This window comes from Orcinus orca, chromosome 17 (assembly GCF_937001465.1).
Source record: "Orcinus orca chromosome 17, mOrcOrc1.1, whole genome shotgun sequence".
NCBI classification, from domain to species: Eukaryota; Metazoa; Chordata; class Mammalia; order Artiodactyla; family Delphinidae; genus Orcinus; species Orcinus orca.
The window spans coordinates 86,695,056-86,813,936 of record NC_064575.1 but is presented as its reverse complement, the minus strand read 5'-3'; the positions used below and the strand labels follow the sequence as shown (position 1 = coordinate 86,813,936).

The 118,881-nt window shown below is 60.4% G+C and overlaps 5 protein-coding genes and 1 long non-coding RNA gene across 15 annotated transcripts in view; 3 read left to right on the top strand and 3 right to left on the bottom strand.

Moving 5' to 3' along the window:
- Positions 1-16,723, bottom strand: part of SPATC1 (spermatogenesis and centriole associated 1) — an 18,000-nt gene extending 1,277 nt beyond the window's left edge. Inside the window, exons 1-4 of the mRNA XM_004265255.3 lie at positions 16,183-16,723; positions 7,720-8,295; positions 7,078-7,593; positions 6,828-6,967 (exon numbers count right to left, since the gene is read on the bottom strand). Coding sequence (XP_004265303.1) covers positions 6,828-6,967; positions 7,078-7,593; positions 7,720-8,295; positions 16,183-16,393 — 1,443 coding nt within the window. The 5' untranslated portion in view covers positions 16,394-16,723. The remainder of the gene's footprint in view (positions 1-6,827; positions 6,968-7,077; positions 7,594-7,719; positions 8,296-16,182) is intronic.
- Positions 12,951-25,147, top strand: LOC117199690 (uncharacterized). Its single transcript, XR_004481013.2, has 3 exons — positions 12,951-13,044; positions 16,174-16,379; positions 23,778-25,147. It is a non-coding gene; the product is annotated as an uncharacterized LOC117199690 (long non-coding RNA).
- Positions 25,148-30,714: 5,567 nt separating this feature from the next.
- Positions 30,715-31,332, bottom strand: LOC101270757 (HIG1 domain family member 1A, mitochondrial-like). The gene has a single exon (XM_033420171.2). The coding sequence runs from the start codon at positions 31,284-31,286 to the stop codon at positions 31,032-31,034; it is 255 nt and encodes an 84-aa protein (XP_033276062.1). The 5' UTR covers positions 31,287-31,332; the 3' UTR covers positions 30,715-31,031.
- Positions 31,333-44,643: 13,311 nt separating this feature from the next.
- Positions 44,644-47,940, bottom strand: GRINA (glutamate ionotropic receptor NMDA type subunit associated protein 1). The gene is made up of 7 exons (XM_004265259.4): positions 47,783-47,940; positions 46,397-46,784; positions 46,201-46,313; positions 45,929-46,129; positions 45,688-45,816; positions 45,449-45,592; positions 44,644-45,367 (listed from the first exon to the last, which is right to left on the bottom strand). Exons 2-7 carry the CDS (start codon positions 46,758-46,760, stop codon positions 45,218-45,220), a joined length of 1,101 nt encoding a protein of 366 aa, XP_004265307.1. The 5' UTR covers positions 46,761-46,784; positions 47,783-47,940; the 3' UTR covers positions 44,644-45,217.
- A 447-nt stretch (positions 47,941-48,387) lies between these two features.
- Positions 48,388-57,748, top strand: PARP10 (poly(ADP-ribose) polymerase family member 10). Its single transcript, XM_004265388.4, has 10 exons — positions 48,388-50,599; positions 50,677-50,931; positions 51,005-51,241; positions 51,322-51,905; positions 52,016-52,237; positions 52,369-52,465; positions 52,654-53,289; positions 53,374-53,507; positions 56,855-57,029; positions 57,107-57,748. Exons 1-10 carry the CDS (start codon positions 50,305-50,307, stop codon positions 57,451-57,453), a joined length of 2,982 nt encoding a protein of 993 aa, XP_004265436.3. The 5' UTR covers positions 48,388-50,304; the 3' UTR covers positions 57,454-57,748.
- A 310-nt stretch (positions 57,749-58,058) lies between these two features.
- Positions 58,059-115,732, top strand: LOC101271232 (plectin). Of its 10 annotated transcripts, none has more exons than XM_049700556.1 (33): positions 58,059-58,198; positions 59,450-59,648; positions 92,678-92,739; positions 93,165-93,254; positions 94,042-94,119; positions 94,202-94,294; positions 95,382-95,548; positions 96,181-96,296; positions 96,374-96,480; positions 96,556-96,675; positions 96,754-96,849; positions 97,063-97,190; positions 97,446-97,539; positions 98,017-98,171; positions 98,257-98,527; positions 98,603-98,680; positions 98,783-98,944; positions 99,099-99,203; positions 99,324-99,419; positions 99,671-99,796; positions 100,891-101,043; positions 101,129-101,283; positions 101,367-101,493; positions 101,580-101,763; positions 101,849-102,006; positions 102,144-102,322; positions 102,660-102,798; positions 102,900-103,256; positions 103,339-103,422; positions 103,586-103,690; positions 103,783-103,881; positions 104,862-108,242; positions 108,346-115,732. In XM_049700556.1, exons 2-33 carry the CDS (start codon positions 59,456-59,458, stop codon positions 114,562-114,564), a joined length of 13,677 nt encoding a protein of 4,558 aa, XP_049556513.1. In that variant the 5' UTR covers positions 58,059-58,198; positions 59,450-59,455; the 3' UTR covers positions 114,565-115,732. The 10 variants fall into 10 exon arrangements, with proteins under 10 accessions (XP_049556513.1, XP_049556514.1, XP_049556515.1 ...); XM_049700557.1 differs by having other exon boundaries at positions 58,177-58,194; XM_049700558.1 differs by lacking the exon at positions 58,059-58,198 and adding an exon at positions 58,564-58,795.
- Positions 115,733-118,881: the final 3,149 nt, after the last annotated feature.

The window sequence follows — 118,881 nt, the reverse complement described above, 5'->3', positions numbered from 1 at the left end:
TGCAAATTAGGTATCTGTCACTGGTACCACTGCCCCCAGGCCTGCAGAACGAAGGTCTGAAGTGTACGTAGTGGGACAGGGTCTTTCCCCGCTAGAGCCCCCCTGCACTTTCCACTGCTCCAACTTCCAGGGCCAGGGTGGACTGGCAAGGCCCGGATCTGGCCCTGCTCACCCTCTTCCCGCAGGTCCCCAGACGTCCACCAGGCTGGCTCCCAACCTGCTAGGGATGCCGGGACAGTCTGCTCAGGCACCGCCTTCTCCAGGAAGGCCTCCCTGTCCGCTCCCTGGATGGTCACGTGAGCAGAGCACCAGGCTGATGCCTGGGCTCAGCCCAGGGGCCCCCAGAGCCCTAGGCTCGCACCTCTGCTGCCTGGTGACACTAGGATGGGCCTGGCTTCCTGACCTGGGCGCCTGAATCTTCTTCCATTTGCCTGTTTCCAGGCCCCGGGGGGACAGACGGCAGGAGCTCAGCCGGCATCTGTGGGTGAGCAAGCGGACCTGCGGCTGCTCACACCGGGGCGACCGGGGAGCAAGCCGGTGGATAGCGTTCAGCCTCGGCCCCTGCGGGGGCATCGAGAGCCGTCACCTGCTCACCCCCGGCCGTGGCTGGGCTCCTGCTGTGTGCCAGGCTGGGCACACGGAGCTTAAGACACGAGCAGGAGTCCGACGGGGGCACATTTACGCTGAGAGACGAGGCCAGGGCTGCCCCTAGGAGGTGACCCCTTGAGAGTGGAGGGCGACAAGGGGGAGTGGGTGGGGAAGAGTAGGACAAGCACCCCAACAGCACGGGGGCAGCGGGTGTGGGTCCCCGCCCGCAGTCCCCTCAGGCTTCCCCTGAGAAGCTGCGGGCCTGAGCAGAGCACGGGGCTGGAGGTGGCGGGCGAGCGGAGTGCCTGTCCTAAAGGCTCGGAGAGGCCTGGTGGGCTTTATGGTTTTAAGAGATCGTGCTGACCACTGGCAGGGGCTGGACGGAAGCTGGCGAGAGAGGGTGAAGGGTTCTGTCCATCCATCCTCACTCTGCAGATCTCCGAGCCCTCCCAGTTCAGGTGTGAGCAAAAGGCCCTCAGAGTTTACAGTGAGGACACGGCCCGGTAGAGGCGCTGCCACTGGGATGGGGTCCTGGAGGGAGAGGTCGCTGAAGCGAGGCCTGGAGGACAAGGACAGTGGAGGGAAGAAGTTTCCAGGCTGGGGAGCAGCATGCATGGCATGGAAGGTGCCAGGACGCCGGGTGCAGAGCAGGGCCCCCGGGGAGAGTCGGGTTCGACGGCCGCCACCACGCTGAGTGTGAGCCTCGCGTTCCCTGCTGGGACTGCAGGAAACACTGCACTGCCTGACAGCGCTGCTGTGAGGACAAAGGAAACGTCTCTGGGGGCGTCAAGCACAGCACCCGGGCCAGTCAGCTCTGCTGCACGGGGGTCACGTCTACAGGCGTAGGAGTAGAGAAGGAGGGGCGCCCAGGGCGGTGAAGTTGGCCCCGGTGAGCCCGGGTCTGGGTGGGGAGAAGAACGAGAGGCAGAGCTCCTGACGGCTCTTCTTGTTGACTGAAGGCCTCGGAGGGAGATAGTGAGCTCCCCGAAGGCAGAGACTGTGTCTGGCGCCCGCTTGGCATACTCTGAACGCTTGCCGCTAGCCAGGCCTGAACAGGTGGAGCGGCAAGCTAGCTGTGGACCAGTTAAGGTGACAGCAGTTTGGACCACGGGGTAGGAGTGGAGGAGAGAATGTAGCTGTGGAGGTGGACGTGGAGACAATCAGAGTGGAGGGGAAGAATCTCTACAGGGCGAAGCTGCAGGGCCTGGCGCTGGAGGGGATATGTGGGGGGCGGGGCTGCGGGGAGGCACATAGACTCACACCTGCGAGACCCAGCACACGTGCTCATCACGCAATCTTTCCGTCCTGGACCACACACAGCACCGACCATGCGCTCAGTGAGGGGAAATGGCAGCAAATACCAGAGAATCCGCGTGGTGCGGCCCTCATTCTCCAAACGCAGGGCAGGCGTGTTAGAAGCCAACACTCACGGGCAGCCAGACGCCCCTCAGATGGTGGTCCCGACGGACTCAGGGGTTAGAGAGGAAATGCAAGGCAGTTCGTGAGATAGTCAGACCTGAACAGCCACACACCACCCCTCTAGCCTGCAGGGCTGCAGCCAGAGTGCCACCAGAGTCAGGCTGGAGCCTTGGCGGACATAGCCGGGGCTGCCAGGAGACCGTCGCTTCTCCCCACCAGCCTTGAACAGCGGAAGCCTCCCGCTCTGCCTGGATCCTAGAACAGGGTCCACTCTGGCTGGGGTTCCCTGGTACCGGTTGTTGAGTATTTTGAATATCTCCCTGACCAGAAGGAACTTCCTTGTCCTAAATGTAGTTATTTAAAAACAAAAGAGATGTAAAATAACATGATTTAAGAGCTCAACCCAAGAAAGGAAAATAAAGCAAAGCTAACGGAAGGAGAAGGGAGGAAATAATAATGAGAAGTGAGGAAACACAATCTGAAGAAGGCTCAATAGAGAGGATGAGCAAAGTCCACACCCTCCACTGAACAGGGCAGCGCCTCCCCCTTCTTCTAGGTAATGAAATGCCCAGCTGAGACCACCACGTGTCCCACCATCCTGCAGGGGGACCTGATGTCACTAAGTCCGAGCCAAGGGGAGGAGCCTGGGACTTCGAGCACCACCCCCAGGCCGAGTCCCGGGACGCGGGGACCCTGGGGACCCTGACGTGTGCGAGGGGCTGGTCAGCAGGGTCCCACAACCCTGTGGAGAGATAAACCTCTGGCTATTAAGCCATGTATTCCTGTCACAGAAACTTGGCACGATCTCTAAAAATGTAGCGAAGCTGCAGAACTCATAAACAGCAAACAGAGCCTCCCAGGGCATCTATAAACACCAGGGACGCAGTGTGGTTTATGAGCAGAGTATCTTCTCATGTGTATCAATATGTTAACAGAAAAGGGCGGGGGAAGAAAACTGTGTGGTCATCTCAGTGAGAGAGAGAAACAACATTCTAAATGTTCAGTATTTGTTCATGAGTAAGAACAAAACCAAGCATTCTGAACAAAGGAGGAAGAGGGAACTTCTTCACCTGGTGAGGCAGATGCTGAATGTGGCTCACTGGCTTCTGTCCTGGTGCATCCTAGCACCTTCCTGAACTCTAAGAGGCTGGACGCTAAACATCACCTATTCCAGACTCCCCTGTGGCTCAGGTACCCCTCTGACCTGGGTTTCCGCCCAGCAAGTACAGGTGCGTGGACCTCGTCTCCTGGAGGAGACAGTGCAGGCAGGGGCTGGGCTCTCTGGAGAGCGCACTGGCTGTGGCACTGGTTCTTCGGGGCAGCCGTACCAAACTGCAGGCATCCGACTAGGCGTGTGCGTGCTGTTCCCGGGGCAGCAACGACGATGGCGTGTTCACTCCCTTGCCGTCTGGCATTTTTACTGGCTGTGTAGCAGGCAAGCCCAATTTGGTGTCCTTCCTGGAGCCTGTCTGAACACCTAAACATTTATAATAAACCCCTTTCTGCCTATATCAGCTAGTGTGGATTCTGTTGTGTGCAACCGAGGACTCTGACTGATTTGTCGAAAGAAGATCTGGCAAAAAGCCTGGAACACACATCGCACTTAACCGGAAGACTAGAAGTGTGTGTTTGTAATCACGTCAGAGACAAGATGAGGTAGCCTTATGATCTGCTTTTAAAACGTGCTGTATGGGACTTCCCTGGTGGTCCAGTGGGTAAGATTCTGAGCTCCCAATGCAGGGGGCCCGGGTTCAATCCCTGGCCGGGGAACTAGATCCCACATGCATGCCGCAACTGAGTTCGAATGCCACAACTAAGAAGTCCACATGCTGCAACTAAGAAGTCCACATGCCGCAACTAAGACCCAGCGCGGCCAAAACAAAAAAAAAATTTTTTAAGTGCTATATGATATGATTGTCTACAGAGGAAAGCCAAAATGATATACAGACTATCAAAACTAGCGAGGGGGTTTGGCAAGGTAGCTAAATAACAAATCAGTACACAGAAATCAAAAATGTTCTGAGCAGGCCAATGCGTTGGCCTAGAGAGCATCCCGGGGGGACCATGGGCAGGACCGAGGTACCACCCTCAGTCACCCTCACACTGATGCAGCTGGACTCAGGGTCTCCTAGGACAAGGGCGCAGAAAGGAAGAGAGCCAGAGCATCTCCCATGGAGCAGATCTTTGTGTTTGGGTAGAAGAACTGACAGTAATGAGCACTGGGATAACTTTCAGTTGAGCTTAAAAGACAGCATAACTGTCTGCGAACTTACACAAAAGTAGATAGCCACGTTCTATGGAAAAAGTCAACGAGTCCTCATTGAATATCGGGTTCCACTACAGTGTTCAGCGTTAAAGCTCTACGGCATTCGGGAAGCAAAGGACCCCAGTGGGCCGACACCAGGTTTCGCCTGGTTTGGTGAATCTAGGTAGAATTTAGGGCTTCTAGCAACCGCCAACATTGGAGGTCAATGTGCAGAGAAATAAACAAGATGTCTTGATGAAGGGAAGTGAAAGCCTGGGCAAAGTGGAATTAAATGCAGATGGGAATCAACGAATAATCCAGCCAAGTAGGCAGGATGGCTTGAGACCAGGAAGCATCTTTATGATCCTCAGGTGGGACCAGAGCTCAGTCAACCTACAGAAGGCCAGCCAGGGGCTATCCTGAAGACAGCTTCCGTGCGGGTGGGCTGCAGTGGAGCGCTTCCTGGGAACAAGGGCAGCAAGTGTATGATCCTGCAGCTCTGGTCATGGCTGGATGGAAGGTGCATGGGCCGGAGGCCGTGGAATTGGTGACGGTGGCCGATGGGCAGAATGACCAGGGGAGTGTTGTGGTGAGAACCACCACCCAGAGGCCACCGAGGTGGAGCCTGAAGCACAGGCTCAGGGGCACCAAGCTCCTCGACGTCCTTAAATACCAAACAAATTGCCTTACGTGCGTTCTGCTTCCTTTTCTTGCCTCTTCTCTAAAGAGTTGCCGTTTAGTGCCGTGACTTAAGTTCTCCGGCATAAGCGGCACCTCGCAGGCAAGGTGGAGAGCGACGTGGAAGCGGAGGACCTGCACGCACACACCCTCCTGGAGGGTCCACCTTATCCTCCGCATAAACAGCAGTTTCAAACAACCAGAAACCTCTCTCCATAGCTTGATGTCTAACTTCTATGTGGGCAACTAGACTTTCACTTATGATTAAGTGTAGTCTTTGCCAACTAGATATCAGATGCAGCATTTTAGAGACATAAATATTGTGCTTCTCCTGCGTCATCTGCCAAGTTTTAAACAGCCGCTGCCGGGCTGCACTCATGGCACAGCCGTGGTGGCGGTGGTCCAGGGTAGGAGTCAAGGCTCGTCAAATCCAGCATGGCCAAAGCTGGCCCCGCCGACACAAGCAACACAGGGATAGCCAACATGGCAAAGATGGGAAACTTCCCCAGTTCAACCTATAAACCAATGAAAAACTAAAAATTTGGACTAGGTTTTTCTTGGAAATTGCCAGACTGATCCTAAAATTCATCTTGAAGAGCGAAGGGCCAAGAGGAGCTACGACGATCTGGAAGGAGAGATGCCCTGGCTCCCTTGGCCTCCCAGGATTAGGACACTGTCACCTGGGCAGGGCCAGACCTGCAAACCTGGAGCCCACACTCGTGGGACTGGGAGAGGGGACTGAGGCGGGGCCGGCAGCTCCAGCCTTAAATGGGACTCGAAGAGTACAAACAATGAAGGAGAATGTGGGACTTCCCTGGCGGTCCAGCGGTTAAGACTCTGCGCTTCCACTGCAGGGGACGCGGGTTCCATCCCTGGTCGGGAAACTAAGATTCTGCATGCCACGTGGCACGGCCAAAAAAAAAAGAGGAAAAGGTGGATAAAAAACGTGGATTATTTTGGTCTCATTAAAATTACAAACCTAACCAAAGGACACCTTAACAAAAGAAGGCAAGCTCAAACCGGGACACAGATGAGCCCACTGTCACTGAACGTGATTCCTGCCCACTCACAGACCCAGAGCCACAGTCCATCCACGGATAAGGACGGCCAGAGAGGTAGAGGCCGGGAGCACCGAGGGCTACTTCGCGAGGGAAGAGTAAACGGCTGAAGGGCCGCGGCGCCGACGCCCGCCCCCTGCCCCACCCCTGCCCCACCCCCGCTCCACCCGAGTGGGCGTGTCGGTGGGGAAGGGCGCGCACCGGCTCATCCTGTCGCAGCGCAGCCCAAGCCCCCGACGGCTGCCACTCCAACGTGCCTCCTACACGTGGTGGCGAGGAGACGCGCCCAAGCGTGTTTGGGAAACATCGTCCTCTGTGTCCCTCAGTGGGAGCGGGCTCAGTGGAGGGCATGCTGGGAATACGGAACGAGCCCGGGCTGAAGACCCTGGCCACCAGGCCGCCAGCTGCTCAGAGGCTCTGAGAACTGCCTCCCCTGCACCCCCCAGTGACACTTGAGGACTTGGACAGGGCGAGGGAGAGACATAAGGCGGCAGCTCTGCCAGTCTGGGGAGGGCCCGTGGGAGCGGGGCCTGGCAGACCCGAGGCCATGGCAGTGGCAAAGTGGGAGCTCACAGGCCTGACAGTGCTGGGGCCCCTCTGCTGCTCTGCCCTCTGGGAAGGCCGCCCGGGTGGCTGGGACCACACACTCCTGCTGCCAGATGCCGCGGACACCTGCTGGCCACTTGGACTGAGTGCGGTGTATCCTCCATCCCAGGGTGCCCGCAGATTCTGATGCGCTCTGCCTAGCCGGAGTGCAGGGGCCCCCGGAAGGCCGTCCCCAGCCCTGCAGGTGGCGGGGTAGGCCCTCAGGCGGTGAGCGGCAGGTAGGCACAACACACCTGAATGATCTTCTCCGGAATGTTGGAGACCGTGAAGCCGTAGAGCCGGACACGCTCGGGGAAGATGCTGGACAGGATCCTGCGGTCCAGCTGGAAGGCGATCTCCCCCACCAGCCTCTCCCAGGCCAGCTGCTTCGACTCTGGGGACAACAAGGGGTGGAGGGAGTGGTCAGTGACCGTGGTCAGCAGCCCAGGGGGGTGCCTGGGAGGTCTCCTAGGGCAGCTGAGGAGACCCCAGACCCGTGCTGACGTCGGGAGCTGTCAGGGAACTTGCCGGTCTTCCGGTGGGCTAGCTTCCGCTCCAACTGCAGGGTGCTCTTCCGAGACGGCTCTGCCACGCGTGGACCTCGGGTGTCGTTGACTGAAGCCGGTGAGGACGAGGCTCGAGGCGGGGAGTGGGGGTTGTGTGCAGGGGAGTGGAGGGTGGGCGAGAGCCGGGTCGGGGAGCGGTGCGTGCGGGCAAAGGTGTGCGGGGTGCTTGAGGGCCTATAGCTGGTGGCAGCTTGGGGAGCGGGAGTGAGGGCAGAGGCGAGGATGGTGATGTTGTAGGAGGTGGCCGAGGCAGGGACAGAGGCAGAGACCGCTTGTCCCTGGGGGCCACCAGGCTGTGTCCGGGCGTCTGGGGTGCCGTAGGAGAAGGCTGTCGCGGGGCTGGGTGTGCCCATGGGACCGACGGGCGTGGAGGTCTGCATGGGCGCACCCACAGATGTCATGCTGAGGGGCTCAGGCTCCTGGGCAGGCTGGGGGTGCTCAGCGGAGGGCGGGGCTAGCGACGTGGGGGTGGGGCAGAAAGGAGAGGAGGAGGGTTAGAGCGAGGCAGGGCCAGGGCCTACCAGCCTGGCAGGGGCCCCACCCCCTGGGGCCCCGCTGCCCCTCCCCCTGCACCGGTTACCTTCTGCGGTGGCAGCAGGCCCCCCACCCGCTGAGGGATGGGGTCCAGAGGGGCATCCTCGCAGCGGCTCTGCCAGCCACACCCTTGGGGCCTCCAACAGCACCAGACTGCTCACGGGATTGGCCGGAAGGTTCTGAGAGACACCTAGGGGGGCAGCCGTGGAGGTGAGCAGGGGGCTGCTCAGAGAGAGGGCCACCGAACCTGTTACAGCGTCCATAAGGGGGCTGCTCTGAGGCACAGCTTGGGGGCCTGTCAGGGGGCTGCTGGGAGTCAGGGGGCCAGTCGAGGGCAGGCCCAGGGAGCTGGCCGGTGTGTCCGCCAGGGGCACTGCCACGGGGCTGGCCAGGTGGTCGCTCAGGGGGCCAGTCAGGAGGCTGGAGAGTGGGCTGCTCTGTGAGACGGGCCCCAGGCCGGGCAGCAGCGTGTTGAGAGGGCCCATCCGGGCGCTCACGACGGGGCCTGCCGCGGGGCTGGGCTGCGGGCTGTCTAGCGTGTCGGCCAGGGGCACCAGAGCCGCCATCCCTTCTTCCAGGACGGGTTCGTTTGCTGCTGCCGGGGCCGGGGGCGGGAAGACACCTGGGGGACACGGAGAAAGCACTGAGACCCCAGGCTCTCTCCCCACTGGGGCAGGGCCTGCACCAAGATGCCCATGTGCCTCTGATGAGCTGACCAACTCTCTCTGAGCCTCACCTGTAAGCGGGCATCTGTGGGGCTGCTCAGTGGATCCCATGCGAGGGTCTGGCCCCTCATCCCTGTGCTCCGAGGGAGCCTGGTCCCTCCCAGGATCACCTCTGTAAACGCCGGCCCCCAGCCACCAGGACCTTCCACGCTGCCTGTCCCTCAGACAGGCCCACTGCCTTGAGCCGCTGACCCCTCACGGAGGAGAGGAGGGTCTGAACACGTAGGTCGCCAAGTGGACCCCTCTGTTCCCAGGTGGTGGGGGAGTGGGCCCGGGCCTCCTGACTGCTGTCCTCTTGGGGACGGCCAAGCCTCACCACGTGGGGGACCCTCAGGGAGGCCAGAGCTCAAAGCTGCTGGGAGCCTCCTGTGGAGCCCAGGGTGTGCCTGGCCCGTACAGGGCCCCCGCCTGCCTGTCGCCGGGGATGCAGGCAGAGGAGGGGGTGTTGCTTCTCCCCTGCGTGGGGCCTGGGAGCCCGTTTGCCCTTGGGTTCCTGAGGAGACTGCCCTCGGATGACTGAGTGACCGCTGTTTGGGGGAGAAGGCCCCTAGGGAGGGTGCAGGAAAGGTTTCTGTGAGTGTGCAGTTTGATTGAAAACTTCCACATTAAAAAAAAAAAGCAGTACATGCTTATTATAGGAAAAGAATGGAAATACAGAAAAGTCAGAAAAGATGAAAACCACTGGTGGTCCTGTTATCCCACCGTCCATCATATAGCAAAGCTCCGCGAAGGCTTGAAGACTTTCTCCACGTGTTTATGTCGCTCAGGGGCTGGCGAACCCCTCTGTAAAGAGCTGGTGAAAAGAGCTCCAGCTCTCCTGGCCATCCGGCCTCTATTGCAGCCGCTCAGCTCTGCTGTCACGGCTCCGAAACAGCCACAGACAACACGGAAACAAATACACGTGGAAGCTTGGTGACAAAACGTTACTTGTGGGTGCCGATATTAGAATTTCATGGACTCAGTGCATGTCGTGAACCAGCAGACTCCTTTGGGTTTTCCCTCAACTCTTTAAAAAGGTAAAGTCCATTCCTAGCTCCCAGGCCACGCACACGTGTGTGGTGACTGCGTACGTGGCCCGTGTCCTTATGTGCCCTGCCTCTTCCTACTGGGCCTGCACCACGGCTACCTTCAGCATCATCGTTCCTGGAAAACAGCGCTTATCGTGGCTGCGGTGGTGCCCGGCTTGTGCACGTGCCATTGTTTATTGAGCCTGTTTCGGCTGTTGGGAGAATCAATTGTCTCCAGTTTTCCCAGTGACAAAAATTCTACTATATAAATCTTTATTATCTTTCCCCCCGAAAACAGACATTTGAGAGGTTCTTAACGCACACTGCTAAGTCTATCCACTTTCAGACCCCTCAGAAACATCTGACATTCCCTGAGAAGTCCGGGACTTGTTACACTGATGCCGCCCTGCACAATGTGTGCCAGGATGTCCTGCCGTTTATTTTTGTTTTAAGTTTTGTTATTTTTTCCCAAACAAATAACTTAAATTTTCAGAATCAAATCAACCAGTCTTTTATGATTTCTTGCTTTGGCTTTTTTGGATTTTTGCTTTAGGATTGAAGAGACAGTGAAGCTTGTGGCCCAAAGGGAAGTATCCCACGGAGAGGAACGGCGTGAGGGAAGGAGCAGGCGGTGCGGCAGAGACGGGTGACGGGGCACGGAGACCCGAGTCAGGGCGTTTGTCCTTCCCAGCCTGTCTCCTCTTGGGGGAGCCTAGGGTCCGGATGACATGGGAAAGGACCACTCGGGCAGCGTCTTCAGGACTTGGGAGAGAAGACGGTGCCTGCGCGGCCAGGTCCTCATGGTCTCTGAGACCCAGGGGATCTGGTTTCCATCTCACTGATGTCCCCACCTCCACTGGTGTCCTCTGTGTCCCTCGCAGATGTCCCTGGGCGTTGTACCAACTCAGCATCTCAGTCCATTTTCTCCTTCTCCATCCCTGCACCCAAACACTGATCGAGGGGCTGGTGACCCCGCGTCGCAGAACCCAGCGCACGCTTCACGGGGCTCTTCTCGCAGGTGGCGAGCGGTGTCCACGCGGCGGGACGTTCCTCCCTGTTGAAATCCTGTCTTGGTTTGGCATCCAGGTTCCCGGTCACCCGGCTTCCTCCAGGTGCTTCTGGGCCCACATCCTCTGCCCCCGGGGGCAGCCCCAAGGCCCACCTAGAGTCTGCTTCCCCGCAGGAGCTGATGCAGCTCGGACGCTCTGGACCAGCGCAGGCTGCTTACTCTTGGGCTGGACTCTGACTCACATCCCAGTGGCCTGACCCCCTTCTTCCCAGGGTTCTGCTAGGGACTCTGCCGCCCTGGCGTGCCGGCCGCCGATGTCTTCGCTCTTTCAGTGGCTCAGGCCTCAAATGGTGCAGCCTCAACACTTCTCTTTCAGGAGCCCCGAGCATCCCATCTGTCTGCAACACCTTCAAGTACGTATATCCAGAATCCAGCACGTGTGCTCCTCCCAACTCCGGTCCATACCAACACTACCCTGCCTGGATTATTGCAGGAGCCCCCTGGCTTGCTACCTGTTTCTGGCCTCTCCCTTCACACATCAGCCAGACTGTTCCAGTTAAAATGCCCACCAGCTAGCTCACCGTCTCATTCTGAGTGCTAGGCAGTTCAGTGTCCCCCGTGACCTGGCTCGTCCTCTCTCTGACTTTCTTCTCCTCCTGGTCTCTCCCTGGCACCTTCTTCTTCAGCCCCTCGGGCCTCCTTGCTGTTCCTCAAATGCTCCGGCACGCTCTTGCCTCTGTCTTTGTGTTGCTGTTCCCTCTGCCTGGAACGCTTTTCCCGTGTGCACAGCTGGCCACGTACTTCCACCCGTCCTTTCAGTTGTTACCTCTTCAATGAGCTCTTCCATCCCAAATCACCAGTTTCCTTCACCCAACCCATTCCTTCCCCTTCCTCTGGACTATGTCCTCCTTAGCACTTATCTCTCTCCAAGATATTCTCCATTGACTTATTGGTTTTTCCTGTTTCCCTCGATTAGAATGGAAGCTCCGTGAGGGCAGGGCTTTGTCTGTTTGCTCCTGTTTCCCAGTGCCTAGAACAGTACTTGGGCCACAGAAAGTGTTCAATAAATATGAAGAACATGATGTATATATGAGCACAGATAAAACTTGATGATTAAAAAAGGTCAGTGTAGGATTATCCACGGGCCTAGCCGCTCCGCGGCATGTGGGATCTTCCCGGACCGGGGCACGAACCCGTGTCTCCTGCATCAGCAGGACTCAACCACTGCACCACCAGGGAAGCCATGTCCATGGATTTTTGACCCATTAGGGTCACCGATGAGAATCTCAGGAGCAGCCTGTTGAAATCTCTGGCTGGGAGATGGGGACATTTGAAAGCACAGAGTCCCAACCACTGGACCTCCAGGGAATTCTCATGAACAGGAGTGCTCTGAGCCAACAGGAGCCCCAGGTCGAGCCTCGGTTTAAGAGATTTCAGTCCTATAGCTTTGTATTGTAATGCAAAATGTGCAAGTTTGTTTTAACCTTATAATTTATATTTTGCTGATTTAGATTTACGAGTTGAAATGTTCCTAGGTACTTTACTACATACAGTATTAGAAACTTAAAGAGAACTTAGATTCACTGCATCTATATAGGGTTTTTTTTAGCTTTTTAAAATAATTAATTAATTAATTTTTTGGCTGCTTTGAGTCTTCGTTGCCGCGCCCGGGCTTTAGCTAGTTGCAGTGAGTGGGGGCCACTCTTCCGTGCGGTGGCTTCTCTTGTGGAGCATGGGCTCTAGGCGCACGGGCTTAGTCGCTCCGCGGCATGTGCAATCTTTCCGGACCAGGGCTCGAACCTGTGTCCCCTGCATTGGCAGGTGGATTCTTAACCACTGCACCACCAGGGAAGCCCTATGTTTATTTTATACATAAGAATTATTTGGGTCCAGGAAGGTTTGTTTGTTACATCGGACTATTGAAGCTAAAAAGAAAAGCAAATGTCTTAGATCTACAAATGCAGTTTACAATGTTTTAACCGTTTAAGCGAACTTGTGATTTCCTCCCCCAGCCTGCTCCTCACAGGGGCAGCTCTATCCTTCCCGCCGAGGCCGAGGGCGGGACTCTGGAGGGGCCCCACTCTGGTCTCCCGCCCCTCGTCGCGTCGGTCAGGACGTGCGCCACACTGTCCTGCACTCGGCCGCGCCCCTCGCGCCTTTTCCCTGGCCGGCCCTCGGGCTCCGGGCTGCAGAGCCTCCCCATCGGTCCCTCCCGGGCCTGCCCACCACCCGTGGCCTCTCCGGCCTCGGAACCCTCCCTCCGCGAGGACGTCGGCCCCGCGAGGACCAGGCCGGGCCCACACCCGGGCAAGGGCGGCCCGGCCACCGAGACCCCCCGGTCCACGCGGGGACGAAGCCGGGGGTCAGTCAATGTGGCGGGCGTCAAAGCCGGCGGTCGGAGGGGGCGGGGCGCCAGGGAGGGCCCTGACGGGACGGAGCCCGAGCGTAGGGGCGGGGCCAGAGTTGCGGCGCCGCTCAAGGGGCGGAGCTAGCGTAACGGAGCTGCCCTGAGGGGCGGGGCCTGAGGGTCTGGGCGGGAAGGTGTTGCTCGAGGCCGGACTCGAGGAGGCGAGACGGGTGAGCAAAGGCCGCTAGAGCCCAGGGTTCCAAGAGGTCTGGGGCGGCGGCAGGTGAGAAAGAGAGGGGGGATGGCGACAGGTCCTGAGGAGGGGACTGGCCCTGAGAAGGGGGCGGGTTCTGAGGGGGGACAAGGGTCTTAAAAGAAGGGCAGGGCGGGATGGGGTCCTGAGGGGAGAGGGCTGTGAGGGCGTGGGTTCTGAGGGTGCACAGGGGTCCCAAAAGGAAGGTGGGTCTTGAGGGGGGATGGGGTCCCCAGGGGGCTGGGTTCTGAGGGGGGACAAGGCTCCTAAGAGGAAGGCAATCCTGAGGGAGGGCTGGGGCCCCACGAGTGATGGATCCGGGGGCTTAGGGTCAACCCCTGGGGTGGGGGTGGGGCGGGGGTAGGGTTGGGTCCGGGGTGGGAGGTTGGGACTTGGGGGAGGACGGTTCCTGAGGGGAGGAGGGAGGCCCTGCCGGGGTAACAGGCCCCGGGAGGATTGGGGGAGGGGAGGGAGGCTGTGAGGAGCAGGGCTGCTCAAAGCCCTTCGGGAAAGAGGAAGAAGGCTGCTCCCCGCCTAAGGAAGCAAGAGAAGACAGAGGGGCAGCAGGGTGGGGGCCTGGGAGGAGGGGGGAGGGGGCGCCCAGCGGAAGGGCAGCAGAAGCCCTCCTGCCCCCCTGCTGACAGCCTCCCCGCCCGACCCCTCGGGGGGAGGAGCCGGCGCGCGGGCCGCCCCCGCGGTGGGGGCTTGAGCCCTCGGCGCAGCCCTCACTTCCGCTCTGCGCCCACTGCCCCGACGCCCCGCGCACCTTCCGTCTGCGAGACGTCGGGCCGAGAGAGCCCCTGAGCCCTCAGTCCCCATGCGTCTTCCGTCTGCGAGACGTCGGGCCGAGAGAGCCCCTGAGCCCTGCCCCGACGCCCCGCGCACCTTCCGTCTGCGAGACGTCGGGCCGAGAGAGCCCCTGAGCCCTCAGTCCCCATGCGTCTTCCGTCTGCGAGACGTCGGGCCGAGAGAGCCCCTGAGCCCTGCCCCGACGCCCCGCGCACCTTCCGTCTGCGAGACGTCGGGCCGAGAGAGCCCCTGAGCCCTGCCCCGACGCCCCGCGCACCTTCCGTCTGCGAGACGTCGGGCCGAGAGAGCCCCTGAGCCCTCAGTCCCCATGCATCCTGGCTCCGCCTTCCCCTGCCATGTTCGCAAGGCCAGCGCCTGAACCGCATGGCCTTTCTTCCCCGTGAAATTAATGCAGCCAACAGCGATGGTTACTGATTTCCCGCCGCGCAGGCGACCCGCTCTGCCCACGGAGGTGTGCCTTCTGCCCTGGCTGCCGGCCTCTCTAGGTCTCTGGGACGCTGGCCTCTTCCGTGTCATGTGCCAGCCCAGCTGGCGTCCACTCCTTTCCGTGGTGGGCCCAGGCTGTCGCTGACCGGCCCTTATGGCCACCTGCCTGCCTTCCGCATGTCTGTCCGCACCCCCGCCAGCCCAGTGCTGCTGGAGGCGGCTGGTGGCTGCTGCCTGCGAAGCCCACACATGCCGGCACCGTTTGCGCCCGTTACACACCTCCCGGTTCCCCTCTCACTTCCTCCTGCCATTTTCACTTTATTTCAGACTTTCCCCATCTTTTTCTCTCCACCCTGACTGTCAGAGAATGACATTTTTTCCAGAGAAAATTGAAGCCACGGTTCCGGAGTTCTGCAGCTTCCCACCTGGTGTTCTCACCCACCCTTCCTCCTTCCTTTCCCCGGCAGTGGACGGATGCTCTTCCTTCAGTCAAGGCAGCCTCTGCTCTGTAAAGCATTCCTTTTCTCTTTCGTATCTCCCCTTTCCATAGAAATAAACTCAGGTCTCTGCCATCAGGAAAAGCAGCTCTAGACGCCATGCCCTTCTCCAGCTGGCGCCCCTCCAAGCCCTACTTCATGAACGAAGTGTCAACCGTCTATTCTCTCCGTTTTCTCCCGCACTCTCCACCTCACTCCTGGGCCTTTCCTGCTCACAGTGCGGTTGAAGCTGCTCTAGCCGAGGTTCCCAACGCAGGTCATTAGCACCTTTCTTGCTCCACCTCTCAGGCAGCCTTTATTCCGCTGACACTCTGTCCCCTTCGAAGCTGTCTCGGCTTCTGTGACATTACACTTTTGAGGTGTCCCTTGTCTCTCTGAGTGCCCCTTTGCCAGCTTCTCTACCTATCTTGACTCAGGACTTGTCCCCAGTCTCTCCTCACTGTTCCTCTCTCTTTCCAGATCGTCTCACCCCTCCTGCGGCTTCAGTTATCAGTGACTCTTCCATCTTTTCTCTCTAGCCCTGACCTCTCCTTTGAGCCTCAGGCTCACACCTCCGCTGCCTCCTGGGTGCTCCAGGTGGATGTCGTGAGAACGTCTTAGAGTCAGTTTGTCCAAAGTGCAACTTATTCTCTTCCTCCAAGACTGAATTTCCTTCTCCCAGGTTCCCCCTGGCCGAGAGCACAAATGGAGGCTTACATATGATATGTCAGTTAAAAGTTATCAGTCAAGCTAACGACTGTTAAATTATGTTCTATCTGCTTACCTGACAAATAAACCTTTGTAACAACCTGGGAGGTCAGGTTTGATTTTAGGACTCCTGTACTCCCTGGAGTTCTGTGCCAGAATGCGGTGGCTTGGGGAGAGCTGGCCCCTGGGCAGCTTCTGTGTGAACGCCCCTAACTTCTCTGCCCATTCTTCTGTCTCACCCTGCCCCATACCTCCTCTCCAGCCCCAGGGCTGTCACACACTAACGATTTCAAACCTCAAGCTTCAGTCCTGGCTTCTCTCCTTGGTCTCTAGACTCTGGTGGTCAATTCTGAGTGGAGAGGGATGGGGCAGGGGGCTGAGGGTGCTGGGGGCGGGGGGATGGAGGGGAGGGGGGGAAGCTGAGGGTGGGTGCCGTGTTGGGTCCAGTGGGGCAGCACCTTTGGATTCCAGGGCTGGGAAATTCTCAGTGTGTGGAGCTGCTTGGAAGTTCACCTGAGGGGAGGAGTGTGTGGGTGGGCAGGGACTCCTGCCATCAGGTGAATGGGGCTGGTGCCTAGTTTTGTTCTTTTATCGTGGTTGCCCTATGTCCTCGCCCTCCCCTCACCCGGTGTTTGTTGCTATCTCCGCCCTTCTCTCCACGATTTCCCGAGACCCCAGCACAGAGTCTCTCCTCTCGGGTGCAGTCTCACCCTTCCCTCCCCGCTTTTCTTGAACCCAGGCCCCTTGCAGTTACCCTGGTGTTGAGGAGGGTCGGTCGCTGCCTCGCCCAGCCTGCTGCTGAACCCGCTGATGCCCAGGCCACCCGCCTGCATCTTGATCACCGACTTGAGCTCGTGATTCTCCCGAAGGAGCCGCACCAGCTTCTTCAGTTCCTCATTTTCCCGCACCAGCCTCTCGATCTGATGGCGAAGCCCCTCGTAATTGGTGAGTAGAGACATGCCCCAGGGCAGCGGGAAGGGTGCGGCTGTCAGCAGGGCGCTGCACCTGGAGGCTGCCCAGGGCCCGGGGCCTCACCCGGGCTGGAAGAGGGCACTAGAGTTTGCAAGTTGCAAGGCTGGCCCATGGGCCTGGGTATTGTGAGGTCAGAGGCTGCACCTCCTCCAGGCCTCTCTGCTCTACCAGGCTCAGCTCTCCGTGCCTCCAGGCCTGAGCGCAGGCCCTGCTTCAGCCTGGAACATTCCCACCCCTTCTCTGTCCAGCCGGCTTTCCTCTGTGGAGCTTCCCAACAGCCGCCCTCTAGGCTTCCCCGCAGGCGTGTCCTCCATCACAGCACTTACCTGGCTCTGTGCAGTTAGCTCTTTAGCGCTGTTTCACTCACTTCACATCCAGGGCAAGGACTGCGACTCGCCAGCATCCAGCAAAGGGCCGAGTGCCGTGCAGGTAGGTAACCAGTGAACATCTGCTGAATGAAGACTCATCACCTGCCTTCCTGGAGAGGGTGCCCTTCCCTTGGGATCTTGGGCGCACCTGGATTTAGCTGTCAGCCTTCTCCTGGGGACTAACATGTTGGACAGCGGGACACTGGGCTATGCTTTCTTCTGACGCCAGGTGCTGAGAGCCTTTCCCTGACTGCTGGCCCAGGGGCTCCCTCGTCTAAGCAGTCGGCTCCCTATAGCTTGGAGTTTCCATTTCTGATGACTCAGGTTCCCCTATTCCAAATTCCCCAGCGGTGCCCCCTCTGTGCCCACTATTCTCTGGCTTCTTGAATTTTCCTGACTATAGTCCTTCAAGAACCCAAGACTGCATTCCCCATCAGGTTCTAAGAACTCACATCTCTGAGTCCTTATCGCACTCCCCCTTTTTAGAGCCGTCTACACAGAGAAATTTGCAGGCCTGACCTTGGGAGTTGTGTGAGGCCACGTCCTTGTGACCTCCACTGGCTCTGCGGGCATCTGCTCTTGAACAGGAGAGGGTGGTGACTTCCTGGTATAAGACAGAGGGCACACTCCTGGCAGGAGGGTGAGGGTGAGGATGGAGTCGAAGATCAGCCAGGGCTGGGGCCAGTCTGAGTGGAGCGTTCTACCTGGACCTCACAATGGGGGGCCTGCCCTCACCTTCCTCTGACGCCCCAGACTGTAATCCTGGCTGAATCACTCTGGCCCTGGGGACCAGGGCTGAGATTTCTTCAGTGGAAGAGATCCCCTCTGCACACCCTCAGCTCTTCACAGAACATCTCTGCTGGGTTTTCCTCCAGCATGTGAAAATAAGCCTGTCACGGCTCTCTCAATCGTCTTACCGCGCTGTTGGCCTCTCCTTGGGTTGCTGCCCTCCTTGCCATCTGTGATGGTTACATTTTCTGTGTCAGCTTGGCTGGGCTATGGTGCTGCCCAGGTATTTGGTCAAACACTAGCCTAGTCATTGCTCTGAAGGTTGACTTTAAGTAAAGCAGATTATTCTCAGTCACGTGGGTGGTCTTTATACAATCATTTGAAAGCCTTAAGAATAGAAAACTGACGTTTTCCGGGGAAGAAGGAATTGTGCCTCAACGCTGTCCTAGAAATTCTGCCTGAGTTTCTGGTCTCCTGGTCTGCTCCACAGACTTCGGACGTGCTATTTCCCACGATTGTGTGAGCCAGTTCCTTAAAATAAACCTCTCAATATACAAGAACGCTGACTGATACACCATCTGTATTTCCCATGTACCAGTGCTGCGTTCCTCCAAAAATATATATACTGAGCACCAACTGTATGGCAGGCGTTGTGCTAGGAACTGGGGGTTCTGTGCTAGGAACTGGGGGTTCGATCCTAGTCATAATCAGGCATTGTCCCTGCCGTATCGGCCGTATGAAGTACAGTGGGGAGCAGCGGAGAATCGAACAATCACACGTAAATGTCGAATTACCAGCGTGATGAATGCTGAGCGTGGTGCCGGGAGAGGGTGCGGCGGGTAGGGTAGACCCAGTCGGCTCGGGGCAGCCTCCCCTGAGGAAGTGATGATTGAGGTGACACGAAGGAGGAGTCTCTGGTGGGAGAAGAGCTTCCAACCGGAAGTACAGCCCGTGCAGAGGCCCCAGGGCAGTGTGCCGCCGAAGGAACGAGGGGGCCGGGCGCGGAGGACAGAAGGCCCAGGCTGTGATGGGGCCCCGGGGGCGGGGGCAGGGGCGGGGCGCGGAGGACAGAGGGCCCAGGCTGTGATGGGGCCCCGGGGGCGGGGCGGGGGCGGGGCGCGGAGGACAGAGGGCCCAGGCTGTGATGGGGCCCCGGGGGCGGGGCGCGGAGGACAGAGGGCCCAGGCTGTGATGGGGACTGGCGGCCGCAGGGCTTACATTCATCTTCATCCTAAAGGCCTTGGGAAGCCCTTGAAGGCTTTGAGAAGGGCACGTGGGAATGGATTGGAGAGAAAGAGCCGCTGAATGGAGCGCAGTAAGGAGGCCGCCACAGTCACTCAAGCAAGCGGCGCGGGTGCCTTGGACGCAGTGGTGCGGGGGAGGGAAGTTCAGCGGGTACCCGGCGGCCTGGTCTTGGGCACGGACGTGAGCAGGGACAGCCTCACAGCTGCTGGGGGCCCCGCCCAGCAGGGAGCAAGACCGAGTTTAGAGCAAAGACCCTGAGTCAGGTTTGGATGCGCTGCTGAGAGCGGGTGCCGTGAAGCCTCTGAGGAGTGAATTCAGGGAAGCAGTGGTTACCGCTCGGGTCCCAGGGCAGAGCCCGCTGCGTGGACTGGCAAGATACCACTTGGGGTCATCAGCTTCTAGACGGCACATGCAGCCACAGCGGTGGGTGAGGTCACCCAGCAATCAGTAAGTCATGAAAGACAATAGGCTTTAGGCCTCCTGGGCCTTGAAGAGCAAGACAAGCCTGCAGAGAACACAGGACGGAAATGCCACAGGGACACGAGGAGGAGCCCGGGGGGCTGGGCTGGCACAGCCACGGGCTGAGAGGCCAGATGACAGGAGGACAGAGTGTGCATCGGCCTTAGGGACTTAGGGAGGGCTGTTTGGCAGAGCCATTGGGCTAATGCCGGGTTCCTGAGTGTGAGAAGTGAGCGGGAAGGTCACGAGGAGATGGGGGCACGACAGCTCCCAGGAGGAGGGGTGCAGCTGCGGGCTCCCCAGCCCCTTCCAGCTCTGGAAGCCCGGGGACGGGCCAGATGCTATCCCCACTGCCTGGTTGCAGCTCACTGTACCTCTGCTGCCACCAGCCTCTCCTCAGAAGACCTGGCTCCCCCAGGTGCTGAGCTGCAGCCTCCTGCCGCTTTCCTTGTACTCACCCTCTTCAGGCTTCATTTGCTCTCTTTAATTTTCTCATCTTTGTTTTGTTTTTTTTTTTGCTGTTATATCACATAGACAGTGTCCTTTGGTATCCAAATCTATTAGGTTTGAGTTTGGGATTGAGAGTAGCAAAAATCTGGCGAGCAAGGGATTCATCCAAAAATTGACCCACGTTAATTTGGATCATGCATTTGGGGCCAGGAGTTTGGGGCGTGCACGCATGGGGCCACCCCTCAATGTCTTCTGTCCTGCTCTTCCGTCTGAGTTTCTGGCCAGTGTCACTGTGGAATGGTTCTCAGGTCCTGCTACAGGGAGGTCAGGGCTGTAAGAGTGACGGGGACCTCCACGCCTCTGCTCTGGCTTTGCATTCCCCACGGGCTCGTCAGGAATCCACTGCAGTCAAACCTTCGGTGTTTTCCCACTTGCTTATGCTGAGTCAGACCCCCCGTCTGGTCTTGGGTCACGGGCTTTTGCGCCGTTTGTCCCCATTCAGATTTGCCGCATTAGATTCAGCTCGGCGTGCCAACTTGGCAAGGCCCTCAGGGGTCTTTGCTCCTGTCGTGGCTTGGGATTCTTTGTAGGTTTAGTAAACTTGGCTTTAAAGCCACCTTCTCAAGGCACTAAGTTGCTGAAGAACAGGCACCTTCACCCTGGAGCCCTCTGTCCACACCCCGTTTTACCTCCTGTCCCCTCCCGAGGAGGGGCCAGTCTGCACGTGGCTAACGCAGTTCTAGCAACACCGGCCGTGTGATCATTTCCGTCCTGTTTAACCTCAGGGTCTGTGGGCTCACAGTCACATCCTGGTGCTGGCAAGGAGCTCCTGGGGGCATTGCCCAGTCTGCGCTCCCACGGAGTCGGCCGACACCCTCCAGGCACTGCTGTAACAGTCCCAACACCCGCCGCCCCAGGCAGATGTACAGTCCCCTCCTCCTACAGGTGAGGCACCGAGACACAGCCATGCCAAGTGCCGGGGCTTTCCAGGGCCCCACGACGGGCCCATGCTTCCTGCAACTTCCCAGCTGTCGAGGTTGGGGCTTGGGGCGGGCTGCCTAGTCTCTGGCCTGCTCTCCCTGCATCCAGCCTCAGCCTTTCTGCTGCATCCTCTCTGCACAGCTGCCAAAGGGTCTTTCTGGATCAAGGCTCCACTCAGAGGGAGGACTCGGGGTGGTGTCCCGGAGAGGACAAGGACCGCAGCACACTCTGCATCCCAGAGCCCAGTACAGGCCCTGGAACACAGTGGGTGCTCAAGAAATGTATCAGTGCATCTTTATTCAACCCTCTCTCCTCTCTTCTGAAAGAATTCCCACCATGAAGCTGGAGAGGATGCGTTGGCTAGCGGTAGAAACAGGCCAGGTGCTAGTTGGCCTTCTGAGTGTCTGAGGAGGACGTGCCTCTGGGTTTCTGAGGGGCCGGCTGTGCCCTCCCTGGGTCTGGAGGGCCGTGGGAAGGCAGCCGGCCCTGTGGGGAGCAGGGGCACCTGCTCATCTACCTGGGGCCCTGCCAGCCAGAGTCAGGAAGAGCAGCCTCAGAGGAAAGACTGTCCAGGTCTCGGCTAGAGGCGGAATGTTCTAGGAGTGAGACCTTGGTCACCAACCCCGGGGCTCGTCCATCACCCCTCGTGAAGGGCTCAGGGACTAGAGGCCAGGGCAGGGGCCAGGAGGGCTCTGCCAGGCTCTGGAGCCTTGGCCACGTCTCCCTGTTGGTAGCAGGGCCCTCTCGGCTTTTTGAGAAGTGTTATCTGGAGGGCAGCAAGGAGGAGGAGGGCTGGTCAGCCCGAGAGAGGGGCGGGGGCTAGGAGCCAGGGCTGCTGGGCGTGAGTGGTTGGGGTCCAGGCCCCCAGGCTCCACAGGCCCCACGTCAGACCCGTGTGCCCCCTACCCTGACCCTCAGTTGATTCCTGCTCCCACTTCACACCCCAGCTTGGGAGACCCCCTCAGGGCTCCCCTTCAGCAGCATCAGAGGGGTCAGGCGGCTCATCTCCAGCTTTGCTGTGTGGGCCGGGGCAGCCCGCATCCTCTGTTCCTTTGTCTGTCAAGTGGGGTAATAACGCTCCCTCCTCCTACTGTTGTTGTGAGGCTTAGATGAGGTAATGTGTGTAAAATAGCGAGGCAACGTCTGGCACAGAGGGAGAGCTAAATGCGTTTTCTCATCAGCCCAGAGATCTTGAAAGCCTGCCAGGTGCCGTTGCGGGGGGACAGCAGGGAACAAACAAGGAACCTCTGCCCTCTCTGGCTCCATTTCTATGGCAGGAGCTGCCCAGGGCAGGGCAGGCTGGAAGCTGTTGGCGGGAACCCCAGGCTCCCCAGCCCCGTTCCTTGACTGGAGGGCATTCTCAAAGTCTGGGTGGGGGGCACAGAGGGCGTGGAGGTGGGGGGGGCCTGAGATCTGACGGGCCGGAGCCAAGGACCGCCCTGCCAGCGAGGGCTAGGGTTAGGCCAGAGGACACGTGGCCCTCTGATGCTTCAGTCTCCCCCTCTTCCACGTGGGCTTGCAGTGTGCTCTGGTGGCTTCTGTAAGGACCGTACGTTTGGTCGTTTGCTCCACGGCAGCCATCGACGCCATCTCTCACTGGTGCAGGGAACACAGCAAAGGCCTGCTGCCTCAGAGCTGATGCCCGGCGGGACCATGGGCAGTCGCCAGAGAGAAGGATGATGAGGGTGGTGGTGATGCAGGCCGTGGGGAGGCGTAATGCGGGGAAAGGGTGAGCAAGCGGAGGCCATGGCCTTCAGTACAGACTGGTCGGAGGGCCTCCCCAACAAGGTGACACTTGGGAGGGGACTCGAGGTGGGGGCAGGACAAGAAATTAGGATGTTGAGGGGCAGGCCTTCTAGATAGAGGGCCAGCCAGTGCAAAGGCCCTGGGCACACGAGCAGGCCTGCCGCACTTTTGAAGACCATCCAGGAGGCCTGTGAGATGGAGGGGAATGAGCCACGGAGAGAGAGGTGGCAACCGAGTCAGAGAGGCAGAGGGCGGCGTGTGGGGCTCACACAGGGGTTTGGATTTTACACCCGGTGGGACGTTAAGGCTCGGAGGCTTTGGAGTGAAGGGAGGAGCTTTAACCACCAGTTCACGTGATTGCATGACCTGTGACCCCAGGGCTGCAGGACACTCGTCTCTGTTGGGTCCTCGAGTCCACTCCCAGCGCTCCACGGGCTCTGGGTGAACCCTGCAGGGCAAGTGCATGGGCCCTGCCTGGCCCTGCCACTGCCCTTGCCCCTCGGCTCCAGGTAGAGTCCAGACGTCCCTGCCTGCCCCCTCCCCTCTGCACCTGCAGCTCCTCAAAGCGCACGCCAGCTTCATGCCTGACGATGCCCGCCCCTCCACTGCACGCTTCCCTGGTCCTCACATCTCCCGTGAGCCGGGCACTCTGCCACCCTGCCTCCACACCAGCCTGCACGCCCCCAGCCCATGCCCGCCCCTGGCTCCGGCTCCAGGTGCCTCTGTGTCAGACCCTTGCCGGCCCTGCGGCTGAGGGCAGACCTGCCTTCCCAGCTCTCAGCTCAGCCCTATCGAACAGAACCTTCACGAGGGATTTTCATTAGGAATCTCTGTGAACACAGAGGGAAGCGGCCGGGGACAGAGGGGCCTGGTTTTAGGCCTGAATCTGGAGAGCGGTGGGAGAGGGGCTGTGAGGTCACAGCAGGCTGGACTGTCTCATCAGGGGAGTGAGTTTGTCTTGAAGGTCAGATGACCCTGAGGCTGAGAGCTGAGGTCAGGTAGGGGCCTGCACGTGGTGCTCAACACCTGGTTGTGGTGACAGACTTCCGACACTTGGGGTCCCATCTGCCCATGCTCAGGGCTGGCAGAGGGAGAGCTGCTAGAAGGGGAGCAGCTCAAGGCCAACATGCACATGCTGGGTTGGCCTGATAAGGTCACCAAGCTGCATGTCAGATATTGGGATTGGCACAGGGCATTGGCCACCCCCATCAGCAGCCACTCAGACCTTCCTGCCCTTGGCCCTGAGGCTGCCCCGGTCCCCATGCCTGCAAGTGAGCCCTGGGCGGGGCTCCGGTTGGATCAGGGGGGCAGAGTTGCCCGCACTTCTTCCTGTGACTTTTTTTTTTTTTTGCGGTACGCGGGCGTCTCACTGCTGTGGCCTCTCCCGTTGCAGAGCACAGGCTCCGGACGCGCAGGCTCAGCGACCGTGGCTCACGGGCCCAGCTGCTCCGTGGCATGTGGGATCTTTCCGGACCGGGGCACGAACCCGCGTCCCCTGCATCGGCAGGCGGACTCTCAACCACTGCGCCACCAGGGAAGCCCCCCTGTGACGTATTTGGCCAGCCTTTTCTGCCTGGTCCTAGGAAAGTGTCTCTTCTCTCCTCCCTTCTTCAGCAGATCAGAAATAAAGACTTTCCCAAACCCAGTGTCCTTAGAATCTGCTGTTTGTGCCCTGGGTTTGTGACCCGAGGACTCGCTAGAGCTAAGCTCATTTGCTTGGTGGTGATGATGGACACCTGCTTGGGCTGACCAACGCTTAGACTCCCCGTGACAGTCCTCTCCTCCTAGCGTCTTGCACCACAGTGTTTAGGCTGATGTCCCGCAGCTGGGATACTCTGACCCCAGAACCCCTCTTTGGCCAGTCTGGGTCCTTGAGCCCCAGCTTGAGGAATTTCATGCTACAGTTTATGATGTAGATGAGTACCTTCTCTGGTGCACTCTCTTAATTTGTCGTGTTACTGAAAAATCTGGTTATAGGAGGGAATCCTAAAAAAATACGGTTTGCTAAAATGCTTGTTTTGAAAATGTGAATTTGTTTCAACATGGTTGATATATTTAGGAGCAGTTTGAACATAAGGCAAATTCCGTTTGTTTACGTGCAATTTTGTTTATGAGAAATGGGTGAAAACAGAAAGCAAAAACTGCACCCAGATGAATGGACCACAGCAACATAGGAACGTGCAAAACACACACACCTCAGACATCTGCCAGTGCCTCAGTTCACTGCCTCCTCTCTGTGCTGAGCCACACCTCGCCACATCCGGGTCACAACTTCCCATCCGATTTCAGACAACTCACTTCATAGTAACCCACAAGCCACGACCCTGCCCCCGCCCACTTCTATAAACTGGCTTCAGGTCTTCTTCAAGGCAAATGCCATATTTATTGTAGTATTTTTGGTATTTCTTAACCATGTAACATATGTAAAACTGTGCTGTCGTTTTTATTAGGTTGTTGAGACTTCTTAAATATTTCATTGATGACGTTTTGAGTACTGTGCCTCTAGCCTCATTTTCCTCAAAAGTCTTGTGGCTTTTCTTGTGCTGGTTGGACACACCTGAGCTGCCGCTGGACTCTGGTAGTTACTGAACCTCCGAGAGCGACAGGCTCCTCATCTGTGAAGCCTCCCGAATGTTCATTTGTCCATTCGGCACCCGAGGACTCGGGCACGTCTGTCTGTGTGCAGATGCATGCCAAGCTCTGGGCACACGGTGTGGACGAGACCACTGCTCCAGCAGAGACGCATCGAACGAGGGCCACAAAGGCATCAGAGCAGGTGGTGGGATGGGGGATGGCAGGCAGGGTGGACTACAGGGCCTCTGAGGGGACATCGTGTCTGAGAGCTGGGATGAGGGGTGGAGCAAAGGTCCTGAGGCAGGAACCGGCAGGCCACGTAGAAGCAGAGCCAGAAGGCTGTGGGGCAGGACAGCGTGAACCAGGGGAGGCGCCGGTGGCACGCGTGGGGCCTGTACATGGGATGTAGGCAGAGCAGGTGGTTGGGGAGCCATGTGACAGGGGGTGTGTAAGCTCATACCCAGTGCTCTCTAGGCGTCAGCCGCCGTTTGACCCTGTGCTGAGAGCAGGGTGAGGCGGAGAGCCAGGACTGGGGAGAGTGGAGCAGGGTGCTGAGTGTGCAGGCTGGTAGCAGGGCTGCTTGGTCATGCCGAGGTCCATGAAATGTCCCTGGGAGGACACCAGGCCACCTTGCCCTGTGAGTGCCCTCCCAGCCTCGGACTGCCTCAGGATGGGCTGGGAAAGGCCCGTCAGAGGGGGCTGAGCCAGGGCGCGAAGTGGTGGGACAAGGGGCATGGAGCAGGCCCTGTGCACCTGGGGGAGGGAGGGCAGATGGGTGCGGGAGGGAAACAGGGTGGGCTGGGAGGGGAGAAGGCTTGAGGGCTTGCCGGTTTGCACCTGGCCGGACACGAGGAGCAGGGTGAGAGGTGTGTGGCCGGGATGCAGTGGTGGGATGGGCAGTGCCCCAAACGGTGAGGTCCCTAAGTGGGAGGCTGGTCTGGTCCATTCCCAGAGCACCCGGGCTGCGGGGAGCCTCAGTGGGCCTTGGTTTGGGAGCCTGCAGGTCAGGAGGTGAGCTCGCTGTGGGGGAAGGAGGGTGGAATCCTGCGGGGAAGTGAGCATGCAGAGCCGGAGCCGGAGCCTGCGGCACTCAGCAGCTGAGAATCAGGGGAGGGCTGGGGAGGGCTGGGTGACTGCCGAGGGCAGCACGGAAGTGGGGAGAATGAAGGAAAAGAAGGCCAGCAGAGACTCGGTGAGTGGGACCTTCCAAGAAGCACGTGGAAGGGCCTGCGCCGGCAGAAGTGGCAACGGATGACGGACAGACACTTGGAGATGATGTTAGAAATGGCAAATTCAGAGGGAAGTGAGAGCAGGGCACAGTCAGCGGGGAAGTGTCTCGCCCACCGACACAGTGCGGGGGATGGAGTGCACTTCTGGGTGGCCTGGACGCTCCCTGAGGCCCCTTGAGGGAATCACCCACGGGAGGCTAATCCTTTTTCTTCGTGTGTCACCTGTGCCTTGAGGGAGCCGTCCCATTCCCACACTCCCTCCACTCTGGACTCGGGCAGTGCTGTGTGCTCTTTGACACACAAGGCAATTCAACAGGGACTAGATTTACTGAGCAGCAGTTGTGTGCCATACACCGTGCTGGGTATCCAGGTGGCCATGGTGGCATCACAAGCATTACAGAGAATTACAGTAAGTGGAGCACACAGATCGACAAACAGACAGCGACCACACAGTGGGCGAGGGCTTTGCTGGGGAAGCCGAGGCAAAGGGCATCTAGCCCTGGCTGGGGGTCAGGGGTGCGCCCCAGGGGAATGACTTCTGAAGACCTAAACCCTGGAAGGAGCCAGCCAGGTTAGAGGAATATCGGGTGGGGAAAGGGAGGGGAAGGTACAAAGACCCAGAGTCAAGGGAGTTTGGGGCAGCTGAAGTGTACAGAGCAGGGACAAGAGAGGGGGAGGCCAGGCAATCGTCAAAGCCCTGAGGCCCCGTCAGACAGCCTGGACTTTATCCTGGGTGCTGGGTGCAGGGTGGAGGGGCGGGCAGTGCTTGTCACCCAAGGGGGCTGTCCATTTGCAAGTGCGTGTGGGCTTTCTCGTGTCACACGGACGGTGGGGTGTCAGTACCAAAAATGCTAAGCCCTCTTGCGCTGTGCTGGGCGGTCCAGCACCACATTTTTTCTGCCCAAACACAGGAGTGTCTCTGTTAGAAACACTGCGTCTTCAATGGGCAGCCAACAAAGAGTATTTTAGTTTCCAAACGTTCGTTTTTAATCTTGTTGTTAATTTAAAATTTTGTTACCTTGTGGTCAGAGAGCAAAATTGTTACAATATTGTTCCATGTAGCTGCCATTTCTTTCATTTCGACTGTTGGATACTCTGCCCTTCTGTGCATGTACCACAGTTTATACATCCATAATCTTGTCTGTGGACGTCTGAGTTGCTTACAGGTTTTCGCTAATACGAACAAAGACACTGTGAACGTTCTTATACGTGTCCCCAGGCATACAAGTGCAAAAATTTATGTTGGGCATACCTAGGAGTAGAATTCTGGGTTGTAGAAATGTAAGTTTCCAACTTCACAAGATAATGTCAAATTGATTTGCTAACTGGCTTGCTCACCAGCAAAGCTCAAGTGATCCTGTTGCTATGTATCTTCTCCAACGCTTGGTATTGTCAGAATTCTTGATTTTTTTTTTCCCATTGGATGGATGGTACTGGTATCTCATTGTAGTCTTGGTTTCATTCAGCCAGTGCCAGCCACTGCTTTAGGACTAGACTTGCATCCTCTTGATAATTTATAAATTTATTTATTTTATTTTTGGCTGCGTTGGGTCTTCGTCGCTGTGCGTGGGCTTTCTCTAGTTGCAGCGAGCGGGGGCTACTCTTCGTTGCGGTGCGCCGGCTTCTCATCACGGTGGCTTCTCTTGTTGTGGAGCACGGCTTCTAGGCGCGCGGGCTTCAGTAGTTGTGGCTCGCGGGTTCTAGAGCGCAGGCTCAGTAGTTGTGGCGCACAGGCCCAGTTGTTCCGCGGCATGTGGGATCTTCCCAGACCAGGGCTCGAATCCGTGTCCCCTGCATTGGCAGGCGGACTCCCAACCACTGCACCACTGGGGAATCCCCCCTTGATAATTTCTGAGGTTAATAAGTCATCCATCATATGTTTCATGGCCATTTCTCTTACTCTTCTGTGAGATACACACTGCAGTGTCCATCAGGGGATCTTCTTAGTCCACTAAATCCCCAGCCCCATCTGTAAGATGACCAAGGGCCACCCTTGGCAACCATCTGCTCAGATGTGCAGGAAATACAGTTGGCCAGCAGGGGAGCTACATCTTCTTTTTCTGAAGGAATCATGGAGCGATTTATACAGCCATCAAGGCTACATCTTTGGACCCACAGGTGACAGCTCACACGCAAGGGGATGAGATTCATGCTGGGCAGGGCTTCCAAACCTTACGCCTCACAGGAGCCATATATCTTGCGACAGTTGCATAGGTGTAGCTTCCAGCGTCTCCACAAGAGACGTGCTCTGCTTCAAGAATCACTGTCCTCCAGGAAGCCAGAGTTATGGCTTCTCTCAGGCGTTCATAGTTCATTTCTAGTTCCTGCCTGTCCACATCGTGCATCTTCTAATAGGGGCGATTGTTACCGTAAGCAGTGTTGCCTAGTTAAATTGTTGACATTCTACCTTTATCTGGTTACCAGGGGAACATAGCTAGACAATTAACCAAAGGGCAAATTCTCAAGCAGAAGAGGAAGCGGTTTTGTTATACTTTTGCCTACATTCATTTAAAAAAATCAACTCTATCAAGGTGTAATTCTCATGCAATAAAATGTACCCATTTTAAGCATACAATCTGATGAGTTTTGACAAACCTGTATACCATGTGAGCACCACTGCAACAAGGTATAGAATTTTTCTATTACCCCAAAGTTTCCCCGTGCCTTTTCCTAGCAATTCTCACCTCCCATCCTTGGTCCTAATAGATTAGTCTTCTCTGGAGTAGTAATCATACAGTATATGTTCTTTTGTGTTTGCATGGTGTTTTTGAGATCCGCCCTTGTGGTTGTGTGTGTTACTAGTTTGTTCCTTTTTTATGGCTAAGTAGTATTCTGTTACGTGACTATCACGATTAGTTTATTCCTTCACCCGTCGATGGGCATTTCAGTCATTCCTATTTTTGGTAATTATGAATAAAGCTGCTATGAACACGTGTATAAATCTTTGGTTAAAAATCTAGGAGTAGAACTGCTAGATCATATGGTAAATATGTATTATAAACTACCAAATTGTTTTCCAAAGTGGTTATACCGTTTTACTTTTCCACCAGCAGTAAATGAGAGTTCCAGTTGCTCTACATCCTTGCCAGTATGTTAATGTAAATCTTTAAATTTCAGCTATTCTAGTGAATGTAGAGTGGTATCTCATTGTGGTTTTAATTTGCATGTCCTTGATGGCTAATGATTTTGAAAATAATTCATGTGCTTACTGGCCATTTCTATATCTTCTTTTATGAGGTTCCTGAAATCTTTTGCCCATTTAAAAAAATTAGGTTGCATGTCTTCTAATTATGAAGTTGTAAAAGCACTTGTATGTCTGGATACAAATTATTTGCCAAATATATGTATTGAAAATATTTTCTCCAAGTTGTGCCTTGTCTTTTCATTTCCTTTTTATTTATTTATTTACTTATTTATTTGGTTGCATTGGATCTTAGTTGCAGCAAGCAGGCTCCTTATTTGGGGTTCGAGGGCTCCTTAGTTGTGGCAGACGGACTCCTTAGTTGCAGCATGCATGTGGGATCTAGTTCCCGGACCAGCGATCAAACCTGGGCCCCCTGCATTGGGAGTGTGGGGTCTTAACCACTGCGCCACCAGGGCATTTCCTTTTGAAGAGCAAAAGGTTTTAAGTTTATCCAAAAAAATGTGTTAAATGGTCTGTGCTTTTTGTGTCCTATCTAAGAAATCTGCCTACTCTAGGGCCATGAAGATATTCACCTACATTTTCATGTCGAAGTTTTTGTAATTTTAGTTTTTACATTTAGGTCTATGATCCATTTTAAGTTAATTTTTGTGTATGACGTGAGGTAAGGGTTGAGGTTGTTCTTCTTTAATATTGATATCTAATTTTTCCATTATCATTTTTAAAAGAAATATGTGTAGGTCTATTTCTCTATTCTCTAGGTCTGTAGGTCTCTAGGTCTGTAGGTCTCTATTCTCTATTCTGTTCCACTGATCTATATGTCCCTCCTTAGGACAGTATCACACTGTCTTGATTATTATAGCCTTAGAGTGAATTTTGAAATCAGGTCTTCCAACTTTTTTCTTCTTTTTCAAAATTCTTTTGGCTTTTCTAATTCTTTTGCATTTCCATATAAATTTTTAAAAGTATTTTTCATTTACCTTTGCATTAGCACTTAAAATACACACTTCTATTTCAAAATGCCATTTAAAAATTATTCTAATATAACAGCAGCAAACTATAATTCTGCAATTACAAAAGAGCTAAACGGGGATCTATAGTTAAGTTATTCTCATGTTTACAACTACGATTCTGAAACAGATACTACTTCAAAGCAGCTGTTACCAGCTCTTTAGGTTTGGTTTAAAAACACACACATAGTTGCTGGGGGGTTTATAATGTTGTATTCCGTGCACTGTTCTGAAAGGGTTCTTCAAGAGCCAGCCAGACCTTAAAAACAGTACTCAGTCCACAAGGCAGTCAGAAAGAGTTAAATTAAATGGGGTAAATAGGACTCCTCCATTACATCAAAAGCATATGATATTCTGCAGCGACTGGGAGCATGTTGTCCTCTTCACAACTAATTTTATCAGAAGAGTTTAAGAAGGTGGACATTGTACCACTATCAAGTGCATTTAAAAGTGACATGTTTTTGTGCTAATCTGACTCCCCTGAATGACCTATAGCTAGTGAACTAGTCACTAGGCAAATCAAGCCTGCAAGAAAGGAAGCCAGTATTCAAATTACCATGTTATTGTCTGACCCGCAGAATTTATTTTCAACATAAACATATAACCTCAATATGAGATGTCTAACTAAAGCAAGCGCCACCGAGACCAAGACAGCATCTCCTCTTCCAAGGTTTAGGTTTTGCCCAGAATTCTCAATACATGGAATAGCCCATACCAAGAGCCACTGCTCCCACAACAAAGCCTTGGGCTGCCACACGCATGTGGATCAGGTGAACAGACATTTTAGTATTGCCCCTGCTCTTCAATTTATATAATCCATATGCAGCGATTGCTGCAAAACCTGCCATTGCAATGGGGACAAATGGTGCCGCTCTAGCTTTTCGGATAAGTTTAAATCCCTGATCTTCATCATATGAAGAAAGAGAAACATCTGTGTCACTTGACATAGTGATTGAAGAATAGACACCTGCACGACACCGCAGGCTCCAACCAGCTACTCTCCATATAAATTTAAGGTGTTTGTCAATGTCTACGATAAAGCCTGCTAGGATTTTTTTTTTTTTTTTTTTTCGGTACGCGGGCCCCTCACTGCTGTGGCCTCTCCTGTTGCGGAGCACAGGCTCCAGACGCGCAGGCTCAGCGGCCATGGCTCACGGGCCTAGCCGCTCCGCGGCATGTGGGATCTTCCCAGACCGGGGCACGAACCCGTGTCCTCTGCATCGGCAGGCGGACTCTCTGCCACTGCGCCACCAGGGAAGCCCACCTGCTAGGATTTTGACTGGGATTGTGTTGAACTTCTAGATCAATTTGTGAAGACTTGCCATCAGTATTGAGTCTGAGGCGCGAATTTGGTACATTCCTCTATTTATTTAGGTCTTCTAAAATTTCTCTCAGAAGTGTTTTGTAGTTTTCAGTAGACAGGCATTGCACATATTTGTTTAGTTTATCACTGTGAAGAAAAGAGTTAACGCAGCAGGCCTGAGACTGCTGTCCTTAGAAAGGTCTGCTTGGAACACAGGCAGGAGTGGCAGCTGCCCCCTCTCCCCGGGGTATGCAACCCTTAGAGATTGCCTCAGAGCCCCCTCCCAGCCAGCGGGGAGATGGACCCCTCCCTTGCTCAGTGCCTCCTGGGCGGGGCCCCTCACCCCAGGGGGTCTATATATACATTTTGTAAGCCCACCCCTCCCGTGCTGCATGCATGCTATACTCTAGAGCCAAAGTATAGCCTTCCCCCTGTAGCCTCTGCCCTGCCTCCTCCTGCTGGGGTTGGGGCGGGGGGTGACTGAAGTGTCATCCTAGGTGGATTTTGTGGAGGTGGGAAGCGGGGCATTGAGACTCTAAAGCAGTAGTCAATTCTCAGATACCATCAGTAGATTTGGAACTGCATTTATGTTTTATTTTATATGCATATATTTTAGGGCTGTAGATTTACTTTCCTAATTTGTTTTCCATCGCTTATTCCTGAGCACACAATGATAATAATCAATTTATACATCACCTTTTTGACTTTTCAAAGCCCTTTTACAACTATCGGCATTTTCCTCACCCTGGCCTTTGCCAGTAGCGTTATCTTTTCTGAGAGACCAGAGGTTGAGAGAGTTCGAGTGTGAGCTAGGACTAGAGAAACTTGGACCTCCCACGCAAGGCTGGGAGGCAGAAGTTTGGCTGAATGAGTGTTAGTTCCACACGGGGCGGGTGGGCGGGCGGGACACTTAAAACCCGCAGTTACTGAATCCCTTCCCCAGGCGGGTCCAGCCGCAGCTACAGGGGTGCAAGCCCTGCTCTGTCCTTAGGCCTTATGGATAAGGGAGCGTGGACTATCGAAATCCTCACCTCCCTTTTTTTCTTTTCTTTTTGTTTGGATGTTTTCACAGGTCTCACTTATACCAAAGGGAAAGAATCTTCATTAAAGTCCATATTTCTTCAAAAAAAAAAAAAAAGAAAAAAGAAAAGTCTGCTTGGCCTTGGTTGTCATCTGGAAATTTGATTTCGGGAGAGTTCCCATAATCCTCAGAACTGATAAACTGCTAAGAATGGCTCACTGTGCCTAAGCTGTTGGTTCAAACAACATGGCTCATGCTCAGCTTCTGAGTTCCTTCTGGGAGTCTGGAATTTTGGTACCTGCTAGGCAGAGGGTGCCTGTATGATCAGCCCCCTATGAGAACCTTGGGTGCTGAGTCTCTAATAATCTTCCTTGACAGACAGCATTGCACGTGTGTGGTCCCAACTCATTGCTCAAAGAATTAATTTCGTCCTGTGTGACTCCACAGGGAGAAGACTGTTGAAAGCTTGTGCCGGGTTTCCTTCACATTTGGCCCCCTGAGTCTATTTTCTGTGCTGATTTTGCTTTATATCCTTTCTCTGTAATAAATCGTAGCTGTAAGCAAGAGTATATGCTGAATCCCCTGAATTGTCAAACCTGGGAGTGGTCTTAGGGAGCCTCTGCCATAATCCCTAAGCGTTTTTAAAAAATAATTGATTAATTAATTTTAATTTTGGGCTGTGTTGGGTCTTCATTGCTGCACACGGGCTTTCTCTAGTTGCGGCGAGCGGGGGCTACTCTTCATTGCAGTGCGCAGGCTTCTCATTGTGATGGCTTCTCTTGTTTTGGCTTCTAGGCGCGCAGACTTCAGTAGTTGTGGCACATGAGCTGAGTAGTAGTTGTGACTTGCGGCCTTTAGAGCACAGGCTCAGTAGTTGTGGCGCACGGGCTTAGCTGCTCCGTAGCATGTGGGATCTTCCTGGACCAGGGCTCGAACCCGTGTGCCCTGCATTGGCGGGCGGATTCTTAACCACTGCGCCACCAGGGAAGACCTATTTATCCATTATAAATGTAATAGTTTGCATCTACCAACCCCAAACTCCCAGTCTATCCCTCTCCCCCACCCCCACTTGGCAACCACAAGTCTATTCTCTATGTCTGTGAGTCTGTTTCTGTTTTGTAGATAAGTTCATTTGTGTCATATTTTAGATTCCTCATATAAGTGATATCATATGGTATTTGTCGTTCTCTGTCTGACTTCACTTAGAATTATAATCTCTAGGTCCACCGATGTTGCTACAAATGACATTATTGCATTCTTTTTTATGGCTGAGTGATATTCCACTGTATAAGTGTATCACATCTTTATCCATTCATCTGTCAGTGGACACAGGTTGCTTCCATGTCTTGGCTATTGTGAATAGTGCTGCTATGAATGTTGGGGTGCATGTATCTTTTCTTTTCTTTTTTTTTTTTGCAGTATGCGGGCCTCTCACTGTTGTGGCCTCTCCCGTTGCGGAGCACAGGCTCCGGACGCACAGGCTCAGCGGCCATGGCTCACGGGCCTAGCTGCTCTGCGGCATGTGGGATCTTCCCGGACCGGGGCACGAACCTGCGTCCCCTGCATCGGCAGGCGGACTCTCAACCACTGTGCCACCAGGGAAGCCCCTATCTTTTCGAATTAGAGTTTTCTCTGGATATATGCCCAAGAGTGGGATTGCAGGATCGTATGATAACTCTGTTTTTAATTTTTTAAGGAACTTCTGTACTGTTTTCTATAGTCACTGCACCAATTTACAGTCCCATCAACAGTGTAGGAAGGTTCCCTATTCTCCACACCATTTCCAGCATTTATTATTTGTAGACTTTTTAATGATGCCTATTCTGACTGCTGTGAGATGATACCTCACTGTAGTTTTGATTTGCATTTCTCTAATAATTAGCAATGTTGAGCATCTTTTCCTGTGCCTGCTGGCCATCTATATGTCGTCTTCTTTTTTTTTTTTGCGGTACGCAGGCCTCTCACTGTTGTGGCCTCTCGCTTTGCGTAGCACAGGCTCCGGACGTGCAGGCTCAGCAGCCATGGCTCACGGGCCCAGCCACTCCGCGGCATGTGGGATCATCCCGGACCGGGGCACGAACCCGTGTCCCCTGCATCGGCAGGCGGACCCTCAACCACTGCGCCACCAGGGAAGCCCTTTTCTCTTTTTTTTTTAGAAATTTATTTTTTATTTATTTATTTATTTTTGGCTGCGTTGGGTCTTCGTTGCTATGCGTAGGCTGTCTCTAGTTGCGGCCAGCAGGAGCTACTCTTCTCTGGGGTGTGCGGGCTTCTCACTGTGGTGGCTTCTCTTGTTGCGGAGCATGGGCTTTAGGCGCACGGGCTTCAGTAGTTGTGGCACGCCAGCTCAGTAGTTGTGGCTCAAGGGCTCTAGAGCACAGGCTTAGTAGTTGCGGTGCACAGGCTTAGCTGCTCCTCGGCATGTGGGATCTTCCCGGACCAGGTCTCAAACCCATGTCCCCTGCACTGGCAGGTGGATTCTTAATCACTGCATCACCAGGGAAGTCCCCTATATGTTCTCTTTGGATAAATGTCTATTTATATCTTCTGCCCATTTTTTGACTGGATTGTTTGAGTTGTATGAGTTGTTTCTATATTTTGGAAGTAAAGCCCTTGTCGGTCGCATCATTTGCAAATGTTTTCTCCCATGCCGTAGGTTGTCTTTTTGTTTTGTTTATGGTTTCCTATGCTGTGCAGAAGCTTATAAGTTTGACTAGGTCCCATTTGTTTATTTTTGCTTTTATTTATTTGGCCTTGGGAGACCTAAGAAAACATTACTATGAGTTATGTCAGAGAACGTTTTGCCTATGTTCTCTTCTAGGAGTTTTATGGCGTCATGTCTTATATTTAAGTCTTTAAGCCATTTTGAGTTTATTTTTGTGTATGGTGTGAGGGACTGTTCTAACTTCATTGATTTATATACAGCTGTCCAGCATTCCAAGCACCACTTGCTGAAGAGACTGTCTTTTTCCCATTGTATATTCTTGCCTCCTTTCTCTAAGATTAATTGACTGTAGGTGTGTGTGTTTCTTTCTGGGCTATCTATTCTGTTCCATTGATCCATACATCTGTTTTTGTCCCAGTACCACTCTGTTTTGATCACTGTTGCTTTGTAGTATGGTCTGAAGTCTGGGAGGCTTATGCCTCCTGCTTTGTTCTTTTTCTTCAGGATTGCTTTGGCAATTCTGGGTCTTTTATGATTCCATATAAATTTTAGGATTGTTTTTTCTAGTTCTGTGAAAAACGTCATGGGTAATTTGATAGGGATCACATTAAATCTGTAGATTGCTTTGAGTAGTATGGCCATTTTAACAATATTAATTCTTCCAGTCCAAGAACATGGGATATCTTCCCATTTCTTTGAATCATCTTCAGTTTCCTTTATCAGTGATTTATAGTTCTCAGCATATAAGTCTGTCACCTCCTTGGTCAGGTTTATTCCTAAGTTTTTTTTTTAATGGGGTTTTTAAAGGGATTGCTTTTTTACTTTCTCTTTCTGATATTTCATTGTTAGTATAAGGAATACAATAGATTTCTGTATGTTAATCTTGTATCCTGCTACCTTGCTGAATTTGTTTATCAGTTCTAGTAGTTTTCGTGTGGAGTCTTTAGGGTTTTCTATATATAGTGTCATGTCATCTGCATATAATGACAATTTTTCCTCTTCCCTTCCAATTTGGATACGTTTTATTTCTTTTTCTTGTCTGATTGCTGTTGCTAGGACTTCTAATACTATGTTGAATAGAAGAGGTGAGAGTGGGCATCCTTGTCTTGTTCCAGATTTTTGCAGGGAGGCTTTCAGCTTTTCACCATTGAGTATTATGTTGGCTATGGGTTTGTCATAAATAGCTTTTATTATGTTGAGATATGTTCCCTGTACAGTAAGTCCCCTACATACAAACCTTCAAGTTGTGAACTTTCAAAGATGCAAACGTGCATTCACATGTCCAATCACGTAAGTTAGTTCACACGTTTGGCATATTTTGTCACGCGTATGCATCCTCTACAAATGGTTGTGCTTTTGTGCACTTTATTGTACAGGACTGTATAGAGTATAGTAGTACAGTAGCTTTATTTCAAACCCAGGCTGTCTGGAAGCAACCGTAAAAACGGCGGTGTGTAGCTGGTACTGCTAAGAAGCGCCAAGCGATAACGATGGAAACAAAAGTGAAAATAATTGAGAGGGTGGAGTGACAAGAGGAAGAAGAAGTAACTGAAGAACCGAAGAGATTCACGATGCAGGAAATGGCAAGGGCATTTTCTTTATTTGAGGAGACACTGTTAGTTTTTGAGGCACAAGACCCGAATGTAGAATGGTACACGAAGGTTGTAGCAGCCGTTCAGAATGCAATCCAGTGCTACCGTGTCATCTACAATGAGAAAAAAAGAGCTACTACCCAGAAATCACTGGATCGTTTTTTCAAGAGGGTAGATAGAATTGAATCCAGCAAGGAACCAGAGCCTGTGCCATCAACGTCAGGTGTGAGTGAGATTGCAGCTTGCCTTCCATTTCCTGTTGCTGACGATCCTTCGGCTCTACCATCTCCCACCTCCTCTCCCTCCTCCAGTCAGTAACTCTTCTTGCCTGTTCACTTGATGCCAGCCCCTGTATGCCAGCTGTTGTACTGTACTACTGTACTTTTCAAGGTACTGTACTGTAAGATTTAAAATGTTTTCTTTCTTTCTCCTTTCTTTATTATTATTATTATTTTGCGGTACATGGGCCTCTCACTGTTGTGGCCTCTCCCGTTGCGGAGCACAGGCTCCAGACGTGCAGGCTCAGCGGCCATGGCTCATGGACCCAGCCACTCTGCGGCATGTGGGATCTTCCTGGAACGGGGCACGAACCCATATCTCCTGCATCGGCAGGCGGACTCTCAACCACTGTGCCACCAGGGAAGCCCATTTTTGTTTGTTTTTTTATGTATTATTTGTGTGAAAAGTATTATAAACCTATTACAGTACAGTACTATATAGCTGATTGTGTTAGTTGGGTACCTAGGCTAACTTTGTTGGACTTACAAACAAATTGGATTTAAGAAGGCGCTCTCGGAATGGAACTCGTTCGTATGTAGGGGACTTACTGTATACCCACTTTGGTAAGAGTTTCTATCATTAATCGATGTTGAATTTTATCAGAAGCTTTTTCTGCATCTATTGAGATGATCATGTGGTTTTTGTCTTTTCTTTTGTTGATGTGGTGTATCACATTGACTGATTTGCGTATGTTGAACCGTCCTTGTGACCCTGGGATGAATCTATCTTGATCGTGGTGTATGATCCTCTTTATGTGTTGTTGGATTCGGTTTGCTAATATTTTGTTGAGAATTTTTGCATCTATATTCATCAAAGATATTGGCCTATAATTTTCTCCTTTGGTAATGTCTTTGGTTTTAGTATCAGAGTGACGGTGGCTTCATAGAATGACTTTGGGAATGTTCCTTCCTCTTCAATCTTAGGGAGTTTTTTTGTTTTTTGTTTTTTTTAAATTACAGATTCTATTTCACTTCTAGTGATTGGTCTGTTCAAATGATCTATTTCTTCTTGATTCAGTTTTCATGGGATGTATCCTTCTAGAAACTTGTTCATTTCTTCTAGTTTGTCCAATTTGTTGGCATATAATTGTTCATAGTATTCTCTTATGGTTTTTTGTATTTCTGCAGTATTGCTTGTTATTTCTCCTCCTTCATTTCTTATTGTGTTTGTTTGGGTCCTCTCTCTTTTCTTCTTGGTGAGCCTGGCCAGAGGTTTGTAAATTTTGTTTACCCTTTCAAAGAACCAGTTCTTGATTTTATTGATTTTTTTCTATTGTTTCTCAAATCTCTATTTTATTTGTTTCCTCTCTGATCGTTATTATTTCCTTCCTTCTGCTGACTTTAGGTTTTATTTGTTTTTGTTTTTCTAATTCTTTTAGGTGGTAGGTTAGGTTGTTTATTTGAGATTTTTCCTGTTTTTTGAGGAAGGCCTATATCGCAATGAACTTCCCTCTAAGGACTGCTTTTGCTGCATCCCATAGATTTTGTATGGTTGTATTTTCATTGTCATTTGTCTCAAGGTATTTTTAAATTTCTTCTTTGATTTCATCATTGACCCATTGGTTTTTTAGTAGCATGTTGTTTAGTCTCCATGTAATCGTTTATTTCTTATTTCTCTTTCTATGGTTGATTTCTAGTTTCATGCTGTTGTGGTCAGAAAAGATGCTTGAAATAATTTCTATCCTCTTAAATTTGTTAAGGCTTGCTTTGTGTCCTAGTATGAGGAAGTATGACCATATCTTAATTAATTATATCTGCAATGACCTCATTTCCAAGTAAGGTCACATAAGGAGGTACTGGAGATTGGGACTTCAACATTTGAATTTTGAGGGGACACAATTCAATTCATGACAGTGGACTCTTAAAAAAACTGGAAAATTTTAGAGGTAAGCATAACCTTCTTTTTGTGTCAGTTTTGGTAGATTGTGGGTTGATGTCCTATTGTTTGGGGAAATTTTCAGGTGTTATCTCTTCAGACATTACTTCTCCATTCTTTCTCTCTTCTCCTCTGGGACTCTACATATGTGTATTTTTTACTCTTTCCCCACCTATTATACTATTTCCTCTATCCATTCTTTTTTTCCCTTTGTAAGTTTGGATATTTTCTATTGACCTTTCAGTTCACTAATCCTTTCTTCTGACTTGTCTAATTGACCCTTAAACCCATCTATTGAATTTTTAGTTTCAGTTAATTGTATTTTTCCATTCAAGATGCTCAGTTTGATTCTTTTTATAGAATTCAATTCTCTGGGAAATCTCCATATTATCTTCCATGTATCTCCATTTCCCCCTGCATTTTGCTTAACATATCAATCATATTTATTTTAAAGTCCTTTTTTGCTATCTCCCATCTTTGAGTCACTTTTAGGTCTGTTTCTGTCATCTCATTTTTCCTCTTGGTTTTCAGTCATATAGTTCTGTCTTTTGAAATGCCTAGCAATTTCTAACTGACAGCTTGTGTATTGAAAGACCGTAGAGGTTCCGGGTGATGTTATCTTCTTACAGGAAGATAGAGTCCGCAGATAAAGTGGGGCCAATTACATTCAACCCTTGGGGCAGAGATGAGGCAAGTCCGGATTGTGGCTTTGGTAAGGCTCTGTTCTTAAGGCTCCCTGATAGTTGAGAGCCTGCGGTTTCGCCAAGGCTCCTTCCCCGGGTAGGTCCTAAATGCTAATTCATGTTTCCTCAGCACAACCTCTCTAAATCCCATAGCTGTAAGTCTTCCCTCACAGCCGCAGGGTCTCCCTTCACATTTATTTTTGCATTCCGGCTCATTTGTTTAAAAGTTTAGAAATATTTTATCTGGCAGTTTTATGTGTTAAGAGTAGGAGTCAGGATCTCGGGTCAGTCAGTCCGCCATCCTGACAGGAAGTCCTCTGAAGGCATTTAAGCAGGGACATGCCATCATCTCTTTGTCTGTGGTGCCGAGGATGGTTTGGGTCTGCTCAGAGGTGGTCATGGCCTTAACTCGAGAGAAGGGCATAGGTGAGAGAGGCACTTGGAAGATACCACCCAAAATGCCCCAGGGTCGTCATAGCAGTTGCGGTGGAGAGGAGGATTCTGAACCTGGTGCTAGAGCCCTCCCACATCCGGGAAGCTGCTGGATACCAGCGAAAAGCAGACCAGAGTTGGATGAAGGAGAGGAGAGGGCACAGGTTTCAAAGGAGGAAGTTGCTGCACAAGAGCCCGAAGGTTTGCGGGGGTGGACATGTGGGTGACCTTGTGAACTGGGTCCCGGGGGATGAGGGCCCACGGGGAGAAGAGGCCTTCTTTAGCAGTGAAGGTGGGAGTTGAGAGGTTGTGGGTGTGCATGTGTGTGTGTGTTTGTGGTGGGTGGTTTGCATCTGGGGCGTTCTGAAAGGTCTCCAGTGCCTGACAAGCCTGAGACGAAGGAGACACTCAGGAACACAGAACGTTTGGCAGCAGACGGGCCAAGCCATGCTGCTGGCCGGGGTGCAGCGTCTGGGCCCCGATGGGGAAGGGCTGCCTTGGGAGCTACAGCCCCGGGACCAGGCCTGCACCCATGCCTCCCCTCCCAAGTGCCCTCTGCTTCCCAGGCCCGGCCCTCCCTGCCGCCCCGTCACTGTGGTCCTCGCCGATTTTCCTGCCTTTATTCAAACCACTTCTGGGCTCTTCCCTGGAAAACCCCAGTGGCTCGTCACTGCCTGAGAAATAGAGTTCAGACTCGAGCTTTACATCCACAGCTGTCACACCCAACCTCGACCCCTCAACTCTCCCACATCCACTTTCTTCCACCTGGCTCCCCCAAGTGGGCCTCCATGCATTTCCTGGGCTTTCAGTCTTGCTGCCTGCACTCCTGAAATGCCCCCTCCTGATGCCGATGCTGAGCCAGAGTCCGGAAGTCTGCAGCGTTCTCTGCCCCGCTCTTGGGGCAGTTGGTGCCTGTGCGGCTCGTGCCACGTAGAGTTCATCCGCTCATCGCACGGTCGACACCAATGGCACGCCCACTCTGGACTAGATGCTGGCCTGGGTGTTAAAATGCACAGGTCACAGTCCCTGTCCTGAAGGCACTACCAGCTCTGAGATGCTGACGGTAGCCCTGGTTAGCAGGGCAGGTGGCACAAGGCATCTGTGGGCATGCTGAGTGAGCTGGGGTCCTGGGCTGGCCTCTCACCGTGGTTTTCAGCAGGCACCAGCGATGGTGTTGCTTTTTTTGCAGGGCAGGGAATGTGACGGAGACTTTGTGTCGTTTAATCTTTTTTTTCCTTTATAAATTTATTTATTTTAGGCTGCGTTGGGTCTTTGTTGCTGCGCGCGGCCTTTCCCTAGTTGCGGGGAGTGGGGGCTACTCTTTGTTGTGGTGCGCGGGCTTCTCACTGCGGTGGCTTTCCTTTTTTGTGGAGCACGGGCTCTAGGCACGTGGGCTTCAGTACTTGCAGCACGTGGGCTCAGCAGTTGTGGCTCACAGGCTCCAGAGCGCAGGCTTAGAAGCTGTGGCGCATGGGCTTAGTTGCTTCACGGCATGTGGGATCTTCCTGGCCCAGGGCTTGAACCCGTGTCCCCTGCATTGGCAGGTGGATTCTTAACCACTGAGCCACCAGGGAAGTCCTGTGTCGTTTAATCTTGAAAACAAGAATGGACTTAATGATTACTCATGTAAATACACACTTTTGATTGGAGAATAAATTAGTCCTCCTCACATAGTGGCCTTAGTATAGCGAGCTGTGTCCAGGCTCCAGAGGAAGCCCACAGGACACCCTGTGGCTGAACAGGTCAGGCTTACTGCTCACTGCGGCACGCGGGGGGGGACCAGAGGAAGGGGGCCTGGAAGGATTTCCTGTGGGACTTGGCTTGTTTGGGTGAATTGGGGTGGGCTTAAAGAAGCAGTGCTTTGCTTGGGATTCCATACTGGGTATCTCAACACCTCTTCTTTGGAAGGGGGACGGACTAGGGGCCGGCTCAAGCTGTCCATTCTGAAGAGCCAGCAGCTGCTCAGATGAGGCAGGACAGGATGCACGCAGTAGGTCTTCTTTATGGCTTGGACAATGCCTGCCTCTGGTCTGTGTTCAGACATGATTACAGAAGAGTCCTCGCCTCTTGACCCAATCTGGCACAGAGGGGCCTTGTCTGATGCAGTTCTGCATGTGAAACTGCATATTCTAAACAGGAGCCCACCAGGGCCTGTATCTGAGTGTGCCAGGCTGGCCCCTACAACGCTAGGGCCTCGCTGATAGGACCAGGCCAGCTCCTGGATGTTGGGGGCTGCTTCTCTCCTCACCTGAACAATCTCCCCTGCTGACCTCCCCACTGCTGTGGCTGCTTCTGCACACTCATCCACCCGGTCAGATCACAAGCTGCCCTTTTCTCCTTTCCAGGGGGACACAGCAGACAGCAGGCCAAACTCCATTGGCAGAGATGCCCTGCCCGCCTCGACCAGGCCCATCCTGAGCCCTTTGTGGCACTGCCAGCTGCCCCAGCCCCGAGCCCCACCTGATCTCCTCTCTGCACATCTCATCTGCTTCCTCCCTGCTTTCTTCACCTGTTGGCACCCACCCCTTCTCCTGGACATTCTCTTGCCGGACGCATCTTCCTGAACCCACAGCCAGCTGTGGCTCCTGCCAGAGGCCCCTTCACCGGCAGGACAGGTCCAAGCCCTCACCCACGTGCAGCCCTGGCCTTCCCTCCCGCGGTGGCCCCGCCCTGGCCCACACCTGCAGCCCCTGGTCGTCCCCAGGGAGCCTCTCCCAGGGACTAGCTCAGCCAAGAGTTTGTCCTCCTTGAACTCCCTGAGAAAACACCGTCCCTGCACATCTCGCTCGGCATTTATTCCTGAGCCGCTCCTCCTGCCTCTGCTGGCGTTCTCTTCACCCACCCGGATGCTCCGTGTCTTCTCCCCTGCGTGGAATCCTCACGGGCCTGTGGGCTGCCGCGGAGCAGGCTCCCGTGCGCTTGGAGCGCCTGCAGGCGGGGTCCCTTGGGTGAGGAGCCGCGCCTGCTCGAGGAGAGGTGGGGAAGGGGAGCCGCGTCGCCCGCCCGCGCTTGGCAGGCGAGCAAAGCAGAGGGACCGAGGGTAGCCGTGAGGCGCCAGGTGGTCTCCAGGAAGGGCCCCGGTGGCGGGGACGGCGGTGTGCGTCGGGCCTGGGGAAGTGGGGCCCGCCTGTGGCTCAGGCCGAGGAGCTCGGGGACAGCGGAAGGCCAACGCAGGCAGCCATCGGGGAAGGGGGACTGCATCCCGCTGGCGACCATCAGGCGGGTGGTGTGATCAGTGTGTCGGAAGCACACCTGGCAGCTGGGCAGAGGCTTGGTGGAGGTGAGCTGACAGATGAGCACGAGGAGGGTGGGCAGGGAGAGGGGGTGGGGCAGGATGGGCGAGGGCAGAGAGGACAGACCCGTTTCCGGCCTGGGGGTCGGGTGGACGCTGACGGAGCTCACGCAGGAGCAGCAGGTACGGGGCAGGCCACAGCCGAGGCGCCTGCGGGCACGGGGGTGCTGGCTCGCAGTGTGGGGGGCCCTTCAGAGATGCTGGGGTGCTGGCGCCAGTTAAAGGAGTGGGTTGATGGGCTCGCGGGGAGGAGGTGAGAGAGGGCTGGATAGCGGGCCCTGTGGGGGAAGGCCATGGTCAGGAGTGTCCCCTGGGGCTAGGAGCTCAGGAGAGCTCAGTGCAGGGAGGCGCTCAAAGCGACCGAGCCCCGGGCAGCAGAGGGACCCCTCTGTGGGAGGCTGAGGATAAGGACAGCTGGCTGACCTCTGAGCGCACATCCCAGGGCCAGGGGTAGGTGCGCACGGCTCTGGAGCTGAGACAGCACGAGCCACGGGGGAGGCCGCGCAGCACCAGCTGAGGCTGAGGGCCACGGCAGGGTGGGGCCTGGAGAGCTGCGGAAGGTGCCAGAGGCAGGCCAGGGGCCCTCAGAGCCTCCGGCCAGCTCTCCCCTGGGGGCTCCGGTGTGCAGGTTTCTCGGGGGGCATGGGGGAGGGGTGCGGAGGGCCTTCGTCTGAGCCAGGCCTGGGCCACGTGTCAGGTGCCCGCTGATGGGCTCCCTGGGGGCCCTTCAGAGCCAGAGGAGCAGGACAGGCCTGCCTGGGGGCGGTCAGTGACCTAAGCCGCTGCCCATCAGGCCCGAGGCGAGATGATGAGGGTGTCGCAGCCCCCGCCCCCCCATCATGCCGTGCAGTTCCCAGGCACGAGTGGCAGACACCGTGTGACCCAGGCACCACGCGTAACCACCGGGAGCCTTGGGGTCCCCGTCCATCAGCTGGGAATCCCGGCATACAGCTCATGACGTGGCTGGGAAGATTGCAAAAACGGAGGTGGAAGCACCGAGAGAGAAAGATTAGCTGCTGTCGTTAACCTCCACGACCTCCACCCCGAGCCGAGCCCCGCCGTCCACGCCTGTCCTGCTCGCTGCCTCACACTGGCAGTGCCTAGACCCCTCCCCACCTTGTGGAGGAAGTGGCAGTGACGACAGTGATGAAGGGAACACAGAGCGCGGAAGGTCCCATTTATTGTTTAAAGACAGCAGAATGAGAGGAAGGCGTCCTCCTCCCCTGAAACATACCCGTCCTCTCTGCCCTCAGGGCTCAGCACAGGGACGAGACCCTCACACCCCGCAGGTCCCCCAGAGGGCAGCACGCTAGTATGGGGCTGGGGAGGGGAAAGGGACACTTTATGGCAGGCGGGGGAGCTGGGACAGGAGGGGGGACGCGCACCCTCACCTCTTGGCTCCATCCCTCTCCCCTGGGACCTGGTGTTGCCCCCAGACCTGGGGTGGGCTGGCAGACAGGGCTCATGCAACACTGAGTGGGCAGGAGGTGGCACAGAAACCTGGCCCCACTGCCCTCTGGCAGGGCGGGAGGGCTACAAGGGGCCATGCTGGCCACAGCGGGTCCGAACAGAAGTGTCTGCAGTGTACACACAGGAGGGTTGGGGAGGGGCTCCCTCTGTCCCAGGCTGCGCGCGGGGATGAGAGAGGGGAGGTACAGAGGAACTGCCACGCTGGGGGCAGGGTCCAGGTCAGCCATGCCACCTGAGTGGGGCCCCGCATGTGCCAGGGGCTCGGGCTACTCCTTGGCACGGCCAATGATGGTAAGGATATACAGGAAGATGTTGATGATGTCCGTGTACAGGTTCAGCGCAGCAAACACGTACTCTTCCGGGCTCAGGGACAGCTGCTTGTTCCCCAGCAGCAGCTGGGTGTCCACTGCCAGGAACTGGGGGTGGCAGCACGGTCATGTTGAAAGACATCCCACCCCGCCCAGCATCCGCCCACACCGCCCACCCCCATCACTCACGCAGGTGAAGAGCAGAGCGCCGAGTGAGGCGTACACGATCTCCAGGATGCGGTTGCGGACAAAGATGCAGAGGATGGCGAAGACGAGGAGCACCGCCATGCTCACCAGCAGCACGCCCACGCACGACGTGAAGTCGTAGCGCGTCTGAGGGCACAGGGGCACACGGGGCCTGGGTACCGCAGCCCTGGAAGGCATCTGGGCCCTCAGGACCGGCAGCCCTGCCTCGGGGGGCCCCTTACCTGCATGGAGAAGATGACCACCGTGAAGCAGACGGTCGTGGTGATGCCTACGGCCATGATGACCGCCTCAGTATTGTAGAAGCTGGCGATCATGCCCACCATGTAGGACAGGCTGACGGTCAGGACCGACTGAGGGGAGACGGAGACTTGAGCATGTGGAGCCGCTGCCCCACCCCCGTCCCCCTCTGTCGCTCCAAAGCGTGAGTCACGGGGTGTGAAGGCCTTAGGGTCTGGGGGTTACCAGGGCAACGAGGTTCCAGGGGTGCTTTCGCCGGAAGTCCCCACAGCAGCTGAGGACAATGAGGGAGATGAAGAAGACGGCGTAGGAGACGTAGTAGGTCCAGACGTTCTCCCGGACAAAGCCCTTCACCTCCCCGACGAATGTGAACACGGCCACGGTGGACAGAGTCACGGACAGCTGCAGGGTCAGCACCAGGAACACCTGGGAAGGGAGGCGGCTCAGAGCTCCGGCCAGCACAGCTGCCCACGCCCTCCGCAGCCCCCGTGGCCCACCTTCCGGATGAAGGCCTGTCGGATGCTCTTGTCATCCCAGTTGGTGGCAGGGAAGTCCTGGTTGTCGTAGTAAGATGGGGGACCCTCCTCGTGATAGTTCCCATGCTGAGGTGCTGAGGAGCACGGCGGGCTGGGTCAGCACCCCTCACTGGTGCCAGGAGCCCCTGCCCTCCCCTGCCCCTGCCCCACTACTCACTGCCAGAATCCTGTGCCGGGAAGGCCTGTGGTTGTCCATAGGGGTTGGGGGGAAAGGGGCTCTGTGGATACGGCCCCTGAGGGTAGCCCCCTTGTGGGTAGGGGCCCTGAGGGTAGCCTCCTGGGGGGTAGGGGCCCTGGGGGTAGCCTCCTGGCGGGTAGGGACCCTGAGGGTAGCCCCCCTGGGGGTAGGGGCTGGGGCCCTGGGGATACCCTGGCTGGCCATAGGGGGAAGGCTGGAACGGGGGCTGTGGGTAAGGGGCCCCTGGGTAGGGAGGCAAGGAGGGCTGGGGCCCCCCAGGATATCCAGGGTTGGGGGGAGGATAGCTGTCCGCGGACACCAAGAAACTCTTTTCATGGGACATGGCCTCAGGTTCTGTGGTCTCCCCCTAGAGGACAGAGAGAGAACGGTTAGCCCTGAGGTGACAGGAACCAGTCAGGGGCCTCTCCACCTGCTACCGGGAAACGGGACGGAAGGAGGGGGTTTCGTGACCTTTGCCCCAGGGCTGTCCGGAGCCCGAGCTGGGGGGCCAGGAGAGGCGGGTGGGTATCGGGTGGCTGGCCGTGTGGCTTCAGGAGGGGCCCCTACAGGCCGACCCCAAAGATGGAGGAGGGGATGGACGAGGGGATGACTTTGGCAGCCTCAGGATTTTGGGCTTCTGCCGTTTCTTGCAAGCAACTGGAGGGGCCGTCTCACCGCTGCTGGCCTCTCCGGGTCAGAGCTCAGCGCGGGTCGGGGCTGGGGGCGCGGTCGGGGAGGTGCGGGGGTGTGCCCGGACCCTCCCCTTCACATCCCGCCCCTTAAGCAGCTTTAAGGGGCCAGAGCCGGCGGCTATTTCTATCCCAGGAAATCCCCACGCCATCTGTGACCAGCCAGAACCCTGACCCCCCCCCCCCCCCGCCTCCAAGAGCAGGGCCCTAGCGTCCCTCACTTCCGGGGTGGGGGCAGCAGGCCTGGATCGGCTGCCGGCTGCCGGGGTGCCTGCCAGCGGGGTACGCCAGGAACAGCGGGTTGCGGGGGGATGGGGGGGTGGGGGATGGAAGCGACCAGAGGGCGTGCGGGGGAACAAAGCGGACGTGGGGACGAGGCGGGTGGTGGCGGCGGCCACGGAACCCGCACCGAGGGCGGGGTGGGCCCTCCTGCCCGTTCGGGGGGCGCTCGGACCGCCCGTCCGGCTGTCGCCGCAGTGCGCCGCCCCCGCTCGCCCTGGGCCCTCCGGCTTCCCGGCCCCGCCGCCACCGCCCCCCGGCCCCCGCGGGCCGCGCGCCCGGCGGGACCGACTGACCCACCGCAACGCCTGTCTGCTGCGCAGGGCCCGCGCGGGGGCGGCAGTGGCCGGCCGGCTGAGCGAGTAGACGCGCTGCTGGGCTAGGGCCGGGGACTCACCAGTCGCGCGAGTCGCCTCAGGCCTGTGCGCCCGGTGTCCGCTGCGCGGCCGCGCAGTCGACGGCCGCTGTGCCCGCGCCCGCACCCGCACCCGCTCCGCGGCCGGCTGGGCTGGGCTTGCGCCTGCGGCTCGGGAGACGCAGCGGGGCCTTGTGACGGGGCGGGGCCGGCGGTGCGGGGGCGGGGCCGTGGGCTGGGCTCCGCGGGGAACGCGGGGGCTTCTCCCGGATGGACCCTACCCGACTGGGTTTCCCTGCTGGCTTCTTTCAGAGCCCCAGGCCCGAGACCCGCGTCCCGTCCTGTCCGCTGAGGGGTGGCCTTGGGCCGTGAGGGCTGTAGACCTCTGGAGGCTGAGACCTAGCCTCTCCAATTTGGGTCAGGGAATTTTGAGAAATTTATTCCTAAATCTGGGATTTGCTAAGTCTGACAAGCACTCTCCATCCCTCCTTGGCCTTAAAACTCCGCTTCCCCTTTCATCCAGGTCTATTCCAAATCAAGAGGCCTAATTCTTTAAATGCTCTATCCTCTCTAGGAAACTAGTCCAGGTCCCTACTAGACCAGTTATCCTTACTTGTCTTGATCACAGTACCACAAGCTGTAAGGGTGGCATTCTTAGCCCTGTTTCGCTGCTAAGGGGCTGAGGCTTAGAGATGCCCCAGGACTGGAGGCCAAGTTAAATTCCCTCGGCTTCAGCGGTCCTGAGGAAGTGCTGCCTGCCACCTCCAGGGACATCCCTGCGACGTGGTCCCCTGGAGCCCTCTGCAGGAGTGCCTGTCCACCTGGGGCCTAGGAATCTTACTGTACTTTCCGGCCTTTTGGACAGTGGCCTCTCCCAGGCCCAGCAGTGATTGGGAAGAGGCTCTGTCCTATGCAGCTGGTGTGCTGGTTCATCGTTGAACGGCGGGCCCCAGGGAGGGCAAACCCTGATCTGTACCTTTGCAGTTGTCCTTCATATAAATACCCCATGGTGGCTGATTTCAAGCGACCACCAGTTTAACAACTGCTTCACAAAGACTCCTGAAAATTGAACAATGTAGTCATGATGTGAGTTGCTCCAGCACACTGCTGCCTGTGGTAGCAGGGATTGGTGTAATAAGTAAATTATACAGTATATTAGAAGAGGATGAGTTCCATGAGAGGAGAAAATATAGAGCAGGCAGGGATGACTTCAGGTTTTGTAGAACTAGAAGCTCATACAATTTGAGGGGTCTTTTTTTAAGAAAACTAATTTAAAATGACAAATGTGAAGTTGAGGCCGGGGCCCTAGGAGGGGCCCGTGCAAGTCACAGTTCCTGACGGAGGATGGGGGATGCAGGAGGGATGCAGCAGAAGGGACTGGGGCCCGGTCAATCCAGCCTGGCAGGTCCTCCAAAGGACTCTGGCTTTACTGTGGACCCAGCTGTAGCAGCTGTCGGTGCCACTTATAAGGCTCACGCTGCCCTCTGTTGAGGAGGGACAGTGCGAGTGGGCAGGAGTGGCAGAGAGAGATCAGTTAAGAGGTCAGAGTAGTGATCCAGGCAAGAGATGATGGAGGCTCAGATCAGGGTGGGGGCAGCCAGGGTGCTGGGTGTACAGCTCGGGGCACAGACTGGACAGGTCCTTAATTCCTTGGAGGAGTAGCAGGGCCGGAGGCTGGGTTTTAGTGGCTGAGGGATAAGTGGGAGGTGCGAGATGGAGAGCAGTGGGGGGCACAACTCTCTGAGAGGCTGGAAGCCAATGGAGCACAGGCAAGGGGGGTACTCTGCGGCAGCAAGAGGGATTGTGGACTGTAAAGGTGCAGCTGAGCATGAGGCTCCACATCCCCTCTGTCACGGGGATGTGCTGCAGCAAGGCCCGTGAGCACAGCATCAGCCCCTTCTGGGGTCAGCCTTGGTGCCACCGCCACCTCCGAGGACAGTGTAGGCTGGGGAGGCGGGGAGGAAGCTCTCATAGGTCAGGAGTGGGAACTGCCGACCCACCCTCGCGGGATGGGAGGTCGGTCCCCTGTGTGTTGTTTAAGGGTGAGTGCGGGTGCCGTCACCCAGCTTGCTGGGGCGAGTTGAAAGCCAGCCGTAGCCAGGCCGGCCAGAGCCCCAAGGTGCTCGTGCAATGGGGGAGGGTAACACGGAGGCTTGAGGTCTTGAGTGGAGGGCGATGATTCGAGCCCCCCGTGTGGATTTACCAGGGAGGGTGACTGGCCGTACTGAGGTTCACAGGGCCAGGCCCACGGGAGTGGAGGACCGTGAGCCTACACGCGCCCCACCCTGCCAGCCACTGGGCTGAGGTCAGACAGGTGGGGCGGGTGGGCTGGGCAGAGGGCTGAGGAGCTGGGGGTGGGGCTGGAAAGTCCTGCAGGAGGGGCCGGAGAAGGGAAGCACCCGAGAGGCAGACGCTCTCCCTGGCACTGTGGGCCCCTCCCTCCCTCCGACGGTTTCGCTTTTGTTTTCTTGTCCCAGCCCTTTGGCTTTAGGGCGAAGGGGAAGGAGTCCGGCTGAAGGCCTAGGCTGCGGCGGCCCAGGCAGCTGGGGGAGCGTGAGTGCAGGATGTGGGCCAGCCCCACAGTGAGGGGGGTGCCAGGGAATGCTGCTCAGGGGCCTGCGAGGGGTGAGGTGGGGCTGTGGGCGGCTACCCCACCTGTTCCTTCGGCCCAGGCTGTGATGATGGGCGAGGAAGAGGCAGAGCTGGGGGCAGCCGTGGAACTCAGAGGCCTGCCCCCCGACGTCCCAGACGAGCTGCTCACGCTCTATTTCGAGAACCGTCGAAGCTCTGGGGGTGGACGTGTGTCGAGTTGGCAGAGACTTGGCCGCGGGGGCATCCTCACCTTCCAGGAGGCTGCAGGTGAGTGGACCCATTCAAAGGGGCAGCCTGGGCCCCCACCGGCCGCCGGCCCTGACACCCCCTCCCCCTGCCTGCAGATGCAGCGAGGGTCTTGGCCCAGGAGGAGCACACTCTGCACGGCGCTCGGCTGAGCCTGCGGCCAGCCCCACCACGCGCCCCTTCGCGCCTACTGCTCCAAGGGCTGTCTGCTGGCACGGGACCCCAGCACCTGGAGCAGTATGTCCAAGCCCTCCTTTGTGCCGCAGGGCAGCCAGTGCAGCCGTGCCGTGCCCTGGCCAGTCCCCGACCAGACCGGGCCCTGGTGCAGCTGCCCAAGCCCCTTTCAGACGCAGGTGAGAGGCGGGATCGGGGGCAGACGCGCCTTTCAGGGGAGATGCCCCGAGCTGACTTGCACCCTCCCCACAGAAGCCCGCGTCCTGGAGGAGCACGCCCAGTCCCTGGGCCTGAAGGGGGCTGAGGTCTCCCTGGCCTGGGTGCCTCAGGCCCGGGCGGTGCGTGTCGTGGGGGGCATCCCCCCTGCAGACCTGCTGCTGCTGGAGCTGTACCTGGAGAATGAGCGCCGCAGTGGCGGGGGGCCCCTGGAGGGCGTGCGCAGCCTGCCAGGGCACCTGGGCACCATCGCTTCCTTCCAGCAGTGGCAGGGTGAGTGGGGCTGGACAGGGCGGCCCACCCTCCCTATACCTTGGAGCCCTGACGACTTCTGTCCTTTCCCTTCCTCCAAGTGGCCGAACGGGTGCTGCAGCGGGCCCACCAGCTGCAGGGTTCAGAGCTGATTCTTGTCCCCCACTACGATGTCCTGGAGCCCGAGGAGCTCAGCGAGCACACCAGTGGAGGGAGCCGCTTGGCCGAGTTGGGGCCTGGGGCCCCCAAGCATGCTCTCCTGGAGGCTGGAGGGCCAGCAAGGGCACAGAATTGTGCAGGGAATGTGACACTGGGCTCTGAGGAGGCACCGGGGCAAACAGGAGCCTTGCTGAGGACAGGGCATCTCTGGGACAGGTCCTCTCTGGGACAGGCCAGGCCAGTCAGCTCCAGGCCCGTGGGGTCTTCAGAACAGGAGGGGTTGGTGAGCCCGGGGCCTACGGGGTCTCCAGGCCCAGTGGAGATTGCTGTGGAGTCTCTGGAGCAGGTGGTGTCAATGAGCCTGGGCCCTGTAGGGTCACCGGGGCAGGAGGGCCTGGTGGAGACAGTGCTGCCGATGGAGCTGGGAGCAATGCGCTTCATTCAACTCTATCATGAGGACCTTCTTGCTGGTCTGGGAGACGTCGCCCTCTTCCCACTCGAGGGATCAGATACGACTGGATTTCGGGTAAGCGACCCCTGAGGATTCCTCACCTCTACTACGGGGGGGCTCTGGGTGCCTCTCCTGTGCCCCAACCTGCCAAGTGCTCCTCCTCACCCCGCCCCGTGGTCCTGCAGCTCTGCGGAGCCCTGGCCCCATGCCAGGCAGCCGAGGAGTTCCTGCAAAGTCTGCTGGGCAGCGTGAGCTGTCACGTGCTGAGCCTGAAGCACCCAGGCAGTGCCAGGTTCCTGCTGAGCCCAGAGGGGCAGCACCTTCTGCGGGGGATGGAAGCTCAGTTCCAGTGCGTCTTTGGGACAGAGCGTCTGGCCAGGGCTGCCCTGGACACAGACCTGGGAGAGGTAGACATGGAGCCCTCCCCTCCCTTCCCCTCCCCTTCTTCACTCCTCAGCGCCCCCCGTACCTCCTCCACCCTTGCTCAGAGGCCTGGGAGGGGTATGTGTCTGGGGGTACTGGCATTCTTTCCCAACAGGTGGACCCCACTGAGGCCCTACAGGTGCTCCCTGGCCACTCCCACACCCTGTGGCCTCCAGACAGTACAGACGGTGGCCAGGAGAATGTGAGCCTAGGTAGGGCTCCTGGGGGACCCCGGCACATCCTGCGGCCCTTTCTTGACCTCACCCCCTGCTGCTCTGCCCTGTGACCGTATACCCTCTAACCCCGTCTCCATCTTCCACCCGGCCCCTGACTAGTCCTCTCCTTCAGCCCCATCCTGGCTGGACTTGACCCCTGACCCGGTGCCTCTCCCTGTCCCCAGAGGAGGTCCGAGAGCTGCTGGCCGCCCTGGAGGGCCTGGACGGGGAAGACTGGCTGCCACTGGAGCTGGGGGAGGAGGAGCCCGCGGGGCAGCCGGAGGAGGAGAAGACTCCCAGGGCTGGGGAGGGGCCCGTGGCGCCCCGCACCGGGGTGCCTGGGCGGCTGCAGGAGGAGGCTGAGCTGCAGCTGGCTCTCTGCCGCTCGCTGGAGCCACAAGGCCAGGTGGCCAAGCGGGAGGAGGCTGTGGCGCTGCAGTGGGCCCTGGCCCTCTCCCTCCAGCCGCCCCCGCTGGAGGAAGAACCGGAGCCCCGGGGTGGGGGGCCTGGCGGCTGGGCCCAGCTGGAGGTGCACGCGGCCTTCGAGCAGGATATGGATGAGCTGGGCCGGGCCCTAGAGGCGGCCTTGGAGGTGCACCTCCGGGAGGAGACGGTGGGGCCCCGGGGCTGCGTGCTGCCCACGGAGCTGTGCGCCCGCCTGGAGCGGCGCCACGGCGTGAGCGTCGCCCTTCGTGGTGACCGCACCGTCCTCCGTGGCTTTGGGACCCAGCCCACCCGTGCGGCCCACCACTTAGCAGCGCTGTGGGCTGGCCCCCGGGATCAGAGCTTGGCCTTTCCCTCGGAGGCTTCGGGCCCCACTTGTGAGTCTGCAGCCCGCATGGGGGAGGGCAGGGTGGACCGGTGCCCCAGGCATGGCCCACACGCCCTTTCTCCCTGTGTGTCAGTGCCACAGCAGAGGCCGAGGGAGCCCTTGGGCAGGCTGGAGTGTGTGGCCGAGAGCAGCAGTGAGTTCCATACGGTAGTGCAGGCCTTCTACGACACACTGGACGCTGCCCATGGCAGGATCCGTGTTGTCCAGGTGAGTCCACGCCCTGCCTTGCCAGCCTCTGGCCTCCTGGGCTCCTGGCACCATCTTGGCCTTGCAGAGCCTGTGGGCTATCACTCTTGCCTACGTCAGGATCGGCTGGCCAGAAGCTGCCCAGCAGGCTGAAAGCTGTTCGGGGGCAGGGGAGCACCAGGGCTCCGCAGCCCCATTCCCTGCCCGAAGTGTGTTCACGAGTGTGCGGCCAGAGAGACAGAAGGCTGTAGAGCTTAGGGGGTCCCAGCACAGGTCCCCACTTCGCCGGTTACAGCCCGATGCCGGCCAGTTTCTTCCTCTAGAACATGGGGTGGTGATGCCATCTCGTGGCTACTGTGAGGATGACTCATTCCCCCAGTTGTCCCGGGTGCTGTTCTGGGGCCCGTCTGCCTCCCAAGGGGTCTGCTCCAGCAGGAAGAGGGCTGGCTGCAGCGAGGCAGCCTCCTCCTACATTTTCACTTGTTGAACGTGGCAACTCTGAGCACGGTTGGGTTGCGGAAAGGGCTGGGCACCACGGGTGGGGGACCTGAATGAAGCTCTGGGAGCCCCAGTGAGCCCTGGCCACCCAGGCAGGTGGGGAGCGGAGGCTGAGAAGGAGGGGCTCAGAGGCGGGGTGCTGGAGGCAGCGAGGGCGGGAGCGCCTGCAGGGCCGGAAGGAAGGACTGAGGAGGGGCTGTGCGCCAGGCAGGGGTGGAGAGCAGCGGGAGGTGAGAGCTAGGCCGGGCTGAAATGAGCTGGCTGCGGAAGCGAGGGGGCAGAGAGGAGCTGGAGCAGAGTGCAGGGCTGAGTGCTTCCGGCTCAGGGGAAGGAATCTCGGGGCGGTGGAGAGCTGGGCTCACGGTGCGGGGGAAGCCAGGTGGCCCTCTTGACGCACCAACTTGTGGGTGGGTGGGCCTGGGGGCAGGGGGCGGTGAGCAGCAATAGCAACCCGGATCTGTTCAGATACGCAGACCCTCACGCCTTTCCCAGACCGGGCCCAGTCCGCCACCAGCAGCACCACCGCCGCTTTCCTGGGGATGACCACTGTAACTCTGGGTGGACTTAGCAGCTGTCACTTCTGCACTTGGAGAGAGGAGGACGCCCTGCACTCATGCCCGTGCTCCTCCCGAGGCTCTGTTAGCCAGTCACGTGCGCTTGATTCCTCTAGCAGGACCTTTGTGACTTTACGTGGTACACTTGAGTCTTTTTTCCACTTAACGATTTTAGAGACTGTTTCTTGCCTCCCTGCATGGAAGATCAGGAGAATGGGCTTCCCTTCCCCCTTTCACCTCTTCCTCCCTCTTCCAGCTCACAGTTTGGCCAGTGACATTACTTTTAAGTTGGCAAGGTTGACAAACGTCATCTTCTATTCTGCATGGCACGCTTCTATTCCAAGCATGAAGCTCCAAACTTGGGCCATAGGTTGATCGAAATATAATGACAATGAACAAATATTTACCACTGGACCAGAGAGGAAAGGGGGAAATGAAAAACCTAGTTATTGAAACCATGTTGCATGAAAGAGAATATTCTAGGATTCAAGGACTAATGGCTCTTTTTTTTTATAATAGACTTATTTTATTTATTTATTTTATAGGCTGCGTTGGGTCTTCATTGCTGTGTGCGTGGGCTTTCTCTAGCTGCAGCGAGCTGGGGCTACTCTTCGTTGCAGTACACGGGCTTTTCATTGCGGTGGCTTCTCTTGTTGCGGAGCACAGGCTCTAGGCCTGCAGGCTTCAGTAGTTGTGGCATGTGGGCTTCAGTAGTTGTGGCTCGCGGGCTCTAGAGCGCAGGCTCAGTAGCTGTGGCGCACGGGCTTAGTTGCTCCGCGGTATGTGGGATCATCCCGGACCAGGGCTTGAACCCGTGTCCCCTGCACTGGCAGGCAGATTCTTAACCACTGTGCCACCAGGGATGCCCAACTAATGGCTCTTGATTTTGTTTACTTTCTTCGTTTTTCTCTGTGGTGCTTGGCTGCTGGCTTACTCTTGGTGACCGTGTCACCTTCTTGCCTAGATTCCTTTTCTGTGTAGTAGAAGTATCTCCTTGAGTGAGTAGTCAACATTTTGGACTTTTAAATGTGTTTTGCCTTTTGCAATTAGAAGTAATTTGCAACTATAATTTGATATTGGTATTTTTTTCAAACAAAAGATGCTATGTGTTTATTAAGACATTTCTGTTAACTTAAGCACAGCTGGTTCTTGCATACCTTAATCTGTCCTTATTTTGTCCTCACCATTAATAGTTTGGTTGGATATAGGGTTCAAGATCAAAATATGTTTTCCTTCAGATCTTTTGAGAGACTTAACTCTTTTTGTTTCCTCCTTAAAATTTTTTGTTCTTGGAAAGGCAAGAAAAAAAATCCTTCTATGGTCTCTTAGCATCCAATATTGCTGGTGAGGACACCAATATGAAAACGTGAGGTTTTTTTCCATGTCTATATGTCGACTTTGGGGTGTGTGTGTGTGCACGCGTGCGTCTGGACGCTTGTAGACTTCTCTTTCACTTTGAAGGTTGAAGTTTTCCCATCAGGTAGGTGCCTTTCCACATTGTCTTTGGCATTTTATGGCAAGATCCTTTCCATCTGAAGATGCTCCCTTCAGCTCAGGCAAACTGTCTTCCATTAAGTCCTCACTTGCTCCCATCACCTGTTGGGTGTCTTCTTATGGAGCTCCTATGACTCAGATCATAGAGCTCCTCCCCCCTCCCTCATCTGTCCTCTCACAGTTCCCAACTCTTTTCTTTAGCTCTGCGCTCTGAGTCACTTCCTGAACTCCATCTTCATCATCTTATTATTATCCACACCCACTGGATGCAGTTCAGCAATTCCATTCTTAATGTAAGAACTCTCTAATTTTCAGACTGTTTCTTTTTCACAGTAGGTCGTCTTGTTTCATGGATATAATATTCATTTGCATCCCTCTGAAGTGACTAGTTAGAATTTCTTTAGAAACTTTTTGGGTCCCTGAGTTGGCTCCTCTTCGGTTGACTACTGGGTTGGTCACCTTGGTCTCCCATCACTGAGAGGTCCGGGGCATCTCCTGGTGTTGGGAGTGAAGTCCTGCGGGCAATGCAGGCGGGCGGCTCAGCTTTTCTCTGCAGACGCCTGGCTGTGGGTGCAGGGTTCTGGTGAGTGGATGGGTTGCCTACCCGCAGACCCCCCTGGAAGCCCTCCAATGCCACTTGGGGCTCCGTGGAGGTGGCGAACGTCCGCCTAATGTCTGCTACTGGGCAGAGCATGACAGGAGCTGTGAGGTCTCCCCAGGCCCTGAACTCCTCCAGGAGAGGGCTCTTGATTTCCGGGCTCAGCCCTGTGCCCTGTGGCCCAGGGGATACAATAGCCTGGTTCTGACCAAGGCCGCCCGCAGGTGGAGCGTGTGTTGCACCCGCTGCTGCAGCAGCAGTACGAACTGCACCGGGAGCGCCTGGAGCAGTGCTGTGACCGGCGGCCGGCGGAGCAGGTCCTGTACCACGGCACGTCGGTGGCCACCGTCCCGGACATCTGCGCGCACGGCTTCAACCGCAGCTTTTGCGGCCGCAACGGTGAGGCCTGGGTCCCTGAAGGGGCGCGGTCTCTGCCCACCGTAACCACCCTGACCCCCGTGCCTACCCCCCCGCAGGCACGCTCTACGGACAGGGCGTGTACTTCGCCAAGCGCGCCTCCCTGTCAGTGCTGGACCGCTACTCGCCCCCCGACTCCGAGGGCCACAAGGCGGTGTTCGTGGCGCGGGTGCTGACCGGCGACTACGGGCAGGGCCGCCGCGGGCTGCGGGCACCCCCCCCGCGGCCCCCCGGCCACGCGCTCCTGCGCTACGACAGCGCGGTGGACTGCCTCCCCCGGCCCAGCATCTTCGTCATCTTTCACGACACCCAGGCGCTGCCCACTCACCTCATCACTTGCAAGCACATGTCCCGGTCTCCCCCTGGAGACCCCCCTGAGCTCTTGAGCAACTCCCCAGCCACCTAACCCTAGAGGCCCCGCCCCCTCGGCCCAGCCGCTGGCCTCCTGCTCCCCAGGCTCCCCGCTCCGCACAGCCCCACCGCCCCCTCCCCCGCCCGAGCTGCCCCCGGGGGCTCCCCTGCCTCCTGCAGTGTTGCCCATAGGGGCGACCGGGCGAGGACGGCTTGGGCAGTGTTCCCCGTCCCCACCCCCACCCCGGGCCGGCCCAACCACCAGGGGTCAGCAGAGCCCAGGAGGAGGGGGGCCGGCCCTCGCCCGAGCGCGACCGTGTTGTTTGAATAAATGTGTACGTGAAACCAGGCGCGGGGGACCTGCGAACTTCGGGTCCGACCTGTTTGCGGGGGTGGCTAGGGGCGGGGGCCGGGGCGCAGAGTCCGCTGGTGCTTTGGGGAGGCCCTGGGCAGCCGGCAGAGGCCGGACCCGGCGCGCACCCGAGCGACCCCGCGTCGCCTTAGTGTCACGCACGCTCCGCTTCCCTAACGACGTCTCCTTGCCGACCGCCCCGCCCTCTGCGCGCGGGGAGGGGGCCGTACCGGGCGGTGGGGGTGCGCGCGGGGGACGGTACCCGGGAGAAGCCGCGCTCGCGCTCAGGCCCCGCGCGCACTCGGACGCAGGGGCCGCACGGGCGGCGCTCGGTTCGCGGCCGGGGCGGGGCTCCGGGCTCGCCCCGCCCGCGCAGCCTGCGCAGCTCTCCCGGCAGCAGCCGTCCGGCCGCACTGGCCGAGCCCAGCGGAGCTGAGCCACCGGGCACGTAAGACCGGGGCCGGGACAGAGAGGCGCGCGGCGGGCGGGAGCCGCGGGGTGGGGTAGGGGCTCTCCCTCCGCAGGCAACGCGGAACCAGAGGCTGCGTCGCTGCCCATCCTCCCTCGGGAGGACGCCACCTCCGCGCGCGGAGACTGCGGAACTGGACGGGCGGTGCCCGGGGTGTGGGCAGGAAAGGCGGCTGGGGTGGTGCGGCTGGCGGTGGGGCGCCGGGCGGGGGGCTGGAGCGGAGGCGCCTTGCGGACGGGCTGTGGGGGGCGGGGCAGGGTGGCCCCCAGCTCGGTGCCCGCCGTCTCCTCCCCAGCCCTTAGCCTAGGGGCGGAGGCACAGAGCCCACATTGTGCCCCCGCGCCAGCCCGGCCCCGCCGGGACAGAGCCGCATTCACCTCCTGCACGGCAGCGCTTGTGGGGCCCGGGAGCTGAGGGGCGTGCACGCGCGGGTGTGGGTGCCCCGCGGCAGCTCCGCGCAGGGCGGGCTGCTGGAGGGGCAGCCCGGGCTCCCACCCAGCCTTGCGGCAGCACAGCTCCCGCGGCCCACGCTGATGCGGCTCTGGCTATTTATAGGCGTTCACTGCGGAGACCGAGGTGGGACTGCGCGGGGGCTGGGCTGGGGTAAGGCGACGGGGAGCGCTATTGGCTCAGACAGCTTGGAGGTAGAGCCAGTGTGCGAGGTGCGGGGTCTGGGAGGGGAGGGGCAGCAGCCAGTGCTTCTTCATGGCCTGGCTTGCTTGCTGAGTCGAGGAGTAGAGGAGATGGGGTCCAGGTTTGGGATGGAGGGATCGGAGGCCAGTGTCCGAGTGACGGGGTGGAGGGGGGATCTGTCCTCTGATTGGGTGAACCCCTGGGTGACAGCGTGGAGGGGTCAGTGTTTGGGTGACTAAGAGAAGAGAGTGGCAGTGAATGTTGGGGGGTGGGGGGTATCAGTGTCCCAGTGATAGACTGGAGGGAGTGAGGTCAATGTCTTGGGGGGGCGGTCTCCGTGTGGGTATCGGAGGAATGAGCTGGAGCGGGTGAGGCCAGCTGTGGATGGCTGCAAAGAGTTGTCCGTGTCTGGGTTGAGAGGGTCGGGGTTCAGTATGTAGATGAAGCGGGACATAGGAGCGGTGTGGGTGTCAGTGTCCAGATGACAGGGTGGATGGGGTGGGGTCCATGTTTAGGTTAAGAATGTGGTGGTCGGTATGCAGTATCCCCCCCATACACGGTGGTGTGACACCCCCTCCCCCCCTGCTCCCTCTCCAGGAGGCCATGTCGGGCGAGGACCACGAGGTTCGGGCAGTGGTTGAGGATGGCTCCAACGGAGGCAGTGGCTCGCCCAGCCCTGGGGACACACTGCCCTGGAACCTGGAGAAAACACAGCGGAGCCGGCTAAGCGGAGGTGGCCCTGGGGGGAATGGGAGTGTCTTGGACCCTGCCGAGCGCGCAGTCATCCGCATTGCAGGTAACGACGCTGAAAAGCTTCGTCTGTCCAATTCATAAACATTTGCTTGTTGACTGAGCACGTGCTGTGTGCTCTGTGCAGGTATAGGACTGGGATGAGAGACGTGAGGGTGATCTGCGGGTCAGAGAGGGCCTCTCCTGTCCCAGGTGGTTGCAGACAGCACAGCGCCACCTGCTGGCTCCACCCGGTCAGCTGCATGAGGCCTGAGGTTGAGCTTGCTGAGCTGGCACCATCATTGGTCTCAGGACAAGGGTCCAGTGCCCAGATGTGATGATGACACTTTCTTGAGATCCTGCGGCAAAGCCGCCTTCGAGGCCCCTGGTCTTGGCTGCCACCATGGGGGTGGGGTGGGTAGAAGCATATAGGAGCAGGACAGGAGGGGCCATCTGGTTGGCGAGAGCCCCAGCCCCTCCCTGAGCCAGGGTCCGGCCTTGCCCTCTAGTAGCTGCCATTCTTGCGGGGAGGATGGGGAAGGCCCAGTGCAAGGCCCCTGACAGTGTCGGGCTGGCAGCTGGACAGTGGCTCCTCCCTTTGGGAAGTAGGTGACCTAGGGCTTGAGGCTATTGGGCAGGGCGTGCTGGGAAGGGAGGAGCCAGCTGAGGGTCTCTGGATCAGTCTGTGGACTACTGACCCTGTCCCGTCGGCTAGGACAGAATGATGATGAGGGTCTGGGGGATGGGCTGACCCTGCAGGAGACTGGGAGGGTGGACCGAGGTGCGTGGGAAGAGGCCTGGAAGCCCAGTGCTGGGCGAGGATGGTGGCGGGGGCAGCAAGGAACTCTGGGTGGAAGCACAAGCAAGAGCTTGTGGGGACGCAGGGGAGCGGGACAGCGCGAAGGGAAACCTCACCGTCTGCCCCACCCCCGGGAGCCGGTGTGGACATGGCACGGGACCGCCAGTCCTTTTCACATGTCACATCCGGATGTTAAAGGACGAGGTTCTTTTTCACTCACGTGAAAGTGAACCCTGAATGTCCCCTCGCAGCCCTGGACCCTCTTCACTAGCAGGCCCTGCGGGCGCTCTTCGTGTACGCCTGGCGACCCTCTTAGCCCTGAGCCCTGGAAGTGGGGCTTCTGGCCACAGTGTTTGTGGCATTTCCAGTTAGAGGAACACTGCCGGGGGCATTCTGGAGAGGGCATTTCTCAACACTGGGAGATGGGGGATTGCCAATCTGATGAGTGGCAAAGAATTTGTCTTTTTTTTTTTAACCAATCATTTTTTCTTCTGTAAATTCCCTATTTCAGTCCTTTTATTCGTAGTTAAGTTTTTGTGTGTAAGGGTTTCATGTTGAAGATACCCACTCCACCTCCCAGGTTGCAATAGAAGGATCCTAGGTAGCGGCGGTTGGAGCAGAAGGTGGGGGGGGGGCGGCCAGGTGAGGTCGCTGGGTCTGGCAGGGTGGTGGAGAGCTCGCGGCTGGGGACGGAGGGTGCCCCTGCAGCGCCGGGTGCGGAGAACTCGGGCTGTCGGCAGGCCGGCGACTGGGGGGGGCGGGGGCGGGGAGGGGGTGTGCGCCCGCCGGGACGGGCGCGGGACGCAGACTCGTAGCCTCCCAGCCCGCTCCGCTGCGGCTGCCGAGCCGACGCCGGGAGGCGCCCGGGCGCGCTGCCGCCTCTCCCCCGGGCCCCGCCCGCCCGTGGGGCATCCTGGGTGCGGGGCGGGGCGGGGCGGGGGCGGCCCCTTTAAGTGGCGCGCGCGGCCGCAGGGACCGAGTGGCCGCCGGGGGCAGGAGGCTCGCTCTGCGCCGCAGCGCTCCGCTGTGTCCCGCGCCTGCCGCCGGCATGGCTGCCCTGCTGCCGCCTCGTCCGCCGCCCGACGAGCAGGACTTCATCCAGGCCTACGAGGAGGTGCGGGAGAAGTACAAAGGTACGGCGCCCCCGCCCCCCCTGCAGGCTGCCTGCCGTCTGGCCGGCCCTGACAGGTCCTCCGGCCGGACAGTCCGGCCTCTGACACCTCGTCCGCGGTAGTCGTCCCGATCGGAGCCCAGCCCCGCCCCCCGCCGCCAGCCTCGCTCGACCCGCGCGGCCGCCGGCGCCCGAGGAAGAGGCAGCGCGCTCGGCGGAGCCCCATAGTCATGTCCTTAATAGGCATCGTGCAGCGTGGGTGGGGTGGGTGGGGTGGGCCGCCCCGCCCCAGCCAATGTCCTGTGTCCGGAGTCTGTGCACAGCAGACACGTGGTTCAAGGCAGAGCTGTCCTCTGCCTCTCAGCTAGGTGCTTCCCCCAGGGGTGCGGGTAGCTGCCACTGCCTGGCAGTGTGGGTCGCATAGTTGCTGCCTTTCCTCACCTTCCCTAGTTGGTGAGCACCTAGGCCACCACCCGCCTCGGCAGGGACTCCTGTTACGCCCTTCTACTGTTCCCTGGGGAGCAGCTGTGGGCTGGGGAAGTTAGGGCGGCCCCCTCCTCCTCTTCAGAGGAGCTACTCTGTGCCTTTGGCAGACCCCCCTGGCCCTGCTGCACACCCCCTCAGGCCTCTGGACCTGCCCAGGCCTTACTGCTGTCAGCTGCCCACAGCCCAGCTGCCTGGGGCCCTGGGCTCTGAGCAGGCGTGGACACAGCCCTGGCTCCTGGCCCGCAGAGGCTTAGAGAGGGTCGAGGTGGGGCCCTGGACAGAGCTGACCCAGAGCAGGTCCCAGCTCCACATGGCTGGTTATGCTGGCTCTGCCCCCAAGGGCAGTTCAGGGAGAGAGGTCCTGCTGGGACCTTGCCTGGAGCCTGGGCAGCCGCTGTCCATCCACTGACCTCACCCAGGCAAGCAGGGGAGGTTTCACGGGGCCCAGGGCTCGCCTCCGCCAGGCAGTCCTCCACTCACAGCTTTCCTGGGTCCAGGGCGGTGGATGTGCTGTGTGCTTCTCCTTGTCAGCTTCTTGTCAGCACTGTGGTCGCCGATCCGTTGCCTCTGTGACCAGTTCGCTGGGGCCCGGTAGAGACACTCGTGACAGTGGGCTCCTGAGCCTGACCGCCGCACCTGCAGGGAGGGAGGGTATGCCTCTGGAGGGCTGGCCTGGCCTGGGAGGGTCCATCTGGACAGGTCCAGGGCAAGGAAGCAGCTGCCCACTGGGCCACAGCTCTCCTGGCAAACCCCAGGACGAAACTGTTTATGAACTGGCCACTCTAGTGAAAGTGGGGACACTTACACAGAATGACTAGTGCTTTGTTCCAGCATCTTCCTCGGTCACATAACATCGCAGGGCCGTGTGTGGTTCCAGAGGCCGTCAGGGCATCAAGCTAAAGCATCCCAGCCTGAGGAGCTGTGTCCCTCTGCTCCCGGGATGCCAGCCCATCTCTCAGGAGTGAGTCCTGAGGACCCTGTGGGCTTCCAGGGTGGCTGTGAGGGCACACCGGGCTGCCATGGCCCGTGCCCCCTCCCGGGCTCGCCTGGTTCCTGCCTGCGGGTGCTGGGCCACGTGCCCAAAGTGGACTGGCCACCTCCACGGTGAAGCCCCCCTAGCGTGTGGCACTGGCCCGAGGGTGGGTGAGAGTGGAGAAGTGGGAGCGTAGGAGCCGGGGACGGCCGAGCGGGGCCGAGGGGAGGGGAGGCTTCTGGGGTACCCCGAGTCACCTCCCCTCCTGGCTTGAGGCAAGGGAATGGGGGGGCGGGGCTGTGCCTGTGGCTGGGCCGGGGCCACTGCCAAGGCCCAGGAGTGGCCTAGAGGAGCAGAAGCGGCCAGGCTCTGGGCCGCGGCCTGATCCTGTGAGCCCCTTGGGCCTCCTGGAGGCCTGAGGCCCTGGCCCATCCTGCCCCAGAGAGGAGGCCGCCCCTAGTGAGGGAGCAGAGCGAAGCCCCTGATTCCTCCGCCATTGGGTGACTGCTGGGGGCTGGGGGGGCGCCGCAAGCACTAGCAGGCTCTGCCCTCGGGGACCCCTGGCCCACTGCTGGGCCCACGAAGGGCCCTGGCTTCTGCCTCCTGGCCTCTTCCCTGCACCTGCACTCGCCCCCAGCCCCACCTTTGCCCTGCTCGCGCTCGTGAGATGCACTTGCCCATCTGCCTCCAAAACCCAGCTGCTTCGCCCCTCACCTTTATGTCCCCCCACCCCACAGCAGTGGAGGTGTCACTCCCCAGCTCTCCCTGTGGAAATCCCCAGTCCTCCCCACTGGGCCCTGCTCCTTCCAGAACAATCTCCACTTCCTGTCTGCCTGAACCGCTTGCCCCTCCCCATCCTCCCTGCCTTCGCTCCAGGACAAATTCCTGCGGGGCTGAGGCCGCCTGGGCCTGTGGTTGGAGAGCTCCCTGTGGGTTGGCTGGGGTCTGCAGAGCCTGGCCTGCGACAGTTCCGGAGGCGGGGCGCCCGGGGGAGCCCAGGGGGGCCTGTGGTCCCAGTGCACGGGCAGGGCTGGGGGTGGGGGCGAGAGTTCAGGTACGGGGGAAGGGTGTGTGGGGAAGGAGCCCCCCAAGCTTCCGAGCTCTTTGCACGCAGAGCCAAAGGCCTGTCCAGGCGGACAGGGCATGAAGTACAGGCCAGGGCGTGGGGAGCGCCAGCGGGAGTGTCTGGTCGGCGTGTGTAGACTTCAAGGTTGTGTCATCAGGGCTGGGAGCAGAGTCAGTGTGGATGGGGGTGGGGAGGGGCAGTGGGTGTAGAGAGGGGAGGGCAGAGGGGAGGAATGTTGGTGGGGTGGGGGTTTGGGGGGGCAGGTGCTCCAGGCAGGGCTGGGGTAGGGAGCCTGCAGGAGGCACCCACCTGGAAGGCCTGCGTTGGTCTAGAGAAGGTGGGGCTGGAGAGGCGGGCGGGGGTGGGGAGTGTCAGCGCATCTGCAGGGCACGTGCTTTCTTTAAGACTCAGCTGGAAGGGTTGCCCCACCTCCCTATCAGGCCCTGGGCCTGCCTGGTGCCATTGCGCCTGATGTCCTCCTCACGTGTCCCACCGTCTCCCGTCCTGGACTCAGAGCTTGGTTATCTGTGTCCCTGGCACCAGCCCCAGGCCCTCAGCCAGCACTTGCAGGGTGCTTGCATGGGTGAGTGGGTGAGAGCATGGGGTGTCATCCTTGGCGGCCAGAGCTCAGCTGGCAGGATCAGAGGCTGGCATTGGGCTTTTGGTCTGTGTTTATGGTCAAAAGCAAAACGTGCTGGGACTTCCCTGATGGTCCAGTGGCTAGGACTCTGTGCTCCCGGTGCAGGGGGCCCAGGTTCGATCCCTGGTCAGGGAACTAGATCCCACATGCTGCAGCTAAGAGTTCGCATGCCGCAACTGGAGACCCCGCATGCCTCAACTAAGACCCAATGCAGGCAAATAAAGAAGTAAATACTAAAAAAATTTAAAAAAGCAAAATGTGCTAGAAACAAACAAACAAGCATTGTGGAAGTATATGAAGAAAAAAGGTCAAAGTCACACCTTGGGCCCCTAGTCTCGCTGGCTGGGGTGACCATAGTGTGTGTGTGTGAGAGAGAGAGAGAGAGGGAAGGAGAGGGAGGGAGGGAAAGAATTCAGTGGTTTTCAGTGTATTAATAGACTTGTGAAACGGTCAGCACAACCCATTTCAGAGCATTTCCGTTCCCAGCCCCTGGCAGACGCTGGTCTACTTTAGGTCCCTATGGATTTGCCCGTACTGGATATTTCATATAAATGGAATCGTACAGTTTGGTGCCTGGCTTCTTACACGTAGCGTAACGTTTTATCCATGTCACAGTGTGTACTGTCTTCATTCCATTTCATGGAATAACGTTCCATGGCATGGATAACCTGCATTTTGTTTCTCTCTGGTTAGGTTGATGGCTATTCGTGTTGTTTCCACCTTTTGGCTATTATGAATGTGCTGCTATGAACAGTGGGCCAGTTTTTGTGTGGATGTATGTTTTCATCTCTCTTGGATATATACCAAGGAGTGGAATTGCTGGAACATGTGATAATTCTATATTTAACTGTTTGAAGAACTGTCAGGTTGCTTTCCACAGCAACTACACCATTCTACGATCTCATGAGCAGTGTATGAAGCTTCCAATCTCTTCACATCCTCACCAGCACTTATTATCTGCCTTTTTGATTATAGACATTTAGTCCTAGTGGGTGTGAAGTGGTTTCTCTTGATTTTGATTTGCATTTCCTGATGACTAATGTTGTTGAGCACCTTTTCTTTTGCATATTGGTTATTTCTATATCTTCTTTCCAGAAATGTCTATCCAGAGGCTTTGTCCATTTTTAAATTGGGTTTTTAGCTTTTTATTATTGAGTTGTAAGTGTTCTTCATGTATTCTAGATATAAGTCCCTTATCAGATAGATATGGTTTGCAAAAATATTTTCTGATTCTGTGGGTTGACTTTTTATTTTTTTGATGGTGTCCTTTGGAACACACAAGAGTTTAATGGTGAGTTCGATTTACCTATTTCCTTCTTGGTTGCTTGTGCTTTTAGTGTCATATCTAAGCACTGTTGCCTATTTCAAAGTCATGAAGATTTATGGCAATATTTTCTTCCAAGAGTTTTATAGTTTTAGCTCTTACATTTAGGTCTTTGATCTATTTTGAATTAATTTTTGAGTATGGTGTGAGGTAGGGGTCCACCTTTATTCTTTTTTTTTTTTTTTTAAACTGTGCCTTGAGGCTTGCTGGGTCTTAGTTCCCCAACCAGGGATCGAACCCGGCACCCCCAGCAGTGAGAGTGCTTAGTCCTAACCACTGGACCGCCACATAATTACCCCAACTTTACTCTTTTGCACGAGGATACCCAGTTGTTCCTGAACCATTTGTTGAAAAGATTATTCTTTCCCCATTGAATGGTCTTGGCACCCTCATGCTTTTTAATGGGTACTATGTGTTCCATTGCATGGAAGTATCTCTGCTTGCTTATCTGGTCCCTTTACATGAACATGTGGGCTTATCGTTAAAAATGATTGTATTTCTAAATTGTCCTCTGGCGTAGATGAGCCAGCAGATACAAGGCAGACTAGTTCCAATCCCTTGCCAATTGATGGATGAGAAAATTCTAATTTGTTTTAAGTTGCATTCTTTGACTAAGTGATCATCATTTCATAGTTATTCACTCTTTGTATTGAAAAGCGTTGTTCATTTCTCTGTAAGGTGTTTTGTTTTGAATTATAAGAGTTCTTTATTTATTATGACTGTTAACTTCCTTGTGTGTTATCAGTGTTTCTAATTTTTCTTTCAGTTTGTTACATTTTTTAAAATAAATTTATTTATTTATTTATAGCTGCATTGGGTCTTCATTGCTGCACGTGGGCTTTCTCTAGTTGCGGTGAATGGGGGCTACTCTTCGTTGCAGTGCGCGGGCTTCTCATTGCGGTGGCTTCTCTTGTTGCGGAGCGCGGGCTCTAGGTGCGCAGGCTTCAGTAGTTGCGGCGCATGGGCTCAGTAGTTGTGGCTCGTGGGCTCTAGAGCGCAGGCTCAGTAGTTGTGGTGCACGGGCTTAGTTGCTGCGCGGCATGTGGGATCTTCCCGGACCAGGGCTCGAACCCGTGTTCCCTGCATTGGCAGGCAGATTCTTAACCACTGCGCCACCAGGGAAGCCCAACAAAGAGGATTTTAAATATCTTTTCTCCCGCCTAACTCAGCTTCCCGAGGGCAAGGTCTGTGTCCTGTTGCACCTCCTTAATGTGGTTTGAAAATGAGCAGGTGAGTGGGAGGGAAAGTGGACCCTGAGCTGGACCCCTGCAGAAACCCAGACCCCAGACTGGGCTGCCATAGAGTGGGAGTGGAGGTGGGGGTGGGGAGCAGCGGGGGTGGGGTGGGGGGGTGGGGGGTGGAGTGGTGCCTCTGCAGCAGGGGCGGTGGAAGAACAGGAGCTTAGCTTGGGGGCAAATAAACTGAGATGATCGTTGAGCCGGGCACCATGTGAAGACTCGAGTTGCTGGGGGACCAGGCTGGGCACTGTGCTTGGGGCCCTCGCGGTCGTGGGGGGGGGGAAGGCCTGAGGCAGAGGGGGAGCCTTCCCCAGGGGGTGGTCCGGGCAGCCCAGTGAAAGGGAAGGAGCGATGAACCAGGAGCCGGTTGCCCTTAGAGCGCCTGGCGTGGTCATAAGGGATATCGGGACCTTAGGGAGACCTGTTTGGGGGCGTGGTCAGATTGGGGGTGCCAAGGGGTGTGTAGGAAGTGAGAAGGGAGGTGGAGACGGTGAGGGGTCCGGCAGTATGTGAGAGGGAGACCGCCATCCAGGACGGGGCAGTGACCCGGAGGCCGAGCTGTCAGCAGAATGCAGCCTGGGCAGAACACTGGCTGGCAGGGGCCTGGGTGGCCCGAGTGCTGTGTGACCCTTCTCATTTGCCCAACCGCACATGCTGGGGGTGGGTGTGACAGCCCCTTGCCACCCAGGGCCCTGTGGTTCAGAAGGGGTACAGGCTTCTACAGGTGTGGGGATGGGAAGGCGTGGGGGAGGGAAGGCGTGGGGGAGGGAAGGCGTGGGGGAGGGGAAGGCGTGGGGGAGGGAAGGCGTGGGGATGGGAAGGTGTGGGCGATGTTGCCTCCTGGCCTCTGTTTCCCCAGTGAGACCTGAGGGGAGCCGGCAGCAGGGCAGGGGTTGGCAGCAGGATCTGGGCACCTTGGGAACAGATGCAATGAGGCTGGAGAGGGCTGATGCAGGTGGGAGGCCAGGCGCCCCCGCCCGGCATGGGGCCAAGGGCAGTGGCCAGAAGCAGGCCCACACTGGACAGGGAGATGCAGGGCTGGGAGAGCTGGTGCTGTGGCTGCCTGCAGGGGCTGTGGGTGGTGAGGTCTGGAACCTAAGAGGGGCCTTGGGCTGGGTCATCTGGTGGTGGCCCCAGGTGATGGTGGCTGGGTGGAGGGGGAGTCAGGAACCCCTTCTCAGGTGATGGGAGGCAGGTGCCCACTTGCTCTCCATTTGTGGGCCTGTGAAACTAGAACACATGTTGTATACTTCCAAAATACAATGGTGGGACAGGCATAGAGTAGACATCCCCTTTCTCAAAGGGAGAAAGAGAAAAGAATAAAGGGGTAACAAAGAGAAAAGAATAAAGGAGTCCCAAGCAAGTTTGAAATCCAGCAGGGCAAGTTCAATAGGTTTGAAGGCCTGAGAATACTCCTCTGTGGCTTGATGCTTTGCTCTGTACACGTTCAGCTCTGCCGGCCTCTGCCTCTGTGCCCATGGCTCCACCCTCTGGGCCCAAAGCTGTGCCCTTGAAGTCATTTTTCCTTTTTCTTGCCGGGCAGCATATGTTTGAAGCTGAGTAGCTCTGTCACCCCATTTCCTGCCTGTAGTATCCCAGAATTCCAACAGCTTTCCTTCCTTTCATTCTGTCTCTATCCTCTTGCATCCAAGCTGGCAGTGTTTCTGCTGATACAACATTCTTATACACCTTGTGGGTCTCCCATGTATGACACAGAGATCTGTGCCATCAGGTTAGAGGCTTCTCCACAGAGCTTTCCTGGATGACCCTCTCTATCCCCAGCTTGTGCTGCGAGGTTTGAATGCATCTGTGAGTCAGAGATCAAATCTCTTCAGAGGAAGATTGTCCAGTTGCATCCTTGTCTCTCTCTCCTAACAGTGAGTCTCCCCACATTAGCATCTTCTGCAGTCTGAACAGGCCTTGAGTTTCCCAATCACCAGTGCTGGTTCTTTTTTTGCTTAACAGTTCCTTCCACAGTTTACGTCTTTCCTCCTGCACTTTACCGTAAGGAACAGGTTAAAACCAGGTCACACCTTCCACACTTTGCTTTGAAATCTCCTCAGCTAAAGATCCAAGTTCATCACTTATAAGTTCTGCTTTCCACCCAACAGCGGAACACAGTTCAGCCACATTTTTTGCACTGTTTAATCGCGATCACCTTTCCTCCAGCTTCTGGCAGTATGTGCCTCATTTCCTTCTAAGTCATCACCAGCAGCATCTTTAACATCCATATTTCTTCCAACAGCCTGTTCAAGGCAATCTAGGCTTTTTCTATCATGCTCCTCAAAATTCTCCAGCCTCTGTCCATTACCCAATTCCAAAACCAGTGCCATGCTTTTAAATATTTGTCACTCCTGGTAAAAATGTCTTCATTAGTTTCCTGTGTCTGCTGTAACAAATGACCACAAACAGGTGGTCTAAAACAACAGTTTATTCTCTCATACTTCTGGAGCCCAGAGGCCAAAATCAAGGTGTTGGCATGGCTGTAGTTTCTGTGACGGCTCTAGAGAAGACCCTTCCTGCCCCTTCCAGCTTCTGGTGGCTGTTGGTGTTCCTCGGTTTGTGGCTGCACCATTCCAGTCTCTGCCCCATCTTCACATGGCTTCTCCTCTGTGTATCTCTCTTCTGTCTGTTATGAGGACACTTGTCATTAGATTTAGGTCCCACCCAGATAATCCAGGGTGATCTCATCGTGACATCCTTAACTTAATCACATCTGCAAAGACCCTATTTCCCAATAAGGCCACAGTCACGGGTCCCAGGGATTTAGATGTGAACATATCTTCCAGGGGCCACCGTTCAGTGCTTTCCCTTCAAGCTGCCCTGCTGCAATGGTTGATTGGTGTTTTGTAAAACCTCCACATCTTTTTGTTTTATGCTTGTTGTTTGATTTTTTTTAATTAAAAAAAATATTTATTTAGGATGCACTGGGTCTTAGTTGCGGCAGGCGGGCTCCTTAGTTGTGGCATGTGGGCTCCTTAGTTGTGGCTCACTGGCTCCTTAGTTGCAGCAGGAGGACTCCTTAGTTGTGGCTTGCCGGCTCCATAGTTGTGGCTTGTCAGCTCCTTAGTTGTGGCACTCAGGCTCCTTAGTTGTGGCATGTGAACTCTTAGTTGCGGCATGCATATGGGATCTAGTTCCCTGACCAGGGATTGAACCCTAACCCCCTGCACTGGGAGCATGGAGTCTTAACCACTCCACCACCAGCGAAGTCCCTATGCTTGTTTAAAAAAATGTGCATAGGGCTTCCCTGGTGGCGCAATGGTTGGGAGTCCGCCTGCCGATGCAGGGGACGCGGGTATGTGCCCCGGTCTGGGAGGATCCCGCATGCCGCGGAGCCGCTGGGCCCGTGAGCCATGGCCGCTGAGCCTGCGCGTCCGGAGCCTGTGCTCCGCAGCGGGAGAGGCCACAACAGTGAGAGGCCCGTGTACCGCAAAAACAAAAACAACAACAAAAAATAATGTGCACAGTATTTTATAGTATAATTTAATTTATTTATAACTTTATAATCTAATATTATGAAGTATTTTAGGTACGTGTAACTTCTTTTTACTTAATGTTACAAGTACATCTTTCTATGACATTAATTTATAATATAATATTCTTTTATATGGTAATCATATCCTATTTAATCTCTTCCCATGGAACATTAGGTTTAGTTTTGTTTAGTTTTGTGCGGTTTTTTGGTATTGTAAACTGCTACATAGAAGAGCTTTGTGGCTGGATCATTGTGTGTCTATGGCTATTGTTAGAAATAGAATTTCTGGGTCAAGTAGTATGCAAAATTTAAGCTCTAGCTACACCAGGTTGCCGTGTTTTCACCTATCAGATTGGTAAAAATCCAGAAACCCAGAATTTCTGGATTGCATTAGTGAACTGGTGGAAACCAGGCCAATGAAAATGTCTATCAGACCTAAGAACGCAGTGTGTGTGTGAGAGCCAAGGATGGCAGCCAGCGCCCTGAGGTAGGGCGGAGGCAGGGTTGCAGCGGGAGACCTCCCAGGTGTGGGGTCGGATGGTGCAGGGGAGGTGTCACTTTTTTTAAAATTAATTAATTAATTTATTCATTTATTTATTTTTGGCTGCGTTGGGTCTTCGTTGCTGTGATCGGGCTTTCTCTGGTTGGGGTTACTCTTTGTTGCTGTGCAAGAGCTTCTCATTGCAGTGGCTTCTCTTGTTGTGGAGCACGGGCTCTAGGCATGCAGGTTTCAGTACTTCTGACACACGGGCATAGTTGCTCCGCAGCATGTGAGATCTTCCCGGACCAGGGCTCAAACCCATGTCCCCTGCATTGGCAGGTGGATTCTTAACCACTGTGCCACCAGGGAAGTCCCGAGGTGTCACTTTTTGTGTTAAAAGGGGGGAAAACCAAGAATCATGTTTGTATTTATGTGACTTTCCACATAAAGAAATTTCAGAGGGATAAAGAGGAAGCCAATCCTGACAGTGATTTCCACACTGTGTGCGGGGTGGAGAGGGGACAGTCTTGGGGGGAGACTTTTCCCTGTATGGCCCATGTTTGCGTCCGGGGAATAGTTCCTATTCAAACACAATATTTTTAAAAAGTTCCTAAGGTGTTCGCTAGGTACTACAGCAGCGCCCGAAAGGGCTCGCTCCCTACACCTGCCCAGCACCCAGTGACAGGGTTTCAAACAGACAACAGAAGCTCGCCGATCTGATATAAAATCATGTGAGTGTCTGAAGGAGGCAATTATTAAGAGTCGGTGCAGCGGGGCTTCCCTGGTGGCGCAGTGGTTAAGAATCCGCCTGCCAACGCAGGGAACACGGGTTCGAGCGCTGGTCCGCGAAGATCCCACATGCCACGGAGCAACTAAGCCCGTGCGCCACAACTACTGAAGCCCGCGCGCCACAACTACTGAACCCATGCGCCTAGAGCCCGTGCTCCGCAACAAGAGAAGCCACCGCAATGAGAAGCCCGCGCACCACAACAAAGAGTAGCCCCCACTCGCCGCAATTAGAGAAAGCCCGCGCACAGCAACAAAGACCCAACGCAGCCAAAAATTAATTACTTAATTAATTAAAAAAGAAAGAGTCGGCTCAGGGCTGGCGGGGCCGGCGGTGGGGTGCGGGGGTGGGTCAGAAGCGCAGTTCTAGCTCGGGGCACAGTGGTCCTGCGAGGTCGGACCTCTGCATTGGGAATGTGAGTCTCCCCATGGGTCTGGTTCTTGCTTTGTGCTTGTGGGGCTTTCTGAAGTTAAGTTCTCGCTGATTTTTATTTATCTTGTTCCAGAGTAGTTTCTGTCCTGCACTGCGAATGAAGGTTTTTCCCACCGTCTTTTGCCAGCTCGTTATTGGCCTATAAGAAATGTCTTGGGCCTTTAGAAGGGTGCTGAAAGGCGGCCACTCGAGTGAGCGCCTTTGTCGGTGCTGGTAGGTGGTCAGAGGCACTGGTTCAGGTGCTGAGGAGGTGCAGACTCTGAACGCTTGGCAGATCAGGTTAGAGGCTTCTCCGCATCCGGAGCCTAGGTCCTTTCCCCTCACACGCCCTGGATCAGCCTCGCCTGCAGCTGAGCCCGGAGGCTTGCCCTGGCCGCCTGTGGGAGTGGCTTTGGGGGTGTCCCGGCCACCATGCTGAGCCTACAGCCCTGCTGCTCCTGCTTCCGGTACTTCCTATGGGCGAGGCCCCTGGGGCGGTGGCGGTGGCCACTCAGATTTGGAGGGACGTCTGTTCTCATGTTAACGGTATGCAGCCAGCCGTCCCCATCCACGGTCTGCAACTGGGGATTTAAGTAATAGATCAAAAGTACTATTGGGGGGCTCCCCTGGTGGTGCAGTGGTTGAGAGTCCACCTGCCGATGCAGGGTACACAGGTTCGTGCCCCGGTCCGGGAGGATCCCACATGCCGCGGAGCGGCTGGGCCCGTGAGCCATGGCCGCTGAGCCTGCGCGTCCGGAGCCTGTGCTCCTCAATGGGAGAGGCCACAGCAGTGAGAGGCCCACGTACTGCAAAAAAAAAAAAAAAAAAAAAAAAAGTACTATTGGGGTGGGACTTCCCTGCTGGTCCAGCGGTTAAGATTCTGTGCACCCAATGTAGGGGGCCAAGGTTCGATCCCTGGTCAGGGAACTAGATCCCGCGTGCTGCAACTAAGACCTGGTGCAGCCAAGTAAATAAATAAATAAATGTTTTTTAAAAAAAGAAGTACTGTGGGGGGGGGATTCCGGAAAGTTCCAAAAGGCAAAACTTGAATTTGCTGTGGGTGCTCAAAGACAGCTATTTACATTGTATTTTTTAAAAAAAAATTTATTTTTGGCCACGTTGTGTCTTTGTTGCTGCGCGGGCTTTCTCTAGTTGCGGTGAGCGGGCGCTATTCTTCGTTGTGGTGCACAGGTTTCTCATTGCGGTGGCTTCTCGTTGCGGAGCACGGGCTCTAGGTGCGCAGGCTTCAGTAGTTGTGGCATGCAGGCTCAGTAGTTGTGGCGCATGGGCTTAGTTGCTCCATGGCATGTGGGATCTCCCCGGACCAGGGCTTGAACCCATGTCCCCTGCGTTGACAGGTGGATTCACTGCACCACCAGGGAAGTCCCTGCATTGTGTTTACAACTATTTACATAGCATTTGCACTGTATTAGGTTATATACAAATACTACTCCAGTTTTTTTGTGTTTTGTTTTTTGCGGTACGCGGGCCTCTCACTGTTGTGGCCCCTCCCGTTGCTGGGCTGCGGCATGTGGGATCTTCCTGGACCGGGGCACGAACCCGTGTCCCCTGCATTGGCAGGCGGACTCTCAACCACTGCGCCACCAGGGAAGCCCTACTCCAGTTTTTATAAGGGACTTGAGCATCCGAGGCTTTTGGTGTTGGCTGGGGTCCTGGAATCAACCCCCTTCAGATACTGAGGGTGCCTGGACCTCCTTTCCCAGTTTACTGGGTCACTTTGTAGAAATCAGAAATATTGGTGAGTTTTTATCAAATGAGTTATCAGCAGTTTTGAGATCAATATACAGGTTTTCTCCTTCAATCTATTAACGAAGTTAAACCTCTATTAATAGCGTTCCTGGGAAGTACCTCATCCTTGAACTGCAAGCATCCACTGCTTGGTTTCCCTGCATGGACGCCTCTGACCAGGGCTGGGGTGCAGGGGTGCTGAGACAGTCATCCCTGTGTGAGAGCACTGTCCCCACTGTCCCTGCTGGAGGAAACCGCAGAGGGGTCTGTGCAGCAGGACGACACAGGACAGGACAGGACCGGGAGGCTCTCTGTAGCCCTGAGATAGAGCAGGTGTGGCAGCGGGGCTGTGGCCGCTGAGTGCCTGGTGGTGGAAGGCAGCGAGGAGGCCAGGGCTGTCTCCAAGGGGAGGAGGGTGGCGGTGGAGACAGTGGGAAGAGGACAGGTTTGCGAGATATTTGGGGGGGCAGAATGATGGGACCTCCTGATGGACGGAACATGGGGGTGGGACCCAGGGTCCCTGCCCGAGGTCTCTGGCGGACACCTGGTAATGATGCAATTTTTGAACTGGGCTACAGGGAGAGAGAGCTGGATGGGGCCCAAACGGGAACACTCTATGCCTCCTGGGCCATCACCAGGACCCTTGGGGCCCTGGCGGCACCCACCGCAGTGCTGTGGACCTGGCCCTGCGGGTGGAGCCGCACAGGGTGGCTGGTCTAGCTGAGCTCCCGCCTTCGTCAGCCAGTGGCTGCCCACGTGGAGGAGCGTTCTCCTCCTGCCCAGCCTGGTAGCTTCCCCAGGTCAGGGTCGATGCCAGGTGACGGCTGTGGGGTGAGGCCTGGTGGTGCAGGTGAGATGGCCCCTGTTCCCACTGCAGGGAACAGGCACAGTCTGTAGCGGGGTCTCACTGGGTGATTATGGGGGACCCTGTGTGGATGGTGTCTACCGGCAGGGCCGACAGCTGTCACATATCACCCCTGCACAGGATCACCTGCCCACCAGTCACTAGTGAGCCCCGGTAGGGCAGGCTGCCCAGGGCTGGGCACAGGAGTGAAGCTGGGGAGGCTTGGTGAGGAACACGGACGGGAAGGCGGACCGGGCCTTGGGAGCAGGGGTGTGGTCTGAATGGTGGGGGCTGTGACCTGGGGCCACACCTGCCAGGGTCTCAGGAGGCTTGTGAGGAGGGGGTGCTTTGTCGCAGACAGAGGGGCTGGGAAGGAGGGGGCCTGGCTGTGGCGTAGGGGCTCAGCTTGGGTCGCAGGAACCACAGGGGTGTCAGCTGCCTCCTGGAATTTGCAGTAAAGCTTCAAGAGCGTTCGGCCTTGCGCATGAGGCGAGTCCCTGGTGCAGGCGACCTGACAGGACCCCGGCTGGGCGTGGGGAAGCCGTGCCGGGTCAGACAGCCTGCTTTCTTGAGGACCCTGGGACTAGATCTCCTGGGCAGCGAGACCGTGAAAGCTGAGGACTGTCGGGAGGGCCAGGGCCGTTGCATCTCACCCACCAGAGCCACGCTGCCCCCATCTCTTACCCCCAGGCCCTTGCCCACCGCAGTCCGAGGGGCCTCCCTGGCCCAGGGGAACCCCGCCTACAGCTCTGTGTCCAGGTGCCCTCCACGCACACGTTCTCTGGGGTTGGCCAGACTCCTCTTCTCTTGACCTGGGGCCTTCGTATGTGCGTCCGCCTCCTTTGCTGGCTAGCTGCAGCCTGTCTTTCCACGGCCCCACTTTAGCTGCCCCTTCCTCTGGGAAGAAACCAAGGAATGGGCTCAGTGTGTCCCGTGGACTCTATCCAGGGGCCGTGGCCACAGCCCACTTCCCAGGCCACACCATGTGGCTGCCGTTTGGGGCAGACTGGGCAGGGGCAGGCCAAAGGCCTCTTCACTGGCCACCCCTTCTCTGTGAGCCCTCGTTTGCAAGTGGCTGCCGGTGACTGCAGTGGCCACTCTCGGGTGGGCAGAGTGACTTGAGGGGGCAGTTAAGGGCCTGGGACATTCCTTCTCTGTCCCCATGGTTCTGAAACGTTAGGAAAAGCCACCTAATTGCGCCTGATCCTTGTGTTACCCCATTACTTGCTTTCTGCCCTCATCTTTTCAGTAGCTTAAAATTATAATCTTATAAAATTCAATTATACGCAGTTTTGTTTGTTTTTTTTGGCCGTGCCGTGTGGCTTGGGGGATCTTGGTTCCCCAACCAGGGATTGAACCCTGGCCCACAGCAGTGAAAGCGCTGAGTCCTAACCACTGGACTGCCAGGGAACTCTCAATTATATGCAGTTTTAAAACTAGAACCAGCACTAATTTTGTGTGTGGGTGAGTTTTCCTATAGTTTTTAGTTCTGTTTAAGTATCTGTCAGTTTCATTTGAGATCTAGTTAGGAAGTACTCTTCAGTTACAGTTTGGATTTAGGTTCATCTGGACGTGGCTAATAAAAAAATAATAGGAATTTAGGTGTAAGGAATCACAAAATCCTCTATTAATTTCTCATATTCCTGTTTACCCCAGGTCTGCCACTGTTTTTTCCTGAGACCTGCCTGTGCCCCGGACTAGCTGAGTCCTGAGAGGGGCAGGGATGGGGTTGTGAGGGATCCTAGAACATCAGGCCTTCAGCCAGTATAGGGCTGCACCCGCTTCTTTGCTCATCAGCCGGTACCTGCGGGCACCGCGCTCCCCCCCCCCCCCCGCGTCCTGACCCAACACATGGTGGGCCTGCCTGCAGGAAGAGTGGTCCCCTAAAGGCAGCGGCCTGGCTGGGCAAGGTGTGGGCCTCAAGGGGCCAGGAGGGGCCTTGGGGTGAGGATGGAGGAAGAATCTGGATGTGGGCCTGGCAGGAGACGGAGGCTGTGTCTGTCCCCCACAGCCCAGCACAGAGGACCAGGGTGGGGCGGGAGGGCCCAATCCTGGGGCTTACGTTGAAGCCGCGCGTGCGTGCGCGTGCCCGAGGTGTGGGTGAGGCTTGCGCGGCTTCCTGCGGCACCGTGAGGAGGGCAGAGCTGACCCCACCCCAGCAGTGCCAGCGCTGTCATTCTCCCCAGGGGGCAGGCAGTGACAGTCAGTGGCCAGGAGGCTGATCCTGTCAGCAGTAGGGGTGGTGGTGCAAGGAGACTGCTGAGCCGGACAGTTGGTGGCAGGTGGACAGACTGGAAGGTGGAGCCACCAGGACCTGTGGGGCTGACCCATGGGGGTGAGGACCCTAGGGTGTTGGCCTGAGCTGCTGGGTGGTAGATGGTGGTACATCCGCAGAGCCGGGAAGACAGGAACTTCCCAAGACAAGCTTCGTGGGTCTTTGCTGAGTTGGAGAGGCAGAGGCTGAATGTGTCACCTTGGGAGTCAGAGTGTCACAGGACCGGGTGAGGTGACCCAGAGGCGCATGTGGGTGGAGGAGGGCCCCCAGCTGAGGGGAGAAGGCAGAGGGCATGGAAGTGGGGGGAAGTGAATGGTGGTGATGAAGGAGCCTCCAGCCTCTGCCCCGGTGGGATCTACCTTCTCCCCTCACCCAGGATGCTGGCTGGGGAGGTCGCCAGGAGGTCCAGACCGGTGGGTATCTCCTGCAGGGAGTGCGTGGCCATGACTTCGAGGCCAGGAAAGCCACGTGCAGGAGCGGCTAGGACGGCACTCTGAGGGTGGCCCGCGGTGGAGGCCTAGGGACTGGTGGGGTGGCGTGGGCCATCCAAGCACGCCTGGATCCAGCCTGATGGCGTGGCAGTCCGGCTGGAGTTACCGGGGTCAGGTGACTGGGAGCAGGGGTCTGGAAGGATGGGGGCGGTGTAGACGGGAGCAAGCTCGGGCCGGCCTCGCACTGCGCATTGATTAGTTGAGGCTCCGCCCCGGCTGGCAAGCCCCGCCCCACGCCTCCCGGCTCCTCCCCCAGGCTGCGGCTCTGGCCTGGGCAGTGCAGTGCGGGGCTGGACTCTGCGTGGCGGCCCGCGCACCGCCCTCAGACCCGGCGGAGACATGGACCCCTCGAGAGCCATCCAGCATGAGATCAGCTCCCTCAAAGGTGCGGGCCGGGGATGGGGACCGAGCCGGGGGGTGGGGAGTGTGGACCAGGCAGTGACCTCTGGCTGGGTGCAGCCCCCACAGGGCAGCGGTCGGGGTCTGCCGCCTTGGGGGCAGCTTTGTGGGTGGGGAGCCGGAGCCGCAGAAGACCCCATGTCCGTGTTCTGCCGGGACTCCACCTGGCGCGAGGTCCGCCTGGAGCTGGCGGGGGTGACTCCAGCCGCAGCCCCGCAGCCCTGCAGCCCTGCAACCCTGCAGCGAGTGTCGGGGGGCGGGGCGGGCTACTGCAGCGGCGGGGGCGGGGCGGAGGTAGGAGCCAGCCTCCGCCACCTCTCGGATCCGCACTTTCTCTCCTCCCGAACTCTGCCGAATCCCGCCCCGCTTGTCGGCCTGCCCCCCAGCGTCGAAGGGGACAGGGCAGGGCCTTGGGGATCGATCACTGGCGGGGGAGGCGCCAGGCGGGCTGGCCCCGGGCAAGTCCACACTGCGGTTCTTTGTTCCGGAATGGGGGGGGGCTGGGGGCTGCCCAAGGACCCCGACTGGTTGCCCTGGAGATCCGGAGGGACCTGGAGTGGGGTGGAGGAGGCCGCCCTGGTTGTCCGCCCCGGTCCTTCCTGTGCTGAATCAGCAACTGCGGCTGCGGTTCCCGCAGGGTGGGGGCAGGGCAGAAAGGGGTGTTCTCCCAGCCCTGGGACCTGGGGGGCGCGGGGGTGGGGGGATGGGGTAGAGGGAGGCGTGCCGAGGCCGGCACCGCGGGCCAGACCGGGAACGTCTAGTTCCAGGCTCCTGCCTGCTCCTCCCCTCAACCCCCGAGGGCGGGGCTGGTGGGAGGGAGGGGGATTCCCCTTCGTGCCCCGCCCCCCCCCCCCTTTCTTCAGCGTTGCAAACTGCTGCCCTCTCCTGCGGGGATGGCGTGGGTTGTCACGGGGCTGAGGGGCTTGGCCAAAGACCCGTGCAAGTCTGTGTGGAAGGAGGAGAGACCTTAGGTCTGGGGGCCTTGCGTGTGGCCTGGAATCATTTTGGGAGGGGGCATGCTGTGGGGTCGGTTTGGTAGGAGGCTTGGGGGTTGAGGGGTTAGGTCGGGGAATCAAACCAGGGAAATGTGCGGTGGACGTATGGGGTGGTTAGGAGGGAGAGGAGGTCAGAGTGGGGCTGTGGGGTGGGCAGGGGAGTGCACGGGAGATCGGGGTGGGGCAGGGGGAGCGCAGGAGGTCCGGGGGAGGGCTGAGGGTCAGGCCAGGAGTGGGTCTTCCGTGGGCACAGGGCCAGGCCGGGCCACTGGCCTGAGTGCTGGCCTGAAACCACAGCTGGTGTTGGTTCTCTAAGCCACAGCCGTGGTGCCCGGCAGGGTCCGCAGGCGCCACTAGTCTGAGGGGGCGTGGCCGTTGCCCACTCCAGCGTCTGCTGGGCGTCCTCCCCGAGCCGGCGCCCCGCCCTCCCCGGCCGGTGTCCCGCGGGGATGGTCCCCTTCCCGCCGGCGGAGGGAGAGCGGCGCCGCAGAGCTGGCGGGCCGGGCTGTGGGAACAGTTGGCTGTGCCTGCAGTTTCCTCTGCCGTGTGTGTGTGTGTGTGTGTGTGTGTGTGTGTGTGTGTGTGTGTGTGTGTGTGTGTGTGTGTGTGTGTGTGTGTGTGTGTGTGTGTGTGTGTGTGTGTGTGTGTGTGTGTGTGTGTGTGTGTGTGTGTGTGTGTGTGTGTGTGTTGGGAGCCGGCTCTGCACTGCCATGGCAACGGCCTCATAAACCCGCCCCCACGCGCAGCCTCTTGGCCGCCTGCCCGCCCGAGCCTCCCACCTCGGGATCCCCCCCCCTTCCGCCCTATTTATAAACAGTTCCCGAGTTAGCAGTGCTGGGAATGGGTGTGTCCGCTTGGGGGAGGGGAGAAAGCGCGGGTGCAGGTGTGAGTGGTGCAGCACCAAGTGGGAGAGCGGGGTATTGGGTGGAATGGGGAGGCGCGGGATGTCCGTGGTTGGAGCCTCAGCTCTGAGGGCCTAGGGTGACTGCTGGGCGTGGCCGGGCCAGGCTGCAGGGTGTTCACGTGGAGCACACAGCCCCTTTCCCCACTCCTGCTGGTCCCCCTTTCACTGGGGCCCCCGACCCTCTTCTAGCCTGGTGCTACTCTCCCCTCCTGTCCAGCTGGCTCAAAGGAGGCACTCAGGCTGCCCAGGGTGGGGTGTCTCCTGGCGGCAGGGGCTCTGGGCCGCGGGTGGCTTTGGGTCCCTGTGGCAGCTGAGAGCGTCTGGCCTCCAACAGCTGGCCTGGGGCGGTGGTGGATGGAGGCCACTCAGAGCCCCTACCCTGTGCCCTGCGCACAGTGCTTGGCCTCTCAGCCGACTCCCTGTTCCTGGCCCACCCTTGATCTGGCCTGGCATGGCAAGTGTTAAGGAGGGTGGCCGTTGTCTGGGTCCGACATTTGGACGTGGGGGCTCTGTCCCTTTGCCTGCTTGATGGCAGGCAGCCAGTGGTGCCTCCAGCCTGTCCATGTGCTGCAGCAGCTGCCCCTGCCATTCCCCTCAGACCTCTGCCCCCCCAAGACCGCAGCTCTTCCCTCAGCCCTTGAGTCCCCCCAAGACCTCAGCTCTCCTCCCTTAGACCTAGAGGACCCCCTGCCCAGACGGCCCAGCCCTCCTCTTCAGGTCCTTGTGAATCCCTGAGGCTCTGAGACCACAACCCTGAGTTGGGTCCCGGGCCTAAGGCCCCTCCTGCTCTCTCCGCTCCCGCTTCCCTTCTGCCAGCCTTTTAGACTCTGGGTCCACAGGCACTCCCGTCCACCCTCCCCCTAATCTTAGGAACCCTGAAGGAAGTGTTTAGAAACTGATGTAATTTCTGACGTGGAGCCGCGGGCCTGGGAGGGGAGGGGACCTGCCTTGGGGATGGCCGCTGCTGCGAGGTGCCCCCCACTCTGCGAGGGGCCCTGTTAGCTGAGGGTGGGAGGGGCCGCCCTTGCTGCTGAGTCAGAGGGGGCCGGCCTGGGCGTCCTGAAGGGCGGGCAGGCGGGAGGCTCGCGCAAGCGGTGGGCAGGCCGCAGTGCCGGCAGGAATCACACGGAGCCAGAGAGCCAGGCGCCGCGAGCCACAAGCCCGGAGCCCGCGCCCTCGAGCTCAGCGCCACGGCCTGCCTACCCTTCGGCCCCGGTTGCACCTTGTGCCGAGGGCGTCTCCTGGACCTCCTCCCTGTGCCCCGCCCGCCGCCCTCGACTCGCCAGCGCCCTCGACTCACCGGCTCAGGCAGCCATGGTGGCCGGCATGCTCATGCCGCTGGACCAGCTGCGGACCATTTACGAGGTGCTCTTCCGCGAGGGTGTGATGGTGGCCAAGAAGGACCGGCGGCCCCGCAGCCTGCATCCCCACGTGCCCGGTGTCACCAACCTGCAGGTCACGCGCGCCATGGCCTCCCTGCGGGCGCGGGGCCTGGTGCGGGAGACCTTCGCCTGGCGCCACTTTTACTGGTACCTCACCAACGAGGGCATTGCCCACCTGCGCCAGTACCTGCACCTGCCGCCGGAAATCGTGCCCGCCTCTTTGCAGCGGGTGCGCCACCCTGTCGCCATGGTGATGCCTGCCCGCCGCACCCCCCACGTGCAGGCCGTGCAGGGTCCCCTGGGCTGCCCGCCCAAGCGGGGGCCGCTGCCAGCCGAGGACCCTACCCGTGAGGAGCGGTGGGTCTACCGCCGGAAGGAGCCTGAGGAGGGGGCACCTGAGCCCCCTGTGGTGCCCGCCACCACACCAGGGACCCTGGCGAGGCCTGGCCCGGAGCCTGCCCCAGCCGCAGGTAGCTGTGTCCTGGCCCCAGGGTGGGGGATGGGAGGGGGTGCTGGGGCCTGGGCCTGGTGGGCTGGGGTGGGCAGCCAGTGTGCAAAAGCTTTGCTCCCGCCAGCAGGGGGCGCTGTTTCTGCCTGCGCGCTCTGGTCAGTGGACCCACAGGGCTCCTCCTCCTGGCTTGAGGACCTTGGGGTGGGTAGGCCAAGGAGGAGCCGGTGGGTTACTGCCAGCCCATCCCCAGGCACACCCCGGAGCTAGGGGTGGGGCTTGTGGTTCTTGGACTGGCAGGACCAGCTGTTAACACAGCCCTGGCCGCACCCTCAGCCCTCTCCCCAGCGTTGCCCTTGTCCTATGCCCTGCTCGCCCCCCCCCCCGCATCCCCCCCTCCCCCCAGCCCAGCGACTTGTCGGCCCTGAGGCCCTCTCAGCAGGAGGTGGGGGCATGCAGAGGAGGTGCTGGGATGGGACAGCGGTGTAGCTTCTCTCCAACAGTGTGGGTGACTCCCTGACCTTTCTGAGCCTTGAGTTTGTCCAGTTGGGGTGGCACCTGCCCCCATGGTTGTGTGGCACAGACGTGATACTGTGACTGGCCGTTTGGTCAGCTTGGGGTTGGTGATGGCCTAGACGGGCAGCCCTGGGTTGGGGCGAGAAGAGCAGACCCTAGGTAGGAACATCTGCCGCGGGGCCTGAGGCCAAGGCATGGCGGGTGCAGGGCCCAGCCTGGGGTCTAGGCAGATCCTTCCCAGCGGGAGCCAGGTCTCAGAGGATGGGACAGGTCCTCTCGTCCCAGAGGCGGCCAGCAAGCCCTTGCTGTGTCCCTGCTCTGGGGCATCCCTCTGTCCCTAAGCACCTGTGCTGCAGGACCCAGATGGGCAGAGGGTCCCGTGCAGCTCGAGGCTCACACATGCGCTCCTGGAGCTCGTTGGCCTTGGCGTTGAGGTGGGGCAGCCCGCACCTGCTTCCGTCTCTGTGTCTCACTACCTGGGGAGGAACTTGGTTTCTGAGGGGTTGGCAGGGGGCCTGGGGTGAGGCTAGCAGGCTGGGTAGGAGTTTGCCAGGTAAATGAGCGTGGTCTGGGGACCCAGGCGCAGGCCCAGGTGCTGAGCGGAAGCGCCGGCCCTGGCCTGGTCTGGGTTGGACCCGCAAACTCGGGCCTAGGTGTGGGAGCCCATCTGGGAGGATCAGGGAGGCTGTGGGCAGAGGGGCAGCCTCGGGCTCACCACACGGCCTCTCCAGCTCCTGTCAATGGGGTGACAGTGACACCCACAAAGAGTCAGTAGTGCTTCGCTGGGTGCTTGGTCAGCTGTGACCAAGCACCCGGTGGCCGGCTCTCGGCCTGAGCCTTCTCCCCCAACCTTCGCCTCGCTGCTGCCCCTACCCTGCTCAGTGGCTGGTGGACAAGCCTTCTCCCCCTTCTTGGGTCGGGGGTGTGGTGAGCTCAAGCCCCTCCCTCCGCTTCGCTCCTTCCTTCCTTGTCTGTGGCCTGGCTGGGCTGGGCATGGTGGCTGGGCGGGCAGTTGGCCGTGGGCCAGGAGGGGAGACTGGGTGTGGCTGCAGTGGGCAGAGCGGGGGTGGGGGGTGGGGGGGACCCCGCAGCCCTGACGGAGGTGACTCAGTCTTCCCTTCCCGGCCGCAGTCGCCGGTGGCAGCTCAGAGTTTCCAACAGGAAATGAGCTCCAGCTCCAGGATGAGTCAGGGCCGGCGGGTGTGGGCTCCCCTTCCCCTTGGTCCCTCAGGCCTAGCACAGGATCTGAGTGCCACTCTGGGTACAGGAGGACGCCTAGGGTGCCTTGGGTGCTGGGTGTGGCACAGGCTACATCCAGGTCTGCAGGGGTTGTGACGCTCCACACGCTGGCTAGGAAGGTTCTGATGACAGTTAGAACCATCGACTTCCCAGGGTTTTAAAAATTATCAAGTGATGAGCCACACAGCCGCCTCCTTCCTCACAGCCTCGCCCCCCAGTCAGCTTGCAGAAGGACCAGGTCAACAGCCCCTGGGGCCAGCTGCCCTGCTTACCAGAGTGGCCTTGGTCAGGTGGGCTGCCTGTGCACGTCCAGCCCCAGCTGGGGAGTGACGGACGCTGCAGGGCAGTCAGCTGTGCCTGCCGCGCCACGGTCCCCACCGTGAGGCCACCCGCCCACCTGTGCCCTGCTGGTCTGCTCCTCCGAGTGGGAAGGTGTCCACTCGCTTGTTCAGCCACTTACCAGCCAGACCCAGGCCGAGTCCCGGCCCGGGAGTCCCCAGCGTCTGGGGATGGGCTGGATGCAGAGCTAGCAGGGAGGGCCCCTGTGTGGAGTGACGAGGACCACGCTTGGCCAAGAGCCGCCTGGCAGGAGGAGGGACAGAGGGAGGCCAGGTGGCGGGAGGGCGAGGAATTTGGGGTTGCTTTGTGTGATAGAAAACTCGTGGAATGGGTTTTTATATATGAATTTCATTTATGTTTCAAGTGGTAATGCTCGGCGTGGCTTAAAATTCAGAGTGAACTGAAACTTCTGTAGAGAAGAGGTACCATCCGAACGCCCTCAGCACCTGTGCTGCTCCGACAGCGTCTTACACGGCAGACGCAGGTGGCCTTCGGGGTCTTGCTTCTCCTGACCCCGCTGTGCACCTGGCTCTCCCACGCGGCTTGTCCCCCACGCAGGGGACACAGAGTCAGCGCACAGAGCTGCCGTGCTCCTTTTCACAGCGCGTGGCGCCCCAGCCCGCCGTCCGTGAGTCTGGGCTGTCTTCAGAGAAATCTGCAGAACTCTGGCAGGTTTTCTAAGCAGGGCGCGCGGGGCACGATTAGATTCGTCTTCTACTGGGTTCTGCGGTGGCTGGGCAGGCCAGCGCCCGGGGAGGGGAGGAGCGCAGAGGCTGGGACTCAGTGAAGAGATGTCACCTTTGTCAGGGCTGGAGGCCGTGGTGGCTGCGCCTGAGCTGGTCGTGGGGGATATGGCGGGGAGGGGTCCAGGAGGGGCCGGGGAGGCGCAGGCTGGTGGGGCCTGTGCAGCAAGGGGGAGGCTGCGGGGTGGGCCGGGGTGGGCCGGGCAGGGAGACCGGTCCTCTGGCCCCGCCTGAGGGCTCAGGGGCTGCAGGCAGGCTGGTCCGACCTGTTGATCCGCTGAGCTTCGGCTCTGCTGGGCTTGCTGACTAAGGGGTGGCCGTGAGGAGGAGCCACGTCTCCCAGGGCTCCAGCGAGCCTGCCCTCCGCCTCCCATCCTTTCCCTCCTTCCTGCCTTCCCTTCCTTTCCTCTCTACCGGTCGGCAGCCATGGACAGGTTCAGCATGGAGGAGCTGATTCAGCTGGGCCAAGGTAGGGCAGGGCTGGGCGGGGGCTGCAGGCCTTTGGGAGGGAGGGATCCAGGCCTCTCCCCTCCAGCCTGTGGCCGGGCCCTGGAGGGGCAGGACTCGGGACTCGGGACTCGGGACTCGGGGATGGGCACGGCTCCCTCTCAGAGGTGCCCGGGCGTGTGTGGTGTGGGATGGAGGCTCTGGGAGCTGCAGGCCGTGCCCCAGGTCCCTGGTGGGGGGCGGGGGGTGCTGCCCGCCACCCTCGAGCGAGGGACACCCTTGCCTCTGGGAGTGGTTCTCCCCCGGCTGTTGACTCCTCTGAGGAGCCCAGTCCCAGCCTCCAGAGCTTGCTGCTGCAGGCCAGTTTCCTTCAGAAGTGAGTTTCTGAGGCACGGGGTTGATGGGCAGCAGGCTTGGGTGGCCTGGCCCTCCACCCCTTCACCCCTCCGGTCCTCTTATCGTTGCCCCTGGCCTCCCCATGTGGACCAGGGGGCCTCTATCCCGGTGGCCAGGGGCCAAGTGTGGTTTGCCGTGCTTTGCTACAGGCTGACCACGCACTCCAGGCAGACCGCCGGGGCTGACATCACAGCCTTGTGTGACCGAGGGTGAGCCCCTCATCCTTTCTGTGCCTTGGTTTCCTCATCTGTACGATGCAGTAATACACGGGGCTTACTCCGTAGCTTTCTCTGAGGATTGGAGTAGAATGGTGCTGGACACGGGGGAAGCGCTACAAAATGGGGTACCAACCCCAGTGCTCTGTCTGCTCGGGCCTGAGAGGTCCAGGCTGCTGGGAGGAGAGGGGAAGGACCGTGACCCCCACGTCCTGTTTCCTGAGCGCACTGAGGCCTGGGTCAGTCCAGGATGTCATGTGGGCTGGTACCTCGGCCCCAAGCGTTCTGCAGACCCGCCGTTGATGGGGTCTGGGTGGGGTCAGCGTAGACACTGGGACTGTCCCGGGGTGGGGAGGCACGGCCCGAGCTGGGGGGCGGGTGCTCACGTGGCCCAGCCCGATTTGACTTGAGATGTCACCTTGGGGAGGCCGTCCCGTCCCTCTGGGCCAGGTGTTGCGTCCTGTGACTTGTGCAGGGGGGTGGGGGGAGCCCTTGCCTGTGTGGCCTTTCCGAGTGCTCCCCCACTGCTGTCCCTGCCCCACGAGGCCGGCAGGGCGGGGCTGTGCCCCATTCAAGGGGGACGTGAGCCCCCGAGGCCCACATGCCGCTGCTCGGCCTGTTCCAGGAGGCTTCTTATTATTAGAATCACCCGTGGGAGCCTGGGGGGAGCGTCGGGTGGTGGGGTGGTGCCGCCCAGTCAGCCTGGGCTCCAGCGAGGCTCTGGGCCCAGGTGCCCTCGCTCTGCACGTCATGTTCTAAGTCTGGACACATGACGGGCCTCGCTGGGCCTCCTTGGATATTTATATCCCCCGGGCCCCCTGCCCACCCCTCCCCTCCCCCACGGACACAGGCACTGCTGCTGTCAGCGGCACCACCGCCACTGCCGGGCTCACTGTTCCCTCCGAGGGGCCTGTGACCCTCCCCACACCCCGCACCCATTCCCAGTCGGACCCGTGGGCTCCCGCCACTGTCCCCAATGAAGATTGTGCCGGGTAGGTGGGGCAGCCTTCGAAAGCCCGGCTGGGGCCGCGGGTGGGAGGCTCTGTCCTTACCTCTGTGCACGGTCTGCTCTCCAGGCCGGCACCTGGGCCCCTCCCCCGCACCCTGTCTGTTGTCCTGTAGCGGGTAGGGGCGTGCGTCGGGGCTCTTCTCTGGCCGCTTGTCTTTGAGGGTGGTTAGGTCAGTTGCCAGCCTGGGAGGCCAGCGAGGGCTGGGGTGCTGGCAGCTGTCACCAGAGGGTACCCTTGGAGGCAGAGTGGGGTGCTCGGGCACCACGGTCGCCCTCCTGGTGGGGGTGGGGGCAGGACTGTGCTGAGGCCGCCCAGGGCCCAGGCTGTGGGGGGGCTGCCGCTCGGCCTGGCTTCCCCGTAGGCCCCTCCTCCTGGCGGGTGTGGCCGAGGGTGGGCAGGGGTTAAGGCTCCCGCTAACCTTGAGCGTGACAGCGTGATAGCTGCGCTGGGACAGCTGAGCCGGCGCCGCCGTGAGAGGGTGGGGAGCGCGGAGCGGCCGGGAGGGGGGGAGAGGGGGGCTGGCGGGAGCACAGTTGGTGCGGCAGCAGCGGCAGCGGCAGCGGCAGCAGCGCCAGGGCCGGTCTCTGGGCGCCTGGCGGACGGTGGTAGGGCGGTCCTGCAGGGGGCGGTCCCTGGTCCCGGGCACCCCCCGCCGTCCTCTCCGCTCGGGGAAGGGAGGGGGCTGCCCGGCCTCGAGCAGCCCTTCCGAAGGGCGATTCCGCCTGCTCTGCTCTCCAGAGCCATGGAGCCGTCGGGCAGTCTGTTCCCTTCCCTGGTGGTCGTGGGCCACGTTGTCACCCTGGCCGCTGTGTGGCACTGGCACAGGGGGCGCCGGCGGGCGCAGGATGAGCAAGGTAAGCCCGCTGGTGGCTACTGCCCGGGCTGCTGTCACCAGCCGCCACCCCGTCAGGAGGCTGAGGGCGGGGCGGGCAAGGGGCCGCCTCCCTCCCGCCCCTGCGTTTCCCTACGCCCTCCCCTTCCGTCCCGGGGGAAGCAGCTCTGGCACGTGCTCAGAAGCGGTGTTGCCCCCGCCTCCTACCCTGCTTCTCTGGGCAGGGCCGGGGCTCTGTGGCTTCATCAGCCTGGAGCCCCCTGCTGGGGGGGGGGGCTCCGGACATGTGGGGAGTGGGTGGCAGGAGCAGTGCAGGAGCATTCAGTCCGGAAGGGAGGTCCCTCCCTAGCAGTCAGGGACAGGGTGAGCACAGGTGACTGTGCACAGAAACCAGCTGGCAGGTACAGGCCGGGTGTCCTGGGGCAGGTCTTGGGAGAGCTCCTGCCCAGGACTGAGGTGGGGATGGGCGTGGGCGGAACCTCCCCGCCCCTGCGCAGAGGTGAGGCAGGGCCAGGGCCTAGGAACGCCTGGGACCGGCAGCCAGGCTGTGCTCTGCCCGCCCCCTGCTCCAGGTCACCCGCTCTGGGCTGTAGCCCTTGGCAGCAGCGGCGTGCAGCCCAGGAGGGTGGGGCCTCCACTCAAGCGAATGAGCTGGGGGGCGGGGGCATGGGGACTGGGGTTCTGGCCAGAGGGACTGCCTCACTGGGGACCTGCCGGTCCGCACTGGGCATAGCCTGGAGTGTGGAGGCTTGCCCTCAGTGGGGGTGGCCAGAGCTGGCCCCTGACAGGGATGCTGGGCCCGCTGGGCCCTAGGTCTGAGTCCAGATGGGCCTTCTAGGCGTGGCTTTGGGGGCTGGAGAGCAGCTGGTGACTCAGCTGCAGGGACGGTCAATAAAAACCGCTCGGGCCAGGACTTCTTTGCTGCGGGTTGGCCCTCCCTCCCTCAGCCTGCTGCTGTGCCCTGTCCCCACGTGGGGAAGGGGCTCCCCTTCGGCCGCTGTCCTAGCCTGCTCCCCGTCCCTGCTGCCCTTGGTGCCCCTCCTGCTCTGTTCCCGGCTGTCTCAGCCCCTGCTCCCCGCACTGCCCCCAGCCTCTCCCTCGAATCCTGCAGGGAGCGTCGTCCACGGGAGCGGTTATCTTAGGGAGTTCCCAGGCCTCTTTGTCTTCGAGGGCAGCCTCCCCCTGCCCCCAGTCCTCCAGGCCTAGCCGGGTCCTCTCCCTCCACGTAGGGGCGCGGCTTCCAGGCTCACATTGGGCGGGGCGCCCGCCGGGGGCAGGTTCTCGGCGTCTGGCCTGCCGCCGCGGCTGGGGAGGGTGTGGAGAGAAGAGCTGGCGGCCCCGGCCTCACGGGTGGGCTGGGAAGCAGACGCTGCACTGTCCTGTGTGCTGTCCCCAGGGCGCCCAAGCTCATGGCTGCGCCCGGCACACGGGGGGCGGGAGTCGCTCTTGCCACGCAGAAGGAGGTTGTGCTGGAACGGCCGTGCTGGCTGGATGGGGGCTGCGAGCAGGCCCGCAGGGGCTACCTCTACGGGCAGCTGTGCTGCGTAGGTGGGTGCATGCGGCTGGAGGGTGGTGGTGCAGGGGGGTCACCTGCCCCTGTCTCCTTGTCATCTCCGCCGGGTGCTGCCCCGCCCAAGTGCAGCCCCACCCGCAGGCTCGGTTCCGGAAACACCTGGGGAGGAAGGCGGAGTGAGGTCCCCTCTGCCCCTTTGTTCCCTCTGGAGAAGGGGGAGGCGGAGGTGGGCGGGGCGGCTTGGGCCTGGGCCTCGGCTTCTGGGCACCAGGCAGTTGGCAGTCGGCCGCGTGAGGGGAGAGGGAGGAGCTGGGGGCGGGGCTGCAGGCCCTCGGCCTCCCGCCTCTCCTGGGCCGAGGTACCCTTCTCCGTCTGCAAGCTTCCTGTCCCAGGAGCGGCTCCACTAATCGTGGCGGGCTTCCAGCCTTAGTTTCCATATCTGTAGGAGGGGGCATCGATACTCTTCAGAGGGCATGGGCAGCTCTAGGGGACGCTGGGCTGGTGGACAGGACAGGGGTCAGGCAGATGTGCAGGCGCACCAGTGCTGGGGAATGTCCTGGGGAGGGCCGGCTGAGATGTGCTGCAGCCTGGCCTGTGGGGAGTCAGGCGGGGCAGGGCCGGCCTGGGAGGCGTTGTCTCTGGGTTTGAGGGCCCGAATAGGATGGCCAGGGGAGGGAGCATCTACAGCTAGGAGCGAGGGGCTAGTAGGCAGGGCTGGAGGGAGGGGCTGTGGAGGGGGGAGAGGACGAGCTCTGAGACCCTGGGGGGAGCTCAGAGGCAAGAGGGCGTCCAGGGGGGCCGGGCGCTGGAGCCAGGCTTGGGAGGAGGAGGTGGAACCCCATCCCAGACGGTGAGACAGCATCCTTGGAGGCCCCTCGGTGGCAGAGAGAAATCTGGAGAAGGAGCTGGGGCTGGGGCCTGGGCTGGGGGCTCACCAAGTCCAGTGGGTCCTGCTTGTCCTGGATTCCCTGCTCCAGCTCCTGGCTCATTCCCAGGGGCCTCGTGTGTGTGCCCCTCCCCAGAATGACACCCCTACCCCTGCAGGCAGAGACCTCACCTCCCTGTTACAGCTGGACTAGCCCCGAGCCTGCATACAGCAGGCGCTCGGTACAGGCTTTTTGAACTTCTGCTGGGATGAGCGGCTGCGTTTCTGCAGGATCCAAACCCGGGGAGGGGCAGTGGGTGTTAGACCTTCTCGGTGACCCTGTCCTGGGAGCGCTGGCCAGCGTGGGGTCAGATTTGGGACTCTGGAGCGCCTCTGGAGGGTGAAGAGCTGATGTCCGTGGGGCCTCTCCAGGCCCTGCACAGAGGCTGCGGGGTGTGTAGAGCAGATGCAGAGTCTGGGCTTGGGGCCTGAGGGACCTCTCCGAGGTCGGGAGGGATGTGGCATTCGGCAGAGCCCCTAGGGCCGGGGGCGGGGTGTAAACAGCTCCACCTGGCTGGGGCACCCCCTACCCCGTGGGGTTTGGGCGCCCTCCTGTGGCTGCAGAAGGGCAAGCGGGGATGGGGTGGGGTGAGGTTTCCCTGGAGCAGAGGCCAGAGGCCGGAGGTGCTGTGGGCATGGGGGGGCAGCGCTGACGGCTGCATCACATCACATCTGACTGGAAAATTCTGTGATGGGGCGGTGCATTCTTTCCTGCGGTGGTCGGGCAGCCTGGGCAGTCCCCACGCTTCCAGGGGAAGCTGTGTGCGAGACCAGAGGGAGCAGGCCAGGCGGCACCCGGTGCCCTTTGTCCTCCCACCTTCACAGCCCAAATAGCTGTTATCTGTGCGCCCCACCCGTCCTGCCCCCACTGCCCCCAGGTGCGGCTTCCTTTCCTGTGAGTCACCGTGCGGGGGAGGAGGGCCTCCCCATCCCTGACTCACTGGCTGCCGCGCCCCCCCGCCCCGTGCTCCCCTCTGGCCCCAGACCTCCCCTCCCGACCGTGGGGCAGAGTTCCTGCGGCTCAGGGCTGGGCAGTCCTGCTGGGTGAGTCAGCGCTCGGCTATGTGCCCCCTCCCGCCCTGCTGTGTGCTCTGCCTTCGTATGGGGCACTGCTCCAGGACGTGCCTGGTGGGCAGCTCGGGGAGGGCCCGCCTGGCACTGGACCATAGTGGCCCTGAAGCCAGGGGCACAGTGGAGCCTGGCTCCCACCCCACAGAGGGCATGTAGGTCTATGAGAAGGGATGATTTAGGGGGGCTGCAAGGAAAGGATGGGCGCTGGCCCCCCCAAGCCAGGTGTCACTCAGCTTGGGGGTCCCTCCTTAGAGCCCCTCCAGCAGGTAGTGTGGGCAGGCACAGGGGTAGCCCTGGGCTCGGCAGCCCTGAGCCGGTGCTTGCCCAAGAGGTGTGACCCGTGGGCTCCCTGGGCCCAGCGGCACTCAGGTACCCTCCCTGTGGGGGGACCCTCCTTCGGAGTGGCCATGAGGAAGGCGTGTGGTTCCCTGTGATTCTGGCGAGGTGCCAGGTCCCCTTGTACCCCCGGGTACCCGCCAGGGGCTGCAGCGGGCTGGGTGGGTGAGGAAACCCCTGGGTTTCCTGTTTCTGTCGGGCTGTGGGTGTGGCCATGGGGGAGGGGTCATCTTCCTCCTTCCCGCAGGGACACTCCCTCTCTGGGGGTTGTGCAGGGTGGGGTGGGGCTCCAGGGGCGGGGACAGCAGTTGGGGAGTACTGCGGGCCGGGCGTGGCCCCACCGACTGGGCTCTGAGCTGAGCTGAGCTGAGACACTGAGCGAGCACCTTCGCCGCTGTGTGCCGCACACCAGAGCACAGCACCTGGGGACTGAGGGACCGAGCACCGAAGGGGTGGGCGCGGCATCATGTCTCAGAACTGGCTCCAAGTGCCCGAGCCCAAGGGCCTGGGTCACAGGAGAACCAGCTCGGAGGACAACCTCTACCTGGCTGTGCTCAGGGCTTCAGAGGGCAAGAAAGGTAGCGGGCACTCCTCGCTCGGCAGGGCAGGCGTGGGGCAGGAAGGGCCCAGTTCCTGCCGTGGGAAACGTGGCACTGGGTGGGGTGGGGCCCAGACTCTTAGGGTCTGAATTTGGGGGACAGACTGAGGCAGGTGGCTGGCGCCACGGGGAGCGTGCTGTGTCCTGGCCCAGGTGCAGAGCTGCCGGGGTCGGGGGGCCAGCCACCCGTGCCCAGCACAGAGAGGCCGGCAGTGGCCTGTGGGCCTCGGGTGTCGGGCAGTGTGGGGGGGGACAGCTCGCTGTGTGCCGGGAAAGGCCCACTGCCCCGTGGGGAGGAGAGCTTCACCCTCGCCGCATCCCTGCCCAGCCCAGGGCCCTGGGGGGCAGCCTGTGGGGGGGGGGGCAGGCCGGGACCTGTGTGCCGTGGCTTCAGACCCTCCCAGCCTCAGGGGGAGACAGTGAGGAGACCCAGCGGTGGGCACCGTGTGCCCGGCCCCTCCCCACCTGTCCAGGGCTCAGGAGGGCGGCGTCGGGCAGGGGCAGGGAGGCTGGGTTGCCTTGTGAGGCTGAGGCCCCCTTCAGGCGCCAGCCGCTGTTATCTGCGTGGTGGTCGCCTCCTGGGGGCTCGCAGGGCTCCTCCCAGGCCCCAGGTAACCTGGCCCTGTCTCTCCCAGATGAGCGGGACCGTGTGCAGAAGAAAACCTTCACCAAGTGGGTCAACAAGCACCTCATCAAGGTTGGTGGCATGCGCACACGTGGGTGTGTGCAGAAGCGCCCGCGTTGCGTGCGCGTGTCGCAGGGGCTGAGGAGACTGTGGGTGGGGGTGAAGGAGCGTGCCCCTGGCCCTCCAGCCTGAACAAGGGCCCGCACGCCTCCTGCCACCCAGCCGCTCGGGGCCATCCCTCTCTGCCCTGGGAACTCACCTCCCACCTCTGAAACCTGTCCTTTTCTGTCTGCTTCCTCCCCTCGCTCGCTCCTGCCTCCTGTCTCTGTCCCCCTCCTCCTCCTCTCCGTCTCTCCTGGTCTCTCTGTGTAGCACTGGAGGGCACAGGTAGGTGCCTCCTCGGGGGTGGGTGTCTTCTGTGGGCCCCTGCCTCATGCCCTCTGGGCCTGTTGGTGGTTCTGGGGACCTGCGGCCAGCCCAGTCCTCTGTCCCTGCAGGCACAGAGGCACATCAGTGACCTGTATGAAGACCTCCGTGATGGCCACAACCTCATCTCCCTCCTGGAGGTGCTCTCAGGGGACAGCCTGGTACGTGCGCCCAACCGCCCGCCCCCTCCGAGGCCCCGCCTGCGTTCCCTCCTGGGGTCTTTCCCCGTACCCTCTCCGTGTCCAGCCTGGCCTCGCCCCCCACTGCGCCTCCTGGTCCGGAGTGTCGGGCCTGGTCCGGGAGCGGCCCGCGGCGCACAGCCCTGCTGCCCTCCGTGCTGGAGCCTTGACACCGTAACCTCACGCTCTGCTCTGCTTTGGTTTCTCTGCTGCTTGGACTCTGAACTTTGATCTCTGCCCTTTACCCTTTGCCCTGCTCTGGCCGGGCAGCCAAGAGAGCGGGACGTAATCAGGAGCTCGCGCCTGGTGAGTGGTTGTGCCCGCTGGCCACGGCGGCCCGTGGGCTCCCTGAGACCAGGAGCCCAGCTCACCCAGGGCCGATGGCACTTGGGCTGGCAAACGGCCCTGCATCCAGCTGCCTGCCATCGTGCCTGCCGCACTGCCTGGGCCGGGGCTGCCACCACCCGGCAGGAGGACCCCTCCCCCAAAGCCACCGCCCTCCCCCCCCGTGGCTTCCTGGCTATTGTCTCCTCCCCTCCCCCTCCTTCCTTCCCGCAGCCTGGTCCCTGCTGGGCCTGGCCCCTGGGCCAGCGGCCCCCCCTTCCCAGCTGGGGCGGGTGGACCCGGGTCAGGGAAGGGCTGCTGCCCCGCTGGGGAAGACCCTCGCTATAGATGCCTTGGGGGTTCTGAGGGCGGGCAGACGCCGCAGCCATAGGACGGGCTGTGACCGGGCCCTGGGGCCGCTGACCGGCCCTGCTTCCCCTCCCAGCCGCGGGAGAAGGGCAGGATGCGCTTCCACAAGCTGCAGAACGTGCAGATCGCCCTGGACTACCTCCGACACCGCCAGGTAATGCCGCCCACCTGGCCGCGGGCCCCAGCCCCCTTCTCCGGCCCGCTCGGGGGCACGACTGAGGGCAGCTTGCTCGCAGGTGAAGCTGGTGAACATCAGGAACGATGACATTGCCGATGGCAACCCCAAGCTGACCCTCGGGCTGATCTGGACCATCATCCTGCACTTCCAGGTAGCATGGCCGCCCGCTGACCCTCTGCCGCCCCCGGAGTCTGCGGCGGGGCTGGCCTGGCACCCGGCTAGGCGTGCGGCCTGGGAGCTGGGGCCCTCAGCATCCTGGCACTTGGAGCCTTCCCGCCAGCCCGTGCCGCTGCCCTGTGCTAGCTCCGTGGCCTCAAGGCCCAGGCCTCTCTCCAAGGCCTGCCTATCCCGTGCCCTCTGGCCCTGACTGGGCAGGGCCCGCAGAGCCTCCCTGCAGAGGAATGCATTCTCTACTCTTGGTGTGGCCTCCTGCCCCAGGGAAGGTTCTAGAGAAGCACCCCACTGCACGGGCTGACTCACCCACTGCCTGCCCGGCCCGCACAGGAAGCCGCAAATCTGAGAGCTGGGCAGGCAGAGCCTGGCTGGCACAGCAGCTGAGTCACACAGGCGGGCAGGCCGACAGACAGATAACTAGGGCCAGGCAGGCGGGGGAGCAGACAGGCTAGCAGACCCAGGCCTGAAGGATTGGACGAGTGCAGGGCCGGGGCATTGCAGTGGCCGCGCATGCTCAGTCCCCGGGACATAACCCTGGCCTGCAGCCAGGGAGGCCCTGCCCTGCCCCCTGCCCCGCCCCCTGCCCCTCGTGACAGCCTTTTCTTGGCCTGGGACTTCTGGGTGAGCTCCATGCGCCCACCATCCACCAACTCTGATCCATGCCTGCCTTGCGGGGTGCGGGGTGTGCCCCAGGAGGAGGGAGCCCAGGGCACCCACCATGTGGCGACGGCAGGGGCCTTGCGGGGTGCGGGGTGTGCCCCAGGAGGAGGGAGCCCAGGGCACCCACCATGTGGCGACGGCAGGGGCCTTGCGGGGTGCGGGGTGTGCCCCAGGAGGAGGGAGCCCAGGGCACCCACCCTGTGGCGACGGCAGGGGCTGGGGGCCTGCCATTCTGTGGCAGCTGCTGCCTAGAGTGGCCTCGGCTTGTGACACTGAGGTGTGGCGGGTCCCTGCGGCCCCAGCCTGCCTCAGGTGGCCTGGCAGCTCCTGTGCACCCTGACCGGGCGCCGGGCAGGTCGGTGGCCGTGGCTGAGCTCCCGTCTCCTGCCCGCTGTGTGGGGCAGATCTCGGACATCCAGGTGAGCGGGCAGTCGGAGGACATGACAGCCAAGGAGAAGCTGCTGCTGTGGTCCCAGCGCATGATAGAGGGCTTCCAGGGCCTGCGCTGTGACAACTTCACCTCCAGCTGGCGAGATGGCCGCCTCTTCAACGCCATTATCCATCGGCACAAGTACGCGGCCCGGGGCAGGGAGGGCACTGTGGGTCGGGGGCATCCCTGCAGCCCCTCAGCTGGGCAACTTCAAACGAGTGGGGGCGAGGAGGCGTCTGCCGCCCACGGGGACCTGCCGCCCACGGGGACCTGCCGCCCACAGGGACAGGCACCAGCGCCAGCCCGCCTCCCTGGGAGGGTGCAGGCGAGTAGGCCCAGCCTTACGCACGCCCTTCCCGCCTCCTCCTGGGACCTTCCTGAGGCCGCGCCGGCTTCAAGGCCAGAGGACAGCAGCCTGCTGGTTTTCAGAGCCATGAGTGCTGGCCCCACGTGGACACCCCAGAAGGGGCCTGTGTGGGGTCGGCCCTGCGGGGGGCCCAGGCTGACCGGCACCCCACCCTGTGGCTGTGCCCACTGTAGGCCCCTTGAGCTCCTGGGGCCAGGGCCCAATGTGTGCAGCACCTGCAGGTGGGCTACCTGGGTGGGTGGGACTGGACGCTAGTGGGGTGGGGGTGTTTTTCAGGATGAGCGTTTGCTGGGGGTTCTGTGTCTCTGGGGGCCTGAGGAAGGCATGTCTGTGCGCTGACCTGCCCGGTGGGCCTCGCTGCCCCTGTGTTCCCGCCTGCCTGCCCCACCCGCCCCTTTGCCCACAGGCCTACGCTCATCGACATGAACAAGGTGTATCGTCAGACCAACCTGGAGAACCTGGACCAGGCCTTCTCCGTGGCAGAGCGGGACCTGGGGGTGACAAGGCTCCTGGACCCTGAGGGTACGTGCCGCGGCCCCCGCCTCACTCTCTCCTCCCCTGCCGCTCGCTGAGGCCCCTCTGACCCTCCTCCCCCGCAGATGTGGACGTCCCTCAGCCCGACGAGAAGTCCATCATCACCTACGTCTCATCCTTGTACGATGCCATGCCCCGGGTGCCCGACGTGCAGGACGGGGTGAAGGCTAATGTGAGTGCCGGCCGGCAGGCCCGGGGCGGGCAGGGGATAGGCGGGCCCCTGACGGCCCGTCGCCCCCCTCCCCAGGAGCTGCAGCTGCGCTGGCAGGAGTACCGCGAGCTGGTGCTGCTGGTGCTGCAGTGGATCCGGGCACACACGGCTGGCTTCGAGGAGCGCCGCTTCCCCTCCAGCTTTGAAGAAATCGAGGTGGGTTTCTCTGCTTAGCCGGGGTCCTGTGCCCGCTGTGGAGCCCCAGGTTTGGCTGCTGACACCTCTTGTCCCCAGATCCTGTGGTGCCAGTTCTTGAAGTTTAAGGAGACGGAGCTTCCAGCCAAGGAGGCGGACAAGAACCGGTGCAAGGGCATCTACCAGTCCTTGGAGGTGAGGGGGGTCCTGGAGGGAGGGGAGCGGGGGGCATTCTGGAGGTGAGTGAAGCTGCCCGGGAGCCCGGGGCCTGTGGGATCCCCTCCAGCAGGCTTGGCCCGGCCTTACCACAGAGCTGGGACCAGGGCTGTTTCAGGTCGGGTGGGCCGGGGGCCCAGGTGACCCCCAAGCCTCTGCTGGCCCAGGCCTGAGCTAGGTCCCTGCCCACAGGGGGCGGTGCAAGCAGGCCAGCTCAAGATGCCCCCCGGCTACCACCCGCTGGACGTGGAGAAGGAGTGGGGCAAGCTGCACGTGGCCATCCTGGAGCGGGAGAAGCAGCTCCGCAGCGAGTTTGAGAGGTGGGCGGGCGCTGGGGTGGACGGGGCAGCTGGGCGGCGGGTGGGGCCCTGCGGTGGCAGGGAAGCCACCCCGAGGGTGAGTCACTGCCTGGGGAGGAAATGCCCCCTCCCCGAGGCTGAGAAACCCACACTGAGCTGTGGGCCGCAGGCAGGCTGGTGGGCAGGCCGGGAGCAGGAGGGGAGCTGCGCTCTGCGGCGGGGAGCCTGGTGGCCAACGCCACTTACTGGGGGTCCCGTGGCTGCTCTGGGCCGCAGACTAGAGCGTCTTCAGCGTGTCGTGAGCAAACTACAGATGGAGGCCGGGTTGTGTGAAGAGCAGCTGAACCAGGCCGACGCCCTGCTGCAGTCGGTGAGGGGCGGGCAGGAGGGTGGGCCTGGGCGGGGAGGCTTGGGGGAGGGAGGCGGGCCCTGAGCGCTCCTCCCTCTGGGTGTGGAGCAGACTCTGACCGCTAGCTTCGGGCAGAGTTGGCTCCTGGGCACCAGGCCCGCCCTGAGCTGCTGCCCAGACCCGTGGGGCCCAGAGAGGCAGGACTGTGTGGGCCTGGACAGGGGCTCTCTTGGGGAGAACTTTCCAGGGGTGGGAGCTGGAGGACAAGACCACGAACCGTCCAGCTTCTGGGCCCTAGTGGAGGCCTTTGGACCCGGTCCTGGGTCCCCCAGAGAGGTGGGGGCTGCGGGTTTCACCAGAAACATCAGAAGAATGTGCCGTGGTGGACGGGAAGGAAAGGGAAAGGATGGGGGTGGGCCTGGAGGCAGCGGGGGAGCCCCATGCAGGCAGGCGGGCGGCGGGGTGGCCAGGCTGTGAGTCAGGACGACCACCTTGCAGGATGTCCGGCTGCTGGCCTCAGGCAAGGCCCCGCAGCGGGCGGGCGAGCTGGAGCGGGACCTGGACAAGGCGGATAGCATGATCCGGACGCTGTTCAACGACGTGCAGACTCTCAAGGATGGGCGGCACCCGCAGGGCGAGCAGATGTACCGCAGGTGGGCCAGGCCCCACCCCACCCCCAGGGCCTGGGGAGGGCACCCCGCTTCCGCTGACCCCTCCTGACCCCTGCCCCGCCCACAGGGTGTACCGCCTGCATGAGCGTCTGGTGGCCGTCCGCACCGAGTACAACCTGCGTCTGCGGAGCACGCCGAGGCACCCCGAGCTCGAGGACTCCACCCTGCGCTACCTGCAGGACCTGCTGGCCTGGGTGGAGGAGAACCAGCGCCGGCTGGACAGCGCTGAGTGGGGCGTGGACCTGCCCAGCGTGGAGGCGCAGCTGGGCAGCCACCGAGGCCTGCACCAGTCGGTCGAGGAGTTCCGGACCAAGATCGAGCGGGCGCGCACTGACGAGGTGAGTGGGGGCCGGGCGGTGGGCGCGGGCCAGGTCCTGGCCGCCGCAGGCCTCACCCCTCCTCACCTCCCACAGGGCCAGCTCTCCCCGGCCACCCGGGGTGCCTACCGAGACTGCCTGGGTCGGCTGGACCTGCAGTACACCAGGCTGCTCGTGAGTGGCGGCCGGCTGGGAGCCGCGGTGGGAGGGTGGGAGGGGGCGGGGGGGTGGGAGGGGGGCGCGGGGCTGACACACTCCCCGCCTGCCTGCTCACAGAGCTCCTCCAAGGCCCGCCTCCGGTCCCTGGAGAGCCTGCATGGCTTTGTGGCCGCCGCCACCAAGGAGCTGATGTGGCTGAGTGACAGGGAGGAGGAGGAGGTGGGCTTCGACTGGAGCGACCGCAACACCAACATGGCCGCCAAGAAGGAGGGCTACTCGGTGAGGCAGGTGGCCAGCCTCCGGGCCCTCCCCTCCCACGACTGCCCTCCCCAGTGCGGGTCCGGCTCCAGACCCTGGGTGGTGCTTGGCGGGAGATGGGTGGACCCCGACGCGGCCCTGGCACCGCCCCTGAGAGCCCTTGCCTCCATGTCAGGCCCTGATGCACGAACTAGAGCTGAAGGAAAAGAAAATCAAAGAGATCCAGGGCACCGGCGACCGCCTGCTTCGGGAAGACCACCCTGCCCGGCCCACGGCGGAGGTGGGGTGGGGATGCGGGGACCCCCCCCGGGCCCCCCTGGTGTGGTGGGGCAGGGCTGGGGGGATCCCCCCGGGCCTCTGTGCGGGGCAGGGCCCGACGGGGCCACGTGCTGTGCTGCAGTCCTTCCAGGCGGCCCTGCAGACCCAGTGGAGCTGGATGCTACAGCTGTGCTGTTGTATCGAGGCGCACCTAAAGGACAACACCGCCTACTTCCAGGTAAGAACTGGGCTCCCCAACCCCCGGCTCCGCTGCAGTGACCTCGAGGAGCCCCTCGGCCACCGCTGCGGATCTGGGGCCCCTCCCCATGTCCGTGCGGACGTGGATAATCGACCCCACGCACTGTCCCACGGACCTCGCGTCAGAATCCTCCCCGGTTGTTGGGCCCAGCCCCTCCGGCCCGTGCTGGGGCAGCTTTGGCCGGGGGCTCTCGGCTGTTGGCCTAGCGTTACCCATTTCTGCCGCCGCAGTTCTTCTCGGACGTGCGGGAGGCTGAGGAGCAGCTGCGGAAACTGCAGGAGACGCTGCGCAGGAAGTACACCTGTGACCGTTCTATCACCGTCACTCGGCTCGAGGACCTGCTGCAGGACGCCCAGGTGAACCGACCACCCGGGCCCCCGCCGAGCCCAGGGCCGTGCAGCCCGGCAAGAGACAGACGCTGAGGCCCGGCCTCTTGGCCTGTGGGGCTGGAGGGGCACAGGCAGCGGCAGGCATCGAGGTGGCAGGGTCCAGGGCCAGGGGGGCACAGGGAGAGGCTGGCCCGGTGTCTGGGCTGCATCGATGCTCTGGGAAGGTCCCTCTGGAGGCGGAGCGTGGTGACTAGAGGTGCCAGCAGGGGTCAGGAGGCACGATAGGGGCTGGAGGTCAGCACAGTGGGGCGAGGGTATGGGTGAACCGAGAGCTTAGCGGCAGGGTCCTGGCCTGGGGGCAGGTGGCTGGCCAGAGCTGGTACAAGCCTCCCCCACCCACACAGCCCCTGAAGGGAGTAGAGGCCTGAGTCAGCTGCTCTGTTGCCAGCCACGTCACCACGGGCAGGTCCATCAGCATCTCGGGCCTGACAGTCTGGGGCAGGCGCAGTCGGGAGGGCTGAGGAGGACACAGAGGCAGCTGAGTGTGCTGCTCAGGTGCCCTGGGGCAGGGAGTGATGGAGGAGAGAGGAAGCTGGCAGGCCCTGCCGCCTGGAGCTCCTGTGGTCAGGAGTGGGGGTCAGCGAAGCCTGGGGTCCAGGAGGCCCCCTCAGTGGCAGCATCGGCCCAGGAGGGGGCGGGAGAGGTGTAGGCAGCTTCCACGTGGACCCTGACCTGCAGCCTTGGACGGTCCTCCATCCCTCGGAGTGGCTGGATGGGAGGAGGTGGGCGACCTTCCACAGCAGGACAGGGGAGGGCAGAGGGGAGAGGACGCTGCGGGGCCCTCCCCTGAAGGACGCCACATGTGACGGGGGCTGGGGAAGCCCTTCGGTCCTAACTGGGAAGGAAGGAGTGTCGGTGGGACCGGGCGCCTGTCCTGGCTGAGTGCCGAGCCCCACAGCATTCTGGGGGCAGTTGGAAGGACGCGGGATCTCAGGGCGTAGCGGGGGTCCAGGGGTGCTCCTGCATTTCCCGGGGTGGGCACGTGGGTCCTCACAGACCCCCGTCTGGGTGCTCGGTGTCTGACGCCGGGTGATGGTCTCTGAGCTGCCCCTCCTCTGCAGGACGAGAAGGAACAGCTAAACGAGTACAGGGGGCACCTCTCGGGCCTGGCCAAGCGGGCCAAGGCCATCGTGAAGCTAAAGCCCCGCAACCCAGCGCACCCCGTGCGGGGCCGCGTGCCGCTGCTGGCCGTGTGCGACTACAAGCAGGTGGAGGTGAGGGCTTGGCCGGGCAGGGTGGGCCGGGCAGGGTGGGCATGGGTGTGGGTGGGGCCGCGCTGCGATGCTCTGACTGCTTCAGGTGACCGTGCACAAGGGTGACGAGTGCCAGATGGTAGGCCCTGCGCAGCCATCCTACTGGAAGGTGCTCAGCAGCTCCGGCAGCGAGGCCACCGTGCCCTCCGTGTGCTTTCTTGTGCCCCCGCCCAACCAGGAGGCCCAGGAGGCCGTCGCCAGGTGCGTGGTCCTGGGTATGCAGCTGGAGAGGGTGGTGTCGGGCGGGTCCCCGGACACCCCTGACTGTGCCCCTGACCTGGCAGGCTGGAGGCCCAGCACCAGGCCTTGGTTGCGTTGTGGCACCAGCTGCACACGGAAATGAAGAGCCTTCTGGCGTGGCAGAGCCTCAGCCGCGACATGCAGCTCATCCGCTCCTGGTCCCTGATCACGGTACGACCACCCCGCTGGGCACTGTGGGTGGTGCCGGGCGGCAGGGGTCTTCCTGCGGCCGTGCTCAGCCCTCGTGCTGTCTGCAGTTCCGCACGCTGAAACCAGAGGAGCAGCGCCAGGCCCTGCGAAGCCTGGAGCTGCACTACCAGGCCTTTCTGCGGGACAGCCAGGACGCTGGTGGCTTCGGGCCTGAGGACCGGCTGCAGGCTGAGCGCGAGTACGGCTCCTGCAGCCGCCACTACCAGCAGCTGCTGCAGAGCCTGGAGCAGGGTAGGCGGGTGCTGCCGGGGTGGGGGGTGGGGGGTGGCGGCGGAGGGCGTGGCTGGGGCAGCCTGTGAGCTGGACATGTCCGCAGGCGAGCAGGAGTCGTCCCTCTGTCAGCGCTGCATCTCAGAGCTCAAGGACATCCGGCTGCAGCTGGAGGCCTGCGAGACGCGCACCGTGCACCGCCTGCGGCTGCCGCTGGACAAGGAGCCCGCGCGGGAGTGTGCTCAGCGCATCACCGAGCAGCAGGCAGGCCCCGTCCACCCCCCCACCCCACCCCCACCCCGTGCTGCACCCTACCCCCTGCTGCACCCCACCCCGGCCTTGCACACGTGCTGTGTGCTGGGCGTGTGGGCTCAGCTCGCCTCCTGCTCCATCTCTCGTAGAAAGCACAGGCTGAGGTGGAGGGGCTGGGCAAGGGGGTTGCCCGGCTCTCTGCCGAGGCCGAGAAGGTTCTGGCCCTGCCCGAGCCGTCACCCGCTGCCCCCACTCTGCGTTCAGAGCTGGAGCTGACCCTGGGCAAGTTGGAGCAGGTCCGCAGCCTGTCCGCCATTTACCTGGAGAAGTGAGTGCACCTGACGGCGGCCGGGGGGCTGTGACCGAAGGGGCGTCTTGGGAAGTGTATGGACTGGCAGGGCAACGGTGCCAACGAGGTGGGGTCCGCTGCGGGGTCTGGCCACGGGATGGCCGGTGTGGAGCAGGGTGGGGGTCGCAGAGGTGGCCGGAGGGGTTCAGTCCTGGTGTGCCTTGCAGGCAGGGCTTCCTGATGACTGGATGTGGGGTGAGAGGGCTTGAGGGGCTATTAGAGGAGGACTTAGGGCCCCCCACCTGCAGGAGGGTCACTGGTGTGGAAGGTGTGTGGGCTGCACCCCAGCCCCGCTCTGAGCCCTGCTCTCCCGCAGGCTCAAGACCATCAGCCTGGTGATCCGCAGCACACAGGGGGCCGAGGAGGTGCTCAGGGCCCACGAGCAGCAGCTCAAGGAGGCCCAGGCCGTGCCCGCCACCCTCCCAGAGCTCGAGGCCACCAAGGCTGCACTGAAGGTACCGCCACAGGCCCGCGCCCTGCCGGGAGGGCCCAGAGACGCCGGGGCCAGCGGCAGGGGCCTCGGGCTGAAACGGCACCCTCTTCTCTGACCCAACAGAAGCTTCGGGCCCAGGCGGAGGCGCAGCAGCCTGTGTTCGATGCCCTGCGGGACGAGCTGCGGGGGGCGCAGGAGGTGGGCGAGCGGCTGCAACAGCGACACGGCGAGCGGGACGTGGAGGTGGAGCGCTGGCGTGAGCGGGTCGCCCTGCTTCTGGAGCGCTGGCAGGCCGTGCTGGCCCAGACCGACGTGCGGCAGCGCGAGCTCGAGCAGCTGGGCCGCCAGCTGCGTTACTACCGCGAGAGCGCAGACCCGCTGGGCACCTGGCTGCAGGACGCCAAGCAGAGGCAGGAGCAGATCCAGGCCATGCCACTGGCCGACAGCCAGGCCGTGCGAGAGCAGCTGCGGCAGGAGAAGGTAGGTGGGCCCCGGCCGGGCCGGCGGGAGCGGGGCGGGGGCGTGGTGCGCCCTCTGGCTGCTGACCACCCTGCTCTCCCAGGCACTGCTGGAAGATATCGAGCGCCACGGGGAGAAGGTGGAGGAGTGCCAGAGGTTCGCGAAGCAGTACATCAATGCCATCAAGGTGAGGCCTTTGCAGCCTCGTGTCCCAGGGGAGACGTGCAGGTGGTGGGCCTGGGACCTCAAGGGGGCCCCCCAGGCCAGGCCGTGCTGGGCAAAGCCTGTGGGCAGGTTCAAGGGCAGGGTGGGGAGGGCAGAGCTGGCGGCCAACCAGCGTGTCCCTGCAGGACTATGAGCTTCAGCTGGTCACGTACAAGGCACAGCTGGAGCCGGTGGCCTCACCAGCCAAGAAGCCCAAGGTCCAGTCGGGGGCCGAGAGCGTCATCCAGGAGGTGAGGCTGAGGGGCAGGGCTGGTGGGTGGGCTGAGCCTGAGTCAGCAGGGGCAGGGCTGACTCTGGGTGCCTCCTCCCTCCCTCCCCCCAGTACGTGGACCTGCGTACCCGCTACAGTGAGCTGAGCACGCTCACAAGCCAGTACATCAAGTTCATCGGTGAGACTCTGCGACGTATGGAGGAGGAGGAGGTATGACCCGCCGGGGTGGGAAGGCCGTCCTGCTGCCCACCTTGCCCCAGGTGTGGCCCCTAGGAGCCCGCCTGAGCTCTCCCCACGCCCCCCCACCCAGCTCCCCGCAGCACGGCCTGTCCCCAGGCTCGCCTGACCTGCGGCCCAGCCCACCTTGGCCCGACGCTGCACTGCCCTCCCTGTGGCGGCTGCTGTGGCGGCTGGCATCTTCTCTTTCTCTTCTGTGTTGGCGCTTGCCCCCCCCAGGCGTCCCACCGGCTCTCGTGTGTGTGTCTCCTCGGGACTCTGCATCGGGCTCTTTGCTTGGCCACTTGCTCTGCAAGAACCTTGGGCTGTTGGGTCATGGGGGCTGGGGAGGGGTGCCCCGAGGTGCTTGGGTGAGGAAGGGTACCTTCCCCGTCTTGTTCCTCCTGCCTCCTGGGTGACCCCTCCGTCTGGCCTACCTGCAGCTTCCTCTCTGCTCAGAACCGCAGGCTATCGAGTCCCCCTTCCGAACTGGCTCAGATCTGCGCTGATGTCCCACGCTGGCCACCCTGCCCCGCCGGGTCAGGGAGAGGGGCCCCGTGGCCAGAGCCAGGCCGCCGGGCATTCAGCGGTGCTCAGGCAGGGCTGTATGGCGGGCGCGGCTCCCAGGCCCTGTGAGCCCCCTGCTTTGTTTGCTCTCTCTCTCTCTCTTTCTCTCTCTCCCCCCGGCCCCTGTCTGTGTGTCTCTGTCGCCTGTCTGCGGGAAGAGGGGAGAACATCTGGGTCTCCTATCCCCAGGCTGGTGAGCACTGTGGAGCCAGGTTGCGCTCGCTGCCCCAAGTGCCCTGGGTGGGTGCACGCAGCCTCCCTCGGCTGGGCTGGGACCTCTGTCCCTTCCCAACCCCTGCACCGCGCTGTCAGGGTGAGCTGTGGTGGCACCGTGTCGTGTGCTGGGAGCACCTGCTCCGTGCTCACTCCTCTCTCCGGTTTTCTCTCTCTCTCTGCTGCGGCCGCAGAGGCTGGCTGAGCAGCAGCGGGCAGAGGAGCGGGAGCGACTGGCCGAGGTGGAGGCCGCGCTGGAGAAGCAGCGGCAGCTGGCCGAGGCGCACGCACAGGCGAAAGCGCTGGCAGAGCGCGAGGCCCAGGAGCTCCAGCGGCGCATGCAGGAGGAGGTGGCACGCCGGGAGGAGGTGGCGGTGGATGCGCAGCAGCAGAAGCGCAGCATCCAGGAGGAGCTGCAGCACCTGCGGCAGAGCTCGGAGGCAGAGATCCAGGCCAAGGCCCGGCAGGTGGAGGCGGCCGAGCGCAGCCGGCTGCGGATCGAAGAGGAAATCCGCGTGGTGCGCCTCCAGCTGGAGGCCACCGAGCGCCAGCGCGGCGGGGCAGAGGGTGAGCTGCAGGCACTGCGTGCGCGGGCAGAAGAGGCCGAGGCGCAGAAGCGGCAGGCCCAGGAGGAGGCGGAGCGCCTGCGGCGGCAGGTGCAAGACGAGACCCAGCGCAAGCGGCAGGCGGAGGCCGAGCTGGCCCTGCGTGTGCAGGCGGAGGCTGAGGCGGCTCGCGAGAAGCAGCGGGCCCTGCAGGCGCTGGAGGAGCTGCGGCTGCAGGCAGAGGAGGCGGAGCGGCGCCTGCGGCAGGCAGAGGCAGAGCGGGCACGCCAAGTGCAGGTGGCCCTGGAGACGGCGCAGCGCAGCGCCGAGGCAGAGCTGCAGAGCGAGCACGCCTCCTTCGCCGAAAAGACGGCGCAGCTGGAGCGCACCCTCAAGGAAGAGCACGTGGCCGTGGTGCAGCTGCGGGAGGAGGCCACGCGGCGGGCAGAGCAGCAGGCCGAGGCCGAGCGCGCCCGCGCGGAGGCTGAGCGGGAGCTGGAGCGCTGGCAGCTGAAGGCCAACGAGGCGCTGCGGATGCGGCTGCAGGCGGAGGAGGTGGCGCAGCAGAAGAGCCTGGCACAGGCCGAGGCGGAGAAGCAGAAGGAGGAGGCGGAGCGGGAGGCGCGGCGGCGCGGCAAGGCAGAGGAGCAGGCCGTGCGGCAGCGCGAGCTGGCCGAGCGGGAGCTGGAGAAGCAGCGGCAGCTGGCGGAGGGCACCGCGCAGCAGCGCCTGGCGGCGGAGCAGGAGCTGATCCGGCTGCGGGCCGAGACGGAGCAGGGGGAGCAGCAGCGGCAGCTGCTAGAGGAGGAGCTGACGCGGCTGCAGCGGGAGGCGGCCGCGGCCACGCAGAAGCGCCGGGAGCTGGAGGCCGAGCTGGCCAAAGTGCGGGCTGAGATGGAGGTGCTGCTGGCCAGCAAGGCGCGGGCCGAGGAGGAGTCACGCTCCACCAGCGAGAAGTCCAAGCAGAGGCTGGAAGCCGAGGCCGGCCGGTTCCGCGAGCTGGCGGAGGAGGCCGCCCGCCTGCGCGCCCTGGCGGAGGAGGCCAAGCGGCAGCGGCAGCTGGCGGAGGAGGATGCTGTGCGGCAGCGGGCGGAGGCAGAACGGGTGCTGGCCGAGAAGCTGGCCGCCATCAGCGAGGCCACGCGGCTCAAGACGGAGGCGGAGATCGCGCTCAAGGAGAAGGAGGCGGAGAACGAGCGCCTGCGGCGGCTGGCAGAAGACGAAGCTTTCCAGCGGCGGCTTCTGGAGGAGCAGGCGGCCCAGCACAAGGCCGACATCGAGGAGCGGCTGGCGCAGCTGCGCAAGGCGTCGGAGAGCGAGCTGGAGCGGCAGAAGGGGCTGGTGGAGGACACGCTGAGGCAGCGGCGGCAGGTGGAGGAGGAGATCCTGGCGCTCAAGGGGAGCTTTGAGAAGGCGGCCGCCGGCAAGGCGGAGCTGGAGCTGGAGCTGGGGCGGATCCGTGGCAACGCCGAGGACACGCTGCGCAGCAAGGAGCAGGCGGAGCAGGAGGCCGCCCGGCAGCGGCAGCTGGCGGCAGAGGAGGAGCGGCGGCGCCGCGAGGCCGAGGAGCGTGTGCAGAAGAGCCTGGCGGCCGAGGAAGAGGCCGCGCGGCAACGGAAGGCCGCGCTGGAGGAGGTGGAGCGGCTCAAGGCCAAGGTGGAGGAGGCGCGGCGCCTGCGTGAGCGAGCAGAGCAGGAGTCGGCTCGGCAGCTGCAGCTGGCCCAGGAGGCCGCCCAGAAGCGGCTGCAGGCGGAGGAAAAGGCGCACGCGTTCACAGTGCGGCAGAAGGAGCAGGAGCTGCAGCAGACGCTCCAGCAGGAGCAGAGCATGCTGGAGCGTCTGCGCAGTGAGGCCGAGGCGGCCCGGAGGGCGGCAGAGGAGGCGGAGGCGGCGCGGGAGCGGGCCGAGCACGAGGCGGCGCAGTCCCGGCGGCAAGTGGAGGAGGCGGAGCGGCTGAAGCAGTCGGCGGAGGCACAGGCTCAGGCGCAGGCGCAGGCGCAGGCTGCCGCGGAGAAGCTGCGCAAGGAAGCCGAGCAGGAGGCGGCGCGGCGGGCGCAGGCAGAGCAGGCGGCCCTGCGGCAGAAGCAGGCGGCCGACGCCGAGATGGAGAAGCACAAGCAGTTCGCTGAGCAGGCGCTGCGGCAGAAGGCGCAGGTAGAGCAGGAGCTGACGGCTTTGCGGCTGCAGCTGGAGGAGACCGACCACCAGAAGAGCATCCTAGACGAGGAGCTGCAGCGACTGAAGGCAGAGGTGACGGAGGCGGCCCGCCAGCGCGGCCAGGTGGAGGAAGAGCTGTTCTCGCTGCGCGTGCAGATGGAAGAGCTGGGCAAGCTCAAGGCCCGCATCGAGGCGGAGAACCGCGCGCTCGTTCTGCGCGACAAGGACAACACGCAGCGCCTCCTGCAGGAGGAGGCGGAGAAGATGAAGCAGGTGGCGGAGGAGGCTGCGCGGCTGAGCGTGGCGGCCCAGGAGGCGGCACGGCTGCGGCAGCTGGCGGAGGAAGACCTGGTTCAGCAGCGGGCCCTGGCAGAGAAGATGCTCAAGGAGAAGATGCAGGCGGTGCAGGAGGCCACGCGGCTCAAGGCGGAGGCAGAGCTGCTGCAGCAGCAGAAGGAGCTCGCCCAAGAGCAGGCCCGGCGGCTGCAGGAGGACAAGGAACAGATGGCGCAGCAGCTGGCACAGGAGACGCAGGGCTTCCAGAAGACTCTGGAGACAGAGCGGCAGCGGCAGCTGGAGATGAGTGCCGAGGCGGAGCGTCTCAGGTTGCGCGTGGCCGAGATGAGCCGGGCTCAGGCCCGTGCGGAGGAGGACGCCCAGCGCTTCCGGAAGCAGGCGGAGGAGATAGGCGACAGGCTGTACCGCACGGAGCTCGCCACGCAGGAGAAGGTGACGCTGGTGCAGACGCTCGAGACCCAGCGGCAACAAAGTGACCAGGATGCCGAGCGCCTGCGGGAGGCCATCGCGGAGCTGGAGTGTGAGAAGGACAAGCTCAAGCAGGAGGCGCAGCTGCTGCAGCTCAAGTCTGAGGAGGTATCTCCCCGCGCGTGGGCAGGGATCTGGGGCGGGGTCTGCTCTCGGGCAGGTGTTCCCGGGGGCCCGCATGGCCCTGACCGCCCCCTTTCCCCCTTCGCAGATGCAGATGGTGCGGCAGGAGCAGCTGCTTCAGGAGACCCAGGCCCTGCAGCAGAGCTTCCTCTCCGAGAAGGACAGTCTGCTGCAGCGGGAGCACCTCATCGAGCAGGAGAAGGCCAAGCTGGAGCAGCTCTTCCAGGACGAGGTGGCCAAGGCACAGCAGCTGCGTGAGGAGCAGCAGCGGCAGCAGCAGCAGCTGCAGCAGGAGAAGGAGCAGCTGGCGGCCAGCATGGAGGAGGCCCGGCGGCGGCAGCGCGAGGCCGAGGAGGAGGTGCGGCGCAAGCAAGAGGAGCTGCGGTGCCTGGAGCTGCAGCGGCACGAGCAGGAGAAGCTGCTGGCGGAGGAGAACCAGAGGCTGCGTGAGCGGCTGCAGCACCTGGAGGAGGAGCGCCGGGCTGCACTGGCCCACCCGGGGGAGGTCGCTGCCTCTCAGGCCGCGGCCGCCAGACCCCTGCCCAATGGCCAGGACGCAGCCGACGGCCCGGCCGCCGTGGCAGAGCCTGAGCACGCCTTTGACGGCCTGCGGCAGAAGGTGCCGGCCCAGCAGCTGCAGGAGGTGGGCATCCTGAGCGCAGAGGAGCTCCAGCGGCTGGCGCAGGGCCGCACCACGGTGGCTGAGCTCGCTCAGCGGGAGGACGTGCGCCACTACCTGCAGGGCCGCAGCAGCATCGCCGGCTTGCTGCTGAAGCCTGCCGACGAGAAGCTGACCATCTACGCGGCCCTGAGGAGGCAGCTGCTGAGCCCGGGCACAGCCCTCATCCTGCTTGAGGCCCAGGCGGCCTCAGGCTTCCTACTGGACCCCGTGCGGAACAGGCGGCTGGCCGTCAACGAGGCCGTGAAGGAGGGCGTTGTGGGCCCTGAGCTGCATCACAAGCTGCTGTCGGCCGAGCGCGCCGTCACTGGCTACAAGGACCCCTACACCGGGGAGCAGATCTCCCTCTTTCAGGCCATGAAGAAGGACCTCATCGTCCGGGAGCACGGCATCCGCCTGCTGGAGGCCCAGATCGCCACGGGCGGCATCATCGACCCCGTGCACAGCCACCGCCTGCCCGTGGACGTGGCCTACCAGCGCGGCTACTTCGACGAGGAGATGAACCACGTCCTGCAGGACCCCAGCGACGACACCAAGGGCTTCTTCGACCCCAACACGCACGAGAACCTCACTTACCTGCAGCTGCTGGAGCGCTGCGTGGAGGACCCCGAGACGGGCCTGCGGCTCCTGCCGCTCACGGACCAGGCTGCCAAGGGTGGTGAGCTGGTCTACACCGACTCGGAGGCCCGGGACGTGTTTGAGAAGGCCACTGTGTCCGCTCCGTTCGGCAAGTTCCAGGGCAGGACAGTGACCATCTGGGAGCTCATAAACTCCGAGTACTTCACGGCCGAGCAGCGACGGGACCTGCTGCGGCAGTTCCGCACAGGCAAGGTCACCGTGGAGAAGATTATCAGGATCGTCATCACCGTGGTCGAGGAGCACGAACAGAAGGGCCAGCTCTGCTTCGAGGGCCTGCGTGCCCTGGTCCCTGCTGCGGAGCTGCTCGAGAGCAGGGTCATTGACCGTGAGCTCTTCCGCCAGCTGCAGCGGGGCGAGCGCTCCGTGCAGGAGGTAGCTGAGGCGGAGGCCGTGCGGCGGGCCCTGCGGGGCTCCGGCGTCATCGCGGGTGTGTGGCTAGAGGAGGCAGGGCAGAAGCTGAGCATCTACGAGGCCCTGAGGAAAGATCTGCTGCAGCCAGAGGCAGCTGTGGCCCTGCTGGAGGCCCAGGCCGGCACCGGGCACATCATCGACCCCACCACCAGCGCACGGCTGACTGTGGACGAGGCAGTGCGCGCCGGCCTCGTGGGGCCCGAGCTACACGAGAAGCTGCTGTCGGCCGAGAAGGCTGTGACAGGCTACAAGGACCCGTACTCAGGGCAGAGCGTGTCCCTGTTCCAGGCCCTGAAGAAGGGTCTCATCCCCAGGGAGCAGGGCCTGCGTCTGCTGGACGCCCAGCTGTCCACAGGTGGCATCGTGGACCCCAGCAAGAGCCACCGTGTGCCCCTGGACGTCGCCTGTGCTCGGGGCTACCTGGATAAGGAGACCAGCACCGCCCTTTCAGCACCCGAGGACAACGCCAAGACCTACTACGAACCCCGTACGTGGCAGCCCGTCACTTACAGCCACCTCCAGCAGCAGTGCCGCCCCGACCAGCTGACGGGGCTGAGCCTGCTGCCGCTCTCGGAGGAGGCTGCCCGGGCCCGGCAGCAGGAGCTCTACTCCGAGCTCCAGGCCCGCGAGGCCTTCCAGAAGGCCACTGTCGAGGTCCCCGTGGGCAGCTTCCGGGGCAGGACGGTGACAGTGTGGGAGCTCATCAACTCCGAGTACTTCACGGCCGAGCAGCGGCAGGAGCTGCTGCGCCAGTTCCGCACGGGCAAGGTCACCGTGGAGAAGGTCATCAAGATCCTCATCACCATCGTGGAGGAAGTGGAGACCGTACGGCGGGAGAGGCTCTCTTTCAGTGGCCTCCGAGCCCCTGTGCCGGCCAGCGAGCTCCTGGCCGCCGGGGTCCTCAACAGCACCCAGTATGAGCAGCTCAAGGACGGCAAGACGTCGGTCAAGGACCTCTCGGAGCTGGACTCGGTGCGGACACTCCTCCAGGGGAGCGGCTGCCTTGCTGGCATCTACCTGGAGGACTCCAAAGAGAAGGTGACCATCTACGAGGCCATGCGGCGCGGCCTGCTCAGGCCCAGCACCGCCACCCTCCTGCTTGAGGCCCAGGCAGCCACTGGCTTTCTGGTGGACCCTGTGCGGAACCAGCGTCTGTACGTGCACGAGGCCGTGAAGGCCGGTGTCGTGGGCCCTGAGCTGCACGAGAAGCTGCTGTCGGCTGAGAAGGCCGTGACGGGCTACAAGGATCCCTACTCAGGCAGCACCATCTCTCTCTTCCAGGCCATGAAGAAGGGCCTGGTCCTCAGGGAGCACGGCATCCGCCTGCTGGAGGCCCAGATCGCCACGGGCGGCATCATCGACCCCGTGCACAGCCACCGCCTGCCCGTGGACGTGGCCTACCAGCGCGGCTACTTCGACGAGGAGATGAACCGCGTCCTGCAGGACCCCAGCGACGACACCAAGGGCTTCTTTGACCCCAACACGCACGAGAACCTCACTTACTTGCAGCTGCTGGAGCGCTGCGTGGAGGACCCCGAGACGGGCCTGCGGCTCCTGCCGCTGAGAGGGGCAGAGAAAGCAGAGGTGGTGGAGACCACGCGGGTGTACACCGAGGAGGAGACCCGGAGGGCCTTCGAGGAGACACAGATCAACATCCCTGGGAGCGGCAGCCACAGTGGCTCCACCATGTCCCTGTGGGAGGTGATGCAGTCGGACCTGATCCCCCAGGAGCAGCGGGCCCAGCTGATGGCCGACTTCCAGGCCGGCCGCGTGACCAAGGAGCGTATGATCATCATCATCATCGAGATCATCGAGAAAACCGAGATAGTCCGCTCACAGAACCTGGCTTCCTTCGACCACGTCGGCCGCCGCATCACCGCCGAGAACCTGTACGAGGCCCGGGTCATCTCCCGCGAGTCCTACAGCCTGCTTCAGGAGGGCGCCAGGAGCCTCCGCGAGGTGCTGGAGGCCGAGTCCGCCTGGCACTACCTCTACGGCACGGGCTGTGTGGCCGGCATCTACCGGCCCAGCTCCAGGCAGACGCTGACCATCTACCAGGCCCTCAAGAAGGGGCAGCTGAGTGCCGAGGTGGCCCGCCAGCTACTAGAGGCACAAGCGGCCACGGGCTTCCTGCTGGACCCGGTGAAGGGCGAGCGGCTGGCCGTGGATGAGGCCGTGCGGAAGGGCCTGGTGGGCCCCGAGCTGCACGACCGGCTGCTGTCAGCTGAGCGGGCTGTGACCGGCTACCGTGACCCCTACACGGAGCAGACCATCTCGCTCTTCCAGGCCATGAAGAAGGACCTGATCCCCACCGAGGAGGCCCTGCGGCTGCTGGACGCTCAGCTGGCCACGGGCGGCATCATCGACCCGCGTCTAGGCTTCCACCTCCCGCTGGAGGTGGCCTACCAGCGCGGCTACCTCGACAAGGACACGCACGACCGGCTGTCAGAGCCCAGCGAGGTGCGCAGCTACGTGGACCCCTCCACGGACGAGCGCCTCAGCTACACGCAGCTGCTCCGGCGGTGCCGCCGCGACGAGGCCAGCAGCCAGCTCCTCCTGCCGCTCGCGGATGCCCGCAAGCTGACCTTCCGCGGCCTGCGCAAGCAGATCACGGTGGAGGAGCTGGTGCGCTCGCAGGTCATGGATGAGGCCACGGCGCTGCGGCTGCAGGAGGGCCTGGCCTCCGTCGAGGAGGTCTCCAAGGACCTGCAGAAGTTCCTCGAGGGTACCAGCAGCATCGCCGGCGTCCTCGTCGACGCCACCAGGGAGCGGCTGTCGGTGTACCAGGCCATGAAGAAGGGCATCATCCGCCCCGGCACGGCCTTCGAGCTCCTGGAGGCGCAGGCGGCCACCGGCTACGTCATCGACCCCATCAAGGGGCTCAAGCTAACCGTGGAGGAGGCCGTGCGCGTGGGCATCGTGGGTCCCGAGTTTAAGGACAAGCTGCTGTCGGCCGAGCGTGCCGTCACCGGCTACAAGGACCCTTACTCCGGGAAGCTCATCTCCCTCTTCCAGGCCATGAAGAAGGGTCTGATCCTGAAGGACCACGGCATCCGGCTGCTGGAGGCCCAGATCGCCACGGGCGGCATCATCGACCCCGAGGAGAGCCACCGCCTGCCCGTGGACGTGGCCTACCAGCGCGGCCTCTTTGACGAGGAGATGAATGAGATCCTGACCGACCCCTCGGACGACACCAAGGGCTTCTTTGACCCCAACACGGAGGAGAACCTCACCTACCTGCAGCTGATGGAGCGCTGCGTCACTGACCCCCAGACGGGGCTGCGGCTCCTGCCGCTGAAGGAGAAGAAGCGGGAGCGGAAGACATCCTCTAAGTCCTCAGTGCGCAAGCGGCGTGTGGTCATCGTGGACCCGGAGACGGGCAAGGAGATGTCGGTGTACGAGGCCTACCGCAAGGGCCTTATCGACCACCAGACCTACCTGGAGCTGTCCGAGCAGGAATGCGAGTGGGAGGAGATCACCATCTCCTCATCGGACGGCGTGGTCAAGTCCATGATCATCGACCGCCGCTCGGGCCGCCAGTACGACATCGATGAGGCCATCGCCAAGAGCCTCATCGATCGCTCGGCGCTGGACCAGTACCGTGCTGGCACGCTCTCCATCGCCGAGTTCGCCGACATGCTCTCAGGCAACGCCGGCGGCTTCCGCTCACGCTCGTCCTCCGTGGGGTCCTCCTCTTCCTACCCTATCAGCCCCGCTGTCTCCAGGACCCAGCTGGCCTCCTGGTCCGACCCCACCGAGGAGACGGGCCCCGTGGCTGGCATCCTGGACACGGAGACGCTGGAGAAGGTGTCTATCACAGAGGCCATGCACCGCAACCTGGTGGACAACATCACCGGGCAGCGTTTGCTGGAAGCGCAGGCCTGCACCGGGGGCATCATCGACCCCAGCACCGGCGAGCGCTTCCCCGTCACCGACGCCGTCAACAAGGGCCTGGTGGACAAGATCATGGTGGACCGCATCAACCTGGCCCAGAAGGCCTTCTGCGGCTTCGAGGACCCACGCACCAAGACCAAGATGTCGGCCGCCCAGGCCCTGAAGAAGGGCTGGCTCTACTACGAGGCGGGCCAGCGCTTCCTGGAGGTGCAGTACCTGACGGGTGGCCTCATCGAGCCCGACACGCCAGGCCGCGTGGCCCTGGACGAGGCCCTGCAGCGCGGCACCGTGGATGCCCGCACCGCCCAGAAGCTGCGCGACGTTAGCGCCTACTCCAAGTACCTCACCTGCCCCAAGACCAAGCTCAAGATCTCCTACAAGGACGCGCTGGACCGCAGCATGGTGGAGGAGGGCACGGGCCTGCGGCTGCTGGAGGCTGCCGCCCAGTCCAGCAAGGGCTACTACAGCCCCTACAGCATCAGCGGCTCCGGCTCCGCGGCCGGCTCGCGCTCCAGCTCGCGCACCGGCTCCCGGGCTGGGTCCCGTCGCGGCAGCTTTGACGCCACCGGCTCGGGCTTCTCCATGACCTTCTCTTCCTCGTCCTACTCGTCCTCGGGCTATGGCCGCCGCTACGCCTCGGGGCCCACGCCCTCCGCGGGGGGCCCCGAGTCAGCGGCAGCCTGACCCCTTCCTGCACCCCGCCTCCCGCTCTGCATGTGGCCAGACTCCCCGCCCAGGTGCTGGGGTCTTTAATGTTTCAAGGTGTCTTCCTCCCAAGCGGTGCCTAAAGTTTAACCAAAAAGTACAGACTAACACGTTAACATGTATGTGTTGTCCAGACAGCCTGTCTCTTAGGGGCCGGGGCCAGTCCAGCCCCACTGACCACCTTGCGCCCCCCACCACCCCCCCACCCCAGGTCTCCCCGCTTCTCTTTACCTGCCACTCACCACAGCCAGGTGCCTTGGAGGGTCCAGAGCTGGGCCCCCAACTCAGCCCTCTCATCTCCCCAGGGGGGTTCCATCTGGGCGAGGTTCCCCCAGCCCTGTAGGCCGGCCCCACCCAACCCCCAGCCACCTGCTCGGGCAGCAGGCATCGGCCCCGCCAGTAGCAGGGCCCTCAGCGCCAGCGTTTTCTCCTGTTTCCGGGACTGACCTGCTTGCTCAGTGGGCCTTGCTGGGGAGGGAGGGAGGGAGTCCTGGGTCAGCCATCTCTTCTAGGCTGCCCAGGGAAGCCCCTTCCCCATGGGAAGATGAGGGTCCAGTCTGCAGACCCAGCTGGCCCGGGCCAGGCCCCAGCCTGTTCCCGGCTCCATTCCCAGCCCCCAACCTGTGCCCGAGACCCCACGCCTCTGGCTTCAGCCTTCCAGCCTCAGCTCCCTAGTAAGTGCCTTCTGTGTCCCCCTTTGCACCCCAGGCCCCGAGGACCCAGACCTGGGGTGGGAGACAGACCCTCCTGGTGAAAGGCTCACCACTGCCCAGCTCTTGGGTGTGCCGGCCGGGAATGACTGGGCTTCTGCAGGCCTCTTGCCCTCCGTGGGCCCACTGTCCCCTGGAACCTGTGGAACCCCACCCTGGGTGCTGCCTGCCTGCCTGCCTCTCCCAGGGCTCCTCAATCCCTGTGTTGGGCCTGGGGACAAGGCAGCCCAGCCCGGTGCCACCAGTCCTGTCCCATCCAGCCCCGCGCCCTGGTGGCTTCCGCCCCCGCCTCTGCTCTCCGACTGAGCTTTGCACGTCCCACTAACCCAGGTAGGTGGCGGGTGGAGGCCCAGGCTTCGGCTGCCTCTGAGGACAGAACACTAACCCGACCACGGCGGGCCTGCGGCGCTCGCCCAAATAAAAGCAATTCCAACTTTCCCGCGGGTCCTGTCTCACTTTTTGTCCTGAGGTCAGCTTGTGTGTTGGGCTAAGGGGGTGCTGCGGCCCCAGGCTCTGAGCTTGGCCACTGTGTCCTGGCCTGGGGCAGAAGAACCGGGTCTCGTGAAGACGCTGGCCGGGGGCTGCACCCCTCAGAGAAACCCAGGCTGAGTGACCCAGAGCATAGGGCGAGGTGGAGGCCGGGCCAGCTGGGGCCTGCTCAGCCCAGGTGGTGACCTGTCCCTCGGCCCAGCCCCCCAGGCTGGGTTTGTGATTGGCGCTTACGTCTGAGACGGGGGTCTTACGTGCCCTTCGGTCGGTCATTGTGTGGAAGAGGCAGCGTGACCCCTGGGTAAGTTGGTCCGTGTCGGCCAAGGGTAACCCTCCAGAGAAGGGTGCAGTCACGAGCCTGAGCGGCGGCAGTGGAGGAGGGTGAGTGGGGCAAGCCACCCGGTGAGCCACTGGCTCTGAGGCCATGAGGCCCTGACCCATGCCATCTCCCTGCTTTGCCCCAGGGGGTAGCCCCTCATCCTTGGGGGTCTAAAGTCCTGGTTACCCAGCGTTTGTCGGGCTCTGCTCTCTTGCCCACTTGCAGTTAACCCTGGGCGTGGAAGTACCAAGATGCCCGGGGCAGCAGCCCTGCCTCCGTGGGTGGTCAGGGTCCTCCCGGCCAGGACGGTGCCCACCTGGCCTGCTGGTCTACGGCAACGAGCAGCCGCCTGGCCAGGTGGTAGCCGTGGCTGTGAATTGAGTGGGACACTCCCGCCACGCCCCGGGTGGCCATGTTTTCCTTCGCCGACCAGGACCGCGAGGGTCTCACAGCCTGAAGTTGCAGGGACGAGAAGCACCTGCACCGCGGCGGGTCCCGGAGCCTGTTGGGGCTGGGCCGCTTCTGCTTCCACTCCTGGGTTCCCAGACCCGGTGGGCCGCCTTCTGGGGTCATTGACTCAAGGTCACGCCCACATCCGGAAGGACGGTGCTGCAGTCCCTCAGGGTGTCAGCTACTTCCTTATGAGGCCGTCCAACATTCTGCCAGGCCAGCAGCTTCCTGTAGGCCTGGAGCCCTGCGGTACCCCCGTGCCGGAAGAGGGGTCTGAGGTCCAAGGTGATGTTTTGCAGGAACCCGCAGGTAGGCTGAGAGGCAAAGGCAGCCGAGCTGAAGTGGTCAGTGTCCCTCTTGCTGGGTGGCCTCGGGCCAGGCTGGGAGGGGGTGTGTCACCAGCCTGTGCTTGCTGGGCCGGCGCGGTTGTGAGCCCGGCACCCATTGGGCAAGTCCTGCGGTCCGTGGGCGGCTCAGTGGCTCCTCACGCCGCTCCCAGCAGACGTCAGCACGTGATGCAAGACCTCACTCCCGTGGCCGCCAGCACCTCGTTCCCGTCCTCCACCCCTGATGCTCTCAGGCCCTGACCAGCCGGCCCGGCCGTTCCTCCTGGCCACCCGGGAGCCGCTGTCCTCTCCGCTCCGGGGGTCACCCAGTGCACTGCAGAAGCTCCAGCCAGGGGTTTCCCCAGCCACTGTTGGCAGCCCCGAGTGGGGCTGTGCCTGCGTGCGGCCCGACACACCACACGTGCCATGGTGCACCCGGCCAGGCCTCCTCCTCCGTGCCCTCGTGGGGACCCTCTGCAAGGCTGTGGTCTGGCAGTAGTGGGGGAAGTGGTGGTGCGGGCCACCTGCTCATGTAGCCCTCTGGCTCTGCGTGAGCCAGGGCCTGGCGTCCACTCCCCCTTACCCTAAGCCCTCGCCCAGCCCGCCAACTGTGTGTCGGTGGGTCTCAGGGCACCAGCTCCAGACGGGAGCTGTGGTCGCACCGTCACCCACGTCCTGTGGTCAGATGTGCAGCCCCCCAGCCCCAGGAGCACTCTAGGAACAGCTCTGTGGGGTCCGCACGTGCTCTGTCCTCACTTCAGAGCCGGGGCTCTCCTTTGGGGCCTCGCCGGAGACCCCACATCATGTTCTTGCTGCCAGGGCTGCCGCAACAAATACCACAGGATAGGGGCTTTTAAATGACAGAAATGTACTTCTTCTCAGTTCTGGAAGCCGAAGTCTGCGATCAGCTTGTCAGCAGGGAGGGATGGGAATTCCCTGGAGGTCCAGTGGTTAAGACTCCGCACTCTCGCTGCTGAGGGCCCGGGTTCGATCCCTGGTCAGGGAACTAAGATCCCACAAGCAGCGCAGCGCAACCAGAAAAAAAAAAAAACAGGCAGCAGGGCTGGTTCCTCCTGAAGCCTCTCTCCTTGGCACGTGGATGGCCGACTTCTCTCAGTCCTCATGGGGCCGTCCTCTGTGCGTGTCTATGTCTCGACCTTCTCTTCTTGTGAGGACACCTGTCGGATTGGGTTGGGGCCACCCTCATGACCTCATGTACCTTGATCACCTCTTTAAAGATGCCATCTCCAGACACAGTCCCCTCCTGAGGTCCAGGAATCAGCCCTGCAGCACGTGGATTCGGGGCACACGGTTTGGGCCACGCCCCCGCCATGGTACCTGTGCCCTCCCCCTGCCCATACGCGGCACGTTTCACCACATATGCTCTGAGCACCAGTCCTGCTCTAGGTGCTGGGACTGACAACGTCCACCGCCGCCGGAGGTGAGCCGTGGGCGTCCAACCCCAAACCCTGCTGTGGAGGATGCTTCCGGGACCACGCCCGGCACCACCTGTCTCAGATCAGTTCTCCAGAAGCAGAGCCCACGACGGCGGTCCAGGTGCACCTGGTTTACGGGGGCTGTGCTCTCGGGAGAGGGTGTGAGAAAAGCAGTGGGCGAAGGTGTGGCTTCGGCGAACCCCACCACGCGTGGCCTGATCCGTGGGTGTCACAGGACTGTGAGTTTCACCTCAGAGAGCTGTTTCTCCAGCGACAAGGGGTCTAGGCTGATATCCCCCCTCCAGCCGTGGACTACGGGCTGCCCTGGGTGGGGGCAGGCGGCTCCCAGGCACCTGTTAGCCAGGCAGCTCTGTCGTCCAAGGGCACCTCTCGCTAAGGGCACTGGTGTGAGTCCACAGCAGCTGGGGGATGGGCACACCCACCCCCCAAGATGGGCTCTGAGTGGATCACCAACTGCACCTGCTTAAACAACGACACCTTCACAGCGGCAGCAGCATGACAGACCCAGACACCCCGGAAAACCCTCCCACTGTAAATCTCCCACT

What these genes read in the sequence shown, in the direction of transcription:
- LOC101270757 (XM_033420171.2), bottom strand. Translation starts at nt 31,286, where the DNA reads ATGTCAAGTGACACAGATGTTTCTCTTTCTTCATATGATGAAGATCAG.
- LOC101271232 (XM_049700555.1), top strand. Translation starts at nt 81,347, where the DNA reads ATGGTGGCCGGCATGCTCATGCCGCTGGACCAGCTGCGGACCATTTAC. An exon ending in GCTGCAGAGCCTGGAGCAGG is followed by an intron (nt 101,764 to 101,848) that starts GTAGGCGGGTGC and finishes ACATGTCCGCAG; the next exon opens with GCGAGCAGGAGTCGTCCCTC. An exon ending in AGCGCATCACCGAGCAGCAG is followed by an intron (nt 102,007 to 102,143) that starts GCAGGCCCCGTC and finishes CATCTCTCGTAG; the next exon opens with AAAGCACAGGCTGAGGTGGA.
- PARP10 (XM_004265388.4), top strand. Translation starts at nt 50,305, where the DNA reads ATGTGGGCCAGCCCCACAGTGAGGGGGGTGCCAGGGAATGCTGCTCAG. An exon ending in CACCTTCCAGGAGGCTGCAG is followed by an intron (nt 50,600 to 50,676) that starts GTGAGTGGACCC and finishes CCCTGCCTGCAG; the next exon opens with ATGCAGCGAGGGTCTTGGCC. An exon ending in TGGACACAGACCTGGGAGAG is followed by an intron (nt 52,238 to 52,368) that starts GTAGACATGGAG and finishes CTTTCCCAACAG; the next exon opens with GTGGACCCCACTGAGGCCCT.
- GRINA (XM_004265259.4), bottom strand. Translation starts at nt 46,760, where the DNA reads ATGTCCCATGAAAAGAGTTTCTTGGTGTCCGCGGACAGCTATCCTCCC. An exon ending in CCCGGCACAGGATTCTGGCA is followed by an intron (nt 46,314 to 46,396) that starts GTGAGTAGTGGG and finishes CGTGCTCCTCAG; the next exon opens with CACCTCAGCATGGGAACTAT. An exon ending in GCGCTCTGCTCTTCACCTGC is followed by an intron (nt 45,368 to 45,448) that starts GTGAGTGATGGG and finishes TGCCACCCCCAG; the next exon opens with TTCCTGGCAGTGGACACCCA.